A 144,179-nucleotide genomic window follows, 5' to 3' on the forward strand; every position below is an offset into this window, starting at 1 on the left:
TGGAGTCATGTCTAAAGAACTTCAGATTCCAGGATCATCAGTTCAAACAAGTGTATGTAAGTACAAGTTATTCAAATGTGTCACTACTTTGCCATGGTCTGGAAGAAGATCCAAACTGTCACCCTCAGATGAGGAAAAAATTGGTTAGGAAGTTTGAGCCAAGAACCACCAAGGCCCAAGACAGCCATGAACTGGAAACTGCTAGAACACCAGTGACAAAGTCCGTACTGAAATGAGTTTCACATCACCAGGACTGAGAGGGTGCCCACCAAGAACGAATCCAAAATTGACACTTTCAAGCTTAACTGAAAATTGCAGCTGCCCACATGAACATAGACATGGACAGTAAAACAACAGCTAGCTGAATATTTGACCACTCTTCTTGGCAATGTTGGCAAAGTTAATTTAAATTGGCTGGTTTTCTGGCACAGACCCAGCCTTTAAACATAGTCCACAAGTTTTCCATAGTGTTCAGGTCGAGGCTTAGGGAAGGCCATTTGAGAAGCTTAATGTTAGCCTGCTTTATCATTCCAAATCCAGTTTTGATGTGTGTTTGGGATCATTATCCTGTTGGTTAAGTTTCAACCATCAAGCTGTTGCTTTGAGTTGAAGTTGAAGAATTTGGAGGTAGTCCTCCTTCGTCATTATTCCATGCAGTTTGTGCAGTGTACCAGTACCACCGGCAGCAAATCAGCCCCAGAGCATGATACTACCTACTACCATGCTCGACAGCTGGTACAGTGTACTTAATTTGAAAGCCTCACCTTTACTCCTCCAAACATACCTTTTTTCATTGAGGCCAAAAAGCTCAATCTTTGTCTCGTTGTCAAACTTTTCTCCTGAAGGCATTTGGCTTGTCCATGTGGGCAGCTGCAAATTTCAGTTGAGCTTGAAGGTGTCAATATCAGAGCAGGGGATTCTTTCTTGGTCAGCAATCTCTCAGTTGATGGTGATATAAAACTCACTTCACTGCGGCCAGTGACATTCCACCAGTTTCCAGTTCATGGCAGTCTTGAGCTTTGGTGGTTCCTGGATTGTTACTGAACATCTTAAATAATTTTCTCTAATATGAGGGTGGAAGTTTGGGTCTTCTTTCAGATCTAAGTGCAAATGACCCAAATGATGACAAATAACTCTTACTTATGCACAGTTCATTGAAGTGATGATCTTGAAATTAGCAATTGTGTAGAAATGACTCCAAGACACCTTGGAGGTAAAAGACATTGTAGAACCTTCAGCACCATTTATTAAAAGATTTAAATGTGTTGATGTATACATTTGAGCCTGTGTGCATAATTTTAACCCTGTGTGGATTAGAGAAAATCCAGAATAAATTCAAACTTGTACAACCAATTCTTGTTTTTTAAAGTCATTAAAAATGTATGGTAAATGGACTGATTTTTACATAGTGCTTTTCTACTCAACTTGAGCACTCCAAGTGCTTTAGACAACATGCCTCATTCACCCATTTACACTCACATAAGCACTTTTTAACTTCTAAGTGCTTTCTATCTAACATTTACACTCTGATGAACACATCAGGGGCACCTCAGAGTTCAGTATCTCGCCCAAGGATACTTTGGCATGCAAACTGAAGCAGCCAGGGATCGAACCACCAACCTTCCAAATGGTAGACAACTTGCTCTACCTCTTGAGCCACAGTCACCCCCCCGTGCAATCATTCCACTCTGGAAAAAGAACAGCTCAAAGAAACCATCAGAAGCCTAAAATTACTGTGACATTCATGCTGCTGATTCAAGATGAGTGAATGTATGTTAACGTCTGACCACGACTGTATGTACTTCTTAAAGTCTGTTACTAGCTTCCAAAAATTGATGTATTGCACATTTTCTTCCACACGATGAAGAGTATTTATATTAGGTTATTAAGTGTAGGATTGTGTTACATAAATAAGTGCTTTAATTGGAAAAAATAAGGCTCTGAAGGCGTCAGTAAAGAGCAGTAACTGCTGTCATCTGTGACGGTCTTTAGGGAACATTGGCATTGACATTGAGCTTATGGTAGCCACATTACCAATGAATAACTGAAGACAAAGAAGTGATAAAACACAACAAAAGAGCCTTAGTCACTCAACAAAAGAGGCTTATTTATTTATTATTTAACTGAGGTTTTATTCAATTCAACCTACAACACTGACCTTTATGACTTTATAGTGGTGTAGGCTCAGCACTGGGAGACACAGACAACCATTTAGTGAGCTCTTTAAGGCTTCATTTCCATAATGATGAAAAGGTAATTGTTTGGATCCCTTTAAAAACATTTAAAGAAGCAGTAGCACTATGCACAGTTTTTCATTCTATCCATCAGAATCAGAGCTGATAATCTTCTGATATCCAGTGATATAGAGCAAGCAGGTTTTGTTCAAGCTTCACTTAAACCCAGAGTCCTCAAAGTGCAGCAGGCCGCTGGTGGCCTCTGTTAACAATCCATGCAGCCCTCGAAAGAATGCCCTTCTATACATTTCATTCATCCAGTGCTGCTGCATTATGTCACGCTGCAAAGTAGTAGCACTGAATGTGACCAAGCAAGCGTTTCTCTTTAGGTTTTAACTTTTCTCTTTCTTACACCTTCAAATACAGCCAGGTTACTAAATAGAAGCCAACACTAAATGTTTGCACGCACTTATCAAAAGTTTGAGAACCCCTGATTTAAAGCACGGCACTGGGATTCTACAGAGACTGAAATCTCAGTGCCATGCTTTAAATCATCAGGTGGCAAAGATGTATCTGTTGTATGTGTATCACTTAAACATATTTAGGTGATACACGTACAACAGATACACCTTTTCCACCTGAAGAATTTAAGTCTAGGGATTATTTATTCATTATGCTGAAACATAAATATAAAAATACCAGTTAAAGATTATTTGAAGCTCATTATCTGCTCAACATAAACGTGTCTCCAGCTTCACAGGATGCCACAGTCGCTGTGTGTTTTGACTGGAGGTTTCCGGTTTAAACATCACACTGTAAGCTGCATTTGGTTTCCAATCTTGTGATGTCACCAAATCCTGTTTGTGTTGAACTGAAGCAAAGAGAAACTTTTCCCCTTCAGCAGATAAATGTGTCAAACTGTGCACAAAGCTCTACATCATTCCACACAGTCAAACATCAAAGTGAAATAACAAAAAAGCGAGACATCATTTGGAATCGAGGGGACTTTAAAAGTAAGGCTGTTTCTTTGTGGGTTTATCACAAATGACCACTTTTAAATTAGTTGCAGTCTCTGGATTCTGTGCTTTAAAAAAAATCTATTCATTACACTCTCAGCCAGTATATGGGATGGAAAGTGTGCTGTATACCATGAGCTACACAGCCGTTTCAACTTTCAGTGAAAGTAAGAGGAAGGTATTTGACGGGTCTTGATTTAGGTCAGATACGTTCAGGAGATCCTTGCCCTCAGCTTCATCTGCTCCGGCTGGATCTGCATTTTAAGCTCTTGAAAGCTGACTTAAACGTGGACTTTGTTTTTTCCTGCAATATGCTCTCATGTTCAGTTCTCCGAGCAAGCTGTGCCGTGTCTAAGAGAGCGTACAGTTAAAGGGCAAATGACAACAACAACAAAAACATAAACCAGAGTCAAATCTACTGTATGTGGGCCAGGGTGCATGTGGAGTGGTAAAGCCCACGCGGCTCTTCCACGAGCTTTCAAAGAGAGCTACAGAGTGAAATATAAAAACCTATCACAAAAACAAAAAGCTAGTTTGGGAAGCATCCGTCTTTACATTTTAGGTGCTTTTATTTTTCTTCTTTTCAACAAAGGTGCTGCAGCATTAAAAAAAAAAAAAAAGCATTTAGATGTAACCTCTGTTTCCACTTTCTGCACGACATGCAGAAGAAATCCTAAGTGTGGATGTTTCTCAGCTACAGTCCTTGGTTTTAACATTTTAAATGTGTTGTGCTCTGAAGGTAAATGTTGGCTGGGAAATTCAAATGTCTTTGCTGACGCAGAACATATCTCCTGGATCAGCCATTGTAAGCCCGCTATTGTGTATCTGAGAGTGACTGACTAAAGTCTGTGGCATATGTGCAGTGCATGCTTGCCTCAGTGTGTGCTCATAGTAAATCACTGTGTGTACACGAGTGTGTGCGTGTGCACGTTTTGCACGTCAGCAGGTTATATATGTGTATACAAGTGCATATAAGCTCTGTCTGCTGATGTTCCTGCAACTGTACTCTGTGCATGTTGGCCTTGTGTGTGTATTTATGTGTCTGTGTGTGCGCGTCTCCCCCTTTCTCTGTCTGTCTGTGTTTGTGTGTATGCACTCGGTACATATGTGTATGTGTTTGCGGCTGCCACAATGGCATCATCACCCGCCCCTGACGCTTTGATTGTTTTCTCCGCCGCAGCAGAAATGCACCAATTAATATGCAGAGAGTGAGTGAGACAGAGATGCACACACACACACACACATACACACACACACACACATACAAAAACAAAACAAAACAACAACAACAAAAAAAAAGAAACAGCCGTAAGGGAGGGAGACGACGAGGGAGGTGCTATGGAAAGAGTTGGGGGGGGGGGGCAGAAAGGATGGCACAGAGAGAGGTAAAGAATAGGGGAGATGAAATGAAAGATGAGCAAAGTATGTGTGTGTGAGAGAGAGAGGGAAAGAGGGGGGGAGAGAGAGCAAAAGGAGGAGAGAGATGGAGTGAGATAAGGTGGTGAGGGTGGAGGGGATGGGGGGGCGAGTAGATGGCGAGGATGAAATCTGATAGATGTTTGAGTAAAAAACAAAACAAGGAAAGAAAGGAAAAAGAGTGAGGGATGAGGCTGAGGTGAGGAGGAGGAGGAGGAGGGGGATCAATATGTACATATTCAGTGAGATATGTTGGCAAATCAATTGAAAGGAGGGGAGAAGGAATTGATCTGGAGGCTGGTGGAGGAGAGAGGTGGGAGAAGGGGGAGGGGGGTCACAGGGAAGAAGGGAGGGGGGGGGGAAAGGAGGTGATGGAGGAGGAGTGCAGAGGTGGAGTGATATGTGGCTACGGCTGCTGTCCTTTTTGTCGCAGTGTCAGGGTATTGATACTGTAATACCCCCCCCACACACACACACACACACACACACACACCATCACCCCCCATCACAATGCTGCCGTGACAACGTCTGTCGCGGCGACGCCTACTGGCACAATGCAGCCACAATACTGAGGGCACTGAAGCATCTCACACACACACACACACACTCAGAGAGCAGAGCAGGCCACAGAGAAAGAAAAAAAAAGGGAGGGAGGGAATAAAAAGAAAAAAGAAGGGGGATATAAGGAGGCAAAGGAGGAGATTAAGAGGGAGGGAGGAAGATGGATGGATAAAAAAGGAGAGAGAAAAGGATGGAGATGGAGAAGAGAGAGGGAGGGAGGGGTAGGGCATGTGGATTGATGGAGAGACAGGAGCAAGGGAGGGACGGAAGGAGTGAAGGAGGGAGGTGGAGGAGAGATATGGTGGGATAATATTACATGTGTAAAATGCCGGAGGGTGTGTGCCCATAGAAACATGTTTAATGGCTTTTATGATTGCAGGGAAGGTTGTGTGAGGTGTGTGTTTTTTTTTCCTTTTTTTGGCAGAGTGATGTATGCAGCGTATGTGTGCAAACAAAGTGTTTTGTGACAAATATATGACGATACCCCCGTATTTATAGACAGTTTACTGCATACCTGTGTCTAGACAGCGTGTGTAAATACAATGCACAAAAGCCCACACATGTTTAGGTGGTGTTGTCTTGTGATTTTAAGACATTTTGTATTCATTTTAACAAATATTTATGTCATTTTTTTACTTATTGTCGCCGCGCTGTGAAGACCCCTTACATCCTAAATGTCACCTTTTCATGAGCACACTTTTTTTTCCTCGTCATCTGGTGGGTTTTAAGATGTGTTGCTTAACTTCAGAAATAGGCGCACACACGTTTAAAAAACACTGGAAAAAACTGAAGATTTGTGCTTTTTTTTTTTTGGTTCGGACAAAAGCAACATGTTGTCATGTTCATTACTGTGACGTTTTGTCAATTTTTACATGGGTTGAAGAACAGTGTGTGTGTGTGTGTGTGTGTGTGTGTGTGGAGGGGGAATGGTGGAATTTCATGCAACAACCTAACAATTAAATAGGCCATTAAACCTGAAATCAGTCCTCAGGTTTCTGTTTGAAAGTTTCCTCCTCAGTACTTTAAATCACTGGTGTCAAACACAAAAAGAAATGTATATATATATATATATATATATACATACACAAACTGCTTGCTCTGACCTCCCTTTACCAAAATGTCTGCGCTGGCATATTACTGTATCTCCCCCCAACATGCACTCTCATTTACAAAAGAAACGCTTGGCTGGCTGCCTATAAGTCAGTTTATCCGCGTGAGATGACCAACGTCCTTTTTTTTCTCCTTTCTTTTTTCCCCTCACACTATCTCATACAGTGTGTGTGTGTGTGTGAGTGTGTGTGTATGATCTGTAGTCCCCCCCACCCTCCATCACCCTCTCCCCTCCTCCCTCCCTCACCCTAACCCTTCTTAATATGATGTAAAAAGCTAATCGCATGCAAATGTCTGTTGTCCCGGTAACCGGGCCTGAAAAATCCCTTTGATGTTTCCCCCGACTCATTCTCTTCACGTTCTCTTTGTTCGCCACAGTCTCGCTGCTTTGTCAACATCCCCCCTTTTTACCCCGCTCACTCTCTCTCCTTCATCCTTTCTGCAGCTCTCTCGGCCCTCACTCTTAGTTCTCTACATTAGGAAAAAAAAAAAGAAAAAGTTCTAACTCTACTTTGTGTCTCCCTCTTTCTATAAGCCCCCCTCTCTATTCTTCCTCTTTTTTTTTTCCCCCTGCCTGCTTTCCACACTCGTGCTCCTGCTCTCCCCTTGACTGTGCCTCTCTGTCTGTCTGCCCCTTCGCCCTCGCTCATTTCCCATCATTCCCACCTACTGTCTCCTGTCCTTCTCCTCTGTCGATCCCTTTCTCTCTCTCTCAGTTCTGCCCCTTCCTGTCGTTCCCACCCCCCCCACCCCCGCTTCTCCTTTACCCAGCCTTTATCTCTCATTCCTCTCTCCATGTCCCTCGCATGCACAGATGGACACACACTCATGCTCTCAAACTGCCCTGCCTCCTTTAGAGAATTTGATCCCTGGAACTATTTGATATGGCGCTGCACTGTAGTTATCTAATCATTCTGGGTTTTGTGAGGCAGCAGCACAGCTGGCTTTCAGAGGAGACCCCACACTCATTACAGCAAGTTTGGGGTTACAAGGTTACAGGCCTCATTTTGAGGTTAGACCTGCAACAGGGTTCAAGCACAACCACCCACCCCGCTCCTCAAATCCTTTCTGTGAGGCTTGGAACTTTAATCCAGTTTTATTTCAACACAGTAAAGTTAAAAGTAACCAAAAAAAAAAAAAAAAACTCAAGTAAGCATAACATGCATGTCAAACATTCCACGTTGCTTCCAAAAATGTAAACATCAGGCAAAGTGTTCCATACAAAAAGAAAAAGAGAAAAGTTTCTATACATTAATACTGACATACAAAAGTGAGAGATTCTGCATATGACAATTTATGCTGCAGCAGGAATGAAAGATGGTGTTCATTACATTGCTTCCAATATAATGCAATGTACCAAACAGCTAAAGGCTATGAAGTGTACAGACTTCTCCGAGCCAACAAATTACATATTGATTCAGAAACAGCTCAATAGCCATTTGCAATTTTTGAATTTGGATGCAGATATGAAACGTGCTAAATCTGATAACAGTAACAAACCGCTGCTGCTGCTGCTGCTGCTGTCTGCAGACATGAGCTTGACCTCCCGCTGCTGCCGGTTTTCGATACCTGCCGGTTTCATATTGTACCTTAAGCACAGTATTGTTTGATACACATGCTAACCAGTCAAACCACTGAATGCATGCTTGTTGGTTTTACTGCCCTGCATACTTGCTGCCATAAAACATGAACAACACTGTGAAATCCTGAAACCTTTTCGGGGCCGCACCATAAGATAAAATGTTGAGTTCTGCATATCTTGTACATCTTTTTTGGATGTTTCCTTATAATTCATTTCATGTTCAGAGAGTGAGAACACAAGTCAGCACTGTGACAGCATTTCTGTTCATGGGCCCTCTAGCAACAAGTCACCACAGAGCAGTACAGGAAGTGGAAGTTAGTTTTATCTCTCGTTCTGTTAGTTTTGAGGTTTGATATCTTAGAGGGAAAATGTGGGATTGTAGAGAAGAAACTTAATGCTGCAAATTAGATAAGATGATTAACTTGATTTCTCAAGCATGTATGTTAAATACCAGGGATCTGCAAAACTGGTTGACTATATGTTGCTGTGCCAGAAATACTAGTTGGTTAAACGTATTATTCTTATTTTATCAATGTTAAACAGTAGTTACTGGTTCAAAGATGTTACGACGCAACTGGCCACTACCTGGGACTGCAGCTCGGATGGATGGCTGCATCCCTCTATGCACAACTTCTGTGAAGTTGGAAAGTAAAACCATAGTTCTGTAATGCTTTGATGTTTAAAAAAAAAGAATAAATAAATAAAAATAATAAAATACCACCCAATGTGAGGTTTATGCCACAGCTGCCCTAACCAGTCCATCAGTAATCAAAATTAGTATTTTTTTTTTTTTGTGAAATATAATTATTGTTGTTATCCATTTTCAAATTTACTGTTTTACAGAAAAAGCACAAAAATAGAATAACACTTTTTTTTTAAGGTGCTAAATTATAGTCATTTACTTGTATTTCTGAAAGGAAAAATGAATTTTAGTGGTGGCTGGATGTTATGCTTGCTTAATTTCTGACTTCTCAGAGAAGTCCAGTGTGCCTTCTCAAATTTAGGGATAAAAATGTGAATTCAGTTTGTTATTTGCCTCCTAAATAACAATATATTTTCTACTTTTAAACACATTTTTGACAGATTCCTAAAGTATTTGTTTAACCAATGTTAAGTGATGTTTAACCATATTCGCCACCAGGGTGTGGATGCCAGCCTGGAAGAAACCAAGGCTACTGCTGATAGCACTGCAGGAATTAGCCAGACTCTGTAAACTAATCTGACATTGTGTGTTTTTTTTTTAAAAGTTTATACACAGAGTAACTCTCCACACATTTCAGAGACATTTAAAACATGATCTGATTAATGCTGAACATGATTAGTGGTTTCCAATAGCTCCTAGAGTACACACAAAACATTTTTTTAGCCAATATATTTCTCTTGTTTAAACAACTAGTAAATTAGTCACCACAAACATCCTTATTGAATACAAAGCTATAACTAGCAGCAGGTAGCTGACCTTAGCCCAAGGACTGAAAACAAAGGGAAACAGTAAGCCACCATATTAATGCAATATTACTTGTTCCTTTGTTTTATCAAAACATCTGACACCTGAAGCCTACCTTTAGCAATAGTTGCACCTGCAGACAAAGCTATGCTCGCTACTTCCCTTAATTTACAGTCTTTATGCTAAGTTAAGCTAATCACCCGACAGTTGCTGTAAAGAAAAAGAACACTTTCAACCAGCTGGTTGAAAGTGAATTCTCAAAATGCTTAACTAGCAAGGCCAGCAACAAATTAACCTTAACAGTGCTATCTCAGTATTGAGATGGCTTAAATTTTTATTTTAGCTGTTACTGAGCTAACAGCAGAAAAAAAAAAACAGAAGTAAAACATGGCCAATAAAGGAAAATATTTGGTTGATGGTAGGAACATTTTGATTAATGGTGCAGTTTCATAACTTGCATTTTTGCCCCTATCAACTAACATCTTTCTACCCACATAATGACCCAAATTAGATAGAAAAGTTACTTATTAGCAGTAACCCTTGTAAAAGGTCAGGAAAAGCATTGTTGTTGCTGTTGGTATTATATTGGAACATATTTTAATACCCTTAGCAAGAAAATACAGCACGTCTTCTTTGACTTCCCAGTTTAGGAAATTCCTGCATGAATGCATGAGCACATACAATATAAAGCTTAGCTGTGCTGTCAGTGTTTTTAGGCACACTGAGTCTAGATTTTCTCCCATTTTCAGTCTTACTGTAGACAATGTACCTTTAAAATTCAGGATAAAGAAAACAGGGTCATACTATGTTCCCAGAGTTCTTTGTTCATCAGCTTCCCAGAATATAATGGGATCCCAAATGTACTTAACATGATGTGGGTTAAGCCCAAACAGAACAGGAGGGCTGACATGAGTTAAAATAATATGGAATTGCCAAATATAGGACCCTGGGAACATAAATACACTCCCAAGGAATCTCAATTTTAGCAAGATTTTCCAAACTCTAATGTTAAATTAGATTAAATTATTTCTATTAAAAGAATTAGATGTTGTTCGTATCTTCTGGCCACAAGAACAGAAGCAGTAAAACCACAAAGTAACCCAATGAACAGGCCCAACTTTCTCCATTTCATGGAGACAGCATTTCAATGAGGAAGGCCTATGCTAAATCTACAGAAATCACCATTGCACAGTCACCCATTTTATACCTTTGGCATTAAGAATATGGCATCTTATGTTAAAATGTTCTTCAGTACATTGGAGAACATTTTCAGGCACCAAAATGTTGCTGATTTAAGTTACACTGTAAAGACGACTAAATACCATTTTGCCTTTAAATCGTGGTCACTGTTAATAAAAACATGTTAGCTTAAACAAACACTATAGCAGTCATATATGATGCTGTAAATCCTTCCTGTTCTTCATCAAGGCAAAGCTTACGGCATGTGTTTCAGATGTAACCTTGCCTGTCGTTGATGCCACTGTACCAGGCTCTAAACTGGTCACAGCGAGTGTGCGGGCATGAGAATGTGAACAGTGCTCCACTGTCTTATAACAATAAGAGTGACTGCATGTGTTTGAGGGACATTGTGTGTGTGAATGTGAGCGTGTGTGTATGCTTGCACCACCCTTGCTTAATTTACATAGATGCAATCGCACCTAGGCTATGCTGCGCATTTTTACACTGGCAGGGGAGGGAAAAAAAAGCGTACAGTACTCCATTCTGCGTTATGAAAATGATAAAGAACATAATACATTCTAAATCTGCAATCCAACAGTGGATTTACGCCCTGCATATTACTTCCTGTTTATTATCAGATGCTGGAGCATGTGATGCGTACAGTCAGCCAGCCTAGGCAGTCAGTGGTTCAGACCAAGTGGTTTGGCCTAGTGGGGAGCCGTGGGGCAGACAATGGCCGCACTGTGTGGCTGAAGTGCCTTTGGTGTCAATGACTCTGCCAGCAACTGAGACTGGCAGATCCAAAATGGCGGAGCGCAGAGAGCCCCGCTGGTGCTTGTCATGATTTAAACAGGACAGTTTTGATCCTTTTTGGATGCAGATTTTCTTTGGTGGGGGGTCATATCAGAGCTGGGAGGTTTTAAAATGGAGAAAAGCAGTGCTGTGCTGCTCCGCTTAATCTGCTGGCATTTTATTTATTTTAAAGCGATGAACAGGGAAAAAGGGGAAGGGGAGAAAGCATGTGGGAGAAGTTCAAAAGGGTGGGTGGCCGAGGAGGGGGTCCCTCTTTTGTCTTCATCCTCCTCAAAGTCCAGTTTGGTTCGCCCAGAGGTGAAACAGAGATGTTTAAAAGCTTCAAAAAAAAGTCCAAGGTCCAGTTTCTGATTGAAGGGCCAGAAAGAGAAGAAGAAACGAAAAGGAACAGAAAATATTAAGAATGACACAAATCAATGTTTAAATCCTCAGACTAAAGAATGAGTAAAAAGTGAGCAATGTGGGGATGCAGCGACATGAGCAGCAGCTGTAAAGAGAGCACCAGCAGTGTGAGAAAAAAACATGAAAGGAACATGTGATAAACAGAGTGAACTTACTCTTATTGAGATGACAGTCACACAGCTGTAGAGGGAGACTGACTCTGAGGAGGAAGAAACAGTCACATTTTTACATTCTGCGCTTAAGCGTGCGTACACGCTAAAATGTGCGCGCACTCGTGCACAAGCGGCAAATCCTCCCTCTGTTGTTGAATATGTGCATATCGCTGTCTGCGTGTTTGCCCTATCTGTTTGGGCTGCGTGTGTCCGTCTGTCTGTCAATCTGTTCCCAGCGCTGTCTGTTTGCTAATCTGTCATATTCTGTTTGCTAGATAAGGAGATTGTGAAAATGTGTGTGCGCGCTTGTGTGTGTGTGTGTGTGTGCGCACACTGAGCAAATTCATTTAAACTCTACCATGGTGATGGCAGGCAGGTATTGCTGTTTGCTTATAGCTATATGCATGCACAGTGTTTTCACTTTACAAACATATAGAAATGCTTTAACTGTTGAAAAGATGCCTTTGTTAATACAAATCAGCTCAGTGTAACTGGATTACTTTTTTCACAATATCCCCACTGTTACGTATAAATGGCTGACAGTTTCATCCAAAATACATACAGTACTGTGCAAAAGTATATTTTGCTAGGAAAAAGGGAAATAAGAGCAAGTACAGTACAGCATATAAGGCAAAAACAGAGTTTGTACAATTCTAACGAGCTTGAAAGGCAAAGTTTGGTGTGACCACCTTTATCTTCAGCACAGTCTGAACTCTCTTGGCAGCTTTCATGTAATTTCTCTAGGTAGTCGTCAGGAATAGTTCTCCAGGCTTCTTGGAGGACATTCAAAGCTCTTCTTTGGATGTTGGGCTGCCTTTTGTTCAGTTCAGTTCTCTGTAAAAATGATCCCACACTGTTTCAATAATGTTGAGGTCCGGGCTCTGGGAAGGCCAATCAGTGTTCCACTGTGTGTTTTTCTATCGAGGTTTGCTTTTACTGCACTGACAGTGTATTTGGAACATTGTCAGGCAGAAAAACAAAGCTGTTGCCAATCAGATGTTTTCCAGATGGTATTGCATGGTAGGTCAAAGTCTATTTTTCTACATTCATAATTCTATGAATTTTGACAAGATCTCCAACATCATTTTCTGAAATGCAGCCCAAACCATGACAGAACCTCCACCGTGTTTTACTGATGGCTGTAGACTCCTAACTTCCTCTGTACAGACTGATGATAATTGTTCCAAAAATTTTAAATCATCACGCCATCAGACCTGTTGCCTTTGATTTTCAGTCCAGTTCTTGTGTAATGTGGCATACGTCAGCCTTTTCTTCCTGTTTCCCTTCCTTAAGAATGGATTCCTGACAGCCACCCTTCCACTGAGACCACTTCTGATGAGGCTTCAGTGAACAGTAGATGCATCTATCACAGGGGTGGGCAAAGTTTTTGGCTCTGGGGCCACATTGACTATTTGAAATTTGACAGCACCAGATGCATAATATCAAACATAAACTTAAAAAAGGCATTACAGTGTTAATACCTACATTTACTTTTAGTGGGAACAGTGTTGTTTTTTTGCCAGTGCATCGAAGTCTGGTGTTAGTTTTGTTGCAGCAATTCTCAGAATCCTCGACATCAGTCATAATTATGATATGATTTGATTTGGGCAATTCTGTACCAATCTTCAGCGGGCTGGATTAAAAAGACCAATGGGCCGGCTGTGGCCCACAGGCCGTAGTTTGCTCACCCCTGATCCATCAGATCCTGTGTCAGGTCTTTGCTGGAGTTTCTCCTGTTTCTTAAGGTCATGACTTTCAGACACTTTTCACCAGCTTGAGAAAGTTTTTTTAGGCCTCACACTTCTTCTTTTGACCTCTTCTTTTGTACAGTTTCCTCATATGCCAAGTTTTCAGCTAATAGCTCTTTGGGAATCACATTGTTGGTGCAAAAATACAATTTTATGCCTGTCAGAATGTGTTATCTTCTGTATTTTTCATAGATTCATCTAAAGAAATGGGAACAAATTATGCGTTTTTGTGACAGACTGCTAGTAACAAAGTGCCTAAAGATACTATTTAAAATGGGTTCTTTGCTAAGTCGTCTGTTATGTGTAGACAACACTGGTTCAGCCCTTGAGTTGGGTTCCTTTTAATGCTTGAATAATTCATGAGTCAGTGTTAAATGGCTTACCAAAATTAATAAATAAATCAATCAACACATTCCTCTGTAAAAGGTCAGGTACAAGGACTGGACTGAAAGACCATCAGAAAGCCTGGAGAACTATTGCTCAAAATCACTTAAAAAAAAATAAATAAAAAAAATTAAAATAAAAATTATATATACACACACACACACACACACACACACACACACACACACACACACACACACACACACACACACACACACACACACACACACACACACACACACACACACATATTAAAGCCTTTAGCAAAACATCACCATCATCTTGTTTTTCTTTTGAAACCACATGTCACAAGCAAGAGACAGATCTCAGGGACACTGCACAATCACACTGTAGTGACCAGGGTTATTATAGTTAACGAAAACGAACGAAATAACGAAAACTGAAATTGAAAAAACATTGTCGTTAACTGAAATAAATAAAAACTATAATTAAAAGGAAAAAACGATAACTAATTAAAACTGAATTGCGAGTTTACAAAACTAACTAAAACTAACTGCAATTATCGATAAGCTGACTTTCATTTACTTGTTTTTTTTTTTTTTTAAGCCTTGTGGATTGATATGAAATCATTGTTTCCGCTCTCCGAGTTTAAGCTGGGAGCGCCACAGGACAACTGTGTGAGTGCGCATGTGCGTGCGCTCACCGCGCTGGTCCGCAAAGTAATAGCTGCGGTCTGCCGAGAAAGCGGCAGAGTCCCGTATGGAGGTTCTTTGAGTACAAACACCTGCACACGACCACAAGGTAATTAACACACACAATCCAGCTACACAAGCATAAATGTGGACATGAGGTCGGCAAGTTCCGTAGGCTATGTACAGAGGCCGCAAAGACCCTGCAGGTTTAATTAGCAGCATCTAACCAAGCTAGCTCCAAAACAGAAGCAGCTTCAGGTGGTGAGAACATCAGGATGCAGCTGGATTTGAGCTTTGACTCCTTCAAAGAGTTTGTTTTTGTCAAACACCACATGTAGGCGTTATTAATCTGCTGCACTGATGCTGAAGTTTATTGTGGAGTTTATTGTAGAATTTATTGAGTTTGGGAGTTCATGTTTTTCTTTGTTTCTCCCTGTTGATGTTCATGTGTGTCCTTAATATTACACACATTTAGCATGTCTTGTGAACAGTTGGTTGTTGAATATATTTCTTTAAACTGTATCTTTTGTCAAGTTTTCATTACACAATAGTCACTTTTGCGCCTTAAATCTTGCACCTGATTAGGTATGAAAATACTAAAACTAATACTGAAACTAACTGAAACTAACTAAAACTAAGCATGAAACCAAAAATAAAAACTAATAAAAACGAGCAAAACCACTCTGAAAACTAATTAAAACTAACTGAATTAAAGAAAAAAAAGTAAAAACTAACTAAAACTAAACTATAATGTAAAATCCAAAACTATTATAACCCTGGTAGTGACTTGTCAATCACAAGTAGTCACAGCCTGGTTTATCATCTATTTTACTTGAATTTAGAACTCAAGTTAAATAAGGACGGAAACTAGCCATTTAGACCACAAACTCATCAGGAGAATGGTGACAGAGGTCATAAAACAAATGAAAGTAGGGTCATTTTCTCATGTTTCTATACAGTCAGAGTTATTTTTAAAACCAGGAGTCATCCTGCTTATGATTAGAGAGAATGCAGACCAGGCAGCCATGTTCATCTTTTAAATACAGTCTCTCACTGCACGTCATTCCCTCTACACCTCTGTACTGTCTGCAAAAGAATTTAAAATAAAAATACTTGGAAATAAAAATCTTTGAGCTGGAGTAATTTGTATGTCTTCAGCCAGCAGTAGTCCACAGATTAAAGGAAATACGCGAAAGAGAAACTGAACCATGTGGGTGTTTATGGCTAACATCTTGTTACTAATGACAAAGTCATGTTTGTAGAAGTTTAAAGGGTTGCCTTTAACCATATTTAGCACTGCAAACTAAACCCTGAGCTGTCAGAAAGGGACTTTTTGCAGCATAGCTCCCATTCCTAAAAAGGTTCTAGAAAACCTTCTGACAGTGAAAAAGAGGCTCTCTCTCATTTCCAGTGAACAGAAGACCACATTTCTCACTTCACATCTACATTAACACACTTGTGAAGTGTTGAGTAATTTCTGCAAATAAAAACCACTTTCATTCACCTTGGGGACATGTTATCTTTTGGGTGCCTTACACATGTATACTTTTAGCCCACCTGCGCGCAGCTTGTTGATCCAGAGCTTCTCCTGGGGTCCCTCCCAGACGCCGGAGAGCCCCCCTCCTTCTGACTCCCAACAGAAGAGGAGTCTGAACAACTACTGTGGACTGAAAGGAACAGAAAGAGAGAGCACCGGTGTGTGACAGAGGTATATGCCAGACACAGTTAAAGCAAGCAGATTTGCTAGTTGCAGTACAAATATTAATAATAAATTCCTGCATTTAAACAAAATATACACGCATGGAGTATTTGCCATTAACCCCATGCATGTTTACAGCTTTAAAATCTGTTATAATGCTTTCCTGAAACTAAAAATAGATGGGGAGCATGTATGTGAGAAACAAAGACAGAGGAGTCAGAGTGAGATGGCATTTTCCCCAGCCTGTTCAATGAATTTCTAGCACTGTGTTCTGTCCCAGAGGACAATTCATGCATTGAAATCCTGAACTGCTGTACTCAATGAGACACCTGGTGAGCAGTATGTGCATTACACTGGGCCATGAATGGGAAATCACTTTGGCTCTGAGACAACAACGGCTCTTGGAGACACTAACGGGCCTGGAATCTAAAGAGCTGCGCTTTAGATTATGTGTCATGATTTGAATGTTTTATATGTAAGTTTGTGTATCCACAAAAATCCAGTTTGGAATGAAATATAATTTAGTAGCATTCAGTTTGTGATGTGCATGCAGCAGCGTGCTACTGTATGAGTCTGTTGTTAATTACACTGTATGCATCCACTGTCTCTAAGCGTTTGTCCTTCATGCACTTAGAATTCTCTAAATTGAACGTTTGATAATTGAACATTGTGCCCCTTTTTGCCTTCAGAACTGCCTTAATTCAACAAGGTGCTGGAAACATTCCTCAGTCATTTTGATCCACACTGACACAATAGCATCACACAGCTGCTGCAGATTTGCTGGCTGCACATCCATGATGAGAATCTCCTGTTCCACCACATCCCTACTGGTCTACTGGATTGAGATCTGGTGACTGTGGAGGCCATTTGAGCACAGTGAACTAACTGTCATGCTTAAGAAACCAGTTTAAGATGATTTGAGCTTTGTGACATGGTTCTTTATCCTGCTGGAAGCAGCCATCAGAAGAAGATGTGAACACTGTGGTCATAAAGGGGTGAACAAGGTCAGCAACAATCCTCAGGTAAGCTGTGGTGTTTAAAAAAACGCTCACTTGGTACTAAGGGGCCCAAAGTGTGCCAAGAAAATATCCCCCACACCATTACACCACCACCACCACCATCGCTTCAACTGTTGATACAAGGCAGCATGGATCCATGTTATTTATACCAAATTCTGACCCTACCATCCGAATGTTGCAGCAGAAATCAAGAATCATCAGACCAGGCAACATTTTTCCAGTCTTCAGTATTCCAGTTTTGGTGAGTTCACTCAAATTGCAGCCTCTTGTTTCTTGTTCTTAGCTTACAGGAGTGGAACCCGATGTGGTCTTCTATTGCTGTAGCCCATCTGCTTCAAGGTTCCACATTTTGTGCATACAGAGGTGCTCTTCTGCATACCTTACTTGTATCGAGTGGTTCTTTGAGTTACTGTTGCCTTCCTATCAGCTCAAAGCAGTCTGGCCATTCTCCTCTGATTTTCACCCAGAGACCTGCGAGATATTTTTTCTTTTTTGGACCACTCTCTGTAAACCCTGGTGATAGTTGTACGGGAAAATCGCAGTAGATCAGCATTTTCAGAAATAGACCAGCCCATCTGACACAAAAATTTTCCTTGGAAAATTTTCTTCCCTGTAAGGGATCCTTGGCCTCAAAAAGTTGAGCAACCTCTTTCATATTGAGTAGTAGAAAAAAATACAATATTAAAATGTTGTCACTTCTAAGAAAGAAAAATGAATCTGGGACTTCTGCTTATAATTGAGCACCTTCACATTTTTGTTGTTCCTAGGCCTTAGTGGCATAATGAACTAGATTTTTGCCCAGCTCAATACATAATCAGGACAAATACAACAAAGACTATATGAATCTGCCATAACCGTTTCAATAATGCGCCTCTGTAAGCGCTAGGCTGCACATTTTGTTTATGTAAGTAAGACAGTTTGTGTCACTGTTGCGTGTCTTCTTTGAAAACAGTTTAAGGCAGACACAGCAGTGAAGGTTGTGATGGGATTTGATCATAGCAGAAGGAAAATGTGTTTCCACAGTTGAGCTTTTTGACTGTGCCATATATTCTCTGCAGGCATGTCACTGCTCTTCAAAATTTCTCAGTGTGAGACAAATATCAAAAATTCATAGAGAAGCCCAGGGGCACAAGATTGGAAAAAAAAAACAAAAAAAAAACATGTACCATATTATTACCTTGTCACATGGGGAGATACACCCAGGACCCGTTTTCTTTCCTATCTGTAATCTCAGGGCCACATCACTTAAAGCTCAGAAAGCAAATTCAAACAATCCAGTAATCCAATATGGTCGCATAAAACTGGGCGAATTCCTGAGGACACGGTTTGTACTGAAAAACGGTTTCAACTTTCTTTATCTGTGAGGTGAGATGTGGAACAGCGTGGCTGACACTACGCAGTGTACCCAACTCATATATAACATCCTCTGCTAGATCACATGTTCAGTTTTTAATGTTAGAGATCCTGCTGTAGCCAAGTTCAGTTTCACAACAAAGGACAGAAATCAAAATACATTACATAAACTTACTTCTGTCAGTCAGACTGTAGATGGAGTCCAGCTCTGAGACTGGAGTTCCTGTTGCATCCAGCAGAAGCTTACTGGAAACTCCCATACAGAGGGACTCCTTCAAACACAACTCTGGGAGGGCAAAGGCGGAAAAGTAATTTAATATTTACCTCATCTAAGGCAAATTTATAGAAAATCATCAGTTTTATTTTACAGCATTAAATAGGTGCAGCTCAGAATATTGTGTTTATGAAAACAATGCCATTTGAACAGCAGGTAACCACACCTAAAAGTGTACCAGTCCTTCCTTTAAGGAAGATGTAGAGCAACGTATTCAGGTTGAAACTATAATCTAAGCCGATGGCAGGAAGCAATGCTGAGATTGAAGGCTTGATGGGTAAAGGGAGACACATAACAGCCGACACTTCCCTGTTTTTTCGGAAAATCAAGGAACAAACTGGGCCGGCGGGGATATTTTTACATGCTCTCTATGAAAACTCCTCCCTTCAGATACACCATGTTGCCAAAAGTATCTGCTCGTCTGTCTTCACGCACATATGAAACATCCCCTTCTTAATCCATGGGGTTTAACGTGATGTCGGCCAACCTTTTGCAGCTGTAAAAACTACAACTCTTCTGGGAAGGCTTTCCACAAGATTTAAGAGTGTGTTTATGAGAATTTTCTGACCATTCTTCCAGAAGTGCATTTGTGAGGCCTGGCTCACAGTCTCTGCTCTAATTCCTCCCGATGGTGTTCTAGATGTTAGATGCTGTTCTGGATTCTCATCTGGGATGAGTCGTCGGTGCGCTCTTGGAGTAATTTTGGCAGGTCGGCCACTCCTGGGAAGGTTCACCACTGTTCCAGGTTTTCTCCATGTGTGGTTAATGGCTCTCACTGTGGTTCACTGGAGTCCCAAAGCCTTAGAAATGGCTTTGTAACAATTTCCAGACTGATAGATGTCACTGACTTTTATCAGCTGTTTCTTTAGATCGTGGCATGATGTGTTGCTTTTGAGGTCTTTTAGCCTGCTTCACTTTGTCAGACAGGTTCTATTTAAGTGATGTCTTGATCCAACAGGTCTGGCAGTAATCAGGCCTGGGTGCAGCTTGCCAAAAAATGCAGTTAATCACAGTAAATTCATTATTTAACAAGGGGGTGATGACTTTTTCATACAGGGCCAAGTAGAATTGGAAAACTTTTTTCCCTTAATAGATCATTTAAAAACTGTATTTTGTATTTATTTAGGTTATCTTTGTCTAACATTAAAAGAAATATTAGTTTGATGATTTGAAACATGTAAGTGTGACAAATGTATATTTTATTCCTGCTATGGAGGCGACACTATACACTATGCAACTCAAATGTGGGCCGTTCTTGCCAAAGATTCACATTAAAGTGAAAATTAGCACAATTTCCCTTTATTAGCTCAAACTCCAAAAAGTTTTATGTGAATAGTAAGTTGTTTAAGGAATACTGAGTTGATCCTCAGCAGTTAAGGTCATTTGTACCTGTGTTGTTGATGGCATGTGTCCACAGCAGATGGGCAATGTCATGAGTCCAGGTCTCTCGGTCTTCCCTGTCACGTGCTTGCAGGGTGATGCAGTCTCTGGTCCTCGGAGCCTGTCGGACCCACACCTCAAACTTCACTCCCTCTTCACCGACACTCTGAGTCAGACCCATCTCACTTGTCTGAATGAAGAAGCGTAAAAGAGCCAAAAAACTTTGGAAGTGTAAGTGCCTCAACTTTACTTGGTTTTCAACAGAATCAATACAGAAAGCAGATTTTACAGATAACTCTGCAAACACAAAGCGCTTGAGATGGTGAAAAAAATAAATTGTGCGCGTGCGTGTCAGCTGTGCACCTTGATGCTGTGTTTGTAACTGTAGGCGGTGCGTCCCGGGCTGGGACTCTTCTGTTTGGTGAAGATTACGACGTGCTGATAAAGGAAAACGTTCCTCACGCCCGCCCGCTTCCTCCGAGTTCCACTGCACACCGTCAGCTCGCCCTGCCGCACCAGCTCGCCACGCTCCGTCACATGGATCTGAAATCAACACAAACACATTAGGACACACTTATCTTGGCCTTCGGCCCAGGACCAACCATTGGCAAAAGATACCATCTTAATTTTTATCTTAAGAGGAAATTTAGACCTGAACTTTAAAATCCTCTTTTCTTTGGCAGCTTCCAGTCCTGTTTCAGTTGGTTCATTAATTTTCTCAAAACACATGGTTAAAAAAATAAAGATCACGGGATCTAAGAGCCCATAAAACAATATGCTTTTTTTGAGCAACAGTAACAAGTGAAATATTCTCAGACTTTCTTTTTTTTTCAGATTTAATTTTTTTTTGTTGCTTGCTGAAAGGAGAAACACACGGTTGATTCTGCTCTTCTGTAGCACAAAAACGAAGAGTTACAAATTAAACGGTCCTCACATTACAAAGTCTGAAACCCTCCCTCCTGCACCTACTCTAATTTTCTGTTTGGAGTTGCAAGACATTTTGACTACAAAGACTGAAAAGCTTTATTCTCTATTCAACAGAAAGGGACAAAGGAGCATTATTATTACTGTGCCTTGCATGGTGACATATTCTTCACATGGATGCTTCTTTCTGTTGGCTCTTTACTCTAATTGGCCAGCTGAATCACATCTTTTGAAAAAAAAAAAAGTGACTTTATTGTTCATGTCAATTACAGGGTTGCGACTTTGAGATGCTGTTAGAAGCCAAAGGCACACAGACGCTCATAATAGCCAAAAAAAAAAAAAAAAAATTACGTAATTCTCAGCACTACATGTTCAAAAACACAAAAGAGCAGCAAACAAGGCAACAAGTAAACGATTTCTCAGCTGTAACCACAGGAACAATAAATTTAAAAGGTCGGAAATTTTACAAGCAGCCGCTGACATACAGTAGATTCTTATTTTTAAACCTCTAGAAATGAGTGGGTCATGATAGAAGTGATGCTTCACACACACTTTATGAACACCCACATCTACACCCACCCAAACACACACACACACCTGCACTTACAATCGTTTTTACTTGGAGAGCTGTTGCAGCGCAATTTTGAAGTAGCTCAATGGGAGTGTTTGTGCTGCCATAATCTTTCCCCTCGCTCAAAAGGGGGAAAGATGAGAGGTGTGTGTGTGTGTGTGTGTGTGTGTGTGTGTGTGTGTGTGTGTGTGTGTGTGTGTGTGTGTGTGTGTGTGTGTGTGTGTGTGCGTGCGCATGTGCACATGCCCGTGTGTGTGTGGGAGTCAAACATTTGTCACGACTACCTCTAAATGATACTGCTGTGTCAGAGTACAGTGGTGAAGGGCACGAGGATGTTGGTGTTTTCTGGCTTCCTGATAAATCTTAGAGTTGCTTTTCTAAATGTTTATTCCCAGTGGTCTGTCTGGGAGAACATGATCTTTCCTCCCACTTACTGTCCTTATGTTGCCACTTTCCACCACTTGTGCTCTCTCAGGAGAAGCAAGAAAAATTACTGTTTTAACTTCAGATTGTGATAGTTCAGGGTGGTCGCACAGTCAGTCTCAGCCCGCATTGAGACCAGAAGGTAACCGCTGATCTTAGCGCCAAAGCACATCAGCTGATGGCTCAGCCAATAACCTTCTAGGCCTACTAGACCCCGACCCATACAGGAGTTTTAAGGCTAACAATGCCGATATTGGCTCACTTAAAAATACAACATTCCAATATTTTTTCTTTCATACACTAATCCAAAAGATATTTGTGTTATGTGCAGTTATTTATTCACTCATTTATGTTCTGCCTGACTCTGCTGGTTGGTGTTCCAAATATGAAAGTTGCCTCTGCCCATGCATGATCAAAACTCATAACACGTTTGAAGGGTGTTTCTCCCATCTCTTCTTTACTTTACTTTTGAATTTTCATTTATCGGCCGTTATGGACCGATACCAATATCTAATATTGGCCTGAAGAAAAACATGGTCAGCTATGCTGCCTAATATTAACAAATCCCACATACAATGCAATGTTTGTTGCTGCTGCCTCAGCAAGCTGCAACCCACCTCTACCCCAATTCCTCCTTCTCATGCTGCATTTGACTTCATCAGCGTCATGTCTCTTGTAACTGATGCATACTCTGTTCTGTACCTGATATGCTGCTGCTGCTGCTGCTCCCACACCTTATGATCTCTGTGTATAGAGATGGAAGGGATGAGAGGTCCCAGAGCAGAGCCATAACACCAAATATAACTAACTGGAGATCTTCGATTAGCTCAAGTTTACATCCTTTTTCTTTCTATAAATAAATGCTGCAGACTGTAGTTTTTTTTTCTTTTATGAACAAACCTCTTAACATCTTGTAGTAGTAAGAAAATGCAAATGAGCTTCTATTTATGTATCGCCATGATTCTTTTAACGTGCTTTTTAAACACGGCTAATGCAAACTGTTTCTAGTGTTTGTGGAAAATGAATACATTTCTTTTTTGTATAAAATGAGGTAAAAGATGAATAAGTAAAAACATTTTCATCACTTCCTCTGGCCTGACCTCCTCAACAAGATTTTAGTTTCTTTCCCTCTAAGAAAAGAAAGTGGGACTTGACGGTTGCACAGTCACAAACTGGGACACGCATTCTCACCGGACATCCAACGATGAGGTCACTGGCCCTGAGGTCCTCGCCGTGCCGCTGGGCGTGTCTCAGGATGGAGAGGGCCGAGTCAGAGGCGGGATTTATGCCCCCCAGTTCCTCTAGGGCCTCACAGTACTGCTCCAGCCTCTGAATGGGAGCCTGAAGACAGTGAGGAAAGGCCAGAGGGGAGAGGGGGGAGGCTTGGGGAAGTTTGGACTGCGTGGGGAGGGAGAAGGAAAAATAAAAAGGTAATGTTACAAAATCTGCTGGTGTTTCCCCATCATGCTCAGCAAAATAACAACCTCCATATAAGGGAAGTACCCACAGTAATTTATCATATAAATGTACTATAGGGTATGTTCAGTGTTGGGCCGTGTGGTTCAACTATCACCTGAATATGATTACAGATTACAGTAAAATCACAATAAAAATTGCACAAAAATACAACGAGAAGTTGTGTTTTCACGCATGCACAGCACTTGCTAGACATCACGCATGGATGTCATGCGTCCTGCCTCCTGCCCACTCTACCCACGCTGCACCCTCGCCTCAACTAAACAGAGTATTTTCTGAGTACATCTAAAGTGGGTTGTTTCCTGTTGTGTCCTTCATGTTAGAAAGCTCCACTTCAGACAATGTTCTGACCTAATTCTCCTGACATGGTCATATCCATCATTCAGTAGACAGACAGGCGAAAAACTAGAGAATGACCTGGAGCGTCAAACCACTTTTTTACTTCGCGTACTGAAAATCAACAGAGGGTTTTTTTTTTATTCTGACATTGCAACAGGATTTCATTTTTAGAACACGTGGAATTTCCCACACAAAAATGAATAATCGGCTTTTCAGTGAGAAGCACCTTTTATTTGTCTTTTTCCAAAACCAATCAGATAAAGCACGATATCAGAGATCAGCCTGTGTCTTATGCCTCAAATTCTAAATATATATATATATATATATATATATGCACCTATAAACCAAATAAAATAAAGTATAAAAACAAAAATAACCAAAAATAAAAACAAAGTAGCTCATCCGGCTTGTAATGTCACACTAAGCTCGAGGGCAGTTTGGGTGAAGACCCATTAGGTGATCACTGAGTGCAAGTTGCCATGGCTTTTTATAAAAATGTATTTTGTGAAGATTTGCATTCTTCTACACAACTAGAACGACAGTCAGGGAGCTTGGCACCTTCAAAGGTCTAGAGATGGATATTGATACAATTTTCTTGATATCGCCACAATTTTTAATTCTGGTTTTATGTCCAACTCTTAATTGATTCCCTGAATGCTTCCTAAACTGATTTCTGGTTGGAAAAAAATAATAAATAAAGCTCATAGAAGTTTTCAGCTCCAGTGCCACTTTTATTATCTAGACTTTTACAAACTATTTTATTATCTCCAATATGTACCTGACATAATAAAGCTGAGCTGATATGTTCAGAGGCACGAGGGTCTGATGGATTGTTGTAACCAGTTCTCAACTGGAATCAGTTTTTGATTCTCATCCCTTACAAAGGTACATGCCCTATCCTGCTGTTTTAAAGGAAATGATCAGGACCTACATCAAAAATCTATGAGCTCTTGCCCATGCTCAATCTGTCCACCACATTTCATGAAATCTGGCATCAGCTCTCAAACATGCTACATCAGGCTAAGTTGCCTGTGGTTTTAGAAGCTCCAAGTCATATTTGATGCTTCAGCATGTTTTTTCCGCTTGATTTTCATCCGCTGATCACAGAATCTGTGAAGAAGGAGCTACTTGTGCCATAACCCCAACCATAATCACCACTGTTCACAAAATGATCACCATCATCCTTCAGCTTGAACACCAATTTAATGCCTTTTGCCATCATGATAACCATAAACCGATCTGCAGCCACGGTCCCTGTTATCAAGCTGCTTCAAACCTACTGCTCAATGTGACCTGAGCACATGCTGCCTCCTGGTGGTGACTCATTGGAAGTGCTCCCTTTTTGAAACTGCTCGACTTGAGCGTCGCCTCAGAGGTTTTAAGCACTTTGATCTCCTTGTATAAAGTCCTCATAATGATCTCACGATGCTGTCGATGTATTAGTTTTTGTTAATTGTAGCTTGGGAGCTCAAATGACTTTCTCTATAATCCGCCTTTAATTGGCTTTTCTAGTGTGCATTAAACTTGTAATTAACTTTACTGTATACGGCTCGTTTATAATTGCCGCCACTGACAAATAAAGCAGCTTTAATTGGCTCAAGCCTGTGATGTGCTCAAAAATTACTCATAATAATGTTCTCACACTGTGTAACAAATTTTCTAAAAAAAGAAAATAACCAAATAAAAAATTTATGATCCTAACACTCATATTAGAATCAGGACTCATTAGTAAAAGTACAGTTTCTCTCTTTGAAATTATGCTTAGTGGAATGAACTGGTTAAACTACAGTAAAGGACTGCAACCCTCTCAGGAAAAATCTCTGCAGAAACAAAACCAGTCAGTGATTTTCAATCAGACAACACACGGCACAATGAATCCTACCTTAAAAAAGTCAGCGGCTTGTGTGACCGGTGGAGAATCCAGATCTGGTTTGGTCCTAATGTATTGGGAATACTGCAGAAACTGGTCCCGCTGTTGGATGACAGGCAGAGAGAAATGAAAGAGCACAGAGGGAGTTAAAGTTGGCTCATCAATCACAAAGTGAGTGATTTAAAGCAAATTTCAAAGCAAATTATATAAACTAATCTGTCACATTCTTTTAGATAGAGGGACAGAATTTGACTTCAGTCACAAAAGGCCTTAAAGTTACACTGGATCTCTCAAACAGGAAAAAACAAACAAACAAAAGGAGGCCAAATGGCTATGATGATGACTACATGGAAATGATTTTTCTTTACCACCTTCACCTGGCATTTTTGAACTTACAAATTTGCTGAAGCAGTCCTGTTGCAACAAGCTTTGCACAAGAGCGCCCTCCATGGCAGGGAGTAGGTTCTGTGAGTGAAAGGTGGTGAGGCTGGCCCAGCTGGGAAAGAGCAAGTCTGCCTTCCCTTTGATGGAAGCTGGAGTGTCTGACAGCTCCAGTAAGGGGAGGTATGTCTCCTCTACGCCCTTTAGCACAGTCACGTACTGCCTCTCCGAACTCAGCATCCTACACCAAAGCAGGTACAGCTTACTGTAGTGGGGGTGGGGGGTGGGGGGCAAAGCATGGGAGAGGGAGGAAAGAAGCAAATAGACAGAAGATGCATGAGTATATTTGTAAAAGAAGAAACAAACATGGAAGGAGGTGGACAAGTGGGAGGTGAGAGGAAGTAAGACAGAAGATAGCAATGGATTGAGATCAAAGGCCTAGTAATGAAAAAATATCTAAGATTGCATCCCGACTGATAAAATCAATGTAAAAGAGGCTTCAGTTGTACTTAAATTATCCTTAAAACTATGTATCACTTTCTCTCTCATCTCAGTCTGCTCCATTCTCAGTGTAATTTATTATTTTTGACTTGTTTTGGAGCTCCAAGCTATTTTAAACTTCCTCTTTCTTATTTTCTCACAAGCAAAGTTCAATAAATGGAAAAAATGCAGATATTTTAGGAAAAAAAATCTAAAAATGAACACAGACACAAAAACACACCTCTGAGCAGTTGAACCCGCCCTATCCGTCCCCGTCTCCCTGTCAGTCCTGCCCAGCAGAACATGCTGCCGCGGTGACCCTGTGTGATCCACCACCTCCTTGCTGCTGACCTCCACTCCTCGGATCAGCACCCCTCCACCTCCGCCGCTTCCGCCACTGCCCCATCCTGGGATAGCTGCTGCCATGCTAGTAGTGATGACTGGGTCAGCTAATGCCCGTCGTCCCAGCCAGGACATGGGGGAGTTACGGGTTGCCCCAGCCACTGAGGACTCAGTGGGTTTGGGGGTGGCAGTACCTCTACGGGGGGCCAGGAGAGCCTGGAGGTCAAAGCTTGGGTGACGCTTCCGAGGTGGCTTGGAAGGAAGAGGAGTCTCTGTGGGCTGTAAGATAAATGAATTGGTCATTAATATTCAACTGCAGGTCAACTGCACCTCAGAGTAACATCAGCATTCATTTAGAGCCAATATATTATAAATATAATACATGATATGCTATTTTATGCAACACTCTACTGATGGTTGCTTAAGTTATTCTTTTTTTAATTGCTGATAAAGCTATTAAAATAGCAGCAACTTTAACAGCTGGTTGCCCTGTTAAAATTTCCCCATGTGGGAGAACAGCTATGCAGAAATTGTGTAATGTAGTGAGTATATCAGTTGTAATATGTGCGAAATCCCTACAGGCTTTACCATTAGCTGTGTGGGTGGTCAGAGAGGGCCAGACTTTAATCTGCGCTGGCTGTGGCCACCTATGATCACCCCTTGGCTTTGGCCCAGCTGATAGACTCTAAGAGGCTCTTTGAAGGTGAGGGGACGGCAAGTCGTTGGGAGCAAAGGTGTTCAGATAAAACAAATTATTTTAGCCATTATAATTACATAACTAATAACCAAAAGGGATATGAAAAGCATGCTGCTAACTCTGAATGTGTTTCAGTATATATTTATAAAGAGAGTTTTAGCTAGTCCAGGAATTTCAAGCTAACTCACCGAGACACTTTTAAGATCAATGGAGATTTAAGATCTACATCCAAAATTTCATCAAGGTTTTCCACTGACTATGAAAAAGCCCTAAAAACATGTTCAAAGCTGCTGAATGACGACATTAGAATTGAAAAGTGGAGAACACCTGAAACAGGGTTATGAATTTTGAGAAAGGGAGCATAAACTACAGATAATCTGTAGTAATTTGGCATTGATGGTAATATTGATAATATAATAGAAAATAAACCCACACTCTTCTTTGCAGGATTCAGAAGGTTCTGCAGGAACTTCCCTCCTCCAGCCCCACCTACTCCAGCACCACTTCCTCCTGCTGTTGCCTCTTTCTTATTCCCTTTCTCCTCTCCTATCTTCAGCGTGGAGCATGTCTGCGGCCTGAACAGTGATGCTAGGGATCCCCAGGACTGCATTCCCCCTTCCCCTCCTCCAGCTCCCAGCCCCCAGGAGTCACCCTCTCCCTCAGGGCCCATCAGGTCCCACAGGCTGCTGGCAGAGGGTGTTTTGGATTTCCCATGTCCCTGATTTTGTGTCCTGTCAGACTGGAGGAATCGAGGTTTGACCTGTGCTACGGTTCGTTGGTAGCGCTCAACTGTCTGGGTCCAGAGATCCAGGAGTGCCCCACCACCCAGCTCTATAGCTAAAGAACGTGCATCCTGAAAACGGGACGGGGGGATTGGAGGGAGGGAGGCGAGGGGGCAGGTAGAAGAAGGTGGAGAGGGTGAAGAGGAAGTGGAGGAGACTGCATCGCACCACTGGGTGGCCTGCGCAAGAGACAGGAAAGAAGCATTGCCTGCTGTTTGGCCTTAGAACACTTTGGAACCACGACTGTATATTCATAACTTCCTGTGTGTGTGGTGGTGTTACCTCAGTCAGAGTAGACAACAACCTCTGTGTGTTGTCTAGAGTGGTCCAGCAGTCAGACAGACAGTGGGACATATCCCTTAGCTTTTCCCTGACTGGAGGGAGTCGGATCTGGACGTCACTCAGGCCTGCCCAGTCCAGTTCACACCAACCCTCCAAATTACTGAGCACTGACAACGTCTCACTGTGCAGCTCCTGAAAGATGTGGGAAAATCCACTGTCAAGAACTGTTTACTGTAGAAGATTGATAAGGCACACTTGGGAAATCACGGATGGAAAAATACTGACTGCATCTCTTGGGAATATACTGGGAAAATGTTTCATTAGCCTGTTTCCACGAGAATGACACAAATATGCCACCGAACTGCACAGTGGGCTCAAAGCACATCTATTCACAGTTTATACTCTCAGTTACTGACTTCTCAAATCCTTCTGTGAGGGATTCACAGTAACACGTGTATCTTAAGTATGACTAATAAGATTTCTTAACCCAGAGTTGATCTGACAGATGCATTTTTTTTTTTTTTGGGTGGGAGATATTAAAGTGCTTCCATGAACTGTAGAGTCAAAATAAAACAAAAAGCTCTGAGGCTAATATTTGTTTGTTGTTGTTTTTTATGTTGTCTATAACACTTGTTACTTATATGTTCAAAATAAAGATTTGATCGATTCATTTGTTATGTGTAGTTATTTATTTACTCATTGAAGCTCTGACCGACTGCTCGGATCAGCGGGTTTTTGTGCTTCCAGCTCATCACATACTTGCTAAGGGACCCTGACACAGGGAAGTTGCAGAGCGCCCTCTTATGGGCAAACTACGCAACATCAACACTCATTACATGGTTGAATGGTGTTTCTCTCATCTATTATTTATGTTTTAATTTTCATTTATTGACCACTATAAACTCAGATCCCAATAGATTAGCAAATGGCTAATATTGGCCGATAATATCAGCTCGTCGATAAGTCTGTCAGACTCCACTAAAGACATAACATTATAACATTATAATATTTCACAATTGAGATAAAAAAATAAATAAAAACTGGCTGTAAGTATGCATGGCTTTGTAATACAGAAGATAAAGAAATCAAACCACTGATATCTGCAGTTTATGCCAGACATGGCAAATTAAGAAACAAACAAACAAAAACATTATTAGTGGGAATATATTTTTTAATTGTTTTTGCGGTGTGAATAAAACTCTATATGAGACACTGCAGTGAGTCACAGCAGCTAAGGCACAAGTAGCATCAGGAGCTCAGATTTAGACACAGCTATGAACACCGCAGAAAAGAAACAGCGTCTTACCAAAACCATTTTAAATCCACAGTGTACGAATTTTATGTGCCTTTGATAACATAAATGTGTGCCTGTGTTTTTAAACCCAGTGGGTTTAAAGTCATCTTTTCAAACCTAACTGGCCCTGTGTGAAACAGTAACTGCCCCCCTTGTTAAATCATGAGGTAGCTGTGATTAACCACATTTTTTGGAGTTCCATTTCACGAGCCACACCCAACGACTCATCCAGGAGGTCACAAAAAAAACCCCAGAACAGCATCTAAAGAAATGCAGGCCTCACTTGCCTCAGTTAAGGTCAGAATTCATGATTCAACATTAAGAAAGAGACTGGGAAAAACAAAACAAAACAACAAAACAAAAACAAAAAACTTCCAGTGTGACTTAATTAAAACAATTCTGTAAAGAAGAGAAGGCTAAAATTCCTGTGAAAGATTCATTGCCAGTGATTGTAAAACACTTGATTGCAGCTTTTGGCGCCAAGGGTGGCACAACCAGATATTATATTTAGGTGGGAATTACTTTTTTCACATAGGGCCAGGTAGGTTTGGATAACTTTTGTATTTACTTGTATTATTTTTGTCTAATATTAAAATGTGTTTCATGAATCATGTAAGTGTGAAAATACACAAAAAATACAATTACTGGTAATACCTTTTCGCAGCACATGTGTTGTGTGCATACAAAAAAAAAAGAGCCAGATGTTTGCATCACTCACATTCGCCATTTCTCTGAATGTCTTGAACTTCTGCTGTTTGAGTGAGAGTCTGCTGAGCGAGAGAGGAGGGTCCTTGTAGTCCTCCAGCTGTGACTGAACTCGCTCAATCTCTTTATCACACTGTGGATTAAAGGCCGACAGAGAGGGAGGTTCGGGTGAGTGGAGGACGTGAGGCATTTTACTACACATACTGTAAGGGCGGAAAAGAGGGGGGGGGAAGCCCTGAAGATGAGTGAAGAATTTTACACGAAGCAAAAAGGAATATGCAGATTACAGAGTGTAAGTGCACTGGAGTGTAAGTGGCAGCGTGACCAAGGAGTAGGCTGAGGTAATTCCAAGAAGAAGTGTTAAAAAAAAGAAAGTAAAGTAAATCTTGTAGGTTAATGTCTCCATGTGAATACTAGAAAAGTAAATTTGAAACAGTGATGTAATCCTGGGCACCAAAAACTTGAGAAGATACCAACTTTCAATTTAACTACTGAAAATAATAAGCTTATTTATGCCACTCTTGGGTTGGCAGAGGTAAAAAGTAAGCACTAAAAAACTGTATGTGTGTGTGTGTGAAGCTGTAAAGAAATACAAACTCATCTTTCCTCAGATACCTTTTCCAGTTTGTCCACCAACCCCGCTAGACGTCCCAGAGCCTCCAGGTCACGACCTCTTTGGTTGGACACTCGGACGAGCCGATGCAGTGCATCGTCCACGCTGTCATACAGTTTGGAGGTTGCAGCAAGAGCAGCCCTGAGAAAAAAAAAAAAATTTTTTTTTTTCTTTTTTCTGTTCGTTTAAATTCAACTTCAAGATCATGTGACAAAATTAACATTGAGGCTGAAAGAAATGTTCTAATTAGAAAACAAAGTCTGGTTAAAAAAAAACCAAAAACAAAACAAAACAAACCCCAAAAGACAAAAAACTTGTATTATTGTACAGCTTAAGCCAAAACCCATTACAAAGTAAGAACAGAAGAGCTACAAATGTCTTCAGACCATCTTTAAGCTGCAGCCATACACAAACAAGCTGCATCGTTCTTTCCTTTATTTGATGTGTTCTCTTCTCCAGCTGGTTTTCATTTCTTGGCCGAAAACAAACAACTCTGTTTTCACGAGGAAGATTATTTTTAACCTAAAGCTCATCCTGACAAAATAACCCTTCAATCAAAAAACAAACAAACAAGAAAATAAAAAGACATGGGACGGGAGAAGAGAAGAAAGTTCTGTATATTTAAAAATTTATTTAAAATATAGCCTTAAAGCCCTGTGGTTAATGTATAATTAAGCATCTATGCAGAATTATTAGCATGTGTGTTCACAATCAATGAAACCATGGCTCCATCCGGCCTTGTATCAACAGTTCAGGTTGCTGCTGGTGGTGTAATGGTGATGGGGATATTTTTTTGGCACACTTTGGGCCTCTTAGTACCAAGTGAGCATGGTTTAAAGACCACAGCCTACCTGAGTATTGTTGCTGACCATGTCTTATTGACTACAGCATACCCATCATCTACTAACACACCATGTCACAAAGCTCAAATCATCTTAGACTGGTTTCTTGAAAGTTCAGTTCAATTTTATTTATATAGCACCAAATCACAACAGTCGCCTCATGGTGCTTTATATTGTAAGGTAAATACCCTACAATAATGACGCCCTGTGGGAAGGAAAAACTCCCATTTAACAGGAAGAAACCTTTGGCAGAGCCAGGCTCAGGGAGGGGCAGCCATCTACTGTGAGCGGTTGGGAGAGAGACAAGACAAGAGACATGCTGAGGAAGAGAGCCAGAGATTAATAATAAATAATGATTAAATACAGAGACTACTATGACCTGGATGACTGAGAACCAATACAGAGAGAATTAAAAGAAGTGAGTGAAGAAGAAAAAAAAAAAAAAAAAACACTCGAACCCCCCCAGCAGCCTAGGCCTAGCTTGTAGGCCTAATCTTAAAAATAGAGAGGGTGTCTGTCTCCTGAATCCAAGCTGGGAGCTGGTTCCACAGAAGAGGGGCCTGAAAGCTGAAGGCTCTGCCTCCCATTCTACTCTTAAGTGTCCTAGCAACCACAAGTAAGCCAGCAGTCTGAGAGCGAAGTGCTCTGTTGGGGTGATATGGTACTATGAGGTCTTTAAGATAAGATGAGGCCTGATTATTCAAGACCTTATTTGTAAGAAGGACTTTAAATTAAATTCTGGATTTAACAGAGAACCAATGGGAGAAATATGCTCTGACTTTCCAGTCCCTGTCAGTACTCTCACTGCAACATGACAATGAGTTCTCTGCACTCAAATGGTCTCCACAGTCACCAGATCTCAATCCAATAGAGCACCTTTGGATGAGGTGGAACAGGAGATTCACATCATGGATGTGCAGCTGACAAATCTGCAGCAACTTTGTGATGCCATCACGTCAATATGGACCAGAATCTCTGAGGAATGTTTCCAGCATCTTGTTGAATCTGTGCCATAAAGGTTCTGAATGCAAAAAAGGGTTTTCAATTTCATCAATGTTATTTTATTTTTTTATATAGCCCCAAATCACAACAAAAAGTCGCCTCAAGTCAATGTTGGAGCCAAAATGTAAACATGTAAGGAATGACGGTGCGGACATAATGATGCTAATAATGAGAAATGACTGTAACCACTATCTTGGTTTAGTTTGTTAACATGTTTGCATCTTGTAATTAGCACTAAAGCACTGGAAGTGTTGGGTTTCCAGGGATTAACACTAATATTTTTATGATGGAAACTGGAATAAAAAAAAAAAAAGTAAGATATCATCCAGCTGACACATTCACAAAACAACAACAAAAAAAACCCAGCAGATCTCCTATAATGGATGAATGAATTAGGTTTCTGGTACCTGCAGTCTGGTGACTTTTGTGCCAGTCCAGACGCCCTGTTTGTCAATCCAGCAAGCCAGGCTCCGCCCCTCTGCTGCACTTCAGTTAACCGTTGGTCAGCCAGGACGCTCGCCATGAGCTGTCTGTGTTTGTCAATGCTCAGAGGAACAGCCTGAGAAAGATCAGTGTGCTTATTATTGTTTTGTGTCTTTTTTAATGGAGACTGGTAAGTTACCAAATGTGGTATTTGATCAGCAATACAATGTGCAGAAAGAGTAGATAGAGCATCATGTTAAAGGTACGGACCTTTATGTTGTCTGGCATCGGCTCAGTGTCCATAGACTGCAGTGCTTCTCCTAGCAGCGAGAGTGCGCTCTCACAGCGCTCTGTCAGACTCTCCAGACTCTAAACAGAAAAAACAAAAACAAAAAGCAGAAGAATTAATAACTTTGAGATTAGCTTTTAACATACTGCACAAAATGAACAACCAGCGAGTAAAGGGAACAAAAGCTAAAATCTACATCAACACATGAAATCTTTCTTTCATTCTACCTTTTTCATAATCCATGAGAAAGGTCAGGAAAAGTGCAGAGGACAGAAAAATATTTTCATCTGTTTAGACAAAGCAACATAAACTGTTGGTGCAACAGCCATTAAGGGTCCTTGAGAATCTTATGGGCTATTTTTTTTCTTCTTTTGTTGATTTATCCTCCCCACCTAGTTCATCATGCCTCTCTGAAATAATCAACCACCATGAGGCAACCAGTCATTTCCAGCCAACATCCTCTTATCTCGCCTCCCTCCCTTCAGGATGTTCTTTCTCCCACTCTACTCCCTCCGCTGCTAAAGGTTATATTTCACAATGCAGACACACAAAACTCTAACCAAGTACCAAAACGCACAGTTTACTTGGACTTTGACTTGTTTTTTGGAGATTGCTCATTCCATGCTGTCTACAATAAATTAATTAATTAACTTTAAAAAATTACAAATATGATGATTGTGTGAGAAATGTAAAATATTTTATTAAAACTCAGCTTTAAATCCTGTCAATGAAATCTCTGTCCAAAAAAACCTTTGGTCTGTCATAACTAATAAAAACTAATTTATGTATATTCTCTCTCTCTCTCTCTCTCTCTCTCTCTCTCTCTCTCTCTCTCTATATATATATATATATATATATATATATATATATTAGAATTTGAGGCGTAAGACACAGGCTGATCTCTGATATAGTGCTTTATCTGATAGGTTTTGGAAAAAGACAAATAAAAGGTGCTTCTCACTGAAAAGCCGATTATATATATATATATATATACACACACACTGAAAACTACTCTTCAGATCTATCAGTTTTGTTTCCCCATCTCATTATTAAGATTTTGTTCACCTGTGTCTTGTTTCCCCCGGCTGTGTCCTATCTGCCCAATTATGTCATGTGTGTATTTAAGCCCTCAATGTTCCTCAGTTCTTTATTATACCCTCCCTCATGTTGTGTGCTCCTTTACTCTGTGTTTGGGTCCTACGCTGCCTGCTGCACAGCTGGGCTGTGATATAAACAGCAAAGGCTCACTCACACTGGAGCAAAAATAGCACAGCAACCTGCTTGTGACTAGGGAAGATCTGTGGTTGCCAGGTGATTGCATTGATTTTTTTTTTAATTGCAGTTGCAATAACCAGCTAATCACTCAAAGGTTGAGTGTGAAACACCCTCAGTCTCTGCGATAGGGGGCTTGACTCAACTGGTTACATTCTGGTTATATTTCTATGTAAAAGCCAGGTTGCCAAGCAGCTTTGTCATTTTGCAGTGAAATTGCTGTTCTACAGCAACTACATCACTATTTGTGGAGGAATTTCTGAGGTGCTAGTGAATTTCTGTGCATGCAGAGAGCAATTTTCACAGATTTCTCACAGTTCATCGCCATATTATCACAAACCGAATGCATGCAGTTGCCAATTTAACTTCAAGCACAAACTGATAGCAGACTCTCTCCATCTATTTGTCACTAAAGTCCCTTTGAAAACTCAAGCCAGTGACTGAAGACCTGGTCCTTGTCTTCAAAGCAACCTTTTCAAAATGCAATGAAACTGCAAGTCAATTGCACACAGTTACAATGTAATTTTAGTTGTTCCACAGTCTCCAATCACTGTTCTCCCTTGTGTTGACTGTACTGTAGCACAAGAGATCACTTTCCCCAATTTCTTCGTGATGAAGTGTACATAGAGGTCTAAAAAAAAATCTTCATACCTCCATTCTGTACCACTGAATGGAGGTATGAAAGTTGTATCACATGTCCTAGGGTAAAAGAAATGAGAAAAGTTCAAGGATAGTTTTTTTTTTTTATCCAACAGACAAGATAGAGCTCCTCACCAGTCTGAAGGACAGCCACTCTGAGTGGCAGTGGATAAAGTCTCCATCCACTTCTTTGGGTAGCTGTTGCTTGTCTATGTATTGCTGAAGAACCCCTGTTCCTCGCACTATGTGGACCTGGACAGAAGCGATGAGGAGAAATTAAATGCACAAAATAAAAGATTAAGGGTCAGAGGAAATGATAATTGTATGTTAATAAAAGCTTTTAGAAAATTGGGGGAAAAAAGAGAAAAAAAAAAGATAATAAATGAGATCAAGCTAAATCCTGGAGTCCAGGGTTTTAAAACTATTGAAAAGTTGTTTTGCAAATCCTTAATTTCCTTCATGACAACTTTTTGTTTTCTTCTTAGCTCACCCACTTAAACTGTATTAAGGCTTAAAGTTTTGCATTATCAAGGATGTGGCCACTTTGAGTGAGAGGTTGATGTCGACTAGGCTATCTCTGCCAAGTGTCTCGTCTGTTAATACAAATCACTGAACTTAACCTCCCAACTGCATTTATTGTGGTTGTTGCCACCACAAAGAAGCCTGCGCTCCAGTTTAGGTGAGTGAACTTTTTCTAATTTATTTGTTTTTAGCATTACTAGCAGGTATCCATGTCTCTGTGATTCAAACATGTACAGTGCTGTGAAAAACTAAATGCCCTCTAAACTTCATAACTGGTTGTAATCAAGCATTAGTGATAACTGGCAATGAGTCTTTGACATCGCTGTGAAAGTCTTCTTCGCAGAATTGTTTTAATTTTGCCATTTGAAGAGTTTTCCAGCACAAACGGCCTAATGTTCATGCCAAAACATCTCAGTCTGGTTTAAGTCCGGACTTTGACTAGGTCCCTCCAATTTTATTTTAAAGTGCTCTTGAGCTTCAGGTCATGAACTGATGGACGGACATTCTCCTTCAAGATTTTCTGGTAGAGAGCAGAATTCATGGTTCCATCAATTATGGCAAGTCGTTCAGGTCCTGAAGCAGCTCCAGACCATCACACTACCACCACCATGTTTGACTGTTGGTCTGATGTTTTCTTTATGACATGCTGTGTTAGTTTTATGCCAGATGTAATGGGACTCAAACCTTCCAAAAATTTCCACTTTTGTCTCGTCAGTCCACAGAATATTTTCCAAAAAGCCTTGGGGATGTTTTTGGCAAATGTGAGACGAATCTTTGTGTCCTTTTCGGTCAGCAGTGGTTTTCTCCTTGGAACTCTCTCTTTCTTATTATTGAATCATGAACTCTGACCTTAACTGAGGCAAGTGAGGCCTGCAGTTCTTTAGATGTTGTTCTTGGTTCTTTTGTGACTTCCTGGATGAGTCGTTGGAATAATTTTGGTGGTCCGACCAACCGACCTGTTCCAAGTTTTCTCCATGTGTGGCTCTCACTGTGGTTCACTGGAGTCACAAAGCCTTAGAAATGGCTTTGTAACCCTTCCCAGACTGATAGATGTCATTGACTTTGTTTCTCAGCTGTTTCTTTATATCGTGGCATGATGCACTGCTTTTCGGGATCTTTTAGCCTACTTTAGTTTGTCATACAGGATCTGTTTAAATTAATTAGTTAATCACTGTTAATTCATGATTTGACAAGGGGGGCAATTACTTTTTCACTTCATTACAGCCAAAAATGGCACTAATGCCAAGCTCAGGGCTTCAAGAGTTATCACTGGGTGAAGTCACAGAGTCCACATCCATCTTTTAGGTACTGTCTATTATTATATACACCTAACAAAGCTGACACTGTTTTGCAATTATGGCTAGAGATTATGAGAACTTGAAAAATAAAAAAAAAAGGAAACTTTGAACTCATCATTTTTGAGCAGGTACATAACCAGTTGCTAAGAAGCAACATCCTGCAGTAATTTTACTACAGTGTTAACATCTTCTGCGCTGGATCTTCTTTAACATGCAAAGTTTTAACATCGCCCGCTCAAAATACAAACCACATGGCACGGGCAGTTTCCTTGTGCCTGCGTGTCAGAAAGATCGGTGGTGATCGGCGCAAAGCAATATGCTGAGTTAGTGGTAAAACTGAGTTATCTGAAAGCTGTAGATGTTCCAAACATATGGAAATTGGGTTAAACAGATTCAAGCACAATGTGAATGTGCACTCCAGCTTAAGCACATCTGACACTGATCACATTGCAGCAAGGAACAGGAACAAAGCCCGATTTATAAAATGTTATTTCCGCCTGCACAATTTGCATTTCCTATATGAACACTTTTTTCCTGTTGACATTATAATAGGCAAAAGAATTACAGGAACCTGCTTTCTGCTAATGTTTTCTCGCACCATTTATCACTGAGCTTTTGACATGCTTTTATAAGCTCACTGTGGGTGTTTTACCAACCAGACTTACAAGTAAAAGAAAAGAAAAGAAACCTAGCCACAAAGAACTTAACAATACACTCGACACTGTGATGGCACATGTGATTTGTATGAGGTCACCTCTGCTCCTTCCAGGGTCTGAGAAAGGGACTCCTGCTGCTCTTCCACCAAAACCAGAACAGATCCAAGACCGCCGGGGACCAACACCTGGCACAAACGCAAAAACACATGTGCTCGAGCTACTACCACATCTGCAGCCTAATTAAAGCACACAAGCAAATATTTATCACTTATGGTTAAACGGCATTCTTTTGCTGTCTCACCTGGAACAATTTAAGTGCAGAAGCTAACAGAGCGGAGGGTGGAGCACGTCTGCTGTCCATTAACACAGTTAAACCCTTTTCTTTGGCTGCAGGCCTGTTGAGGGTAGATAATGATGTTAAATGAGGTGTTTTGTTTTAAGCTGATATTAGCCATTTTCATCATCTGTAATTTAGACATTTTCACAAAATGATAAAGATAAAACATCAGTTCTTGGCTCATTTGCAGACAGTCACATAATTTTGACGCAAAGCCGTTGTGAAACTTTTGTTCAGTACTCGTTACTGATGAGCAGTTATTGCGCTAGGTATACTGGCAAGCTCAGATATGTTCGCTAAACTGACTTTGAATCAGTTTATGTTTTTCCTCAGTTTTCTGGCACACACTGTTTCCCTCACACCACCTTATGCTGTATTTGGAAAAGTAAAAAAAAAAAAAAGTGAGTCAAGTCAAACATAATTATGAAGCACTTTTTTGCTAAACACGCTTGGTCTCGATGGTATAACAAGAAACAAACCGCACAAGCCTAAATATAAAAATGAGAGGGGAAAAAAGCCAGTTAAAGATTTTAAAACATTCATTCAGAGAATCAGTGGAATCAGAGCACTGAGGACAACATTTATTGGCAATATCCCCTGTATTTAAAAGCCATAATTCTCTGGTGATATCTAGAAACATATCCTTATGGGATGACTAAAATAAACAATCAAAGGAAGAACACACACACACTTACTGAGTGATTGTGTGGTAGCAGGCCAAGACATGGGCCGTCTCCTCCTCAGAGAAACCCTCTTCTGATGCGTCCATCTCTGTGAAAACCAGAGCCCGCCCCAGCCTGTCCACTGTACCTGTGGTCAGTAAGTATTGAGTTAAGCATGGAGTGGGAGAGCCAAGAGGACACTCTTAATACGTTGAAGCTACAAGCACACAAGGCCATTTGCTTTTTGTTTTCAATATGATGTAAGATTGTTAGTCTTATTGATACCTATTGTAGGCTTTGAAAATATATTGGTTCTTTTTTAGTATCAGAAAAACCAGAGCATTTCTTTTGATACTGAATAATGCATGATTTTAAACAGATGCCACTTGGTAAAGCGCTATTGGCCAACTATAGGACTGGAAAAAACAAAACAAAACAGAAAAAAACGTCAAAATCTACAAAAGTAACCAGAAAGGTTTCATTAAAAACCCTTTCATGAATAACACCCAGATAATGTGGAAGAATTGGGTGAGGACATGGTTCAAATCTGTGTTTTCGTATAAGTGTCAAAAAATAGATAATCTGATTAGGAAGCTTTCTTATTACTGGAGATACAACTGGTTTTGGGGGCTGCCTAGGTAGGATGTGCAGATGGCAATCAGAAGACTACTCACTTGCTGGGAATACTCCAACCTATTACCTGCACTAACTACACTAACTAAATTAACTGCATAGCTACATTCAGTGCCATAGGAGATGTCACAGGCTGTTAAGCAGTAATGAGTGTTTAGGGGAGAAAAATATGATCATTCATCAAAAAGTCTTTTGCTTTTCTCCAAGACTTCAGGTTAGGGTTGGAGTTGGGGGTCATCTCCGGTGATGACTTGGACCTCTGAATGTTAAAGACTGTTGGATATATGTTCCAGCTTAATCAGTGGTTTGCATTTAGACAGGCACATTTGTCAAGTAATGTCTAGAAATGTCCAGTGCGCACATTAAAAGGGCCCCTTGTGAAAATGTCCTGAGCTGACCTTGATAAATTGCATCTCTAAACTACTGAAGGCCCTAAAGAAGCTTGCCTGTCATCTTGAGCTTCCCTGACTGGAGAAGGGCTGCATTCAGTTCCCTCAGCAGGGCAGGCTTTTTTGATGTAACACCATTCTGTTTGTCAGGTGATGCAGCCTCCTCATTAGAGTGGTTAAAAAATGATGTGCTTGACTGTCCATTACACACAGGCAAAGATGATTCAGCTTCTGTGGAGAGAAAGGAAAAATATACAAATTAGCCTGAGGATATTTAAGCATGTATGATTTAATGTTCACGTGCAAACATTTTTTTTTTCAGACCTGCGCTGCTTTTCACTGCGTTCTCTGTCGCCTTGTTAGTTGAAGAAGACACACCGTCAGACTGGTCAGCCTGTTCTGCTTGCTCCGACTGGCTCTCCTCGGTGATTGGCAGCTTGATTGAAGCAGTGCATGAGGTGGGGCTTGGTTGAGGAGTTTTACCCTGCATTTTCGAGCCCTTCTCTTTTACACGACCCCCAGATTTAGCTTTCCCTTTGGCCCCCTTTCCCTTCCTTTTCCTCCTAAACACAAAGCAGAGGAGAGTCTTAATGAGGTACAGCATAAAGTTAAGAGCTACTCTTACAAACTCTTTAGGACGTCATGTTTCTTTCAGGGTGAATGCTCAAAAAGCTAGTACCCCGTTGAATAAGTTGCACCCAAGTGTTATCAGGCTATACTTTCATAAGAAAGTGTGAAAAAAAGAACACAAATAAGATGAAAGAGTACAATGTTTCAGTACCGTGGTGCTCTGAATCCTGCTGTTTTAACTTCTTTTCCTCTTGGGCACACTCTGTCCTCCAGCTTTCCTTCATCCCTTTCGTCTGTGAGTTTTGGGTTTGATAAACTCTTCTTTTTAGACCCAGTGTTAGTAATCTCACCACTTTTTGAAGCAGCAGTGAATGGTCTCTGTCTTGCAACTGATGTTGGGGTAGTAGCATCACTGTCTCCGCTCGGTGGTTTATCAGTATCCTCAAAAACAGAGTCTGAATGAGATCCATGATCAGAGTGGCCCTCTACAACATGTCCATCTTTGTGGTTTGCTAATTCATGGATTTCACTTGTGTCAAAGCTGATATTGCTCTTGGAGTCTTTACTTTTGGGCTCGTCTTTGCATAGCTGTGTTTGACCATTGCTATCTCTCTCCCTGCCCACTCCAGGTCTCCTCTCCTTGAACGGGCCATCGAAACAAAGGCTTTCTAGTCCTTCAGACTCTCTGTTTATTTTATCTCCGTCATCAGAGTCATGGACTGAGGAGGAGTAAGATCGCCTCCCTCGGTCAGGTTCAGCAACCCCTGGTGGAGGCCGTGGCGGTAATGCATCACCCTTGGCAGTTACAGCATCTCCTTTGATGCCAAGGATAGAACGAAAGCTTCCTGACCTTTCTGTTCTCCCATATCCCCAGGCCTTTCCTTTGCGAAGCTTGATGGCCTTACCTCTCCTGCATAGAGGTAAAGTCTTGGTTTTACAGATCCCATGCATCTCTTGGTACCTCTGCCTTGGATCAACCCCTCCATCAGGACCTCCTCTGGGTTCCAAAAGCTCGACATAATCTCCGTCGAACTGAGATTGCCTCGATGTCCGCCCAAGGCCATCTTCACTGCGCCTTCGTCGTGGGAGTACACAGTCAGAGTCCAAACCATCCGGTGGCAAATCCTCATCTTCTTCTTCATCCCAGGACCAGGAGTCTAATTCCCCAGAGGATGAGCCACCCCAACCTCCGAGGCTACTACCCCCCTCGCTAGGCAGGCGGTTTGACATTAGGCCCAGTTCCTCAGAGGGGTCGTGGATAAATTTTGGGTAGACTACCTCCTTCCATGGAAGTCTAACCACACCATCACATGTACTGACCAGACAGGTGTCAAGTCCTCCTCCAACTGTGTAAAGACGAGAAAGGAATAGGTTCATGAGAAAAAGCATGAAGTAAATGGAAAAAAAAAAGACACCAACATCAGCAATGAGTAAAACAAGTTTTGTTGCATTTCTTCAGTTCTCTTGGTAAGATCTTCTCGTTTGCCATCATCCATATATCTCACCCCCATCTTGCTGACCCCTAACCCCTTGGTAAAAACCTTCTCTTTTTAAGAAACACACCTGTTTCAATTCCCAATCTTTAGTGGTTGCACACTACAAACCTAGTTTTAATATTATGATCTTTTCTAATGGTCAACTAAAGGGAATCTGTTCATTACCTTCTCTCTTGTGACCTCTCTCTTTGTTGACAATGTGAAGCCACTCAGTGGTGAAGACAAGGGGGTGCTGTGATTCAGGCACCAAAATCTCCTGAACAGTGCGCCCCCCAGGGGCCAGACATTTTAGTGCCAGCCTTGGGCAACGTGTAGAGAAGGGCACCACCTGCAGGTAGAAGTCATTACTGCGCAGAAGCCTCCAGTCCAAAGTGGAAAGTTGGACTACCACTTTTTCGCCCAGGCAGAGAGGCCAGCCGGAGTGAAGGAACAAGCAACCCAGGTACTGAGACTGAGACAAGAAAACACAGTGAGCCAGAGAGAGTGTTAAACATATAAACAGAAAATTAAACTTTCAGTCACAAAATTACAATTTTGCTGGACAAGCGATCGCTCTGAACCTCTGTGATGGACAGACTGCCTTTTAGAACCTTTAGTGTCCCCTGTGTGTGCACAATTGTGCTCTCCCATTCATAACCCACACCCACATGAGCTATTTGGAGCCTGCCTGCATGGCTGTGTTTGGCTTAGTTATGCAAATGAGCAGAAATTCTAGAACTGATACCACACGAGTCAACGTTTTTCACAAGCTGAACTGGCCGAAAGCCAGCGCCACATACAAATGTCAGACATGACGTTTGTTCTAAAGTGTAAAACCGCTTAGTTAGCAGAGAGTCCGTGTGAGTCAGACAGAAACTTACAGATGACCAGCTCCTCACAACAGGCAGCCCCTGCTAAAACAGTTCCACTGTTTCATGAGTGGAAAAAAACATCAGGTAGCTCTGTAAGAATGACAGGATCAATTTCAATCAGACCTAAATATAGAAAAACCTGCAATGAATAGTAAAAGCATTTAACCACGAACTCTGTGAATTCAGGCTGAGGAATGTGGGCCTCTTGTGGTATCCTCTGCACTATTAATCAACTGATCTATTTAGGTAATACACATTAATCCAAGTACTATTCCCACCTTAATCAGTGGTGTGTCTAATCTATATCCCCTTTCTCAAAGACTGAAGTTTAAAACTCATCCAGAGCCTCTCTCTGCTGTTCCCAGTCACGTCTAATCGACTGACACAGGGCTGCTCCCTCCTCTCTCTATGCCCTCCAGACTCACGAGACGTGATCAAATTAAATTCCTTCCTCAGCCTCTCCTCCATCTTCCCCTTTTTTCTACCTTTCTGTCCTTTATTCAATTTCTTCCCCTTAAGCCTCCCTTCTGTCTCTTTTCGTGCCTGTTTTCTCATTGTGGCAAGCTTAGGGGAAGCAAATATCTGATATCTGTCAGGGTGGACATTAGCATTAAAAAGCATGTGCTGCTTTTCCTCTCTTAAAAAGTTTGCCTGTTTCGAGCCAGTCCACATTCTGTAACTCTCTATGTCCTCTGGCCCACCCCCTCCTCCTTCTTCTCCCTCAATATGCCCCAGTGTTTGCGCCTTCTTCCCCACCTCCCATTACTCAAAAATTCCTCAATCAGTCTACTGTAGCCTGCAAACTCCAGCATCTTCTCTTTTTTTGGACGGGCACACACACGGGCGCAGTGAATGAGAGCCATGTTCATTCTGTCCTTCGACTCCCACCGCTTCTCTGTTACTCAGTCTTTCTCTCACAGCAACACACTCACATATGGAAGGCATTATTGTCATGACTCACAGTCTAACTCCCATCCCAGGCAGCTCCACTCAGCGACAATGAAAACACAGTTTGCTCACAAACACTGTATGTGTGTGTGTGTGTGTGTGTGTGTGTAAGTCTAGGAAAACTGCTGAGGGAAATATGAGATAGTTCTTAGCTACCAAGCTTTTGCTAAAACCTGTGACTTGTTTGTCTTGGTGTGTGTGTCAAAAAGCTAAATATAAGGAATTCTGTTAAACATCAGGGATTTACATTAAATAGACACTGCATCTTATTTCTGTGAGGTTTGGATAGTGTATCCTCCATCATCCTATTTCTATGCATTAGCTTTGGTATATGTAGGAGCCTAAAAGCATCAAAACAAATGCTATTTATTTATTTATGGAATATTTCCCTGCATTTCATTCCCTTTTGGAGGTTCCAAGGCAGGAAAACCAGCTCATTTGTTTGTAAATCTCAAATTTCAGCAGACACTTTGACTAATTTTACTGACCAGCTAAACAGCTTACGGGGAGACTCCAGCCTCCACAGCATAGTTTTCAACTGGTATTGGGTCACACATGTATCAAATTCTACATGCTTTAAAACTTCCTTTTGCACTGGAGTCTTCCTGTCCCCAGGTACTGAGATACTGCAGAACCCTCTGCATAATCCCTGGACTTGACTGTTGAGCATACAACTCTAATTTATACTGGAAAGATTTTAAAGTCTGACTCCGTAAAATCCCAAAATAATTAACAAAATAATCATAAACATATATATAATAAAAGACCAGGCACATTTTGCACTGGTTTGAAACAATTTAGTGAGAAATATTAAAGATCTGACCAATGTGGATCCTGCCAGAAGAATATCGCTACCAGCACTTATTCAGTTGTCATTGCTATTGGTTCCATCACTCTTTTACTATCCTTTAAAGTACTCTTTAATCAATTGGATGCTTCATTTTAAAAATGAGACTGAGACATTAAGCACTCAGGTCATGCATCACGGCCTAAAACCTCCACAGATGCCACATAGCTCTGATAACAGAGGAGATTGAAAAGCAGGCAACAGAATATTTCATGTGATTTTTTTTCTTAGCATGCTTGCTCTGCATGATTGTAAATAGAAGTTATTTACTCACATTTACCTGCCCTTTAGAACTTCAGTCTAAGAGATCTGGAAATGTCTGTGTTTACTGTCTTTACTGCACCTAAAAGGTTGGGGCTTTTCTGCAGAACTAAATTTGACATAAGATATTGCTCAGTTTATTTGAACTTACCTTATAATAAAAACTAAATGTGACATTTAGCTCGATTTCGACCTTCACAACTTGAACTATAATCTAATATTTGGCTGAACTGACTTACCTTTTGTCCTGAGACTCAAATAATCTGACTCTGATTTTCCAAAAATACTTTAAGCTTGACTTGACCTACCTAAAGCTTGACTGACTAATTGTTTGCTGCAATGACTTACTTCTGCCAGACACACATGAAAAATTACCCAAGGGCCATTTTCATAGAATCAAGAAGCTAGCAGCTGACAGATTTCTCACACTACTTGGATGTATGACAGCTGATTCTGTTTCTAATTATTCAGCTATGTGTGTGTTCCCATTCACAGTGTGTTCACAGTTTAGAACTCACACAGGCATGCTGCTGGAGTTTGTGCAGGAGGTGCTTTGCAGGTACGAAGTAGTCCAGGAGATAGCGAAGACTGTCATGTTGATAGGTTGACTCCAAGACTGAGAAGACCTAGACAATCAATGCAAGATTGATTAAAAACACTGGAGTGAAAGAAATGGTATAAAATGCATTAGATCATTAGAAAATTAAGCCAATCTCAGAATATCATATTCTCATGAACTAAAAGGTATTTGCTTTTTAGTGTATCCAGTGGATTTGTGGAGGGTTTAATTTCCCCTTAAGTGGAAGGAATTCCTCAACCCAGACAGCTACTGATGTAATCAGTAGTTAAAGCAAGAAAATCACCCAGGCTGCTTAATTTTATCCCTCTTGTTGTATCTTGTATCAAACAGCTTTTTTCCATTGCAAGAAAGAAATTGATTGGAAACCGTGGGACAACTTGGAACAAACCAATTACTAAGTTGTTATGAATAGTAACTCTCAGTGGTTTGAGCCTTAGTTAAAGCATCCCTTAGTATACAGACTATTAGGGAAACAAGGACCTGAAAGCTAAAGTAATGCTAAGGTTAGTTAGGGGTGCTAGAACTTAAAAAATCTCAAAGTGTAGCTTTGAGAGAATGAACAGTTTTTCCCAGCTGGCTGTTTCCTATATCAAATGTTAGGACTTAAAGCAGAACTGTTTTTGTCCAAAAGGGTCATATTAAGCTGCTGGTTGGTCTAAAAGATTTTGGTTATAATTGACTAGATTTTGTTTGTGTTATCTTCTAGCACCAACTTATATTTCAGAAAAGCCATTGCTTTCTCACCCTTGAGTGTCAATTACTATTGCTTTGTTACTTGCCTCTGGTGCAGCAAACGTATGCAAAACGTGTCCTAAGTGGCAATATTAGAGGGGTGGCATGGAGTAAATCACAAGCATGTCAGCCAGGAGACTGCAGTTTTTGTACCCTTTGGGGGCTTTGTGTTTTCACTTTCTTTCACTTAAGGTGATTGGTTTCCTTTTTCGTACCTTTTTATTTTAATTTTCTTTTTTACTTTAATTACTTTAAGTTCATACAGTTCAGGTAATAAAAATTCTTCTGTAAGGTTTTGGCGCCAAAGACTACTTGTTTAGATTTAGCCACCAAAGGCTAATTCTTACGGCAGAACAAGGAAATAATGTTAGCATACGTTAGCAGGTATGTTAGTATAGCGACTAGCAAAATTCTCCACTAAAAAGATTTCATTCGGCGATGTAGGGCATGATGGAAAAAGTTTGAGAACCACTGGCCTAACGGGTCCCTTAAAAAGGACCATATGGATTGGGTTGAAAATGAGACTCATCTTACTATTGCCATAAACCTGGTACTTCATGGCACCACAGAGAAAGGACACCGTGTGTGTGTGTGCGATGCCAGCAGCCTTGATCAAACAGAAGTATTTGACTCTCTGGGAATGAGAACTGGATGGAAAGTCCACATTATCTATACAAACCTAATAGTCAAAATGTTGGGACACTGTGTAAAATATGAGTTAAAATGATATGTTTTGCAAATCTCATAAACCCATATTTGATTCACAACTGAACTGAGAAATGTTTCATTTTATGAAAAATATGAAATCCTTTTGAATTTCATGTCAGCAACACATGTCAAAAAAGTTGGGACAGGGGCATATACCAACATGTCCTCCAATCAAAACGTAAGCATCCGTCATTTCTGCAGGGCCCCGAAATACGACCTATATTTACGTTTCCAAATGACCGCGCCTACCTCCGGCTTCGCGTGTCGTATGGACATGTCCTTGGGTAATGTTGCCATGGCTCGGAGGATAGAATAGTAATTTATCAGTCAGAAGGTTGATGGTTCGTCCCAGGCTGTCATGTCAAACTATTCCATGGCAAAATAATGACTTTCGTACATGAATAACGAATGTGACAAAATCGATACCTACATCTACTTTTGGGGTCTGCCGGACAAAAGCGAACATTATTTAAACGCACTTTCATCTACGACCACTAGATGTCGCTTTTCCCCCTTCCAAAACGTAAATATTGGTCGTAATTCGTGCCTGCAGAAACGACCAATACCTACGTTTTCACTCTGAGGACAGGCTGGCATATACATCACTGCATAGCATCCCTTCTTCTTTTATCAACAGTCCCTAAATGTCTGGAAACCAAGGAGAGCAGCTGCTGAAACCTCATACCATCAGAGATAAGCGCTGATAACAAGCAAGATAGTTTCTCTCCTCTGTAGTCCAGAGGATGACGGGGATCAGTGTTTTAAAAAAAAAAAGAGTTCCAAATATCAATTCATCTGATCACAGAACAGTTTTCACTTTGCCTCGGTCCGTTTTAAGCTTTGGCCGAGAAAAGATGGCAGCATTTGCTTCTTCTTTGCATGATAGAACTCGGTATGGTGAACTGTGTTCAAATACAGACTGGAAGTGTTCTTGAGCCCATGCAATGATTTATATGACAGAATCATATGTGTTTTTAATGCAGTGCTGCCTGAAGGCCCAAAGATCACAAGCATCCAGTATCGATTTTCAGACTTGCTCCTTGCACAGAGATTTTTTTTTTCAGATTTCTGGAATCCTGTGATGATGTTATGTACTGCAGATGTTGAGACATTCAAAATGTTTACAATTCTACACTGAGGAGCATCCATTCATTTTCTTCTGCTTATCCTTTTCAGGGTTGCATGGAGGCTGCAGCCTATCCCAGCTATCATAGTGCGAGAGGCAGGGTACACCCTAGACAGGTCACCAGCCCACCCACTTCGAATGTTATCAGTCCATTAAATGAACATTATTAGCAGTTTTCAGGCCCATAGTTGAGGGCCAGTAGGTGCCGTCTCCAACTCCTAGCTGGTCGAAAAGGCAGGTGGACAGCCTCTTGCAGGGCTAACACAGCCAAAGTGGATTCAAACCAAGGTCCTTCTTGCTGTGAGGCAACAGTGCTAACCACTGCACCACCGTGTTGCACTGAGCAACATAATTCTAGAAGTGAGTGTCCCTGCCATCAGATTCAAAATGAGCCAATATTTTTTTTCACAAATTAGTAAAATCTCTCGGTTTAAACATTGTGAGTAAAATATGTGTTTCTGGGATTTGCAAATCACTCCACTCTGTATTTACATTTTATACAGTGTCTCAATTTTTTTTGCAACTGGGCTTTTACATTAAATTACATTACCTTCCCTACATGGTCCTTGTATATTTCTGTAAAGATGCGCACTGGGATAAAGGTGTGCGTGCTTGTGAGGCCTACCTGGGAGAGGAGGGGTGGGGCTGTACTCTCAAAAGGAGGATAAAGTGATGAGAGCGCCCCCTGCACACAGTCCTCCATTGCCTCCGAACCCTGAGAAAGATAAAGAGGTTAAGAAAGGGTTAAGCCATAACCGGACACTGAATCAACTGCAATGTCTGTTTGTGTATAACAGCCAGCTTGTCTTGGTTTTTGCTGACACCCACACATACATATAAATATACCCACATGGCTGACTTTGAGCTTCCTGCTGTATGGCTTTGAGAGCGTCAAGCATTTCCTCCAAGCCCCAGTAAATGTAAGAACCCTCCAAAGCAAGAGAGAATTCACTCCAGTATGCTAGCTGCATGCACACTCACACACAAACACATCATAACACTGGACAGGCCAGTGAGGTGGAGGGTGACAGCACAGAGCACACAACACATGCAGTGTTTATTTTTGTTGGCATGGTAACCTGCAACTTTTTTCCCTGTCTTTTCCAACTTCTCTTTTTCTTTCTTTCTGCTTTAACATTTCCTCCCGGATCCTCCAGCTGCTTCTCTTCCTTTTTTTTCCTCTTTTACCTCATCTCTAATTTTTTTAAACCCAACTTTCTTTGTTTCACCTCCAGCCAACTCTCTGAATGTCATCTGACAACAATTACATCTGGATTCTCTTCAACAGCCTTGCATACCCTGCTGAATATCTACAAAAAAGCAAACGAATAGACAAAAAGCAATAAGTGGGGGAAAAAAAGGACAGGGAAGGGGAGAACAGAGTGTACGGAAAAAGAGAGGAGTGGATAGCAAGAGAGAGCCAGGAAGGAATGAGGTGCTGGTGCTGTGGGGGGTTTTATGGAAGAAGACCTAGGTTGAACTGTATTTCAGTAATATATATATATATATTTTTTTTTTGGTTTGTTTTTGTGTGCACAAGAGAGCTGAGGTTAACCACAAAGGATAGAATGAGTCGTACAAGGAGGACAGCATTTGAAATGAATTGGAGTTTTTCTTTAACATGTTGCACAACTTTTGACTGAAATGTGTAATCAGACCAAATAGTGTAATCAGTTTAAGAAAGATTAAAATAAATGTCATGTCTTTGTTGCAACCGTTTTTGACCCAAGTCTGGAAAAAAGGGGTCATGTTATTGATTGAAAACAGGAAAGAAATGGTGTGGAATATGATTTCTGTACGCTACTTCTGGAATGTTGAAAATCAAAAACAAAGCACAAGTAAAACGGTCACAACTAATTAACAGTATAACTGGGTGGAGTACTGCTCTGTAGAGGTTATTTAGGGTCACTCAGGGCAGATGTTAGGTTATGTTTCCTAACTGGTCTCTTGGCTAGAAAGCTCATTTTAGCCCCTGCAGGGAGTCATGAAAAACACAACTCTGAAAACCAGAAAGCAGCCGTCCCCACAATCTGCAGACAAAGACTGTACATAAACATGGATTTAAACCGTGATGTCATACATTTTGGTGTTTTGAAACTGGATATGACAATTGAGGGGTGCATGTGGCTGTTAAAATTAGGAATGCTGCAAGCTTATACAATAGTTTTGGCTGCTCCCTTATTTCCCAGGGGACCGCCACAGCAAATGGATCTGCATGTTTGATTTGGCACAGATTTTACACCAGATGCCCTTCCTGACACTGCACTCCCATTTATCTGGGCTTTGGACCAGTACTAAGAGTATACTAGCTTGTGACTCCCTGAGTTTATGTCCCCTACCAACCTCAAACCAGGGAACGAATATGTTAACCACTACACCATGGAGCCCTGTTATTCAGGAGGTACGCCCACCCTCAGTTATATCCTGTTTTATCCTGCTGTTTGATAATAATGGGTACCATAATTTATAAAATGTATATTGTGTCGCACAGATAGATAAAGTGAGCCAAGTGCTATTTTGCCCTAGAAGTATTTATAATCGGGCTTCTTTATGCAACTGGCCAGCAGAAAAAAATGCAGGCAGGCTGCCTGCAAGGCTGCACTGGCTTTACTTTTTCAAAACACAGTTAATTTTTTAATGCAAATATCAAATCAGCCAAAAATCAAATCGGCAGTAACTCAGTGAATTTAGGCATATAAATATGGTCAAGACAACTTTCTAAAGCTCAAACCAAGTATCAGAATGGGGGAAAAAAGGGTGATTTAAGTGACTCTGAATATGGTCTGAGTATTTCAGAAACTGCAAACTTTCCCACACAACCATCTCAAGAAATCGGTTAAAAAAAGACAAAATATCTGCACAACGGCTGTTCTTGGGGTAAAAATGCCTTGTTGATGCCAGAGGGAATGGGAGAATCGCCAGGCTGATTAGAAGGCGACAGTAACTCAAATAACCACTTGTTATAACCAAGGTATGTCAAGTCAATTCAAGTCATGTTTATTTATATAGCACATTTAACACAGCAACAGTTGACCAAAGTGCTGTACATAAATTTAGAATTTAGAGTCAATTTAGGGCCAAATTGTTGTTACATGTCAAACATATAACGAGCGTTTCAGAACACCCATCCAAAACAGAGACAAAAGAGCTAAGTGTTCTGCGGCCTTGCTGCCATCACAGGCACTACTGTTAAGAAGAGGGAAACAAAGCGAAACAATAGGATATCTCATATTTTGCCCCATAATGGGGGGACAGTATGAGGCTGAAAAACCTCTGCATAGTAAGCACATATAGCATATAGCATGGGAGCAGTAGGGTGGGGAGGGGAAGGGGTGGATGGATACCAGCAGAGTTGGGCTGGGTTACTGTGGACTGACTCAACCCCCCTCCCTCAGCTAACAGTTCCTGATAAGAGGTAGAATGTTCATCAGCAGCTTGGGCTAGGGATATCACAGGTCAGAAGACGGGACAGCATCTGTTTACAAAACATCCAGGAGAAAAATGAGATAACCAGCAATCCAAGGCCGCCAGGGAGCCAGGGAGCCAAATTTCAGATTCTACAATTGTTTTGGTACAGGCTGTACTGATTAATTTGTTGACAGCCTTTAGTCTTTCTGGCACCTCTCAATGGCGAAAAATCCAATCATCTGAATTTTCTTGGTCTGTTCCTTTGCTGTGCAGAAACAGATAAGGAAGATTAGGGAGAGAAAAAAATACGTCCATCTCCGCTGAGAGCAAGAGAGAGAGAGAGAAAAAAAAAAGGTATGCAGAAGAGCATCTCTGAACAGCAACAGAAGACCATATTGGCTATCAGCTAACAGCAGGAAACTGAGGCTACAGTTCACAGAGGCAAAATTTAGACAATAGAAGATTTGAAAAATGTTTCCTGACCTATTGAGGCTTGATTTCTACTGCAACATTTGGTGTAAACAACATGAAAGCATGGATCATTCCTGGTTGGTAAAATGGTTCAGGCTAGTGGTGGTGGTGGTGGTATAATAGTGTGGGGAGTATTTTCTTGCCACACTTGGTATTAATTGTGCATTATGTAAACACAGCAGCCTACCTGAATATTGTTGCTGCCCATTTCCATGCCGGTATGACCACAAAAAGCTCAAACAAGAAACTAAAATGACCAAAAGAACTAAAGCGAGTATGCAGTTTGGAACAGGTACGTTTTGATTCATGATTTGAAGATATGAAGAGAGTCAGTGTTAAAATAAACAAAAATTATAAAATAATAATAAATGCTAAATATGATAAATAATAAATGATTAAATTACAGTATTGTTACTGCTAAAATAATCTGTATTAAGCTGTATAATTAGGGAGGGAGTGCATTACTATGGTCAGCTGTGGACTTTGGTCTGTCACAGAACATGTTAGTAGGTGTAGTAGTAGTAAAAAAGCCTTCTGGCTCACGGATGGAACATATTGAGTCTAGCAAAAGCATAGCAGGAGGTTCAAGGGAACTGCAAGGCAAGCCAGCAGGAACTTCCTCTTAGACTAAAGCCCTTTTAAAACATACCACTAGTCTTGAGTCATTTCAACACAACACTAAATTAAAGCAAAAACTAAAACATGGCTGCTGGAAATCTCTGATGCTCTAATTCATTTTGGTGTGTTTTGTGAAAGACACAAACATTTATCTATCATTATACTCACTGTAAACATTAAGTAATAAGTGTGCTTAGTCCTTTCTTTGCAAAGCTTCTGTAGTTTCAGCACTCTCTAAAAGATACAAATGGGAGCAACTTAGCAATTTCAGTCCATCTGGTGCAGTAGAGGCCTTTGGGAGCTTCTGGCAGGTGAATCGATCACACTGTGCAATGTACCACTCATACTCTTTATTAAAAAACAAACAAAAAACAAAACAAAACAAACTTGTGAGCATACTTATTTTTTGTTTTACTGGTATTTAGCTAGTGAACAACCTGAATTCACTACAGCTCACTTTTTGATACCTGTCATACAATAATATTTAGTCTGAATGTGGCATGTACAATTGTATACCACCAGCAACCTTTCCTCCTTTTTTCTACTGGATTGAATCTCTTTGTGTTCACAGGCCTGAGCAGACAGCTTTCAACAGGATATACCACTGTTAACATCCACGGATTGGAATTTCTGTCTGGAAGCAAAATTATTAAAAATGTACACTGGAAATGATGTCTAATAGAGGAAGGAAAAGAGTGGCACTGCTTTTCCACTAAACTGAAAAACAAAAACAAAAGAACCCACAATATTGCTTATTTTCCAGTAACATCATGGTAATGATGAGTGTTTTCTGGTAAAGGGTCAGGTTAACTTCTAACTCCTTTTTCTTTTTTTCTTTTTTAACCTTAAAAGATCTAACTCAGTTAATGACTCTTCTTTTCATGCACACAAAGCAAAGCAACAAGGACACAATCTGTAAATCAAATTTCTTGCTGGAATCCAAGACAAAAGGAGACATTCATGTTAAACTGGATGCCTCTGCTTTGAGGGACTTCAAATGTAATTCAGTTAGGCACTACCTTTGAAATAAAGGGCTTATTTTATATAATGCAAGATTTCTAACAGATCCCATGGGCACAATAGTCAATGTCCTTTAGAAAACTAATCATACACAGGTTATGACCAAATTCTCTTTTATGCTTTGGGATGGCTTTCATCAAATGGAAAAGGACATGTATATACAGTTTTGTATAGATGGTGGCTTGTTTAACAATCAGCATAAAGAGGATTGAGGTTATGTATCATATGTACCAAATAAAACTCACACAGATCCAGTTATTACTAACAACCATGCAACTCACAAGTCTGTTGAGAAATTCTGATATCTAGGCAGCATTATGTCCAACTCATCAACCAGTGATCATAAGATAACACAGCATATAGCTAAAGCAAAGTTCCTTTGGGATGTTAAGATGGAGACTGTGGGATGAGCATGACATCAGACTGCACACTAAAGTTAACATGTACAAAGCAGTGATTCTAACAATGCTTTTGTATGGATGAGAAAACTGGACAACTTCTCTTTGTCACATTAAACTTCCGGAACAGTTCCAACAATGCTGTTGGAGATCAATGTGTGGTAACAAGAGGCAGGTCCTGGAATGCTGTGATATCCCTGGAAAGCATAGAAAAGCCAATCTTCAAGGCAGCTTTGTTGGGCTGGTCACCTCGTCAGAATGGAAGACAGCAGTCTAAAAAGCACTTTTCTTTAGCCACTTGAGAAATGGGAAGAGAACAGTTGGAAGACCAAGGCTAAGATACAAAGACACCTTAAAGCAAAACCTGAAGGCATGCTGAATCTAACCTGATGGCTCAGAGTTAATTGCACAAGAATATGCAACTTGGCATAACACCTGCTATGAGAGGGTTCAGGCATTTAAAAAGAACAGATCTAAACATCTTAAAGATCAAAAGATCAAGAAGGAAGGTCAACTCCAACAACACAGTAGCATCCATCTTCCATGTGTGCAGTATCTGCAGTATCTTGGGCTTGTCGCTCAAAGATTGGCCTCTACTCCCATATTAAAACACATATGTTGCAGGATACTCATATGTCACCTTCAATGTGAGAATCCATTATCATCATTTGTGCATGCCATTCAAACATATACTGTATGTGCAGAAGTACTGTTGAGAGTCAGTGTTTTTCATGATTTATCAATGACTATGCATTGTAGAGCTCGATGAATACCAGATTTTCAGGGATGGGTTTAAAAAAAACGATTTTGAAATATCCACCAATATTTGTGTTATCTATGGTCTTCTGCTGCTGTTCAGAGATGCTCTACTGCATACATTGGTTGTGATGAGTGCTTTTTCTTCCTATTAGTTCAAAGCAATCTGACCATTCTCCTATGACCCTTGTCCGAACTGCTGCACATTGGATATTTTCTCTTTTTTGGACCATTCTCGAAAACCCCTAGAGATGGTTGTGTGGAAAAATTAGAAATATTCAGAACATGTCACTTACATCACCCTTTTCCTTCATTATGACACTTGGATTGAACTTCAACATGTTCTCTTGACCATGTCTATATGCCCAAATGCTTAGTTACTGCCATTTGATTGGCTAATTAGGTATTTGCATTAAAGAGCTTAAACAAATGTTTCTAATAATGTGGATGGTGAGTATATGTAACAATAATATTGAAAATAGGAACTATAGGTAAGAGTACTGAAAAAGATTGAGTCTTAATAATTTAAGTATTGCAACATAACTTATGCAGAGCTGTAAAAAAAAATGGAGGACTGAAAAAGTGGTTAGTTAGTGGTCAGTGAGCTTTTGTTCTTTTGCTAAATACAAGTTGGTTTTGTGTTGGTTCAGCAGGCTTTCACTTGCCTTAATGCCTCCAGCTTTCATCTGCTGATTCTTCTTGTTAGATGGGCAGGAACTGCAAACACAACTGCCCGGTCCTTTAAACTACAGCTCACAAAGTGTTAGGTGACATTTTCCTCACTTTGTTCTTTTATTCGCAGTCTGGAGTGGTTAAAGTCATTTATAAAGGTGTGTGTGCGTTTTCGTGGTAGGACAGACTTTTCTATGCACATCCGTATCCTCATGTTTGTGTAACAAAAGTGGACACAGTAAAAAATTGGGGTATGTCATTCTTTAGTTAGACTTCCCGTCTTTCTCTCCTGTATGTCTACTTGTCTTCCAAACCAATGACTGGCAAAGAGAGAACAATAGAGATATGCAGGAAGGGGTCTAGAAAAACGAGTGAGAACTCAAAAAATAAGCCTGAGAGGAAAAAAAAAAAAAAGCTTGAGAAGTGGTTTTGAAGCAAGTAGCTGAGTGAGCTGAGAAACAGCCTGAAAGAAAGACATTGAGAAGACCAGACAGATTTGCAGTGAGTGGGGGGTTCAGACAGAAAGAGGAAAAGGAGGAAAGAAAGAGGAGCCTGACCGGTGGGAGAGATCGATGGCAAACAAGAGCAGCAGCAACCATGATAGAAACCAGATGTACATGAAGGACAGAGAGAGAAAGAGGAAGAGCGATAGAATAGAGGGGTTTGGTTAATGGAGGAGTGATAGAAAGTGACATGATTAGGAAAAAAATGAGAAAGACGATGACAGCAAGGGAAATGAGGCAGACAGACAAACGAGGATGAAGAGGGAAAAAATGGGGAGAGGCCCAACATTGGTTTGCGTTCTTAAATCAGCCTGTACAGCCAGATCTGAGCTGACCCACTGTAGGTCATTCAACTTCCAGGGATTTCTTACGGATTGTTTTACACTATTTAAGTGCCGAAGAGAGTCCGGACATTTTTCAATGTATTAATTACAACTTAAACAATCAAAAATACAAATGATTTTTATATTTATTATTATTGGACAATCGCCAAATTAATAGATTAACAGCATATTCACACTGCCGTGGAAAAACTGCTTTTTATTCCTCTCCTCGTGTTTGTATATGTGTTGCACTTTGACAAATCTGCAGACGTCTGTTGAGTGAGGAGCCAGGGTTCGCTCAAAGTTTGCTGAACTATGACCCCAGCTCTCTCTGCTGGCAGTCACAGCTGACCACTCATTGAACTAAAATATGAACAGAAAAGTAATTAGCCCTCTTTTGTTTCTGAATTTCCTGAAGTGCACATTAACAAATGAGCCCATTATTTAGAGACGTACTCATGTATAAGTGAAACAACATTATCAGCTGATGCCAGCTTTGTTAACTGCACTGGACTATCAGCATATAAGATGCCAACACAATGGGGGAAGTAATTATTTGATCCCCTGCTCAATTTAAGTTTGCTCACTTACAAAGAAATGAACTATCTATAATTTTTATGGTAGTTTTGTTTTAATGGAGAGACAGAATATCAACCAAAAATACAGAAAAACACATTACATGAACATTATAAATTGATTTGCATGTCACTGAGTAACATTAATATTTGATTCCCTAGAACCCAGAGAGAATTTTGGCTGAGTACCCGTGTGGCACACAGATTACAATCAATCAATTAATCAGTTGATCAATTACAGATACTCCTGATCTCAACTCATTAAATGTATAAAGCACACGTGTCCACAGAACCAGTTTCTTCCATTGCAACCATTCCAGTTTTGCAGTGTCTGCAAGGTCCCCCTGCTCGAGAAGGTACATGTACAGGCCCATCTTATCTAAGTGATTCAGAAAAGGCTTAGGAGAAAGTGCTGTGGTCTGATTAAAACCAGAATAGATGAGAACCTCCGTCTGTCACCCAGACCACTGGAGCTGGGTCATGGATGGGTCTTCCGGCATGACAATGACCCTGAACATACCACCAAGGCAGCAAATGAGTGGCTCAAGAAGAAGCACATTAAGGTCATGGAGTACATTGATATCAGCATCGCCCGCCTGCAAAATTGCATTTTAAGTGGATTAATGATGTAACATAAACTCATGGTGAGATAACGATAGCTAAGTTACAGATAGATGCTTTAGTAAAAGCATATTTCTGTTACTGTGACATCCCAAAAATGTATCAGAGCTATTCCAGGCAACTATTATATTAATCATGGACAATTTGAGAAATAATAAAATTGTTCAAAAAAATTAACTAACACAAGCACTTGTTTCCCTCTTTTGTTTTCTGCCTTGCTTATTTCTTTCAAATGGAACTGCATGCGCCATTTGGTTACCAGCTAGTTAAAAGTTTGTGTGTCCTTTGATGCAGAAAGCATGCAGTAGGTTTATTGGAGCATTCTGGTGTGGCTGTAGGTCTAATAAAAAAACAAAAAAAACAAAAACAAAAAACAAATGGTGAGCTGGAAGTAGCTGAAATGCTTAGTACAAGAAAACTGCAGAGTTTCAGAGAAGTGTTATCTTAGTTGAAAATGCCCCAACCAGCAAACTGCTGAGCTGAAAAGTAGCCATCGTTGGTCTGTATGCACTCTACGTGTCAGAGACTCTGAACAATCACAGGAAACTTTGTTTGCTGTGACTGACAGCATGATTCTGTCCTGTCTGGCTCATTCTAGTGCTGTTATCGCCACCTCACTGGCCCTCCAAGCATGTTTAAACAAACAGAAAATGGTTTGCTATAACTTTCATAATACCACATACTTTTTTTTTTATGATTGTCTTGCCAAACTCAAGGACTAGTACATCCCAATAGTCTAAAAATCAAAAAATGTTCCTTTTGTGTTTGCTGATTCATTTTAACACCTATGTACTTGTGTTTGTTAAAAGCTATGGATGTCCCTGAATGAGAATGTACACTCACTGACCAGTCTGGTCAATCTAAATATCTAATCAGCCAATCACATGGCAGCACATCAGTGCATTTAGGCATGTAGACATGACATGGCCAAAATGACCTGCTGAAGTTTAAACCGAACATCAGAATGGGGAAGAAAGAGGATATAAGTGACTTTGAATGTGGCATCATTGTTGATGTCAAGCGGGCTGTCTGAGTGTTTCACAAACTGCTGATTTACTCTAAGGTTTACAGAGAATGGTCTGAAAAAGAGAAAATATCCAGCTGTTCGCTGGCAAAAAAAGAAGCCTTGTTGATGTCAGAGGTGAGAGGAGAATGGCCAAAATGCTTTGAACTGAAACAGTAGCTCAAATGACCAATTGTTCCAACCTCTGTATGCAGCGTATGCAGAAGAGCTTGAACCAGATGGCCTACAGCAGCAGAAGACCACACCGGGTGCCACGCCTGTTGGCTTAGAACAGGAAACTGAGGCTACAGTTCACATGGACTCACAAACATTGGACTAGAGAAGATTACCAAAATGTCTAACAAGTCTCAATTTCTAGTGCAACTTTCCGATGGTAGGGTCAGAATTTGGTGTAAACACCATGAAAAACCATGGCTTCATCCCGCTTTACATCAGTGGTTCAGGCTGCTGCTGCTGGGGTAATTGTGTGTGGGATATTTATTGGCACCCTTTGGGCATCCTAGTACCAACTGAGCAGTACTAGCAAGGAGTAAATAATAATGAGTGCAGTGAGAGCATGTGCACTATCAATTCACCTGTGTGAAGTTTTTCCTCAAACATTTGGGTGTGTTGTTTGGTAACTGTTACACAAACTCTATGAGGCTGTTGCTATGGGAAAAAGTTTGATTTCTCTCCACTTAATGCTTCACTGTGACTGTTCTTCTGCATACATCTGTTACTGTTTTCCATTTTAAACTGTCCCAACTGGGGATTGAGGAGGATGAAACTGCACAGCACATGTTCTTCCTTCCCTGAGGTCCATGCCATCCCTTGTTCCCCTTTTCTCTTCCTCCCTCCTTTTTCCCTCTCTCCAGCTTTTTCTCCCAGGTCCAATGTGGAAAATGCAGCATCACCAAAACCACTGCCGCTGCACTCCAAGTCTCCTAAAAATAAGAGAAAAAAAAGTAACCCTACCCTCCTCTTTTATTCCCTTCCTCCCCTCTACAGCTCTCCCTTTCTTTCTGCTTTTTCTTTTCCTCCCCCCCGCCAAACTGTTCCACCCAACTCACAGGAGTTGAAATACAGTCAGAGTCTCTCTGTGTTAATTTGGTATCCTCTTGATTTAACATAACATCAGACATATTTGCATGTGTTTGCCATCTCCCAGTCTCTCTGCCTCTGTATGTCACTGATCAGACGATAAGTGGGTGGAGATGGACAGCAGAGGACTCTTTTCACGTTAGAGGCAGTTCCTTACTCCCTCCGCAAGCCAACCACAAAAATCATACATCGTAAATCATGTTATAATTTAGAGCCATTGGGATCTTTGCAAGCTATAAGCTGAGAGTTGTAACTGCTGACTAAACTTCTTTTCAGATCAAGTGCAAACCTTTGTCAGATGTGAATAAGTGATCCCACTTTTTTTTTATTTTTTTGCTTGTTTTAAATGCACACGTGTAATCCTGTGTGTGTGTGTGTGTTTTTTAATGCATATATCAACAAGCCATACCTTGATATAGTAAAATAGGCTGGATCTAGACATTTATATCCATGGACATGAAAATGAAATTAGTACACAAACACTTTGTGACAATGAAGGAGTTTTGAAGTGTTTTGTGACACACGGTTTAAGCCTGAGCAGCAACAGCAACTTTTTCCAGTCAAACATAAAAAAAGGGACTTACCATGACTTCAGTCAGGAATTCCTACATAGTCCTCAGCTCCTTTCCTGGATTCGCTTCCTCTACGCATTCTCCGCAAAACTTTCTCCACCTCTCAGTTAAAATAACCAAGCTGTAACTCCTTTATTTCATATGTTCGTTTCCCCTTTAAAGCTTTGCTTTAATACTGTACGATTTCAGCGCGTAAGAAGCAGATCTCCTCTCTTCCCTTCCACTTCCACACTCGCTGTATTTCTCGCCGGGAATGTCCGAGCTGCATTTTTTCCCCTCTCCGTTCTCCTCCTTCGGCCCGGCAGTCCCACGCAGGACCACCTCCCGCTCCTCCTCCCCCTCTCACCTAACAAGAGCACTACAGTCCCTCTCGCCCCTCTCAAACTTTCCATTTTCCCCCCAGTGGTAACTTAAATGAATAAACAATGGAAACCCGTTACCCCACCCAGGCGCAACTGCGATGTAACCTTTGATGTTTTATGGTAGGTTAATCATTTTCAGCTAACTAAATATGTGCCTAATTAAAATAAAAGTTTGCGCTTGTCATTGAGAATACTCAAATATTAACTGCAGAAATGTACGCACATGCTCAGCGCATTAAAGAGGGGAGAAAGTGCGATCTAGATTTTTCGCTTATACAATGCTTGGGAGACTCACACGCAACAAAAGGAAAGGCTAAGGAAAAAAAAGTCCCGAACTGCTGTTTGCTGTAAACTGCAGGCTGTAGCATTTCAATAATATTGCAAAGACTTCCCCCAGCTGAGAAAGCTCACCCTGCAGCCACTCCCTTTGACTTATAATGGAGCGTCACAAACAGAATTTAATAAGATAGTGAATAAATAATAAATAAACATTATCCATATGGTACTTTTTTAACTGAATTATTAGTGCAACTGAAATCAAGCTGCGCCGAAATTCAAAGTTCCATCTAATAATGTTGTTTCACTCTTTACTCTGTTACACAGATATTTTAAGTCAATCTGATTTGCAATGCTGCAATTTTCTTTTTTCTTTTTTAAATAAATTCACTTCAAGAACAAACAGAACGGGTGAGTGACAAGGCAACCGTTGAGATGCTTCACAGTTTCTGGTATCATTTTTCTTGGTTTAGCCGAAAATGGGACCACACTTGGTTACTAAATTTAACCTTCACTTTTTACCGTCCGCTGTACCGAGTGAAGGAACACGGACAGCTTTGGGCTTAAACACTCCCACAGCGCCCTCTTTTGTTTTTTGTGTGATATTGCAATCAAGGAAAAGTAGACGATGACAAGAAAAGGGGATTATTACACTTAATTACTAAAACCAAATAACTGAAAATATGAATAATAAAAACTAGACTTAACATAAATAAAAAAGTTAAATTATTTAGTGAACTTGTAAATTGGGGATTTGTAGTATAAGTGGTGGGTGCGCTATTAATTTCATACTTGCTATATGAAATCATCAAATTAGATCGTGGGCCTGTGGGCCTTGAGTCTGACACATGTGGTATAACCCCCCCCACCCCCACCCCGTGAGAAGCCGGTCTTTTCATCAAAATGGAAAAGAGAAAGTGATGTATTTCCTTGAAATTTTGATTCAAAAACATATACAACACAGACTGGTGGCTATAATACTAATTCTACCCAGTCATATGTAAGTAATGTAATCCCAATATGTGACCCACTTGCCACTGGGACACAAACTTAAATAGAAGAGCAATACATTTAGGTCAGAGTAATGAATAATATCATAAAGTAACTACCTCTTACTACCAGTTTTCATTCACTTTTTATATAAATAAATACATTTATGTAAATATGTAACTATGCATACTTGTGAGTAATTTCAATTTCTTTAATTACTCCGGCTCACCTGCAGTACTTACGCAGCCCACCAGGGGGCTGCAGCCCACACTTTGGGAACTGGTTTGAACACGGTGTTGTAGCATACTTCTATTTCATTACATTGGAAAGTGTATGTTGGTGTATCCTGTAATGATGGGATACTGCCACACCTGATGGATTGATAGAAACATCAAAGAGAAATAACAAAACATGTTTCAAAACAGTGTTCAAAAATATTCAGTCTAAGTCTGAGGCTGGGGAGGTAACATGGTTAACAGGGTAATTAACTGAACACTAAATTCAAAAATACACAAATGTTCAGTGCATTAATGAGGGGAGAAAGTGTGACCTAGATTTGTGCATATGCAATGCATGTGAGGCTCACAACTAATCTAGGTACTGAGGAACAAAGTCAGCTTTGTTCTTATACACTACCACAGCGCCTCCAAGTGTTTCTTGTATGATATTACAATTATGGAAAAGCAGAGGATAACAAGAAAAAAAGATTATCACACTTAATTAAAACTAAACTGAAAACTAAAACTGAGTGTGAAACAAAAACATTTTAATTAACTGAGATAAAAATAAGAACCAGGCTTTTATCTGGGGGGGGGGGGGGGGGGGGGGGGGGTAGTAAATTTTCAAACAAACAAAGAATAGAAACTTAAATGAGCAAACCTAAAGGTTGAAAAACTAAATTTGTAGCTTATTTGAATCTAACTTATTATTACTTTCTATAAACAGTTGAAGCACAAATAATAACAGCAACAGCAACAACAGAGTGCACTATGTGTTAGTGTTACACAAGTACACTTTCAAAGCAATGACTCACACGTGGCAGAGACATCAGGCAGGAATGGCAAGAAGAACCTGAAGAATGGCAAGTTAACCCCACCCAGTTTCAAGTTTACCTAACGTTTGGGTGTGGACATCCTTTATATTACACATCACAATAAGGCCTTCAGCATGGGCCTGTTCTACTTTTTTTGGAGATGATTTTTATTATTTATGTTGCTGCAGTAACACAGTAATTCAGTGCAGGGAGACGGGACACCATAGTAACTAATGATTAAAGGCAGAATTGCGTATGAACACATAGAGAGTGAAAAGAGGTGAGTGAAGAAGAACCACTCAGTGTATTAGGACATGTCCTTCATGCACTGCCGTGAACAGCTGGTTCACACTGAGCATATCACCACTGAGGCAGCTGATCAAAGGAACTTTGAATCACTGTAATCACGCAGCCGTTTGTCCTATTGGAAAAACGTTTTCTGAAGACTGAGACATTGCACTTACCACCCAACATAGTTGTTATGGTAATTATTGTCGAAAGTTTGGCACTATAGGGTTAAAAGGCAAAAAAACTCTGTGTAGGGCAGCATGAAATGGAGCTGATCCATGGAAGGCTATCTTACACTGGAGGAACACGCCCACAGAGACCATGGACTGCAGCCCAGCACAACACCTCCTGTAATGGAGATTCAAGACCTATATTCCTGTTATGAACTGTTATGTCACTGAGAAATTGCGCATTCGGTGTCAGCTCACAATGTCCTTTTATGAGTGCAGTGCACTCTATTGCAGTGGATTGCTTTTATTTTGATATGCACAAAGACTGTAGGAGCTGTTAGAGATTGTTCCTGAATGCACACTCACACCGAGTGTCTGCATTCACTGAATTCTACATTGCGACAAAATTTAATTTACAATTACAATTAAAAAAAAAAAAAATACAAAATTATTAATCACCACTGGATTCAACTTCAACAGGGCACACAACAGGAAGAGACATGGGGATGAAGCAGTGACAAAATAGCATATTAGTATAAACACTAAAATCAAGGTGTGTGCGTTATATGTGTGTGAGGGAGTGCTGGGTGGATGTCCTCAGTGAGGAAGGGCCATACTTTTTGGAAACCACATCCTAGATGAGACACACACACACAAAAATAAACAATAATAATAATTAGAGAAAGTATTATTGCTCTCTTGTGCATGGGATTATACTACGTGTCTTTCTATTTGTGTAATCTATAACAACAAGGCAGATATAATACATAATATTGTGATGAATTCCGAAACCTGACTGAAACCCTTCAAATAAACCGTTCCTCTGTAGATGATCAGTTAGCTGTTTTGCAACTACTATTTCAAGGATTTATGAGAGAAAAGGTTGAAGGTTGGAGACTGGCCTATAATCAGCTGACAGCTGGGTCAGCTTATGGCATTTTAAATAATTGCTTAATTGCTGCCACCTTAAAGACCTGTGGTACAGCCCACTACTAGAGCTATTTTGAAGATATTTAAGATTGCAGCATTCAAATGGTAGTACACTGTCCCTGCCCGACCCTGGTTCTGCTGGAGGTTTCTTTTTGTTCAAAGGGAGTTTTTCCTTCCCACTCTCACCAAGTGCTTGCTCACACTTTACTTGACTGTATAAAGTGCCTTTGGGTGAGTGTTGCTGTGATTTGGTGCAATATGAAGACATTTTATTATTTTATTTTAATTGAATAACTTTTTTCTCTGCTGATCAAAAATTTTATTTGCAAAGAAATTCATGAAATCATTACTAGTTAAAGTGAAAGGAGTACTCGAGCTCTGACTCTTTGTCAGCCTGGCTACAAGGCTGAAAGGAAACCTGGCGTTGGCCTTATTTTCTCCACTGAGTGATGAATAATAAGATCTCCTTGTCATGATCCGGGGCCGGTGGCCCAGTGTTTTGTGTTCTTTTGGTTATGTTTTGTTATATCTCTGATTATGTTTATTTGGTTTCTTTCATGTGGGTCTTCAGTTGGTTATGGTTTTGAGTTTTGTCAGGGTTTTGTATCCTTTTCTTGTCTTTCTACGTCTCAGTGTTCAGCGTTGTTTAGTTACTGGCCTCTTGTCTATGTTATTTCCTCATGTTGTGCTCAGTCTGCATTTGTGTCTTTGTTTACTTCCTGTTTTAGTTTGATAGTCTATTGCTCCCTGTGTGTCATGTCTAGTTTCGCTTCCCCTGTTTATTTTGTTAGATTCTGTTCACCTGTGCCCTGTGTTCCCCAGCTGTTATTGTTTCCCAACATTACCTCCTGTGTGTATTTAAGCCCCTGTGTTTGCCCTGTTCCTTGTTGCGTCCTCCCTCATGAAGGTGTGGTTTTGTCCTGTTGTCTGGTCGGCTGAGGTTTTGTTTCAGTGCTTTTCATCTGCTTCCTTTCACTTATCTAAAATAAAGTCACCTTTGAAGTTCAGTTTGCCTCTGGAGTTCTGCATTTGGGTCAACCCTGCTCGCTACACCACTCACACATGACACTCCTAGCTTTATGGAAGGCTTTTTTTTTTTTTTTTAATAGCGCAGCAAACACTTTTTCCAGGCTAAATGAAGATCTAAATTAGAGAGATGCCATTTACCCTACAGCTTATGGGTTATTTTTCTATCTAAACTGTATCCATTTTACTAAACTCAAAAATTGCAGAGTATTTTATTCCCTCTATTATTATTGACTATAAACAGTTGAAATACAAATAATAGTAATTATAGAACTGTCTGGTATAAAAGTGGAATTTCAAAGGAATAAATCAGCTCACACCTGTCACAGACAACAGGCAGGAATAACAAGTAGTACCTGGTGAATCGCATGTCAACGTTACCTAGTTTCACGTTTACCCAAACTTTTGGGTGTGGACATTTTCACTCATTTTATGTTACGCACTTATTGCTTCTGCACAAGCACAAACACTAATTAAGCTTGGGAATTACACTTCCCTTGAAACTCCGGGATAGTGCCACACCTAAAATAATGAAACAGTGACATGCACCGTGGTATTCTTCACTCACAGTGATCCTTTTGTATAAGTGAGCCATGCTATGCCCTTTTAGAAGACATGACCAGAAAACAAACAAAAAAATAAATCCACAGTATCATTGATTGTTTGAAGTTACTCTACATCAGTGGTTCCCAAAGTGTGGGCAACCCAGCAGGAGGCAGTGAAGGTACTGCATGAGGGCAGCAATAACAGAAATTCAGTGTGAGATCACTCACAGTTATGCATAGTTTGATATTTATATAAATGTGTTCATTTACATACAAAGTCAATTGAAACTGGTAATAGAAGGCAGGGCTAAGAGGGTTAAGTGAAATGTTGAAAAGTAACTTATAGGGCCAAATTGTATGGGCCGGAAGTTTGAGCACCCCTGGTTAATATGTTTTTTTTTTTTTTCTTACACAGAGTACTAGAGTACAGGAGTACACACAGGAAGAAGCACTGGACTTTTTTTTGCAGACTGGCTTTTTAAGGAATAAGCCAGCCTTATACTGTCTTTGCTCTGTATCGTTTCTGTTTACATTTTAATAGCACAGCTGTGAGTCTTTTGTTATGGAGGAAAAAAGCATTAATTTGTTTGAGGGGCATTATTATTTAATTATGTCAAGTTATTTTTGAGCAATTTCTCATGTACATCTACAGCTGAATATTAAAAAAAAAAGTGCCCGTGCCGTTTGGGACATGTGGCTTTGACGCAGAAGTGCCTTTTTGTTTATACCTTTTGAGAAGAAAAAATATCGAGATATATATCATATATCGTGATTCAGCTAAAAAATATTCAAAAATATTATTTTTAGTCCATATCGCCCAGCCCTAATAGAAGGTGTTCAATTTTTGATTTTCTTCATTACTCTGACCTAAATTTACTGTTCTTGTTTGGAAGTTTGTGTCCTAGTGGCAAGTGGGTCGTATATTGGCATTAGCAGGAAAGCAGGCCATGTCCGTTAGTTGAACCTCAGATTCATGTGGAACAATGCAGTTTTTATCCTGTCACAGAATGCTGGACCAGCTTTTTATCCCCTTAGGGATATTCAAGGGTATGCGGGAGTTTTCCCATCCAGTATACACGTGTTTTGACTTGGAGAAGGCGTTCGACTGCGTCCCCCAGGGTATCCTCTAGGGGGTGCTGCAGGAGTATGGGGTGTATGGGCATTTGTTGCAGGCCAGTCAGTCCCTGTACAACCATGGTGAGAGATAGGTCTGTATTGCCAAAAATAAGTCAAGCTGGTTTCCTGTGTGTATTGAACTTCGTCAGGGCTGCCCTGTGTCACTGATTCTGTTCATAATATTTATGGAGAGAATTTCTAGGCGAAGTCATGTGGCAGAAGGCTTCTTGTAGTTCTGTTGGCTTCATTACGTTTCCAACTTGTAGTGGAAAGGTTTGCAGTCGAGTGTGAAGCAGCTAGTATGAAATCTATCTATCTATCTATCTATCTATCTATCTATCTATCTATCTATCTATCTATCTATCTATCTATCTATCTATCTATCTATCTATCTATCTATCTATCTATCTATCTAAATTCAAAAAGTAATAAAACATCCTCAACTGCACCAAAGAGTAAAACAATTAAATCTGGATTATTAAACATTAGGTGTCTGTCTTCCAAGTCTCTGTTAGTAAATAATTTAATAAAATAATTGATCACTGATTTATTCTGCATTACAGAAGCCTGGTTACAGCAGGATGAATATATTAGTTTAAAGTCACAGTAACTGTCAGAATGCTCAGAGTACAGGTCGAGGAGGAGGATAAGCAGTGCAGAGTATTTACCTAAACTCTGCTCCCAGAGAGGTAGATTATCTCATCAATAGTTTTAAATATGCACAGCGTACGACTTTGGATACTGTGGCTACTCTGAATTACTCTGATTATTTTTTACTCAATGAATAAAGGACAAATGTTTAAAGGTAAACTCCAGTAAATTAATTAATAAACAGTGGATCAACCAAATAATAAAAAATTAAATAATATATTAGACAGAGAGCAACAGATCAGAAAGTTCTAGACTAACTTCTCTCTTTCAGTGCATCTTATCTTGAGGACCGGCCACAGAACGTACAATTAAAACATCGCCAACGTCACCATGTTCTGTCATTAATCTGTACAAGATTTCTCTGTATTGATTAAATTAGAACATCAGGAAGAAGATGTGCTTATGACTGAGAGGAATCTGGGTCATGAAAAAACCAGCTTCAACAAGACTTAATGACGAAGGTCAACTCATAGCGCTCAGAGATTGTTTATGCTTAGCTAACAGGCTGTATAAAGATGTTGTGGTTAGACAGGAACACAGGCTCAGAGAGAGAGAGCACACACAGGCCTGTCTCCTCTGAGTCTCCACATACATGTGTAAATATTTTCTGATTCTTTAATACAATAAATGTCTTACTTTTTTAATTAAAGTGTTTCAGGTGTCTTCCTTCATAAAAAACCTGTTTACCTGTCATAGACTTCAACAGAGCATTCAATAATGTTGACCATGATAATGTTCCAGAGATTAGAGCATGCCATTGGTATTAAAGGTACTGAACTGCAGTGGTTTGAGTCATATTTATCTAATAGACTCCAATCTTTTCATGTAAATGGGGAGAAATTGTCACACACTAAGGTTAATTATGGAGTTCCACACAGTTCTGTTTTAAAAACAATTTTATTTACTGTACACAATACATGCTTCACTTAGGGAGTATTATTAGAAAGCACTGCATACATTTTCATTTACAGGACATGATACTCGGCTTTATCTCTCCATGAATCCAGATGACACACATCAAGTAGTTGAACTGCATGAATAAAGACATAAAGGCCTGGATGACCTGGAAATTTCTGCTTCTAAATTCAGATAAAACTGTGGATGGGTTTCATATCATGACATGATTTTACTATGATGAATTCATAATTCAATTCTCTATTTTTCAAGTTCAAGCTGCACTTCATTGCTAAGGGTTTTCATACAGTTTTAGAGCAATGTGTTATAGGCATCCATTTATTCTCTTTCATTTATATTGTCCAGGGGAGAACATGTTAAGTCCACACAGAAAGACCCCGGCCAAGGTGGGATCAAACCTAGGATCTTCTTGCAGCAGTGCTAACCACCATGCCACCGTGCTTCATGGCATACATTTCTAAATTCACAACATCAGCAAATGAATTACAAAGGAATAAGTTCACACATTTTGTATTTCTACAATTACTCTGAACCAGGCAGTAACATTATAAGCAGAAATCAGTAGTGCAATCAAGTAAGAGTCTAATTCAGTGATTCATGAACATAACTGGAGTTATGAAAAAGGCAAATATGGTGTTTTGTGCACAAACTTCTTAAAGAGTTTTCCAAAGAAATGTTTACATAATGAATGGACTAGGAAAAAGAGGTTCAAAAAACAACTATTTCTAACAAAATATACATGTATTCAGCAGAGGTGGCAAAAGTACTGACATTCTGTACTTAAGTAGAAGTACAAGTACTTTTACTTTGGTAAAAGTCAAAGTACTGGTTCAACTTCTTTACTTAAGTAAAAGTAAAAAAGTACAGGCTCTGAAATGTACTCAAAGTAAGAAAATAAAAATAGCTCTTTGGAGGACGTTTCTACCAGCTATTTTTCTGTAAAGCTAACTGAACCTCATTATATATTATTGTAATAATATAAAATAATACATGAGAATACAAATGTTGTTCCAATCTAAATTTTAATTCTAATGAATGCACTCAGCTTGAATCTGTTATGTAGGACACAAACTGTGAAATGGAATTTAAACACAGCTCTATTCTCTGTGTCCTCCATAGTAGAGGGTGACTGTGCCTCCACCTAAACACAGACATGAGGATACTCAGGGGTTACAGTTCAGAAGGTGGAGGAACCCTAAGATCAGCTGTAGTGGCTCTGCATGGGGAGAAGAATCACAGCTTTCTATTGTGAGCTCCAGTAAATGATGTTGGTGTGCAGGCTGTGATCAGCTGACCTGCTGCTGCTGCTCTGAGGTTTACTGCTCTGTGTGGATGAATTGAACTCACAAAGATGTAACCCAGTATTTCACAGCTATCTGAGCTGATCTCCATCCCTTACACTGACAGCATACAGGCTGTAGAAATGTTGGATTCAGTGAATGAATCTCAGCATCAGCAGCTTTGATTCAAACTCATCTCTGCTGCACTGATGTAACCTGTAACTCTGACCATGAACACAGCCTCTGTGCGCCAACACAGAGCTTACTGTAAATACAGTACAACAAGCCAATCTGTTTATCACACAGTAAACTACAGTATTTTCATACAATCTTTGAATAACACAAAGTTAGCATATTTGAGCTTGTATTTCAGTCCTTATTTTTTAAATCCAACCTCTCTTCTTCCTCTCCTCTTTCTCCATCTCTGAGTGAACTTCTCTCTCTTTGCTCTCCCTGGAAATACGGCAGCTCTTCTTTTAGCTAGCAGACACACTGTGTGACAAACTGCACACACTTTGTGTGTTTGCTGATGTTTGTTGAGCATTTAGAAATGTTGCATTTAAAATTACCTGCAACAAGTTACTCCTTTTATGCTCGCTCCTCTTCAGTAGTGCTAACTAAGCTGTTTATGTCCTGCGAGCACAACTTACGGACTTGGTCCGGCCCGCTGTAACCCTTGATTATAGCGCTATAAATGAGACATTAATTATATGGGTTTGCGTATTTAATCCCTTTGTACGCAATAAGCCCCGGTGATGGAGGATACGCCAGTACGATTGTCTCTTATGTGTTATTATTCTTCTGTTTAGGCTCAGATCGTTTGATGTTTGACCGCACACGACTGGAAATGCAAAACTTTTCTCAGACGTGTTAAAGAGTAACAAGTCTGTTTTGAAAATGTAAGAAGTAGAAAGTACCGCACTTGTGTAAAAATGTAGGGAGTAAAAGTAAAAAGTAGTCAGAAAAATAAATACTCAAGTAAAGTATAGATACCTGAAAACTCTACTTAAGTACAGCAACAAAATATTTGTACTTCATTACTTCCCACCTCTGTTATTCAGGCATAATTTTCCCCTCTATGGATTCTATGGACTTGTAGCATTCTTGGTAGTGGAGAAATACACTCTTGGCACACCATCCTCAGAACCTTAAGGGACATGAGGTAAGGTAATAAAGGCAATGTCCAATATGAGTGCACGTGCATTAGTGTTTTGTAAGCCCAACCTGATTGACAGATGAAGTTGAGGTCCTCCCCACAGGGCTGGTCCTGCCACAGGAAGTTCTCTCCACTGGCCATGCCTCCACAGGTGTTGGAGTAACGATCAGGGACAAAATCTTGTGGCCAATTAATGAAATTTATAGACTGTCCAATGTTTTTTGGACTCTCCTGTTCTTATTTAGCCGTTCACACGACCGCGTCATTTCACAGGACAAATTTGCGGCATTTATTTTTTCAGATCAAGTTCGATTTTTCTGACTTTCACAAGCAAACAAACAGGTCTGACCAATCAGAGCACCGCATTTAGCAGCATGTGAGCTCATAGCTCAAAACGTGCACCGCTGTACTGAATATACGGTGATGTGGGTATATTAAAATCAAACTATTTTACCTCAGACACACAGCTACATGCTGCTCTGGGTCAGTCGGCTCTCTGAAATTATTCTTTGCCTCCTCACGTTATTCCAACTCTGCCAATAAAAGCTCAGACTGCCCACTGATATCCTGAAATATGCGCGAAAGCAGCCGTGATGTAGATTCAACTCCGGGATCAAACCATAAAACTCTCCCTGCTGACTCTTTCTCATGAGTTGGATAAACCCAGAATCTATGTTTCTTCCTTCTCTTGTTTAGAAACATATCAACCTCATTACATTATCATTTGATGTCGACTTCATTTCTTTCACAGAGCGTTTTATGAGGACTATTTATTCGCAGAAATGCAACGTGTCCGGTGTGTATGTAGGGTTACACGACAGGTTCGCATCTGAAAGATTCGGAATTTTGTGTTGTTTTTACGCAACACATCTGGTGTGAAACGGTCTTTAGACCACAAGTTGCATCTGCGATACCTATGTTGGGTATGCTGAACCTATACTGAACTCCGTGTATAGCCATGACCCTCATTAAAGTTCTCGCTGACATCCTGTCTCTTCAGGTGTTCTTACCAACACACCAGGGTGGTCCCATGATACTTCAGTCCAACCCTTACAGTCCGTGAATAGTCAGCAGTTTCAATATTGGTCCTTCGAGCCAGATTCGTGAGGCTGCCTCGGATTCTATGCCTACAGGATGCACCATTCTCTACCTGGTGAGGAGCTTCCAGCAGCTTCACCTGCCTGCTTATTTGAGAGACTATGAGGTCCAAGCAGCAGGTTGGGAGCCAATATTGCCATCCACGGTGCTGCATGGAGCAGAGCATACACAGGGTTCAGAGGACAGGACTCCCACTGTGGCCATGACAGGAGTGGAAAGGAGGAGAGTGCATTCATTTCGCCCCACCAGCACCAGCCCTATCAGCCAGTATGCTGAGGCCCCATTTGCATTAAAATGTTTCCAGTGGAAATGGTATTGTTTTGATACGTTTTGGCCTTCTGTTTACACGGTTGCATTTCAGAAATGCTCAGCATCTACGCGAAGATACTTGAAATGGTGAAAACAATGTAGTTCCCATTGCCAGGCCACAAGTTGGCGGTGTTTTGTTTTTTTGTTTTTTGTTTGCTAAGCTTGTTTATACAGCATGCACATGCATGTAGGCACTCAGTAGGATGCGCCGCAAAGATTTGTTCGTTATTCACCAAATGGCCAATGTGAGAGGCTTTGTGTGAACTGACGAGGTTGGATTGTTGCTGCACACAACACTCAATTATAAAACAGCAGAAACACAAGTAAAGATTGACTGTGAATTGCTCTACTCAAAGTTCGCTGAAGCACTCGTGAATCCTAACCCTAACGAGTGTTGTTCGTCTATTAGCGCATGCGGTTGCAACCATAGTGCGCATCCAGGCCATATACTTCAGCTGTTGGGAAGAGCTGGTATATCCCACACCAGCTGGGGCAGCGCAATGGGAAAAAGTGAGTTGAATGTTCCTTCCAATACAAGGGCCTCAGACTAAATGAGTACCTCCTCACCATGAGTACCACCTGGCCCTGCCTTGAGTCCTTCCCTACTAGGCGTCCTCCTGCAGTTCCAAGAACATTGTCTTTGCTTTGGTGACATCAAAGGCATGTTTCACCAAGTGTGGTTACTGCCAGAGGACAGGCCCCTTCTGCCCTTCCTTTGGCGCAGGATGCAGAAGGAAAATCTGGCAGAAGTCTATGAGAGGTGGTGCTGTGCCACTTATACCTTGCAAAGGCACATCTATGACTACAGCAAGCCTGAGATTGCAGAGCGGTTCTCAACAGAGAAATGCTTCTACGTGGACAACCACCTGCAGTGTCTGCCGTCTGCAAAAGAGGCCATAGAACTGATTGTCAACTTTAGAGGCCTTCTCCAGACTGGAGGGTTTGAGATCCGGCAGTGGGCGAGCGACGTGCCGGACATCATCAGCCATCTCCCTTCTGAGGCCAGGTCGGAGAAGTTAGAGCTATGGCTAAGATGTGACAAGTCAGAAGCACACAAATCAACCTTAGGGCTGTGCTAGCAACTTCAGTTACAAACTCTGTTTTTAATCACCTACGGCACGGTGACATCTAGTCAGTCAGTCAGTATGACCAACTCAGATTCTTACTACCCAACACCACAATGACAAAAGTCCTGGTCCAGCAGCTATGGAACAGGCAGTGAGAGGCTGGGATGACACCAGTCTCCAGCTTATGTCCTGGCTTATATCCAGCTTATGTCCTGACCTTCATTTATTGCCAATTATAGTGGTCACATATACTAAATTAATGCACACTATCTACTCTAGATAAGTAAGATAAAGCTGGGCCCTGTTATATTTATTCCCATTTATGTTTAGGGCCTCACTTTCTTCTATGTACACTTTTTTGTTCACATGACATTGTATCACTTTTGTTATATTTTTAGATTATTTTATGAGTTTGGGCCCCCTGAAAATTGAGTTCTGAGGACCCACCAGTGTTTGTGTAATATGAATTAGTGTGGGTATTAACTTTAGCTAAGTGGGAACTGTCCAAAAAGTGTTTTTATAGCAGAGGCTTTAGGTGGAAGAATATCCATCATTATGACACAGGCCAGAGCTGTTGTAAACCATTGGGTACTCTCCTGATATGTGAGTACCCTCACACTGTTTGTCTTTGCCAAGACAAACAGTGTGAGGCAGGCCTTAGACAAATGTAGTTGATGACCTCGCCCTACACTGACACTATACCATTTACACTATTTATACTTTCTTAACTATACAGTTGGAACAAAGGTTGAGTTCAGTGAATGACTCTAAGCATCATCAGCTTAAATTCAAAATCATCTCTGCTACACTCTATGTAACCAAACTCTGACAATGAGGACCACAACCATGTGCTACAGTCTAACACAGAGTTTTACTGTACAGTAATCCTCGCAGTACAGCAAACTAACCTGTTTATGCTGTAATAAACTGCAGTATTTTCAAGTGCTCTTTGAATAACACAAAGTTAATGTACCTCTGTTTTGTTTTGTTTTTTTTGCAGGACGTCACATTATATACAGGTCCAGTATTTGATTAAAAAAAATGTAAGCTTTAGCTTGCCAGCTTATCAGATGTCACTGAGCAGTCCCTACCTTTAAATATAACCTCTCTTCTTCCTCTCCTGTCGTCTTTCTTAAATCTTTCTCAGCTCTAAGTAAACTTCTCATTCTTTTCTCTCCCTGCAAATGCAACATCTGGACCTTTTAGCTAGCAGTGACTGTCACAAACTGCAGAAAATTTCCAACTGATATTACCTTCCACACATTACTCCCTCCATTTTTGCTATTCTTCTGTAATGCTAGCTAGAAGCAGAAATACCATGACCACAACTTAGAGACCAAAACCTTTGTTCTGATTGCTCTGGCCCACTTTAAACCCTGAATGCTATAAATGATACATAAATTATGTGGTTTTAATGCTTTCATGTCATTGTATGCAAAAAGCCCAGGGATAGATATACCAATACGATTATCCCTTATGTGTTACAGTTCCTTCATTTAGGCTCAGATCATTTGAATGTTTTAAGGCATGCAGTGACAGAAGCTTCCCTCAAACATGTTACCTCAAGTAACAAATTTAGTTTGAAAATGTAAGGAGTAGAAGTACAGATTTTTCTCTAAAAATATAGTGATTAAAAGTAAAAAAGTTGCCAGAAAAATAAATACTAAAGTGAAAATTCTACTTAAGTACAGTAGCAAAGTATTTGTACTTTGTTACTGTGGTAGCTGATTTTCAATGAAAGCTATTTGCAAAGTGTCCAAGCATGCCTGTTTGGAAAAGGCAGCAATGCAAATGAGAAGATCCAAGGACACGCAGCAGCTGACTTAAAGATTTGCCTCTTCTGAGACTAGTGTTATTTGCAAGATTCAAATTGTCAAGAATGCCATGCATGCAAAAAGAACGTAGTAGAACATCAGGCCTCTAAGCATTTTGCAGGAGTGTAAACTTGCATCACGAGCCTTCTTCACTATAAAATAAATATGTATGGATTTCTTGTGAATTCATACAGGACTTTACCTTGCTTTCTTTATAACAATCTTTTCTTATCAAATACAGTGAATGACATGTCAGGAATTTATTGAATAGATACGTGTCCAGTAATGTCCCTTATGAAATCTTGACTGTGCCTTTTTAGTAATCTCCGAAAGAGATTTTTACTGTCAAAGGAGGGTTTAGGATATACAGATGTGAATGATTGTATGTTTCTGTTGGCCCGGTGATTGACAAGTTAGAATGTGGTAAAAAACTGGGTGGATTTTCGTGATCTCTTTTACCTTTTAGTGGCCATCCTGGTCTCACTGTAGAGCCCTTTGTAACTTCATGAGCTTTTATATTAGCAATGCATTTACTAGCGGTTACTTCATATTTTGAGCCATTTGTAGTTGATTTTTATTTTATTTGCATTTCTGGTGATTTCGGAATTTGATTTGGTTTCTTCTTCTCTGTCTTTGCGCGCATTTCAAATTTCTCTCTAATCATTTAAAATATTTATACTTATAATTCAAAAGCAACACCATCTCATTTATATAACATCCAGCTCACTCAGTGAGCTATTCAAAGCGTCAAGTAAATTGATTTTTAACCATCTGTACCTGGGCAGTCCCAACCATACATAGTCCGTGAGGGAGAAAGGCATGTTGCCCAGCAGTTGTTCCAACTTGATTTGCTCCTGTTGGCTGTGAAGGCTGAGCAGGCCCCAGTGATAATATCTGATGACTTTGTGGTCATTTCACATTTCTTTCTAAGCATTTAACAGATTGGTACATGTAATTCTAGAGCAACACCATCTCATTTATACAACATTCAGCTGATTCACTGGCCTGATACATATTTAACTATCAGTACCTGCGCAGTCCCAGCCACATGTAGTCTGTGAGGGAGAAAGGGATGTGGCCCAGCAGCTGCTCCAACTCACTTTGCTCCTGTTGGCTGTGAAGGCTGAGCAGGCCCCAGTGATAATATCTACAGTACATCAGAGCATCAGACCAGCAGACGACTGGCATTATTAAATGTGTAGTTGTGGATGTTTCTCAATTACTCTGCAAAAGGAGGGAAGTATTTCATTGAATCATTCAAACAGTGAAATAGGAAATTTACTGCAAATTGCACTGAATGTGCTCCCCAAAAAGCAGATCTGTCTTTTCTCAGCATTTTACATGCCCCCCCCCCCCCCCCCCACACACACACACACACACACACACACACACACACACACACTATACAATGAGACGTCACACCAGTTTGCCCTGCATAGTAAATCTGTCCCAAAATGTGTTGAGTGTAGAGGAAATGTTTAGCTGCCATTGTTCCAGATGTTAACATAATGAAAATGCCTGTCAACATATAGACATTTAAAGAGTTAAATTATTTTCTCAAAAACTTTACAGACATGTGACAAGTGATGCATACATTAAATATCATATATTTTAATCAGCCTGTCCTCGTTGAAAACACGTAGATATTGGTTGTTTCTGCACATTTTCCGACCAATAGCTACATTTTAGAATGAAAGAAAGCAACATCTATTGGTTGTAGACAAAGGTGCGTGTAACTAACGTGTTCAGTTTTCTCTGACAGATCCTGAAAACATATGTAAATATTGATTTCCTCAGATTTCTGAAATGTCTGCAAAGACTAAACGGCATCAGTTGCAACCGGAAAAGTTAAAACAATAATTAAATAAACTATTCTTTACCTTTTTTATATAACGCTTTACTTGAGTACATCAGAGCTCAAAGTGCTTCATGCAACATTCTTTATTCATACAAGCATATTTTGCTCTTGGACACTGACATGCAAATTGGAACAGCCTGGGATTGAACCATCAACCATCCAATTAATAGATTACGGTTCTACCTCCTGAGCTATGGCAACATCACCCACAGACAAGACCATATGACACGTGAAGCCAGAGGTAGGAGCGATCATTTTGGAAACATAAATATAGGCTGTATTTCGGGGCCTGCAGAAACGACTGATACTTACGTTTAGATTGGATGGAAAAATGGAATTTAAAGGCAACACCATTAACATCACTGTTCACTTGAGCTCCCCCATCACCTCTGCCTTCAAGAAATGTCCGAAAAAAATTCATAAAATTGGATATAATGGGTGTTCAATGCAAATGCTACAAGAATTTAATGATCAAAGAAATAATAATAAGAAATAATAATAAAATTAATAAGGAATAATAATAAAATAATAAGAAGAAACTTTGACTTACCACTGAAGCTCCAAATATTAATCAAACTCATGGTGTTTCAAAATATGCAAATCAAAATGATCATATTAAATAAGACAGACTAATTGCTGATTCATGCCAACTGGCATGTAGACTTTTTTTAGGTTTTCCTCTGATAATCACATTCTGTTTGGTTTATTTGTTCTGATACAGGAGAACGTGTAAATTTTTAATCTTCAGTGTTTGCATGAAAGACAACACCCCAGTGAACGACAAGCTGCTTGAACACTTTAGTGTTAGAGTAGGGAACCATGAGAGTTGAGAAGGTGTGCTAGGTGCACATGAAATTGGGAGCATGAACAGCAACGGGTTGCCCCTCGTGATGGTGGGTGCTGCGAACGGTGTCACGATCACCAACACCCTCTCCAGAATGGCCAACAAGAATCATCCCAGATCTAAGAAGTGGTATCTAATTGACTATGTCATTGTCCACAGGCAGGATGTATGTGATGTCCATTTGAGGATCCAAGTGTTGGACAGACCACTGGTTGGTCAGGATAGTCCACAACCATTGCATTGTCCCAGTACAGCACAAGAAACCAAAGCTCACCTGTGCACACAGTCTGTGACACTTTCCGTGTTCTCTCGAACAGTGACTAAGCATTAATGGTACATTGATTAATGTCAGCTTGGCCAGTCATATACTATAAATTGGTCTGTTGTTCAAAATGTGTTGTAGACAAGGAGTGGCTGAGCATAGATATTTTTTAAATGTTTATTTTTAAAACTCATCTCAACTCAGATAGCTCCATGATATATAACTTTTGTTTGAATGTTGATTTTATTACTTTGATGAATTTGCTGTTCAGTTCTGCATTTGTCTGGTATAATCTGCACTTCATTGCTAAGGTCTTTCACACAAATGTAGATCAGCTTATAATAGGCATATATTACTGAATTCACAACAATGAAAATGTGGAGGATATATTACAAAATAATAAGTTTACATATTTTGTATAATTATGATTACTACCAACACGGGTTATGAACCAGCCAGCAACATTTTAAGCAGAAATCAGTGGTGCAGTTGTATATGTGTCCAATTCAATTCTTCATGAGGACTGGATTTATGAAAAAGACAAACATGGTGTTTTGTACAGAATTGTCTTACAGAGTTTTCCATACAATAGTTTACATAATGAAAGGAGTGCAAAAGGAGTTTCAAATTAAAACTATTTCTAACAAAACATATATGCATTCAGCCATATAATATATTATTCCCCTTTTTGGATTTCATGGAGTTGTGACATTCTTGGTGCTGTAGAAATACACTCTTTGCACGCCGTCCTCAGCACCTGAAGGGACATGAGGTAAGGTAATAAAGGCAATGTCCAATATGAGTGCACGTGCATTAGTGTTTTGTAAGCCCAACCTGATTCACAGATGAAGTTGAGGTCCTCCCCACAGGGCTGGTCCTGCCACAGGAAGTTCTCTCCACTGGCCACACTTCCACAGGTGTTGGAGTAACGATCACGGACAAAATCTTGTGGCCAATTAATGAAATTCATGGAATGTCCAGACATCCAGAACCACTCATCTCCACTTAGGGATCTGTTGAATATAGAAAAATATCTGAGCAAATTCAAACTGAATCAGAATCCTGCACTTTATGAAGCCTCTGGATGTTTAAAAGCTGTTTATATTGAGCTCAACATGAGCTACATGAGCCATATTTATCTTTAAAATAACAACCAGTATACATATTTTTTAAATGATCAGGTTAGAAACATACTGTAAAAAATTCCATAAAAAAGATTTAAGTTCTGAACAGTTGGCCTTTCCAAACCACTGTAATTTTTGAGTCCAAGCCCCAGAGATATTCAATTATATGAAACTGTCAAAACAAACCAGGGTAAAATTCAAAATGGTTTCACTGCCACCCGGCTGCAGTGCGCCTCACCAGCTCATTAATTTATTGGCGTTTAACATTAATTCATGAATTACACAGATAGCATTTAATTTGAAGAACATATTTATTTGATTAAAGTGCTATAAAAATTTAAATGTGTAATTAAAGTTGCAGTTGTTTAATGGACCACATGATTTAAGAAAATGTCTTAGATAAATGTTCATCTTGCTAAAAGTGGTACCTTCACCAACTACATAATTTAAAGCAGTAAAATCTTTCCCAGGTTGCAGTGAATTTGTTGCAGTCAGTGATGTGTAATTTACATTCTGTCTGTTCAAAAGTTGCCAAACTACTCAACCCTACTCTACTCCATTAATCCCCTTGCACGTTTGCTTCTCACCTAATGCTTGCAGCAACAACAACAAAAGACAATAAAGCACTTAAAACTGAGTTGAGTTGTCCCAGCATCCTTTTGTGTGGAGCCAGCCTTTTTCAAGTTTTGGCAGGAGTTGAAGGAACTTTAAAAAAAATATTGACACAAACAAAATAAGATAAAAATGACACTTAAGAAAATGGAACTTAAGCATTTTGCTCAAGTGAACAGCAATCTTTGTTGAAATTTATTTCAAAATCATTCTTTGTCCATTAATTGATATAGATTAAATAACTGTCACCCTTATGTTACAGTCGGTTTGTTGTGTTTTCAGTGAAAGCTGTTTGCAAAGTGTCCAATTATGCCTGTCTGGGAAAGGCAGCAATGCAAACGAGAGAGTGCACGGACACACAGGATAAAGATTTGCCTGCAAAATTCAAATGGTCAAAAGCCCTGTGCATGAAAAAAGAACAGGATAGAACATCTGGTCTCTGAGGATTTTGCAGGAGTTTAAACCTGCATCATGAGTCTTCTTCATTTAGTATAAAAAATAATGTAAGGATTTCTTTTGAATTCAGACGGGACTTTACCCTTTTACCTCTTTACATTTGCTTTTTTATGAAACATGCTTTTCTTATCAAACAAACTGATAATGTACAGTAACACAAACAATTTGGTTTATCCTAATCATGAAATTTCATATATACAACAGCATTTACACAAATAATTGTTGACTGTGCCTCTTAAGTAAACCCCAAAATATTTTACTCTGTTAACTCTGTAATGGATAAGTCAATAACTGGTAAGAAAATCTTTTGCCTTTTAGTGGCCGTCCTGCTGTCACTGTGCATCCCTTTGTAGTAACTTCATGTTGTTTATTTAATATTAATAATTCATTTACTGGTGTGTTTACTTCTTCTTTTGCACCAATTGTAGTTGTTTTGAGTCATTTTGTATTTTATTTGCATTTCTTTGTGGTATTTTCTTGGAGTGATTTTATTTTATTTGGTTTCTTCTTCTTTGTCTTTGTGGTGATTTCACATTTCTCAATAATTGTTTAATAGATTTGTGCTTGTAATTCTAGAGCAACACCATCTCATTTATACAACATCCAACTGATTCACTGGCCTGATACATATTTAACTATCAGTACCTGCGCAGTCCCAGCCACATGTAGTCTGTGAGGGAGAAAGGGATGTGGCCCAGCAGCTGCTCCAACTCGCTTTGCTCCTGTTGGCTGTGAAGGCTGAGCAGGTCCCAGTGATAATGTCTACAGTACATCAGTGCATCAGACCAGCAGAGCCTCTTTCCCACCACCGTCACGTTCCTACCACCCAGGAGCACTGTCACAGTGGGAGGAGGGGGTGGAGGAGTTGGTGAAGCAGAGACAGCTTCTGGCACTGCTATGACAGGTTTTGGAGCAGAAAATAATTTATTTTGTTACAAACATGGCTGTTTTAAAGGTTTTACAAAAGTTAAAATGCAATCTTGCTTTCTGCTTCAAAATAAAAAATGAACAGTGAAATAAACTTGGCCTGTGTCCAGTGGTAAAACAAACAAAAACAACAACAACAAAAAAAAAAATAGATAAAGACAAACAACAGTAATTTTCAGCAATGATATGTGTGCATACGACCAACATGGCTCTGTTGGAAAAAACATCCCAAGGCAATACCAATCAGAGACACAAACACCTCCACTTCACACAGTGTCAGAATTTTCAGAGATCCTGGTAGGACCACAGTGCTATATAGCATCCTTCGATTTCATTACAGTAACTTCTGCACTAATCTTTGCACTGTATGGGAACAATTTTATTAGGTTTCTGTCTCTTTGTTGTTTTCATTTTATTTAAAATGTCAGTGAAGTGGATTAAGTTCAATTTGTCCTATGTACAATATTTAATTAGGGGAAAAAATATAAAAGCTGCACTTCAGCTGCTTATAAATTTGCTTGGGGCAAATTGTTTGACATAACATAAATACACAGGCACTAAATATCTAATAAAAATAACACCCCAAGGCCGTACCAGATTGAGAAGCAAATACCTCCACTTCACACAGTGTCACAAATTGCTGAAATCCTCGTACGCCCACATTGATGTAGCGACCTTCCATTTCATTACAGTGGAATGTGTATGTTGGTGTGCCCTGTAATGATGGGATCATGCCACACCTGATGGATTTATAGAAGAATTGTAGAGAAATTTATTTTATTTTCCGTAAAAAAACAAATGAAGTTTTCGCTTTTTTAATCTTTGTCCAAACAACGTCTTCCTGTTTAAATCAGAAATATGTTTTTATGAATATATATGCAGAAATGTTCCAGTTGGCAGAAGTCAGTTCTCACCTGTGGCTTTGTTTGCCATTCTGCACCACTGAGTCCTCAATCAGGATCTGTACCCCAATAATTCTTTCTAAAGCAGAATCTTGTCTGTTGATGATGGTGACAGCAGTGACTTTATGGGCAGCCAACAAGTCTACTCTCCACCAGGCATCAAGATCATTTGAAGTATGTGAACAGCATCCACTGTTCAAGTTTCCATTTACACACCCGTCATTAGCTTTTGAAGGCCCAAACACCGGCCCATACCAAGTTGATGACTGTGCTGCTTGTCTGTTTAAGGCCACATTTGGAAGCAGTCCCACTAAAGTATTTAAAAAAACACAGACATGAATCAATATCAGGCAGGTGAGTTTGAGTAAATCAAATCTAGTCACTTAAAGTGCCACCTGCTTGAGCAGCATAAACCTCCACTTCACAAAGGGTGAGAGTTTTCTTCTGTCCAGGAAGAAACACGTTCACAAAGCGACCCACCATGCTGCCTCCATCACACTGGTATGTGGAGGTTTGACCAGCGTTGATATGGGAGATGGAAGCACACCTGACAGCAGAATGGGTGGGGGCAATATTATGTTAGCATTGTAGTCTTCTTGCTGAAAAAGAGCAACATGGAGTCCTGAACTAGAAAAGAATTCTCTCTTCATTCTGAAGGACCTAAATGAATAGGCATCAGCTTTTCAAACGTTTTCCCAAAATACAAGAAGTTATAAGTTATGGTTTCTTTGTGAAGATCTAACTGGTTTCAAGGTTGGTTAAGCTTAAGAAATTATCACAAACTTTGACATATTGTACCAATTATTCTCGAATGAATTTCACAATGAAAGCTGACTGATGTGAATTCTCATCATCACCTGGGATTATTGTTTCCGTTGTTCTCCAGTGAGTTCCCAATTCTGATCTCAGCTCCATCCAGTCTTTCAGCACAGCAGTCTCCTCTATTGGTGATTTTTACAGCAGTGATCTTAAAGCTTTGCTGCAGGTCTGCCCTCCACCAGGGGTTGGTCTCTTCGGTGGTGTGGCTACAGAAGCCATTGCTATAGAATGAGTTCCGTCTACCATCGATGGCTTTGGACGCAGTAGCAAATGAGAGTGTAGATGATTGGGTAGCTTCTCCTTTAAGTGCCACATTAGGCAATGGGTATCCTTGAAGATAAGCCAGAAAGACAATCATTATTTAAAATTATTGTATAATTAAAAGATGATCAAAAAGAATCACAGTGAAATGTGATTACCATAGTAAACTTCAACCTCACAGAGACTTAGGACCTTCCCACTTCCTGGGAGAAACACAGAGACGAAGCGTCCCTGTAGAGGCCTACATGGAAAGTAAAACGTCTGTCCGCTGGGAATGTGAGACACGACTGCACATCTGTGAATGAAAGAGCCAAAAAATATGAGAAAGAAATATAAGGAACTAATCTAATTGATATAATGACCAGTTTTTATTATCTAGATCATATGAAGCTGTTTCACCTCGTGCTTTCAGTGTCATTGATCTTTGTTGAATTTCCGATCCAGAGTTCAGCACCATCCAGCCTGTTTTCCAATTCTGCTGTATTGGTTATCATTACAGCACCAATTGTATACATTTTTCCCAGGTCTACCCTCCACCAGGGGTTGGATTCTAACTTGGTAAGTGTGCAGGACCCAGTTTGATAGCTTGGATCTCTTTTTCCATCAACTGCCTTGCTAGCAAGTCCCACATTGTCACTGGTTGAAGATTGGACAGCTTTTTGATTCAGTGCCAGGTTGTAGAGAAGTTGACCTCATTGGTTAAAAAAAATATGTATATATTACTGATTTGTTAAAACAAATATTAGTCACAAAACACAAGGACCAGACTTACCAGCTGTCTGCATTAGTGCGAAACTCTCTTTTGGTGTTAAAAAGCTACTGTTGGAATTTCCTAAAGAGGCCCAGTGTTAATTTATGAATGAAAGGTGTGGGCACAGATATTTTTGTAACTGACATTATTGCGTGTTTGTGGAAATTTCCCTTTCAGTATGCAAAATTTGGGGAATGAAGTATTTAAATGAATCATGTAAACATTTACTGAGATTTGCAACAGGCAATTTACTGCAAATTGCACTAAACTTACTCTCAAAAAAGAAGTGTGCATGTTGCACCTGATCTGTTTGTTCTCAGCAGTTTGCATGCACACAGCAACTCCCATGCTACTATATCACTATATTTAAAGGTCTGTGAAAATGCTGCTATTACTAGGACTCAAACCTCCAGTTCTTTTCTTTTTTAGATTAATGTCTGACATTTAGCGTCACACATCCTACAGAAAAGAAAACAGTGATGCATGCAATTACATATGTGACACAATAACAGTAACTTCATTATTTATATGGGTCAGATTTATATGGGTCAGATTTATATGGGTCAGATTTATATGGGTCAGATATAAATCTGTTTCAGGTTTATATCTGTTTCAGGTATAAACCTGAAACAGATTTCAGGTTTATACGATGGAATGGTTTGTGGGCCTTCTCAGGATGAATCCTGCGATCCTTCTGAGCTGTCAGATTTATCCAGCTGACCATTTTGTCAGTCTACAAAACCATACACAGCCCCTAACAACAGAAGACCTTGCCCCTAAATCAAAACCATATTGAGTTGCATATTCATCTGCATGTAAATGATTTGAATTGTCATATAGAAACATATGTGTAAAATCTGCATGTACACAGTATTATTTTGGTTTGAAGATAACTCATTCCATCATTGGATCTGCTTGTTTTTGACCTGCCAATCTGAGAGTTGCAACGTCTTCAGGAAACAAAAGGAAATCTAGTTTCCCTTTATTCAAGCTCTAGAGCAGGGCTATTCAATTAGCGGCCCGGGGGCCACATCCAGCCCGCGGACCCCCTTTGACTGGCCCACCCCCCGACTGACCCAAACTAAGCTGCAAAAACGCAATTAAATCATATTTGCTGTGAGAGTTTTAAAAATTCCCGCCATTCCTCTTGTACTTGAACGCACCGCTTCCGGTATCGTAGCAACGCCAGCCCAGAATACTCTCTCCAAGTATGACAACCTCGAAAACATGTCACTGACAGGTCAAAAACATAAAATTGACAATGAAAATCGCCATTTTAACCCTGCTTGGACTGATAAATGTGTTTATTTTACCCCAAAGACTGAACTCTAAGACTGAACGCATTAAGTCAGCATTACTTTGAATATGCAAAAGAAGCTTTAATTTTACAGTTATTAAATGTTCACTTGGTGCAGTTTCTTTTGTTGAAATTGTAGTTTATGGTGGCAAAATTGTAGTTTCATGATGTGGTTGAAGAAATCCTTCGCCGACAGTCTTAATGTATAACATAGAGTTTATTTACACAAAAGACAATGTCAAAACAGATGCTTCTCATAGACATCTGGGGACAGGGAATTCCAATCGCCCTAACTCCAGTGAACAAAAGGGGGGACAGACATTATATAGTGTTAGCAACCCCCACATCCTGCCTTCCATACATGGTTAAGAAAACAGCTCCAGCCTCCTAACCTATAGCTAAACATCTGGACATCTCCTTATATGGCAAGCTAGAGAGGTAGAAGAGGGGGCCTCTTTGTGCATTCCTTCTGGCTTGAGGCCAGAACTTAAAGCTCAGGTTACCCTTCTGCACAAACAATAAAGGCTTTAAGGAGAGAGACCATATATGCATACACATAGAAAGTTTAACAGAACAATACAGACACTACATAAAGTATTTTCTGAATAACCAGGTATAGCTTATTTCCTGCATGTATGTGAGGTCATTCCTTTTTTAGAGAGAGAGAGCAACAAGAGATTACACTCTCTCATACCATTCACTAATCAAAGCAGCCCTGACTCAAGGCCTTAATCCTAAAGAAGAAAACCTATACATAAATGCAGTTTAACACACAATTTAACACACAGATCGATCAGACACTACAAAATATTTAATGCACTGCATCAGTTGGCCGTTCTAGTTCAACAAATTCACTTTCGCAAATACATATAAAATGTTATAGAAGACTTTACTGTTGCAAAAGGTTGTTATTATTACATTGTTTTGTTTTTTTAATTAAACATATGTGTGGTGAAATTTGCCTTGTTAAAAATATTCTAGTCATGGTTTGGGCCAAATGTTAAAATTTGCAGTGCACTTGAATTATTTTGCTCATCAATAAATGATGCAGTATAAAGCCTTTATTGTGAATTCTTTTATTTATTTTTATGATTTAGTTCAATTGGTAGCATATTTAGAGTTAAGTCTCAAGAAATAATGTAAGTAGGGGTCTTCGGCCCAGCGGCATCTCAAAATTTTCAAATCTGGCCCAGAAGAAAAAGTAATTGAATAGTCCTGCTCTAGAGACTACTATGACCTGGATGACTGAGAACCTACACAGACATAAAGGTCTGTCAATTTGTGTTGCTCTTCTTAGAATCCATTGGTAGTTATTCAAATAAACTGGCTGAGCATTCTTAGCAGTCTTTTTGCCACTGAGGCTTCACGACAGTTTGCCCTGCTAAGTAAATCTGGCCCAAAATGTGTTGAAGTGTAGAGGAAACATTTACCTGCCAGTGCTCCAGATGTTAACATGATGGAAATGCCTATCAACATATAGACATTTGAAGAGTTAAATCATTTTCTCAAAAACTTTATAGACATTAGTGATGTGTACACTAAAGATCAAACATTTTAATCTTATCATGAACTAAACTGAATGAGTATGTGTGGGGGGACTAAAAAACAACAGTAACATCATTAACATCACTGCTGACATGAGCATTCATTCATACAACTAAAAGGACATTTAATCCTGTGCTTCTACTTCAGTTAATTTTTTTCCTTACTAGGTGTTTGATGCAAATGCAAATGTTACAAGAATTCAATAATAAAAGAAAGAATAAATTAAGATACATTGACTTACCAATGAAGCTGCAAATATTACTCAAACTCATTGTTTTAGAAAATATCCAAGTCAAAATTATTACAATATTCCAACTGGAAGGTAAAATTACTTAGTATCTCTGTTGTTTTCTTCTGACAATTTGCAATCACATTCTGTTCGCCTTTATTTGTTCTGATATAGGAGAACATGTAAATATTTAATGTCCAATATTTGCATGAAAAAACACACCTATACTGATATTCACTTCCCCAAAGCTCTTCTTCCCTCTACATGTTTCTACAGTTCAACTATTTTAAATTAATTTTTTAGGCTTTTTCTCTTTTCTTTTCTACTTTCCTTATTACAGATTTCAGTTATTTTCATCTGGCAGTAATTTCAGGCACATAACCTGATGATGATTACACAATTATGATTATGTTCACCCAAATTGATGATGCAAAACAAAATTCAATTATACTTATATAGCACCAAATCACAGCAAACAGTCACCTCAAGGTGATTTATATTGTAAGGCAAAGACCCTATAATAATCCAACAGTCAAATGACCCCCTATGAGGAAGGACTTGGCGACAGTGGGAAGGAAAACTCCCTTTTAACAGGAAGAAACCTTTGGCAGAACAGAGTGAGTATCTGGTTAGACACAATGTTTCTAAGCTTTGTAGGGCCAAATACAATAACTTCAGTTTTTAGGAGCAGGAAATTAGATGATACCCAGATAAAGCTATCATAACGGGCATCATCTGAATAGCAATGAAAATATACATTATGCATTCTAATTATACTGCCAAAGGGAAACATGTACAGTGTAAACAGAATTGGTCCCAGCACAGAACCCTGTGGAACTCCATAATTAACCTTAAGTTCCCCACTGACATGAACAAATTTGAGTTTGTTTAATAAATATGATTCAAACCACTGCAGTGCATTGCCTTTAATGCCTATGGTAAGCTCTAATCTCTTTAATAAAATTTTAGGTCAATGCACAGTGATAAGTCCACTGTCAGAGGCTATAAGAAGATAATTTGTAACCTTCACTAATATTGTTTCTGTACTCTGATGAATTCTGACTTAAACTCTTCAGACCATTCCTCGGCAGATGATCAGTTAGCTGTTTTACAACTACTCTTCCAAGAATTTTTGAGATGAAGGTTGGACATAAAATGTAAATAGATAAATAAATTAGTACATTAAAATTCATACATTACAGTAAGTACATTAAAATGAATTATATTGATGTATTTTAGTTTATTAAAATAATAATTACATTTAAAGAACATGACATACACCTTTTGTTTGAATGCTGATTTTATTACTTTGATTAATTTCAGTTCTGCATTTCTCAAGTGTAATCTGCATTTCATCACTAGGGTCTTTCACACAGATTTAGAGCAACTTGACATAGACAAACTTTGCTGAATTCACAACAACAGCACATGTGGAGGATATATTACAAAGGAATAAGTTCACACATTTTATACAGCTATGATTACTATGAAAATGAGTTATGAACCAGATAGCAACATTTTAAGCAGAGATCAGTGGTGCAGTTGTATATGTGTCTAAATCAGTGTGTCTGTGGAGGTCAGACTCAATTGGAGACTTTGCTCCGCACCCTGGAAAATAGCTAGCCAGGCCCCAGTTTTCTCTCCCCTCAGACCAGGAGTGACATGTTTAGCCACATGTTCTCCTTGAATTGCTGGCTGTTTGGGTGGTGTCCAAAAAAACGACGTGGGCTTCATAGATAACTGGGAAAGTTTCTGGGGAAACCCTGGTCTTGTTAGGAGAGATGGCATCCATCCCACTTTGGATGGAGCAGCTCTCATTTCTAGAAATCCGGCCAAATTTATTAACCCTCCTAAAACCTGACTACCCAGGGTTGAAACCAGGAAGCAGAGTTGCAGTCTTACACTCCTCCTGCCATCCCCCCAAAACTCCATCCCCACAGAGTCGGTGCCTGCTCCCAGACCACCAAAAAACAAAGCTAAAATCAGCAAAAAAAAATATTTAAGCATAAAAATAAAAATAAAAAAACAATGAATATTATAGCATCCTCAACTGCACCAAAGAATAAAACAGTTAAATGTGGATTATTAAACATTAGGTCTCTCTCATTCAAGTAAATGAGTAAATGATTTAATAATTGATCAACATATTGATTTATTCTGCCTTACAGAAACCTGGTTACAGCAGGATGAATATGTTAGTTTAAATGAATCAACACCCCCGAGTCACAGTAACTGTCAATGTTCGAAGCACAGGTTGAGGAGGAGGATTAGCTGCAATCTTCAATTCCAGCTTAATAATTAATCAAAGACCCAGACAAAGTTTTAATTCTTTTGAAAGCCTGACTCTTAGTCTTGTCCATCCTAATTGGGAAACTCAAAAATCTGTTTTATTTGTTATTATCTATCGTCCACCTGGTCCTTACTCAGAGTTTCTTTCTGATTTCTCAGACTTTTTATCTGATTTAGTGCTCAGTTCAGGTAAAATAATTATAGTGGGCGATTTTAACATCCATGTAGATGCTGAGAATGACAGCCTCAACACTGCATTTAATCTATTGTTAGATTCAATTGGCTTCTCTCAAAATGTAAAGGAGCCCACCCACCACTTTAATCATACTCTGGATCTTGTCCTGACATATGGCATTGAAACTGAAGACTTAACAGTATTCCCTGAAAGCCCCCTCCTGTCTGATCATTTCTTAGTAACATTTACATTTACTTTAATGGATTACACAGCAGTGGGGAATAAATTTTACTACAGTAGAAGTCTTTCTGAAAGTGCTGTAACTAAGTTTAAGGATCTAATTCCTTCATTGTTATGCTCTTCAGTGCCAACACAGTACAGAGCAGCTACCTAAACTCTGCTCTCAGTGAGGTTGATTATCTCGTCAATAGTTTTACATCCTCACTGCGTATAACTTTGGATACTGTGGCTCCTCTGAAAAGGAAAGCTTCAAATCAGAAGTGCCTGACTCCGTGGTATAATTCACAAATGCACAGCTTAAAGCAGATAACCTGTAAGCTGGAGAGGGAATGGCGTCTCACTAAATTAGAAGATGCTCATTTAGCCTGGAAAAAGAGTTTGTTGCTCTATAAAAAAGCCCTCCGTAAAGCTAGGACATCTTACTACTCATCATTAATTGAAGAAAATAAGAACAACCCCAGGTTTGTTTTCAGCACTGTAGCCAGGCTGACAAAGAGTCAGAGCTCTGTAGAGCCGAGTATTCCTTTCACTTTAACTAGTAGTGACTTCATGGATTTCTTTACAAATAACATTTTAGACAAAAAATTATTCATAAGCATCTCAAAGATTTATCTTCACGTTCGGCTGCTTTCAGCACTGCTGGTATTTGTTTAGACTCTTTCGCTCCAGTTGATCTTTCAGAGTTAACTTCAATAGTTACTTCCTCCAAACCAGCAACATGTTTATTAGATCCCATTCCTACTAGACTGTTCAAAGAAGTCTTTCCAATTATTGATGCTTCAATCTTAAAAATGATCAGTCTGTCTTTATTAGTTGGCTATGTACCACAGACCTTCAAGGTGGCTGTAATTAAACCTCTACTTAAAAAGCCATCACTTGACCCAGCTGCCTTAGCTAATTATAGGCCAATCTCCAACCTTCCTTTTCTCTCAAAGATTCTTGAAAGAGTAGTTGTAAAACAGCTAACTGATCATCTGCAGAGGAACGGTTTATTTGAAGAGTTTCAGTCAGGTTTCAGAATTCATCACAGCACAGAAACAGCATTAGTGAAGGTTACCAACGATCTTCTTACAGCCTCTGACAGTGGACTCATCTCTGTGCTTGTCCTGTTGGACCTCAGTGCAGCTTTTGATACTGTTGACCATAACATTTTATTACAGAGATTAGAGCATACTATAGGTATTAAAGGTACTGCACTGCAGTGGTTTGAATCATATTTATCTAATAGATTCCAATTTGTTCATGTGAATGGGGAGTCTTCTTCACACACTAAGGTTAATTGTAAATAGTCCGGCACATCATGCACATTGTATATAGTGTTATTATTATTTGTAGTATTAAGGTTAATATTGTTTGTTGATTTTATATATATTCTTTTCTTAATAGTGTGAATTATTATATCTTTATTTATATTTATAATAACTGCGGCTGCTGTTACACCCAAATTTCCCCTCTGTGGGACAATAAAGGCTGTTTCTTCTTCTTCTTCTTCTTCTTCTAATTATGGAGTTCCACAGGGTTCTGTGCTAGGACCAATTCTATTTACATTATACACGCTTCCCTTAGGCAGTATTATTAGAAAGCATTGCATAAATTTTCATTGCTATGCAGATGATACCCAGCTTTATCTATCCATAAAACCAGATGACACATATCAATTAGTTAAACTGCAGGAATGTTATAAAGACATTAAGGCCTGGATGACCTCTAATTTCCTGCTTCTAAATTCAGATAAAACTGAAATTCTTGTACTCGGCCCAACAAATCTTAGAAACATGGTGTCAAACCAGATACTTACTCTGGATGGCATTACTTTGGCCTCCAGTAACACTGTGAGAAATCTTGGAGTCATTTTTGACCAGGATATGTCCTTCAGTGAACATATTAAACAAATATGTGGGACCCCTTTTTTGCATTCGTGCAATATTTCTAAAATTAGAAACATCCTTTCTCAGAGTGATGCTGAAAAGTGTTGTGATTTGGCCTTCGTCATTGGTCCGTCCAGTGCTGGCTCTCATGACTCAGATTTCTCCCATCAGCGATAAAGCCTTGTACAAAAAGCACATCTTCTCCCCTGATGTTTCAGTTAATCAGTACAAAGCAATCTTATCCAGATTAATAACAGAACATGGTTTTAATTGTATGTACTGTGGCCAAACCTTCAAGGATAAGATAAATTGAGACTGGGAAGTTAGTCTGGCACTTTCTAATGTCTAATGTATTTATTTATTCATTAAATTGTCTGTTGTTTGCTTCAGCCACTACTTTAATTTCCTGGAGTTTACATTTGTCATTTTATTCACTGGTTAAAAAAATAAACCCCAACAGTTTCTAGGATACTTAAGAGTAGAATGGGAGGCAGAGCCTTCAGCTTTCAGGACCCTCTTCTGTGGAACCAGCTCCCAATTTGGATTCGGGAGACAAACACCCTCTCTAATTTTAAGATTAGGCTTAAAACTTTCCTTTATGATAAAGCTTATAGTTAGGGCTGGATCAGGTAACCCTGAACCACCCCTTGCTTATGCTGCTATAGGCCTAGGCTGCTGGGGGTTCCTATGATGCACTGAGTGTTTCTTCTTATTCACCTCTTTTTACACTGTTTATACACCACTCTGCATTTAATCATTTGTCATTATTAATCTCTGGTTCTCTTCCACAGCATGTCTTTTGTTCTGTCTCTCTCCCCTCAGCCCCAACCTGTCGCAGCAGTTGACTGCCCTTCCCTGAGCCTGGTTCTGCCGGAGGTTTCTTCATGTTTAAAGGGAGTTTTTCCTTCCCACTGTCGCTAAATTCTTGCTCATATGGGGTCATTTTGATTGTTGAGTTTTCTGTGTAAAAAGACTTTATAATATAAAGTGCCTTGTGGTTGTGATTTGGTGCTATATAAATAAAATTGAATTGAATCGAATTGAATTGAATAGTAAATCTGACTCTGATTGGTTTTGTTTTTCCTACATCACAGAAGCCTCATGACACATTACAAAAATATATTTTTAAAGAATAAAGTAACAAGTAGCCAAGATGACACCAACTAGCAGGCTAGCATTATTAGCAGTTCACTCACTGGAGTTTTCACTCGACAAAGTACATGCAGCTCACTCACGGTATGAGAACCCTCTGAACAATACTCGGTGCAGCGTGTGAATTTATCTAATTCACTGTTAGTCAAGAAACTTAACAAAACAAACTGAGGAGCTCTGTGTTAGAATGGTGCACAGTGGCTGTAGTGTTCATGCTCAGAGTTCGGTTACATCAAGCATAGCAGAGAATCATTTGTATTTAAGCTGATGATGCTTAGATTAATTTGCTGAATTCAACCTTTATACCAACTGTATACTGTCAGTGTAGGGGATGGAAATCAGCCAAGATAGCTTGTGAAATAATGGGTTACATCTTGCTGAATTCAGTTGTGTAGATCCAGAAAGAGCAGTAAACCTCAGAGCAGCAGGACCAGCACAGGTCAGCTGATCATAGCCTGCACACAGAGAAAGCCTACTGGAGCTCACAATAGAAATTACTGTGATTCTTTTCCCCACGCTGAGCCGCTACACCTGATTTTAGGGTTCCCCCACCTGTCAAATTCCATTGTAACCACCTGACCGCTGTTCAGGTGTTGCGACAGTTACCCTCAAGAATGCGGGCAACAGCAAATACAGCAATTAAAAAAAAAAGAAAATTATCTTTCTTTTTCTTCTGCTTATATTCTATATAGCAGTGTTCAAGCTGAGTACATTAATTAGCATTAGAATTTAGATTGAAATAAAGCTTGTGTTCTCATGTGATAATTTTATTTTATTATTATGTCAAAATAAGGTTCAATTAGAGCACAAAAATATCTGGTAGAAATGTCCTCCAAAGAGCAACTTTTTACTTTCTTATTTTGAGTACATTTCAGAGCCTGTACTGTTTCACTTTTACTTGAATAAAGAAGTTGAATGACTACAACTTTTAGTATTTTTTAATTCCAGTATCTGTACTTCTGCTGAAGAATGTCTGTACTTTTGCCACGTCTGCGAAATCCTGCATTTGGGTCCACAATCTGTTTACATACAGCTGTTCTGTGACACACTCTGTGTTCTCTCAAACAGTAATTAAGCATTAAACCAAAATCTGGAAAAAAAAAGTATATGTGGCTCAACAGAGACAACTGTTGTTTGAATGCTGATTTTATTACTTCGATGAAAATGCACTTCAGTTCTGCATTTCATTACTAAGGTCTTTTACACAAATTTAGAGCAACTTGTCATAGGCTTGTATCTCTAAATTCCCAACAGCAAATGTGGAGGATATATTACAAAGGAATAAGATCACACACTTTGTATAGCTACAATTACTGTGAACATGAGTTATGAAACAGCCAGCAACATTTTAAGCAGAAATCAGTGGTGCAGTTATATATGAGTCCAACTGAGTGCTTCATGAGGACTGGAGTTATGACAAAGACAAACATGGTGTTTTGTACAGAAACTTCTTACAGAGTTTTCCACAGAGTAGTTTACATAATGAAAGGAATGTAAAATAAGTTTCAAATGAAAACTATTTCTAACAAAACATACATGCATTCAGGAATACAGTATATTATTCCACTTTATGAATTCTGTGGACTTGTGACATTCTTGGTGGTGTAGAAATACACTCTTTGCACGCCGTCCTCAGCACCTGAAGGGACATGAGGTAAGGTAATAAAGGCAACGTCCAATATGTGTATACATGCATTAGTGTTTTGTAAGCCCAACCTGATTCACAGATGAAGTTGAGGTCCTCCCCACAGGACTGGTCCTGCCACAGGAAGTTCTCTCTGCTGGCCACACCTCCACAGGTGTTGGAGTAACGATCAGGGACAAAATCTTGTGGCCAATTGATGAAATTCATGGAATGTCCAGACATCCAGAACCACTCATCTCCACTTAGGGATCTGTGGAATATAGAAAAATATCTGAGCAGATTAGCCAGATGATCCTTTCTCAGAGTGATGCTGAAAAGCTAATACATGCATTTATTACTTCTAGGGTGGACTATTGTAATTCATTATTATCAGGCTGTCCTAAAAGCTCCCTGAAAAATCTTCAGCTGATCCAAAATGCTGCAGCTAGAGTACTGACAGGGACTAGAAAGAGAGAGCAGATTTCTCCCATATTGGCTTCTCTTCATTGGCCCCCTGATAAATCTAGAATAGAATTTAAAATCCTTCTCCTCACCTACAAGGTCTTGAATAATCAGGCACCATCTTATCTCAAAGACCTCATAGTACCATATCACCCCAACAGAGCACTTCGCTCTCAGACTGCTGGCTTACTTGTGTTTCCTAGGATACTTAAGAGTAGAATGGGAGGCAGAGCTGTTGGAGTTATGGTATAAATTCCATTCTGTTTCTTATAAATTATCATATCTTCTGTTTGTATATTTTCTATAAGTTGTTTTATGTGCATATGATACTGTTGTTTTTATGTTTGAAATGGGAACACGTGGTGGTATTTCTTACAAAGGAAGTTGTAGTTATCTGCAGGCTGCTCTCAGCCTGCAGAGAACACATATAGGATACGTGTCTCGTATACGCCATGTTACATGCGCACATGTCACAGTATGCTTACGACCATATATGGTAAGGAAAAAGCCAAGAATGTTGTTTATTACATGCTGTAAACTGTGTTTGATGTAACCCACGTGATCTTATTGTGAAAATCCGAATAAAAGCGCTGCGCAGGAAGCAGTTCGCCAGGACAGATAACTTCCGCTCAGCTGAGAGCTGAGTTCAAGGAACGGATCTCTCCTCCTTGCGCAAGTTCAAAAGAGTTGTGTGTTTGTCCTCTGAGTTTTTAAAATGATCTGAACCTATCAAGAGCCTTCAGCTTTCAGGCCCCTCTTCTGTGGAACCAGCTTCCAGCTTGGATTCGGGAGACAGACACCCTCTCTATTTTTAAGATTAGGCTTAAAACTTTCCTTTTTAATCAAGTTTATAGTTAGAGCTGGATCAGGTGACCCTGAACCATCCCTTAGTTATGCTGCTATAGGCCTAGGCTGCTGGGGGGGGCTTCCCACAATAGACTGTTTCTTTTCATTCACCTTATTTACTTTGTTTATACTCCACTCTGCATTTAATCATTAATTGTTATTAATCTCTGGCTCTCTTCCACAGCATGTCTTTCTCTCCCCTCAGCCCAACCGGTCGCGGCAGATGACTGCCCCTCCCTGAGCCTGGTTCTGCTGGAGGTTTCTTCCTGTTAAAAGGGAGTTTTTCCTTTCCACTGTCGCCAAGTGCTTGCTCATAGGGGGTCGTTTTTGACTGTTGGGTTTTCTCTGTATTATTGTAGGGTCTTTACCCACAATACAAAGTGCCTTAAGGTGACTGTTTGTTGTGATTGGCGCTATATAAATAAAATTGAATTGAATTGAATTGAATCCTTATTTATCTTTAAAATAACAACCTGTTTACATAGCTTTTAAATGATCTGCTCAGAAACATACTGAAAAATATTATTCAATTATATTAAACAAAATAAGATAAAAATGACTTTAAAAATGGAATTTTAGCATTTTTGCCCCAGTGAAGAACAGTTCTTGTTGAAATTTCTTTCCAAATCATTCTTTGTAGATTAAATGACTGTCGCCCATATGTTACAATAGGTTTGTTGTGTTTTCAGTGAAAGCTGTTTGCAAAGTGTCCAAGCATACCTGTCTGGGAATGGCAGCAATGCAAATGAGAGAGTACAAGGACACACAGCATAAAGATTTGCCTCTTCTGAGAATAGCATGATTTGCAAAATTCAAATGGTCAAGAATGCCATGCATGAAAAGAGAACGTCTGGTCTCTCAGCATCATGAGCCTTCTTTATAGACTATAAATATAATAATATAGGGATTTCTTGTAAATTTATGCACAACTTTACCCTTTTACCTCTTTACATTTTTTGCAACATATGCTTTTCTTATCAAATAAAATTATAATGTACAGTAACAACCAATTTGGTCAGTAATGATGTGTCCTGATAGATCACGACATTACTGCATATATACATATTGCATATAAATATGCAATAACGTCACTTACAAAAATAACTGTGTTGACTGTGCCTCTTTAGTGAACCCCAAAAGAGCCTTTTACTGTCAAAAGAGGGTTAACTGTCTACAAGTGGGAATGATTGTATATCTCTCTCTTTGCCCTGTGATGGATAAACCAGTAACTGGTAAGAAAATATTTTGTCTTTTAGCTGCCATGCTGCTGTCACTGTGCATCCCGTTGTTGTAACATCATGTGTTTTTATATTAACAATACAGTGATCCCTCACCTATCGCGGGGGTTACGTTCCAGAGACCCCGCGATAGGTGAAAATTCATGAAGTAGCAGCGTTATATTTATTATATATATATGTTTAATTATTTATATATATTTTAAGGCTTTATGAACCTTTCCCACAGTCCTCTAAACCTTTCCCACTCTCTTACTACAACTTGAATGATGAAGATGATGAATTATGTAGCTGTGCAGTACTGATGGCAATGAAGGCGGTGCAGTATCTTCACCCTCAGCCGTTACTTCTATTTCTGCTAAAGGCACAGGCGTAACTGACCTCTTCGTCCAAGTGATGAACATGATTATAAGGTGTTACAGAAATAGCTACAGTGAATATAGTGAATATAGTGAAAACTCAGTAAAACGGAATTTGATTTTTTTTTTTTTTAATTACGCGATGCAGTGAAGCCACAATAAGTGAACTGTGATATAGAAAGGGAAGGCTCTACATTTACTGGTGGTTACTTCTTCGTTTGAAGCATTTGCATTTGTCCTGAGTCACTTTGTATTTCATTTGCATTTTTTTGTGGTATTTTCTTGTAATGATTTCAATTTTTTATTTCTGTTTTCTTCTTCTGTGTCTTTGTGGTCATTTCCCATTTCTTTCTAATCATTTAATAGATCTTTTGAATTGTACTTGTGATTCAATTGCAACACCATCTCATTTATATACCATCCAGCTGACTCACTGAGGTCAGAGTAGGGACATAGATTGAACGGTAAATCAACACCTTCGCTTTCACGCTCAGCTCCCTCGACAGACTGGTGCAGCATCCACATGATCTGTCAATCACCCGCTCCCTTCTCCCATCACTCATGAACAAGACTACGAAATACTTAAACTCCTCCATAAAAGGACATGAAGTTATCCCTTTGTAGTAACTTCATGTGTTTTTATATTAATAATGCATTTACTGGTATTTACTTCTTCTTTTGAACCATTTGTAGTTATTTTGAGTAACTTTGTATTTCATTTGCATTTCTTTGTGGTGTTTTTGTTAGTGATTTTGTTATTTGATTTGGGTGTTTGTTCTTCTGTGACTTTGTGGTCATTTCACATTTCTTTCTAAGCATTTAACCGATTGGTACATGTAATTCTAGAGCAACACCATCTCATTTATACAACATCCAACTTATTCATTGGCCTGATACATATTTAACTATCAGTACCTGCGCAGTCCCAGCCACATGTAGTCTGTGAGGGAGAAAGGGATGTGGCCCAGCAGCTGCTCCAACTCACTTTGCTCCTGTTGGCTGTGAAGGCTGAGCAGGTCCCAGTGATAATGTCTACAGTACATCAGAGCATCAGACCAGCAGAGCCTCTTTCCCACCACCGTCACGTTCCTACCACCCAGGAGCACTGTCACAGTGGGAGGAGGGGGTGGAGGAGTTGGTGAAGGGCTAACAGCATCTGGCACTGTAAGGGAGTAATTTTGTTAGGTTTCTGTTGATTTCAGCCATGTTTGTTTGTTTGTTTGATTTTGTTTTATTTTAACAGTTAAAATTATAACTTTCCTTTGTGCAGTAAACGTAAAAATTAGACACTGAAAGCTAAAAAGTCAAAGTGTATTATTTCAATTTGTCCTATATATAGTATTAAATATTAAAAAAATATGTAAAAGCAAAACAGCAGTAAAACTCTTCAGCTGCTTGAAAATTTGGTCATCATTTGAAAATAATAAGATAAGCATACAACCACGACAGGTATACTAAAAATAACACCCCAAGGCCGTACCAGATAGAGAAGCAAACACCTCCACTTCACACAGTGTCACATATTGCTGAAATCCTCGTACGCCCACATTGATGTAGCGACCTTCCATTTCATTACAGTGGAATGTGTATGTTGGTGTACCCCGTAATGATGGGATAATGCCACACCTGACGGATTTATAGAAGAATCATAGAAAAATGCCTCAGCTTCATTTAATATCCAACAATGAATGCAGTTTTATTTTTTTAAAATAATTTTCCAAAAATTCATGTGTTACTGTTTAAATCTGAAAAAAATACCAAAATTTATAGAGAAATGTTCCAGTTGTCTGACTTCAGTTCTCACCTGGGGTTTTGGTTGCCATTCTGCACCACTGAGTTCCCAATTAAGATCTGTACCCCAATAATTCTTTCGATATAATCATCTTGTCTGTTGATGATGGTGACAGCAGTGACTTTATGGGCAGCCAACAAGTCTACTCTCCACCAGGCATCAAGATCATTTGAAGTATGTGAGATGCATCCACTGTTCAAGTTTCCATTTACGCACCCGTCATTAGCTTTTGAAGGCCCAAACACTGGCCCGTACCAAGTCGATGACTGTGCTGCTTGTCTGTTTAAGGCCACATTTGGAAACGGTCCCACTAAATTGTTCAAACAGGCATGAATCAATATCAGGGAGGTGTGTTTAAATAAATAAAATCTAGTCACTTAAGGCTTTACCTGCTTGAGCAGCATAAACCTCCACTTCACAAAGGGTGAGAGTTTTCTTCTGTCCAGGAAGAAACACGTTCACAAAGCGACCCACCATGCTGCCTCCATCACACTGGTATGTGGAGGTTTGACCCATGTTGATATGGGAGATGGAAGCACACCTGACAGCAGAATGGGTGGGGGCAATATTATGTTAGCATTGTAGTCTTCTTGCTGAAAAAGAGCAACATAGAGTCCTGAACTAGAAATGAATTTAATTTTTTTAGTCTTCTCTTTTCATTCTGAAGGACCTAAATGAATTGGTATCAGTTTTTTTCAAAAGTTTTCCTAAAATACAAGAAGTTATAAGTTATGGATCTTTGTGAAGATCTAACTGGTTACAAGGTTGGTTAAAATCCCTGTTAAACAGCTTAAAAAATTATCAAAAGCTTTGACATATTGTTGATTACAGAACAAATTTCTCAATGAAATTTGTGATGTGAATTCTCATCATCACCTGGGATTATTGTTTCCATTGTTCTCCAGTGAGTTCCCAATTCTGATCTCAGCTCCATCCAGTCTTTCAGCACAGCAGTCTCCTCTATTGGTGATTTTTACAGCAGTGATTCTAAAGCTTTGCTGCAGGTCTACCCTCCACCAGGGGTTGGTCTCTTCAGCAGTGTGGCTACAGAAGCCATTGCTATAGAATGAGTTCCGTCTACCATCGATGGCTTTGGACGCAGAGGCAAATGAGAGTGTAGATGACTGGGTAGCTTCTCCTTTCAGTGCCACATTGGGTAATGTGTATCCTTGAAGATAAGCCAGGAAGACAATGATTTCTTTTAGTTGGGCTGTTTAAAATTATTAAAAAGATGATCAAAAAGAATCAGTGTAATGTTTTAGTAATGAGAAGCACCCTGATATGAACCCCTGATTCATTTGTTCTGTTGCCCTAAAGTGTGCCTGTTAGTAAAGTAACCATCAAGGTCTCAGACTGAAGGGTCTGTGAAATACCAGACTTCTGTATCAGCATCAGACTGAAATGTGATTACCATAGTAAACTTCAACCTCACAGAGACTTAGGACCTTCCCACTTCCTGGGAGAAACACAGAGACGTAGCGTCCCTGTAGAGGCCTACATGGAAAGTAAAACGTCTGCCCGCTGGGAATGTGGGAAATGACTGCACACCTGTGAATGAAAGAGCCAAAAAAAAAAGGGGGGGAGAAAGAAATTAGTCATTATTGATATAATGACTAGTTTTTATTATCTGGATCATATGAAGCTGTTTCACCTCGTGCTTTCAGTGTCATTGATCTTTGTTGAATTTCCGATCCAGAGTTCAGCACCATCCAGCCTGTTTTCCGATTCATCTCTATTGGTTATCATTACAGCACCAATTGTATACATTTTTCCCAGGTCTACCCTCCACCAGGGGTTGGATTCTAAATTGGTACTTGTGCAGGACCCAGTTTGATAGCTTGGATCTCTTTTTCCATCAGCTGCCTTAATGGCAAGTCCCACATTGTCACTGGTTGAAGATTGGACAGCTTTTTGATTCAGTGCCAGGTTATGAAGAAGTTGACCTCATTGGTTAAAAAAAAATACATGTACACATTAATGAACTGTTAAAACAAATATTAGTCAAAAACACAAGGACCAGATTTACCAGCTGTCTGCACTAGCATGAAACTCTCCTTTGGCATTAAAAAGGGTTAGGGTTAGGGATCTTATGGTAAATCATGTTTTATTTCATACAGACAACTATTACAGATTTCCAGTTTAAAATTCAGGTTAAAATACAATTTCTGGTTTTTAAGAGTCTAAATGGATTAGCACCTGTTTATTTAACTGAATTGTTGAGGCCCTACATCCCGATTAGAGAACTGAGGTCTTCCGATCAAAAGCTATTGACCAGATACAAATCTAATTTGAAGAGTAGAGGGGATAGAGCCTTTGCCGTGGTTGCCCCTAAACTCTGGAATGACCTTCCTCTCCACATAGATGGAGTAAGAGAAGTTCATTCCCCTACTACTTTTAAAAAACTTCTCAAAACTTATTTATTTGCATGTGCATTTCAGACTGGTAGATAGATCTTCTTGGCCTTACCATTGTCACTACAATTACGGTCCTTCATTGTTTATTGCTTTGTTTATGGTTTTATTGTGTTTTTATTTTTGTTTTATGTTCTTATGTTTTATATTATTTTATTTGCTGTTTTTTTGGTTTTATGCCCTGTGAAGCACTTTGGTCAATGGCTGTTGTTTTAATGTGCTATACAAATAAATTGATTGATTGATTTCAGGTTTTGTCACAACGTGCAGTGAATACAGGCAGGAATGGACCCAAAATGCAGTGCACTGGAAACAGACTTGACTGAGAGGTTCTTTCAATGAGGATTATTCTTAAAGCTAAGTACAAACAGTGCTGACAGGAACAGAACCCTGCACCAAACGTGAGGGATTGATGCAACAAGGGACCAGGCAACAACTCAGACAATATATGCACTGGGACTAATAAGGGAACAGGCAACAGGTGGGGAGCTCAGCTGCAGGTAACAACAACAGGATTTAAAACTAAACACAGAGCACAAGAGACAAAGACTGACAAGGTAAAACAGGAGACAACTGAATACTAAGACAGATGCAGACCTGACACAACACTGGGAATAAAACTGAATACAAAAACACACGAGGCAAAGGACTAGACACAGAATGACAAAACAGACCCTGGAGCACAGAGATGTGGGGAAGACAAGAACACAGGGATTCAATATAACTAATGACAGGACTTACAAACTATAACAAGGAATCAAAACCATATGAAAACTGGGAAACAACAAAAGGATCTTGCAGGTTATGCACTGGAATGGTTTGTGGGCCTTCTCAGGATGAATCCTGCGATCCTTCTGAGCTGTCAGATTTATTCAGATGACCACTGTGTCAATCTACAAAACCATACATAGTCCCTAACAATTTCTAACAGAAGAATTTGCCGCTACATCAAAAACATATTGAGCTGCATATTCATCTGCATGTAAATGATCTGTATTACTATACTGTTTCTGACAGAAACACGTGTAAAACCTGTATGTGCACAGAATCATTTTGGTTTGAAGATAACTCATTGCATCACTGGATCTGCTTGTTATTGAACAGTTAAATTTTATTGCTTTTGTTAGAATCCGTTGGTAGTTATTCAAATGAACTGGCTGTGCATGTTTAGCAGTCTTTTTGCAACTGAGGCTTCACGACAGTTTGCCCTGCTTAGTAAATCTGGCCCAAAATGTGTTGACTGTCGAGGAAATGTTTACCTGCCAGTGTTCCAGATGTTAACATGATGGAAATGCCTATCAACATATAGACATTTAAGACATTTAAAAAGTGAAATTATTTTCTGAAAAATTATACAGACATTAGTGATGTGTACATTCAATACCATATATTTTAATTTTATCGTGATCTAAACTAAATGTGTGTGTTGTGTGTTATTATTTTTTGCTTACTAGGTGTTTGATACAATGCAAATGTTACAAGAATTCAGTATCAAAGAAAGAATAAATTAAGATAAATTGACTTACCAATGAAGCTGCAAATATTACTCAGACTCATTGCTTTAAGAATTTCAAAAATTTTCAATGTTAAATAAATAAGTACTGATGCACTGCAACTGGCAGGTAAACTTAGTTAATACCTCTATTGTTTTCTTCTGAGAATTAGCAATCACATCCTGTTCTCCTTTATTTGTTCAGGAGAACATGTAAATATTTAATCTCTGATGTTTGCATGAAAGACAACACACCCATGCTGATATATTCTTCATCCAATCAATTCTTTTCTCTGCATGTTTCTGCAGTTCAACTATTTTAATTTATTTTTTTAGTCTTTTTTTCTTTTCTGTTCCACTTCCCTTATTACAGTTTTAAATTATTTTCATCTTGCAGTAATATCAGGCACATGACCTAACAAGATGACCATATTATGAATATGTTCACTCAAAAGTGATGCACCAAAACAAAACAAAAAAGACAAGAAAACAACAGAAAACACACAAACAAAAAAAAAGCTTTATGCTGTACACCCTCCTTCTAAATGACACACAGGAAATCATTCAGATTACATGTGTTTTGCATTTTTAACGGCTGTGTTTGAACACAAAACATGTTTTCCTAGTCCTGACCAAGCAATTATTTGACAACAATATCATCGGTTAAATGGGGGACAATTCAAATCAACTCAGTTTTATTTATATAGCACCAAATTATAAAAAACAGTCGCCTCAAGGCACTTTATATTGTAGGTAAAGACCATACAATAATTACAGAGAAAACCTAACAATCAAAACAGCGCCTATCAGCAAGCACTTGGCAACAGTGGGTAAGAAAAACTCCCTTTAAATATGAAGAATAGGCAGAACCAGGTTCAGGGAGAGGCAGTCCTCTCGGGGGGTTGGGGGTGAAGGTAGAAAGACAGAACAAAAGACACACTGTGGAAGAGAGCCAGAGATTAATAATAACTAATGATTAAATGTAGAGTGGTGAATTAACAGGGTGAAAAGAGGTGAGTGAAAAAGCCTGCCATATAAAAGGGACTACAAACAGCCCGTCACCGGGCCCTTGCCAGTTAAGGGGCTACGTAATATGAACTCAATATTTTTAAGTGGAATCAAAATCTGGGTTTACAGTGCAGCGTAGACCTATAGCAATGTAACTAGGGGATGGTTCAGTGCTCTGAACCACCAAAAGCTGTCACTCTGCTGAGACAGTTTTTCATGCCGCAGTGCGTAGGGCCACTCCCTTAGCTCTGCTTGCTGTGCTGCATATAAGCCGTGCCGTGAATGGCATATATGTGTGTGCATTTGTGACCTGGGTCTGAGGCTTACTGAGATTTGGCCCCTGTGGGACATGGTGGAGGAGGGTGGGATTACCCACCCCTATCGCTCGCCACTGATCGTTGCTGCCTCCCCTGGGATGGGGGTGCCCGTGGGTCCCAGGGTGTGTGGCTGGATGTCTTGGTGTGTTCTAGTACACATATAAATGTCAAACAATTTTGACACAGGTAAAAATGTCTTACAAATGCAGGCATCAAAAGATCACAGATCCTATCATTTCCTCTTCAAAAAGAAAGTCCCAAATGTTCTGTTGTATTATTAAGAAAAATTTTGAGGATTAAACCAAACACTGGAAAAAAAAAAAAAAAGTGCATGTGGCTCAAATGAGACAACTGGCATATTTTGGAAATGTTTCTTTTAACTCAGTATTAGTCAAATAGACATTCCTGCAGTTTAACTATTTGGTGTGTCTCATCTGGATTCATGTATAGATAAAGCTGGGTATCATCTTCATAGCAATGGAAATGCGTGCTGTGCATTCTAATTATACTGTGTAAGGGACAGTGATGGTATAGTTACCTCGAAAAAGTAATCCAATTACTGATTCCAGACTACTCCTTTAAAAAGTAACTCAGTTACTTTACTGATTACTTAATTTTAGAAGTAACTAAATTAGATTACAAGTTAGTTTATTAGTTATTTTCAACAGCTGCCGGTGTTGTGCCATAAAGTGCTCCCAATGTTTCTGTGTGTTTTTATGTGTAATGTCTTTGCTTATATTGGTAAATAAAGTGCAGTCAGCATGATTTATGAAGGGCTTATATATATATTCAACTATCTTTAGGAGTCTGTGTTATTGTACCTACATTATAATCAATCCAGTGCTTTTTGGCCACTTCAAATATCTTTATAGAACCGTGATGTTATATTTGTTGTGATTTCTGCAGCTTTCTGAGCCAGATTTCTGTTTAAAAAGACATTTTTAAATCCAATGAGTTTTGACCTTGATAAAAAAAACAAATATACAAAAGTCACTTTGCCAAAAACTGATTGCAGCTTCAACCTTGTGATAGAAATGCTGTTTCTCACTCAAAATGACCTGATATCATTCATGAGAGATATGTTTGACGCGTTTCACAGATTATAGGTCAACAAGTCATTTACAGCCGTTTAAATACAGGCAATCACTTTATGGCAAATACCAAAAATCATTTTTTGGCACAACACCGGCAGCACCCCCGCTGCCGCAACATAAAAATGACAACCGTGAAACGAGGGCGAGTCAGCCGTGTTTAAGGGCAGCATTTCCTCTACTACATACTGTCTGACCAACTTCTCCAGCTCTCCCCCACTTACTGGTTTGTACCGAAGTCCAGCTTTTGTTGTTTGGGTGCTGGGGGGCCTCCTGCATTAGTCGCAGCTCTGCTTCGCCACCTGGTGAGACTCCTCTGTAAGTTTGACTGCGCCGTGACTCCAGATGTTTCCTCATATTTGACGTAGTGTTTTTGAAGCTAGAGAGCACTTTGTTGCCAGCACAGAGTGCACAACTAACCTTGATGTTGTCATCTTTAGCTGACACAGACTCACAATAGTGCCTGTATTTCCAGCTAGAAAACGCGCATCTCTCTCCTCCCTCCATTGTTTACGTTTGTGTCGCTGTGCTGTTATTGTCCTCATGCTGAAAACGGGGCTTAATTGTCGCATCGGCCAGACGTCACTCCCCAAGACTCAAGAAGAAAGCAAAAATACATCTTTGTACTGAGGAAAATGACAAAAAGTAACACACAGTGACTTGGATAAGTAACTTTAATCTGATTACTGGACAGCAAATAGTCAAATACTGACATCACTGGCACGGGAAGCATGTATAGTGTAAATAGAATAATAGAATAATAACCTTAGTGTGTGAAGAAAACTCCCCATTGACATTAGCAAATATTCTATTATTCTATTTGATATATATGACTCAAACCACTGCAGTGCAGTTCCTTGAATGCCTATGGCATGCTCTAATTAATGTAATAAATTTTTTAGTCAACAATATCAAAAGCTGCACTGAGGTCTAGCAGGACAAGGGCAGAGATGAACTCTTCAAATAAACTATTCCTCTGCAGACGATTAGTTACATCTTTTACAAATACTGTATCAAGAACTTTTGAGATAAAAGGAAGGTTGGAGATGAAAAGAAAATAAATTCATACATTAAAATAAGTATATTAAAGTGATTTATTTCATGTATTTTAATTTATTAAAATAATAAATGTATAATTAAATAAATTAAAAAAAAAACATGACAAACAACTGTTGTTTGAATGCTGATTTTATTACTTTGATGAATTTCAGTTCTGCATTTCATTACTAAGGTCTTTCACACAAATTTAGAGAAACTTATAATAGGCATATATTTCTGAATTCCCAACACCAAATGTGGAGGATATATTACAAGGCAATAAGTTCACACACTTTGTATAGCTTCAATTCCTGTGAACATGAGTTATGAAACAGCCAGCAACGCTTTAAGCAGAAATCAGTGGTGCAGTTATATATGAGTCCAGCTGAGTGCTTCATGAGGACTGGAGTTATGACAAAGGCAAACATGGTGTTTTGTACAGAAACTTCTTACAGAGTTTTCCACAGAGTAGTTTACATAATGAAAGGAATGTAAAATAAGTTTCAAATGAAAACTATTTCTAACAAAACATACATGCATTCAGGAATACAGTATATTATTCCACTTTATGGATTCTATGGATTTGTGACATTCTTGGTGCTGTAGAAATACACTCTCTGCACGCCGTCCTCAGCACCTGAAGGGACATGAGGTAAGTTAATAAAGGCAGCGTCCAATATGAGTGCACGTGCATTAGTGTTTTGTAAGCCCAACCTGATTCACAGATGAAGTTGAGGTCCTCCCTACAGGGCTGGTCCTGCCACAGGAAGTTCTCTCCACTGGCCACACTTCCACAGGTGTTGGAGTAACGATCAGGGACAAAATCTTGTGGCCAATTGATGAAATTCATGGAATGTCCAGACATCCAGAACCACTCATCTCCACTTAGGGATCTGTGGAATATAGAAAAATATCTGAGCAGATTCAAACTGAATCAGAATGCTGCAATTTATGAAGCCTCTGGATGTTTAAAACCTGTTTACATATTGAGTTCCACATAAGCCAAATGATTCTTATTTATGTTTAAAATTAAAACAGTAAGTTAAAACAGTCAGTACACATAGTTTTGAAATGATCTAGTCAGAAACATACTGAAAAACATTCTATAAAAAAGATTTAAGTTCTGAAAGCTCAAAGTCGACCAAACCACTTAATTTTACTGTCCAAGCCCCAAAGATATTCAATTATATAAAACAGAAAAAGATAAAAATGACTTTAAAAAATAGAATTTTAGCATTTTTGCCCCAGTGAAGAACAGTTCTTGTTGAAATTTCTTTCCAAATCATTCTTTGTAGATTAAATGATGTAGATTAAATAACTGTCGCCCATACGTTACAATAGGTTTGTTGTGTTTTCAGTGAAAGCTGTTTGCAAAGTGTCCAAGCATACCTGTCTGGGAATGGCAGCAATGCAAATGAGAGAGTACAAGGACACACATCATAAAGATTTGCCTCTTCTGAGAATGCTTTGATTTGCAAAATTCAAATGGTCAAGAATGCCATGCATGAAAAGAGAACGTCTGGTCTCTCAGCATTTTGCAAGAGTTTAAACCTGCATCATAAGCCTTCTTTATTGACTCTAAAATAATAATGTAGGGATTTCTTGTGAATTTATACACAACTTTACCATTTTACCTCTTTACATTTACTTTTTTATAATCCATGCTTTTATCAAATACAATTATAATGTACAGTAACACAACCAATTTGGTCAATAATGATGTGTCCTGAAAGATCATGATGTTATTGCATCACTCACAAAAATAACTGTGTGAATCCTAAAGGAGCTTTTTTACTGTCAAAAGAGGGTTAAATGTCTACAGGTGTGAATGATCCTCTGTTAGCCCTGTGATGGATAATTCAATAACTGGCAAGAAAATCTTTTGCATTTTAGTGGCCATCCTGTTGTCAGTGTGCATCCCTTTGTAGTAAATTCATGCGTTTCCATCCATCCAGCCATCCGTTTTCTTCCACTTATCCGGGACTGGGTCATGGGGGCTGCAGCCTAAGCACAGAAGCCTAGACCTCCCTCTCCCCAGCCACCACCTCCAGCACATCCAGGGGATCCCCAAGGTGTTCCCAGGCCAGCCGAGAAATAAAATCTCTCCAGCGTGTCCTGGGTCTGCCCTGGGGCCTCCTCCCAGTAGGACATGCCCACAACACCATACCCAAGAGGTGCCCAGGAGGCATCCAACTCAGATGCTCGAACCACCTCAACTGGCTCCTTTTGATGTGGAAGAGCAGGAGCTCTACTTCTCCCTAATGGCTGCACTCCTCACCCTATCTCTAAGGGAGAGTTCAGCCACGCTTTGGAGGAAGCTCATTTCTGCTGCTTGTATTTGCGATCTCATTCTTTCAGTCACTACCGAAATTTCATGACCATAGGTGAGGGCAGGGACGTAGATTGACCGGTAAATCGAGAGCTTCGCTTTTACGCTCAGCTCCCTCTTTACCACGACAGACTGGTGCAGCATCCGCATCATCTGTCAATCTCCCGCTCCCTTCTCCCATCACTCATGAACAAGGGTTTTTACATTGGGTTTTTACCCACAATACAAAGCGTCTTGAGGTGACTGTTTGTTGTGTTTTGGTGCTATATAAATAAAATTGAATTGAATGAAAGGACATGAAGTTATCCCTTTGTAGTAAATTCATGTGTTTTTATATTAATAATGCATTTACTGGTAGTTACTTCTTCTTTTGAACTATTTGTAGTTATTTTGAGTCACTTTATATTTATTTTGCATTTCTTTGTGGTGTTTTTGTTAGTGATTTTGTTATTTGATTTGGGTGTTTGTTCTTCTGTGACTTTGTGGTCATTTCACATTTCTTTCTAAGCATTTAACAGATTGGTACATGTAATTCTAGAGCAACACCATCTCATTTATACAACATTCAGCTGATTCACTGGCCTGATACATATTTAACTATCAGTACCTGCGCAGTCCCAGCCACATGTAGTCTGTGAGGGAGAAAGGGATGTGGCCCAGCAGCTGCTCCAACTCACTTTGCTCCTGTTGGCTGTGAAGGCTGAGCAGGTCCCAGTGATAATGTCTACAGTACATCAGAGCATCAGACCAGCAGAGCCTCTTTCCCACCACCGTCACGTTCCTACCACCCAGGAGCACTGTCACAGTGGGAGGAGGGGGTGGAGGAGTTGGTGAAGTACTCACAATTTCTGGCACTGTAAGGGAGTAATTTTGTTAGGTTTCTGTTTGTTTCAGCCATGTTTGTTTGTTTGTTTGCTCATTTTTGTTTTATTTCAACAAGTAAAATTATAATGTTTGTTTCTGCAGTAAAAGTAAAAATTTGACACTGCTAAAAGCTAAAAAGGCAGAAAAGTGCATTAAAGTGCAGTAATTTTTCCTATGTACGCTATTTAATTAGGAAAAACTATAAAAGCAAAACAGCAGTAAAACTCTTCAGCTGCTTGGAAATTTGGGCATTATTTGAAAATAATAAGATAAGCAAACAACCACCACAGGTATACTAAAAATAACACCCCAAGGCCGTACCAGATAGAGAAGCAAACACCTCCACTTCACACAGTGTCACAAATTGCTGAAATCCTCGTGCTCCCACATTGATGTAGCGACCTTCCATTTCATTACACTGGAATGTGTATGTTGGTGTGCCCCGTAATGATGGGATAATGCCACACCTGATGGATTTATTTAAAAAAAAAAAATGCATCGGTTTTATTATCTGTACAAAATCAAATGGAATTTTGGCTTTTCTAATCTTGTCCAAACATTAATGCATCAGAAAACATTTTTTAATGAATATTTATGGAGAAATGTTCCAGTTATCAATGTGATAAGTTGCTGTGGGGCAGGAAAGGCTGGACCCAAAATGGAGGACTCATAGAAGAGAACTGAACTGAAACATGGTTTTATTGCAGAGTGACAAGAACTAATAACTAAAACTATGATGGAGGTGGTCGGGTGCCAGAACTAAACTAACAGAAACTATGGAGCAGGGGGACACACAGTGAGGGTTAAACATTGACGACAATCAACAACGCGTCAAAGGACCAGGGAAAAACTCAGTCAATAAATACACAGGGAACAATGAGGAAACAGGCAACAGGTGGGGAGCACAGCTGTAGGTAATCACAACAGACGAGACCTGGAAGTAAAACTAAACACAGAAGAAGAAGAAGAAACAGCCTTTATTGTCCCACAGAGGGGAAATTTGGGTGTAACAGCAGCCGCAGTTATTATAAATATAAATAAAGATATAATAATTCACACTATTAAGAAAAGAATATATATAAAATCAACAAACAATATTAACCTTAATACTACTAATAATAATAACACTATATACAATGTGCATGATGTGCCGGACTATTTACAGTATATTATATATTATCCTACATTGTGTAGGCTATTGTGGTTTTTGTTGGGAGCAGTGATGGTTATAAAGTCTTACAGCTGCTGGGAGGAAGGATCTGCGGTAACGCTCCTTTGTGCATTTAGGATGCAGCAGTCTGTCACTGAACACAAGAGACAAACACTGACAAAGTAAAACAGAAAACAACTAAGTACAGAGACAGGGATGCAGACATGACACAACACTGGGAATAAAACTAAATACACAATTCACAGGGCAAAGACAATGAGGAACAAAAGAGGTACTGGAACACAGGGATGTGGGGATGACAAGGAGAACGAAGGGAAACAGGAATTACATACAATAACTATAACAAAGAACAGGACTTAGAAAACTTATAACGAACTAGGAATAAAAACCATATGAAAACCCAGAAATACAACAGAAGAATTTCAATGATAACAGAACCTAAAAGAATAGAACACAAAACACTGGGCAAAAGGCCCAGGACCATGACAGTCAGAAGTCATGTCTCACCTGGGATTTTGGTTGCCATTCTGCACCAGTGAGTCCCCGATCAGGATCTGTGCCTCAATAAGCCTGTCAGGACAACAATCTTGTCTGTTGATGATGGTGACAGCAGTGACTTTATGGACAGCCAACAAGTCTACTCTCCACCAGGCAGCAAGATCATCTGAAGTACAAGAACAGTATCCATTGTCGAGGATTCCATTTACACACCCATCGACAGCTTTTGAAGGCCCAAACACCGGCCCATACCAAGTCGATGACTGGGCTGTTGGTCTTTTTAAGGCCACATTTGAAAGCAGTTCCACTAAAGTGTTGAACAGAACAAACAGAAATAAATCAATATCAGGGAGGTGTGTTTAAATAAATTAAATCCATTCATTTAAGGCTTTACCTGCTTGAGCAGCATATACCTCCACTTCACACAGGGTGAGAGTTTTCTTCTGTCCAGGAAGAAACACGTTCACAAAGCGACCCACCATGCTGCCTCCATCACACTGGTATGTGGAGGTTTGACCCATGTTGATATGGGAGATGGAAGCACACCTGACAGCAGAATGGGTGGGGGCAATATTATGTTAGCATTGTAGTCTTCTTGCTGAAAAAGAGCAACATGGACTCTTGAACTAGAAAAGAATTTAATTTTTTTTTTGTCTTCTCTCCTCATTCTGAAGGACCTAAATGAATTGGTATCAGTTTTTTTTTCAAAAGTTTTCCCAAAATACAAGAAGTTATCACTGGTTTCTTTGTAAAAATCTAACTGGTTACAAGGCTGGTTAAAATCCCTGTTAAAGAAAAAAAAAAGAAAAAAAAGATATTATCAAAAACTTTGATATATTGTTGTACTAATGATCATAGAACAAATTTCTCAGTTAAATCTGACTGATGTGAATTCTCATCATCACCTGGGATTATTGTTTCCATTGTTCTCCAGTGAGTTCCCAATTCTGATCTCAGCTCCATCCAGTCTTTCAGCACAGCAGTCTCCTCTATTGGTGATTTTTACAGCAGTGATTCTAAAGCTTTGCTGCAGGTCTACCCTCCACCAGGGGTTGGTCTCTTCAGCAGTGTGGCTACAGAAGCCATTGCTATAGAATGAGTTCCGTCTACCGTCGATGGCTTTGGACGCAGAGGCAAATGAGAGTGTAGATGACTGGGTAGCTTCTCCTTTCAGTGCCACATTGGGTAATGGGTATCCTTGAAGATAAGCCAGGAAGACAATGATTTCTTTTAGTTGGGCTGTTTAAAATTATTAAAAAGATGATCAAAAAGAATCAGTGTAATGTTTTAGTAATGAGAAGCACCCTGATATGAACCCCTGATTCATTTGTTCTGTTGCCCTAAAGTGTGCCAGTTAGTAAAGTAACCATCAAGGTCTCAGACTGAAGGGTCTGTGAAATACCAGACTTCTGTATCAGCATCAGACTGAAATGTGATTACCATAGTAAACTTCAACCTCACAGAGACTTAGGACCTTCCCACTTCCTGGGAGAAACACAGAGACGTAGCGTCCCTGTAGAGGCCTACATGGAAAGTAAAACGTCTGCCCGCTGGGAATGTGGGAAATGACTGCACACCTGTGAATGAAAGAGCCAAAAAAAGGGGGGGGGGGGGGGGGGGGGAGAAAGAAATTAGCCATTATTGATATAATGACCAGTTTTTATTATCTGGATCATATGAAGCTGTTTCACCTCGTGCTTTCAGTGTCATTGATCTTTGTTGAATTTCCGATCCAGAGTTCAGCACCATCCAGCCTGTTTTCCGATTCATTTCTATTGGTTATCATTACAGCACCAATTGTATACATTTTTCCCAGGTCTACCCTCCACCAGGGGTTGGATTCTGGCTTGTTAAGTGTGCAGGACCCAGTTTGATAGCTTGGATCTCTTTTTCCATCAACTGCCTTACTGGCAAGTCCCACATTGCCATTGGTTGAAGATTGGACAGCTTTTTGATTCAATGCCAGGTTGAAGAGAAGTTGACCTCAATGGTAAAAAAATATATATGTGTATATATTAGAGAATTGTTAAAAAAATATATAGTCATAAAACATAGAGGGCCAGATTTACCAGCTGTCTGCATTAGCATGAAACTCTTTTGGTGTTAAAAAGCTACTGTTGGAATTTCCTAAAGAGGCCCAGTGTTAATCATTTATGATTGAAAGGTGTGGGCACAGGTATTTTTATGGCTGGCATTATTGTATTTGTGGAATTTTGCCTTGCAGTGTGCAAAATTTTGGGAATGAAGTATTTAAATGAATCATGCAAACATTTACTCAGGTTTGCAACAGGCAATTTACTCCAAATTGCACTGAATTTGCTCCCAAAGAAGAAATGTGCATGTTGCACCTGATTTGTTTGTTCTCAGCAGTTTGCATGCAAACAGGAACTCCCATGCTACTATATCACTATATTTAAAGGTCTGTGAAAATGCTGTTATTACTAGGACTCAAACCTGAAGTTTTTTTTTTTAGATTAATATCTGACAGTTATGTTACATTTGCTTTAATAAATAGCTGCAGCCTCACACATCCTACAGAAAAGAAAACAGTGATGCATGCAATTACATACATGCCACAGCAACAGTTCATTATGTATATGGATCATGATCTTATGGTAAACCATGTTTTATTTTTATATAGACATACAGGTCTGCTATTACTGTACAGATTTCACTGGAATGGTTTGTGGGTCTTCTCAGGATGAATCCTGCGATCCATCTGAGCTGTCAGATTTATCCAGATGACCACTGTGTCAATCTACAAAACCATACATAGTCCCTAACAATTTCTAACAGAAGAATTTACCCCTGCATCAAAAATATATTGAGCTGCATATTCATCTGCATGTAAATGATCTGTATTACTATACTGTTTCTGACAGAAACACGTGTAAAACCTGTATGTGCACAGAATCATTTTGGTTTGAAGATAACTCATTGCATCATTGGATCTGCTTGTTTTTGAACAGTTAAATTTTATTGCTCTTCTTAGAATCCGTTGGTAGTTATTCAAATGAACTGGCTGTGCATGTTTAGCAGTCTTTTTGCAACTGAGGCTTCACGACAGTTTGTAAATCTGGCCCAAAATGTGTTGAGTGTAGAGGAAACGTTTACCTGCCAGTGTTCCAGATGTTAACATGATGGAAATGCCTATCAACATATAGACATTTAAGACATTTAAAGAGTTAAATTATTTTCTGAAAAATTATACAGACATTAGTGATGTGTACATTAAAAATCATACATTTTAATCTGAACTAAACTAAATGTGTTTAGCATCGTTATCATCACCTCTGCCTTCAAGAAATGTTCTAAAAAAAAATCATCCTTGAAATTAAAGGGACATTCAATCCTGCACTACTACTGCAATTATTTTTTATTTTTTTACTTTGCAGCTGCTTGATCTGATAGGTGTTTGATGCAAATGTGAATGTTACAAGAATTCAATAATTAAAGGAAACATAGTTTAAAATACTTTGACTTACCGATGAAGCTCCAAATATTATTCAAACTCATTGTTTTACAAATAATAAATAATTGCAAAATTAAATAAAAACACTAATTACTGATACACTGTAAATGACAGGTAGGCTTAGTTGCCACGTCTGCTGTTTCCTTCTGAGAATTACCAATCGCATACTGTGATACTTTTTTGTTCTCATACAGGAAAACATGTAAATCTTTAGTTTGCATGAAAGACAACACACCCATACTGACATCTGCTTCATCCAAGCAAGTCTTTCCTCTGCATGCTTCTACAGTTTTACCTTCAACTATTTAAATGCATTTTTTGCCTTGTTTTTTCCACTTCCCTTATTACAGATTTAAATTATTTTCATTTAGCAGCAATTTAAGGCACATAACCTAACACATTATGAATAAGTTAACCCAAAAGTTTTACAAAAAAAGAAAGAAAAGAAAATATAAAGCATTTTGCTGTACACCTTCTACCTAATTGATACCCCGGGTATCATTCAGATTACTCATGTTTCACATTTTCAAAGACTGTTTTTGAACACAAACCACGACGTTTTCCTTGCGCCGACCAAGCAATTATTTTTCAACATCATCCTTTGAAAGGAGGACAACTACACTAAGGTACATCAGTCACTTTTCATTTTTTCCTTTTTCCTTTTTTTTTTCAAACCTGTCTTGTCTGGTAGCTTTTACAATCAGAATCATGATCTGAATCCACTGTTGTGCCAAATATGATTGTTTTCCAAGATAAGCTCTATACATTATCTATAGGCTGCTCCTGCTAGTGTTTCTCTTTTCATTTTATTTATTTAATTTATATTTATGGAAAGTATTAGCTTTACTGCAGACATTATATATGTGCAAATTACTTTCACCATGTTATATAAATGTTATAAATGTCATGTTATGTAAATGAGAACATGAAAAAGGTGGGATTTGTGGTCGGTCACTTTACAAACTGCCATTCGCGTTTCCGATAGATATCAGCTGAAATTCTCAGCCAGATGCAGCAGCAGGCGATCAACCGCTGGCTAAAACCCTGAGCTTAACATGACATTAAAAAAAAACTAGAAGGAAAAATAACAAAAAAGTCTTACCTGGTTCGTTTGTGGCTGAAGTAACATACAGGTCATAGTGCTTCCCTAAGGCAGTGTCAAATGCACAAGTTTGTGTCTGTTACCACAGTGGATCCCCAAACCACTATCTGAAGTTTGCGCAACCTAAAACTGTAAGTAGTTTGCACTACTTACAAGTAACCTTTAAATTTTCAGTTGGCTGAACTTTTTAAACAGTGTATTTGTTCTCTCGGCTTTTAAAAATATGAAGTTGGGCTTTTTAGAGTGTGATGTGGATTCTGTACGGTGATGAATTCTTACTGAAACTCTTCAAATAAACCGTTCCTCTGCTGATGATCAGTTAGTTGTTTTGCAACCACTCTTTCAAGAATCTTTGAGAGAAAAGGAAGGTTGGAGATAAAATGGAAATAAATACATTTATATTAAAATAAGTACATAAAAGTGATTTATTTCATGTATTTTAATTTATTAAAATAATAAATAAATAATTAATTAAAAAAACATGACATACTACTGTTATTTGAATGCTGATTTAATTACTTTGATTCATTTCAGTTCTGCATTTCTCAAGTGTAATCTGCATTTCATTGCTGGAGTATTTCACACAAATTTAGAGAAACTTGATACAGACACAATTTGCTGAATTTACAACAACAGCAAATGTGGAGGATATATTACAAAGGAATAAGTTCACACACTTTGTATAGCTACGATTACTGTGAACATGAGTTATGAACCAGCCAGCAACACTTTAAGCAGAAATCAGTGATGCAGTTATATATGAGTCCAATTCAGTGCTTCATGAGAACTGGAGTTATGACAAAGACAAATATTTCTTCTCTGTAAGCTTCTAAGACAGTTTCTGTACAATAGTTTACATAATGAAATGAGTGCAAAAGAAGTTTCAAATGAAAACTATTTCTAACAAAACATATATGCATTCAGGAATACAGTATATTATTCCACTTTATGGATTCTGTGGACTTGTGACATTCTTGGTGCTGTAGAAACACACTCTCTGCACGCCATCCTCAGCACCTGAAGAGACATGAGGTAAGGTAATAAAGGCAAAGTCCAATATGAGTACACGTGCATTAGTGTTTTGTAAGACCAACCTGATTCACAGATGAAGTTGAGGTCCTGCCCACAGGACTGGTCCTGCCACAGGAAGTTCTCTCCACTGGCCACACCTCCACAGGTGTTGGAGTAACGATCAGGGACAAAATCTTGTGGCCAATTGATGAAATTCATGGAATGTCCAGACATCCAGAACCACTCATCTCCACTTAGGGATCTGTTGGACAATGCAACCACAATAGATTTACACTCATTTAAAATGCTGCTAATATTTGAGCCTATGGATGTTTTAAAGCTTTGTATATTGACTTTCACATAAGCTAGATGATCCATAGTTATCTTGGTGGTGTGAAATGAGATTAAAATAACAATCACTATCATCTTCTTAACAATTTAGTCGAAAACATATAGAAAAAAGTTCAGTATCAGGACCAGTTTGGATGAACTGAGTCATTTGCTCAAGGCCACTTGAACCATGACCTTTGGATTACTGGAGGACTTGTTGAACCTCCTGAGCAGTGATGGATTTTTTTCAGTAACGAGTAATCTAACGCTTTATTATTTGCAATCCAGTACATCAGATTAAGGTTACTTATCCAAGTCACTGTGTCATTTTCCTTAGTAAAAAGATATATTTATGCTTTCTTCTTGCGCCTCGGGGAGTGACGTCTGGCAGATACGACAATTAAGTCCCGTTTTCAGCATGAGGACAATAACAGCACAGCGACAGAAATGTAAACAATGGAGGGAGGAGAGAGATGCACGTTTTCTAGCTGGAAATACAGGAACTATTTTGAGTTTGTGTCAGCTAAAGATGACAATATCAAGGTTAGTTGTGCACTCTGTGCTGGCAACAAAGTGCTCTCTAGCTTCAAAAACACTACGTCAAAGCTGAAGAAATATTTGGAGTCACGGCGCAGTCACACTTACAGAGCGACTCCCAACAGATGGTGCAAAGCAGAGAGCTGTGGCCAATGCAGGAGGTCCCCCAGCACCCACACAACAAAAGCTGGACTTTGGTGCAAAACCAGTAAGTTGGTTGGACAGTATGTAGTAGAGGAAATGCTGCCCTTAAACACGGTTGACTCATACTTGTTTCATGGTTGTCATTTTTATGTTGAGGGGGCGAGGGGGGTGCTGCCGCAGGTGTTGTGCCAAAAAGTGATTCCAATGTTTCTGTGTGCTTTTATGTGTGATGTCTTTGCTTATATTGGTAAATAGAGTGCAGTCAAGATGATTTATGAAGGGCTTATATATGAAATGAAGAAATAACCAATCTTTAGGAGTCTGTGTTATTGTACCTACATTATAATCAATCCAGTGCTTTTTGGCCACTTAAAACATCTTTATAGAACTGTGATGTTATATTTGTTGTGATTTCTGCAGCCTTCTGAGCCAGATTTCTGTTTAAAAAGACATTTTTAATGTCAATGACAGTTTTTACCTTGGAAAAAAAAACAATACTGTATATATAAGTCACTTTGCCAAAAACTGATAGAAACGCTGTTTCTCGCTTAAAACTTGATATGACTCATGAGAGATATGTTTGACATGTTTCACAGATTATAGTTCAACAAGTCATTTACAGCCGTTTAAATACAGACGATCACTTTTTGGCACAACACTGGCAGCTGTTGAATTTTCAACATAACTATGCCATCACTGCTCCTGAACCCAAGTCACCCTCCCATTCTCTGAAAGGGAAAATCTTAAAAGTACAAGACAGTACAAGACAGCCAGCTGCAAAAATAACTGTGTTCACTGCACCTCTTTTGTAGATCCCAAAAGGCATTTTTACCATTAAAAATGGGTTAACAGTCTACAGGTGATTGTAAGTCTCTCTGAATCAGCCCTGTGACAGACTGGCCTGGGTGTACTATACACCCCTCTTATTGTAACAGGCTCCAGCATTTCCATGACCCTCAGTTTGATAAGTAATAAGAAAAAGGATGGATGCATATTTATCAATTAGGGTTAAAATAATCACTATAATTTGTATTCATCTTCTTCAATTCAATTCAATTCAATTCAATTCAATTCCATTTTATTTATATAGCACCAAATCACAACAAACTGTCCCCGCAAGGTGCTTTATATTGTAAGGTAAAAACACTACAAAAATTACAGAGAAAACTCAACAGTCAAAATGACCTCCTATGAACAAGCACTTGCTCATAGGGGGTCATAGGGGCAGTCATCTGCTGCGACCGGTTGGGGCTGAGGGGAGAGAAACAGGACAAAGACATGCTGTGGAAGAATGCATTTAGTCAATGGAATATCAGAAGTACAGTGAAAAAGTCTTTTATTGGTTCTGAAAGCTCAAGATTGGCCTTTCCATACCGCAAAGATACTCAAATCAAATAAAACAAGATTAATGATATTTGAAAAAGGACAACTTAAGCATGTTTGCTCAACAGTACAAAATATCCTCAAATTTCTTTTAAAATCATTTTCTGTCAATCAACACAATAAATAATTGTCACAGGAGGTTTTGCGTGTGAAAGCTGTTTGCAAGGCATCCAAGCAGACGTGTCTGGGAGAAGCAGTAATGCAAATAAGAAAATACAAGGGCACACAGCTTGTGACTTACATGTAAAGACCTTATATTTTGAGAATAATTTGATTTGCAAAATTCTAATTATCAGAGTCCATCACAAGAGAACAGGGCAGGGCCTCTCAGTGTTTTGCAGGAGTGTATACCTCCATCATGAGCTCTGACTATGTAACAAATCAGTTTTGGGGAAATATAACAACATACTGCTAGTGTTACACCACTAGATATATTGTATTTTGCAGAAAATGTAAAATGCAAAGGTTTTTTTATTTTCTATTTATGGAGATAATGCATTGAAAACTATTTAAATTGAGAGCTTCATAAATGTGTGCTCATATTGAATTTTTTGCTGAAAGAGACACAGCTACAAACACTGTGCCTTCAGTGTTTAATGTAAATAGGCTATGCAGCACTTCTCTAGTCACATTTAGCCATTTATTTCCTTTTCATGTCACACTCACACCTACTGATGATATATTTTGGAGACTATTGAAGAGTTTAGATAAGAGAAACTGAGGAGGTGGGATGGAAGCGTTCTGTGTTTCCTTGCGGTTGTTTTGTGTTTTGGTCCTTGAGTTTTGTATTGTTTGAGATAGTTTTTTATTTCTTTTTGTGTTTTAGCTTCCTCAGCCTTTCCCTAGCTTTTCCTCCCTCTGCCTCGTCTTTTAGTGCCTGTTCTCTTGACTCTGTTATCAAGTTTATCAAGTATCAAGAGTAAAGTCTCCATGTCTGGGTGCAGTTGTTTCCTGTATTATTTTGATAGTTGGTTTCCTCTTGTGCCATGTTATGGATTTTACTTCCCGTTTGTCTGTGTTGTCTCACCCACCCACCTTTTTTTTTTTCTTTTGGTGACTTTGTTGTTTGGTTTCTTCTGTGTTTCTTTGTGGTCACTGTGCACCAACAAATCAAGGAAATTGCTCTGAGATTGGAATCCTATGATTCTTATTTATTACTAATTACATAACTTTAATATAGTTATCAGGGAGGGCACTGGATGACTGGAAACTAAAAGCAGCTAATTTATACTACGTCCTGCTCATTTATTTGACTTTTAAAAGCCATCAGGTTCAACTGTCTCAGTTTTTCAGTACCTGCGCAGTCCCAGCCACATGTAGTCTGTGAGGGAGAAAGGAATGTGGCCCAGCAGCTGCTCCAACTCACTTTGCTGCTGTTGGCTGTGAAGGCTGAGCAAGTCTGAGTGATAATGCCTACAGTACATCAGAGCATCAGACCAGCAGAGCCTCTTTCCCACCACCGTCACATTTCTGTCATCCAGGAGCACTGTCACAGTGGGAGGAACAGGTGGAGGAGATGGTGAAGGAGTGACAGCTTCTGGTGCTGAAAAGAAATTTTTTTGTTACAACCATGTTTCGGTGTTTCCATTTTAAGACGTTAAATTGTAATTCTGCACGGTAAAACATGAACTATGACAGCTAGAATGTGCATTAAGTTCAATTTGTCTTATGTAAAGTGGTAACAGAAGGTGAAAAAAATAGAAAAAGGCAAACAACAGCAACAATCTTGGGTTGTCTGTTAATTTGGACATTATTTTCCAGCAATGATATGTGCACATACGACCACCACAGCTCTGCTAGAAAAGTCATCCCAAGGCCATACCAGGCAGAGATGCAAACACCTGCACCTCACACAGCATCAGATATTGCAGAGATCCTGGTAGGAGCACATTGATGTAGCGTCCTTCCATTTCATTACACTGGAATGTGTATGTCAGTGTACCCGGAAATGATGGGATAATGCCACACCTGAGAGGAAAGTCACAGAGAAATGTTTTATTTACAAAAGAAAATGCAATTTTTACTTTTTAAATCATGAATGTGTTGTTTTTAAATGAGAAAATATTTTATAAATAATATAATATGGAGAAATGTTCCAACTGTCAGAAATCATGTCTCACATGGGGTTTTGGTTGCCATTTTGCACCAGTGAGTTCCCAACCAGGATCTGTGCCCCATAAAGACAGGAAGAACAATAATCTTGTCTGTTGATGATGGTGACAACAGTGACTTTATAGACAGCCAATAAGTCTACTCTCCACCAGGGATTCTGCTGTCCCAAAGTGTGGCTACAGCATCCATCATTCCACATTCCACTGTTACACCCATCAACAGCTCTTGAGGGCACCCCATTCCAGCCAACTGATGCCTGCACTGCTTGTTTGTTTAAGGCCACATTTGGAAGTGGTTCCACTAAAGTGTTGAAAAGAACAGGCATGAATCAATATCAGGCAGGTGTGTTTCAGTAGGTCAAATTCAGTCACTTAAAGCTGTACCTGCTAGGGCAGCATACACCTCCACTTCACACAGGGTGAGAGTTTTCTTCTGTCCAGGAAGAAACACGTTCACAAAGCGACCCTCCATGCTGCCTCCATCACACTGGTATGTGGAGGTTTTACCCGTTTTGATACGGGAAATGGAAGCACACCTGACACCAGTGGGTGGGGGCAATAGTAACATAATTCGTTTCTTAACAAATGATAGTAATACTGAGTCCTGAACATGGAAAAGAACCTACACATGCGCGTAATTTCCGGGGGGGATAGGGGGGTTATGACACCCCCCCCCCCCCCAATAATCTGATCCAATCACTATAACCCCCCCCCAATAAAGTCACATCATTTCGATTTTCAAAAAACATCTTACATGAATAACACGTTAATTTTCTTTATTCATTATCAATTTTGGGTAAAATACTAGCAGGTTTAATCATTTGGTAATTTAACCCCCCCCTCTCCCCACAAAAACTTGGTATCACCCAACCCGCTTTCTCTACCACGCGGCGGCCTTCACCGTTTGCTCGTGGAAGCAGCTGCTGGGGAGTGGGTGTAGTTTGAAAAAATGAAAAGAGGACAAAACGCGGACAACCGAAAGTTTTTCATTGTTGGTCGACAACACCACCTTGGCAATGAATGAGTTGAAGCTACTGCAGTCTTATACAAATGAAGTACACAGCTGCAGTTGTCTTTAGGTAATTTTGACCTGATTTCAAAATTTACAGTGTCATATATCAGGGGTGTCCAAACTTGCGGCCCGTGGGTCGTTTCCGGGTCCGCCATGTTCCGGTCTGCGAATTGATGTCAAAAATAACCTACAATTTGGCCCTTTAAGTGACTTTTTTGACATAATTGGAGGGGAAGGCTAAATGTCAAAAAAGTCACTTAAAGGGCCAAATTGTAGGTTATTTTTGACATCAATTCGCAGACCGGAAGTAGGGGGCGGGGCCGGAGCGAGTTTGGGCATCCCTGTCATATATGTACATTTAAGCATAATTACTGAAAATGACATGAAGGGTTTTAGTCTGCTCTTGTTTAATTACTAATGGCCAGAGGTGGGAAGTAACGAAGTACAAATACTTCGTTACTGTACTTAAGTACATTTTTCAGGTATCTGTACTTGAGTATTTATTTTTCTGACTACTTTTTACTTTTACTCCCTACATTTTTACACAAGTATCTGTACTTTCTACTTCTTATATTTTTCAAAACAGACTCGTTACTTTAGGTTTAACACGTCTAAGAGAAGTTTGCATTTCCGTCAAACATCAAACGATCTGAACCTAAACGGAAGAATGATAACATGTAACATATAATGAGGTTCAGTTAGCTTTACAGAAAAACAGCAGGTAGAAACGTTCTCCAAAGAACTACTTTTACTTTCTTACTTTGAGTACATTTCAGAGCCTGTACTTTTTACTTTTACTTAAGTAAAGATGTTGAACAAGTACTTCGACTTTTACCAAAGTATTTTTTCGCACAAGTACTTCTACTTAAGTACAGAATGTCAGTACTTTTGCCACCTCTGCTAATGGCTATGTTTGTGGAATTGTGTTGTAATTTCTCCTAGCCTAATTATAGTGCACCAGGTAAATACATACACTTGGAAAATTGAGAAATTTAGGTGTGTCATATAATAAATTCTAAAAGTGTAAAATATTCGTTACTGTTGCAAGAAATGTGAAAAATGTAAGCCTTTTCTTAATTGTTGAAGGTGCAGAGTAAATACAAAGAAAGTTAAATAAATAAATACATAGTAAAAGTATTACAGTGTATTTCTAATATGGTTAACCCAAAATCTCCTGAATCCCTTTTAGAAAAGTAAATGATTTAATAAATAAATAAATAAATAGGCAGCGAGCTTAACCCCCCTAATGTTGAACCCAAAGTCACGCCCTTGAATCTACATTCTTGTGTCTTTTGAGAAATTTCATTGGTTTTCTGAAAAGGATCACAGAAAGTTTTATTAATTTCTCTGGTGTTAGTTACATGTAACCAATTTATTGGCACCCTGATATTATCAACCATTATTAGCCATCTGTGGTATCAACATTTATATGGGCCAATAAAGGAAAATTTAAAAAGTAAAGAAGAGATGGAAAAACAACCTTTAACCTTGAGTGGTCACATTACATTGTTTGTTCACTTTTTGGAAACATGTTTGGAAAGTTGCAAGCACAACAACCAGCTGATCCAAGCAGAGCATAATAAATATTGTCAGAAATTAGAAATACTTTCTTGATCCCAGAGGGAAGTTTCAGTAACAGCTGCCATCATTTATAATATAAAAAGAATAGACACTCTAATAATTTAAAACAAAAAAAAAGAAATTTGCAATATGTACACTAGAATTATTATGAATACAGTAAAGGCATATTAAATTGGCATATTAAGTTTTAAAATCACCAAATATTCAGATTTGTTCAATTTGATTCAGGTGTATTTATATACTGTAAGGTCACATCCCTACGGTATTCAGGCAGAAACCCTAACAATCAAATAATCCCAAAGCAAGCACTGAGTGATACTGAGATGGAAAACTCCCTTTAACCGGATGAAGCCATCAGCAGAGCTAGGCACAGGGAGGGGCAGCAAGCTGCTGCAAGAAAAAGAGAGCATCAGGACACAGGACAAAGCAGACTAACAGAGAAAGCACAAAAATTAAACAATACGCTGCAGTGGCATATAAACGCATGCAGAGTGAAAACAGGTGAGTGTAGAAGTGCTCAGTGCACTTTGGTATTCATCTTAGAAATCCTACAAGGTTGGTGAATGTCCCTATTAAAAGGCATTCTGGTTAGTGCCATGTGGTGAATATGATTTTTTTTTTTTTATTTCAAACTATTACTGTTTCAGTGATTTTAAAACAAATTTCATGCTACACATTCTCATCATCACCTGGGATTATTGTTTCCATTGTTCTCCAGTGAGTTCCCAATTCTGATCTCAGCTCCATCCAGTCTTTCAGCACAGCAGTCTCCTCTATTGGTGATTTTTACAGCAGTGATTCTAAAGCTTTGCTGCAGGTCTACCCTCCACCAGGGGTTGGTCTCATCTTCAGCAGTGTGGCTACAGAAGCCATTGCTATAGAATGAGTTCCGTCTACCGTCGATGGCTTTGGACGCAGAGGCAAATGAGAGTGTAGATGATTGGGTAGCTTCTCCTTTCAGTGCCACATTGGGTAATGGGTATCCTTGAAGGAAAACCACAAAGAGACATAATTGGCCATTAAGTGTATGTGATATGCAGTTTACTGTAATTCTAAAGGTCAAACGTGACTGTCATGACACATTCGGGCTCAAAAGACTTCACCACAAGAAAGGTAATCACCTTTTTTAAATAATCAAAAACACCTTGATTAATTAGTTCTCGGATTTTTGATGCTATTACCCCACACAAAGGTGTGCCTGTTGGCAAAGTAACATTGATTTGAACAATCAAGGCCTCAGACTGGAGAGCCTGCGAAATACCAGACTTCAGTATCAGCATCAGACTGAAATGTGATTACCATAGTACACTTCAACTTCACAGAGACTTAGGACCTTCCCACTTCCTGGGAGAAGCACAGTGATGTAGCGTCCCTGAAGGGGCCTACATGGAAAGTAAAACGTCTGTCCACCGGGAATGTGAGCGATGACTGCACACCTGTGAATGAAAGAGTCAAAAAAAGAAGAAATAGAAGGAACTAAATCTCATTCATATAATGATTGCAAATGTATTATCTGGGTCTGTATCAAGCTGTTTCACCTCAAGCTTTCAGTGTCATTGATCTTTGTTGAATTTTGGATCCAGATTTCAGCCCCATCCAGCCCGTTTTCCAATTCCGCTCTATTGGTTATCATTACAGCACCAATTGTATACACTTTTCCCAGGTCTACCCTCCACCAGGGATCAGATTCTGACTTGGTAAGCGTGCAGGATCCTCTTTGAAAGCTCGAGTCTCTTTTCCCATCAACTGCCTTGCTAGCAAGGCTCACACTGTCGCTGGTTGAAGACTGGACAGCCTTTTGATTCAGTGCCAGGTTTTGAATAAAATTACCTTAATATTAAAGCAATAAGTAATTATTAGTCAAAATACACAGATAGTTTTGAAGGAAAGAAGGAAACAGGTTTACCTGTCTGTGCTCCTGATGTCATTGTGAACGAAATGCCTGTTAACATATAGACATTTTCAAGAGTTAGATTTTTATTTCCATTTTAAAAAAGGATGCAGACAGTAATGGTGTGTGCTTTAAATATCATTCATTTTAAATTCATTTTGAACTGCAGTTTACACAGAAATGGTGTAAAAAGAGGAATTTTAAAGGGAACAGCATTCTCATCAACATCTCTGCTAAGTTAGAGTGAAAACAGATGTAACAAACACTGAAACTTTACATTAAAAAAGAATATAAAAACACAAAAAACAAATAATCAAATTGTGTCTAAATGTATCTGAAAGACAACTGAAGCTGCACTGATTGATATTTGTGATTAATCCTGATGTAAATTACTCATATATGGCAACAAGCTCTCAAATCTATGACTCTGTGAAGTCTTTTAGCTTTATTTATCTCACCAGTTATAAAGTTTTACAGATTGTCAGATCTGAGCAGCTCCAATAACCTCTGTCTTACACATATTGCACTATAGAAAAAATGTTTCCTCAAGATTTTATGAAAACCAAACATAAGATCTGACTGAACCTTGTGCTGCTGCACAAATGATTTTTAATTTTTTTTGTATATGATGGTGATTTTGTTTAAAAAAAAAAAAAAGCAAAAGCATATCTTTATGACTTATTTTCTAACAGTAAATAAAGTGAAGTTGAAGATAATTTGGCTTACCAATGAAGATCCAAATATAATTATTCCCACTCATGGCTTTGGAAAATAGTCACTGCTATTCCAACATCAAATAATTACTGATATACACCAAGTGACAGGTTGACTTTTTGTGCTACCTCTGTAGTTTTCCTCAGAGTATCATTAATCACAGATTTCACAACATCATTTGTCTGGGTCCAGGAGAACATGTAAATTTTTAGTCGGTGATGTTTGCATGAAGGAAAACACACCCACATATTATATTTGCTTCCTCCAAACAAATCTTGTTTCTGCACTTTTTATAAGTTTATGTCTCTGTCCACATGTTAGTGTCTTTGACTTATTTAGTTTTTTCCCCATTTTCTCATTACACATGTAAATTCCACATATTAAGTTTTGTATCCAAAAACCTTGGTCAAATGCCTGAGTATGGACAACAAAAAATGTCCATTAATATGAAATGCGCTTCAACAATATTATACACAAAAATGTAAGAGCTCATTAAGCAAGAAGTATCAAATTTCATGTTGATTAATGTGAAGAAAGAAGCATGATGTCAGACATCTTTGTTGGCAGTTGTAACAACTGACTGTTACATACTGTAATTTTTAATCATGATCTTACCTACTGGGGTCCAAACATGGCCCCAGAGGTGGGGTTTTTTTTTGTTTGTTTGTTTTTGGTCATATTTCATAGGTGTTTTTTTGTTTTTTTTTAATTGCTTACATTTTTTGTTACATTCTCAATGAACTTGTTCCTAACAATGTCACATTCTTGTTTTCTATTTCTGCTCTGATTAGTGCTTTTAAAAAAATACAAATATTTTGGGGGTAGCGGGGAACCCCAGTCAAAAGCACCCATTCCACCTAGTTTTAATAACTTAAATTATTTATTCAGTTCATGTTTCATTCAGTTCAAGTATCATATGGTGTCAAGGGAGGGTAGGAGCACTCTGTCATTTTAAAGAAGAATAACTCCATTGCTGCATTCATCATCTGCATGGTGAACCTCTCAGACTGGAAGACATAAGAATATTGGAGATGTTGCTGGGGTATGCCCTGGTCATCCCACACAGGAAAAGGAGCGTTGATACTGCTGTATTGCAATTCCCAATCCTAGCAGCAATTACCCTCCTGGGAGTGAGGAAAAACTCCACCTGCTAATATGACTGTCCAACACTCTGCTGGAAAATGTACTTGAACAAAGATTTGATTTTTTTCTCCTCCTGTCACATACCAGCATGTCCTGAGCATAGCAGGAGGCACACTATGTGTTATAACTGCCTGTAGTGTATTTAGGTTTTGTTGTATTCATTTTTTGTCTGGTCCCTGCACAGCTGTAGTGGAGAGCTGGGTTTGCATTGCCAGCAAAAAGTCAGATTCATTACTGGTGAGTGTTGGACTCCACTAGAGCTGCCCTTTGTCAAAGATCCTGGTCATAATATTTATGGAAGAATTTCTAGGCACAGGTAAGGAGCAGAGGGTGAAGGGTTTGGTGGTCTCAGGATCACATTTCGGAATTTTTCAGATGATATAGTTCTTTGGCTTCATTAGGTAATTTTTGTACAGCTCATTTTTTTCATATTGTTTATTTAAGAAAAAATCCAGAAAATTAGTGAATGAAGGGATATTTTTATTACATTTTTGTATTATTCTTTCTGAACACTCTACCTGGAAAAAAATTTACATTTGTTCTTCGATGATGATTTTGTACACTTGATTTACAAAAGAAAAAAATATCCAGACCTTTATTTATGAGGAAAATTGTTTTGTTAATGTTCTATTGTTTCAGAACAATAACTTTTATTTTGATAAAGTATTTTCTATTTACCTATAAACTTTGCCCAATTCTATCCTGGGTTTTAACTAATTAATGATCCAAAGGAAAAAAAAAATCACAAACCCATTCAACTTCATTAAAATTCTTCATAATTTTTAAAAAGTATTGGTATCAGTATCAGCAATACTGGCCCTGTATTTACTTGGCACCGGATCAATACCAAATCATGATGTATGGCACACAACTATATTGAGCAGCGCATACACGAGGACTGATTGACAGTGCTAAGACCCTCCTCCTGGCTCTGATTGGTTGTTTTTGACTGGGAGTGGTTCAGGGAGGAGGTGGAGGAGCTCCATTTTTTTCACAGATTATCGGCCTCATACTGTCGTGACATGGTGACAGTTTTAACAAATATGTAAAAAACAGATTTTTTTAAATAAAAGTTACATCCTGCAGCTTGACTCTGTATAAGATTAAAGGCTTTAGTTCTTACTGTCGATGATTGTTTGCCATTTTTTCAGTTTTACACATTTAGCTGTGTGGTTTTGCAATAGCACCCGTTTTCACAAAGATTGGTGTTGGCTTAAAAACAACATAACTATGTATTGTTTATGAAAGGCAGAGAAAAGTAAAGACCATTGTGATGAACTATGAATAATTGTTTTACATTCTGTGATAAATGATGGAAGTTATATTTAAAGATGGTTATATTTATTTGAGCTGTTAGTGTTTAATATCTAGGTGGTTTTATGGGAATATGGATCTTTCAGATCAATTTGAGAAGTGATTTTGATCATGTTTCACATTTTATTGTGTCATGTAGCGTGAGGCGCTGGTCTTGGTCTCGACTCAGTCTTGGTCTTGTCTTGGTCTCGGGTTAGGTGGTCTTGACTACAACACTGCTGCATGTGTTTCCTGCAGGTACTCCAGCTTCCTCCCACAATCGAAAGACATGCATCTTAAGTTAATTAATGACCCTAAATTGGCCATGGATGGGGGGTAGATCAAGTGCTTGAAGTGTAAAATGACTAGAAAAACATTATATAAATTCTAGGGGTGGGACTTTAACGCTTAATTTCGATTAATTAATTAAATAACAAATTAAAATTCTTAACGCATTTTAATCGCACTTTACACCGTGGAATGTTTCTCAGTGCACGAGTTCCAGGCATACAGATTATATCGACGCACGATGTCAAATATTCAGGGGCCGCATCCTTCGAAGGACCCGGCCCACGCAGATTCGCAGCCCACGAAGACCGCAAAGGCCGGAAGTGAGCGGCTAGCTTTCATATCTGCGTCACCTGCCCTCACCTCTGCATAGTTCATGTTGCCTAGCAACGTGAGTGCGAAGCACAGCTGTGTAAAAGCAGCTGGTTAAATGGAGAACGAACTTTTTCCCCTTTTTGTGGTTTCATTTTAAGTCTTTAATTCAAAATAAGCTGTTAAAACAAGCATAACACATTTCAACATCAAGGAATACAGCTGAGAGAATGATTAATTTCCAACTATATTAAGTGAGACATTAATGTTGAATAAAACTATCCAGTTATGATGCTTAACTTTAATTTCAGGAGTTTGCTTATCACAGGAGCACTTCCACCCTTTGTTGGTCTGTGTAGTAGACTGGTGGGAAAATAAACAAAATTTTGAATTTTAAGCTTATGTATATTGATTTATTCATCAACCAAACTTAAATTAATATTTCTCATGTTAAATATTGAAATGTGATTAATTTTGATTAATTAATTACAAAGCTCCTAATTAATTAGATTAATTTTTTTAATTGAGTCCCACCCCTAATAAATTCCAGTACATGCAGCGAACATAAATAATTTTTAATAATAATGATGATTCATACCACACTCAAAATAATTGTTATTTTTATCTTTATCTCTATAGCTCCATAAACTTAGTGAAACTTACTCGTAAAATAAAGAAAACTATCTGTCAGAGGTGTACCCCACCTCTTGCCCTGTGAAAGCCACTTATGCGCCTGTATCATTTCACCGCAATTTGCAATCTACCACAGAGCAGGGGGAGTTTCATTCACAAAGTGCACGGTAATCTCACTACGGTCATGTTGATTTGGAATAAACAACACTTTAACACGAGTGGACTGCTGATAAGTTTTTCCATGCCCCCACTGATCGGTGCTGTGAGTGTGCATGTGTGTGCACACGCACGAGTGTTGTGCTCCCTATGCAGAGAATGTCAGCTGTTATTTTTTCTTTACTGCATCTGTAGCCACCAGAAAGGATCGCTATAACCAGTTTGCTAGCGGGGGCTGTTATTAGTAGGGATGGCACGATACCACTTTTTTATGTCCGATACCGATATTTTACATTTGGATATCGGCCGATACCGATATAAATCCGATATTTAAAATTGATCCAGGCATTTAAAAACATTTAAAAAAAAAAAGAAAAAAAAATAAGTCAACAGTCTCTCACACAACAAAATCAAAGTCTTTTAGTTGTCCCACATACAAGACTAAGGACCAGGGCGGGCAGAGCTTTTTAGGCAGTGGCACCAAAGCTCTGGAACTGTTCACCACTCCAGCTCCATTTAGCTGACTCTGTGGCATCATTTAAAAAATTGTTGAAAACTTTTCTGTTTATCCAGGCTTTCTGGTTTCTGACTTTATTTTTATTCTTTTTCTTTTAATATGGTAATGTTATGTTTTTAACATAGTGTTTTCTGGGGGTGGGGGGGGGGGTGATATTGTGTTTTAATTATTGTACAGCGCTTTTCTGTCTGTGAAAAATGCTATATAAATAAACTTTACTTACTTACAACAATAACTATCACCTGAATCCTGTTGCTTCTGTGTGAGAAGGTGATGCTTATGGCATGTTGCAAATTTCATTAGGGCTGCAACTATCGATTATTTTACCAATTGCGTATTCTATTTATATTGATTACCCAAGTAACTGGATAAGAAATACTTTTTTTCATATTAACAGTTCATCTGCATATTTTAACTTCTGTACTGCAGTTTTGCCCTGTGTGAAACAAACAGGGTGGATGGAGCAGCTACAAAGTTCTCTTTTCTTCACTTACTGATCAGGTGGTTGATGAAGGATCTCCAGCTGTTTCCCAGTAAAGGTTTAATGGAGGTTACAGGGACGAAAAGGCTTCTTTTGGACACTAGAAAAACATTTCCTTCTGCTCCATCTGAGCGTGCCGGCTCCGCCTCTTTCCGCTTGTGCAGACTGACTGCACGTAAATCAACTGACTGCTGCTGTTGCCTCATCAGTGTTCACGTGAAAAACTAGGGGCTGCGTGAGCGCAATCTTGTAATGCTTTTGTAACCCAGTAGGTTCAAAATCGCATTTCTCCCTGTAATGTTCTTGTCTTATTTATAATAAAAGAGCTTGAAGAACATTGGGCTAGCTTCAGCTAGCCATTTATTAAAAGACTCAGACTTGACATGTAACATGAACTGCCATCTTAACTCCTTGTCTTCTTCTCCACACCTCCCCTACGTGGGCTCTCGTACAACACTGACACCTGCTGGTGACACCTTAGTTAACACTTATCATTACATCCCCCTTTTTTTTTCAGCTGCTTAAAAGATTACCTCAGTGTCACAGCAGTTATTCCTCATTCACATAGTCTTCACTAGCACTTACATATTAAACAGAATGCAACAACATACATGTTTCAGTAATGAACTTTCCTTGTGTCTTGTAACTCAATGTATGCATATGGCTCAAAAGAAATATATTCAAGCTTGGTATTTTTAACACATTTCAACAAACAAACTAGCATTGGTCTTGCAAATTAAGCCTGATACACCAAATTACACTATGACTCTTTCACTTCCTGTAACTGTAACCATTAGGAACACATTTTAACACATTAAAGTCAGCAACGCTTTACCACTTTCTTTACACAGTTAACCCGTTACTTCATTCATATTTGTTCTATGAGCCTCTCAGGTGGTTTCTTAGGTCGAGTGGACCTTCTGAGTGTTACAGTCACTGGCAATGATGAAGAAGATTCACTGTGTTGCACTTCTGTCGCAACATTCTCTTGTTCCCATCCTGTCTCTTTCTCTTGACTCTCACCATTCTGAATCTTTAACAGACTCCTCCTGTTTCTCCTTAAAACTTGACCATTCTCTGTCTCGACAACAAACGATCTGGGTCCTACCTCTTGCAGTACAGTTGCTTTTCTGTCCCACAGCTCAGGACCATCAATCCTCACAACATCCTTTTCCTGCAGAGGCACCAGATTCCTTGCTGTTTTATCATAGTTCCTCTTCTGTCTTGGCTTGAGCTTCATCCTTTTGTCAGCCCACTTGTTGTCACTCCTGTAGCCATCCTTCCTTGGCATGTGAGGAAGTGTGGTGCGCAGTTTGCGACCCATGAGCAACTCAGCAGGAGATGCTCCACATTCCAGGGCAGTGGCTCTGTAACTCAATAAAGCCAGGTAAGGGTCAGCATTACAGTCTCTCGCTTTTTTAAACAATCGTTTCACAACCTGGACCCCTTTCTCTGCCTGTCCATTAGCCTGCTGATACAAAGGGCTAGAGGTGACATGTTCAAATCCGTACTGAACTGCAAAATCACGAAACTCACTGCAGTCATATTGTGGACCATTGTCACTCACCACACAATGGGGAATCCCATGTCTTGAGAAAAAACTTTTCATGTGTGTGATGACAGACTGTGCTGATGTACTGGAAAGCTGCGCTACTTCAGGATAATTAGAGTAGTAGTCAATCACTAGAAGATAGTCCTTTCCATGTAGATGAAACAAATCAGTACCTACTTTTTGCCATGGTGCAGTGGGAAGATCTGCAATCAGCATCGGCTCTTTCTGTTGCTTGTACCGATGTTTAAGACATGTTTCACACTTTTGAACCATCTCCTCTATATCTCTGTTGATTCCTGGCCAGTACACAGCTTCTCGCGCTCTCCTTTTGCATTTCTCCACTCCTAAGTGTCCCTCATGAATGCGTTGTAGCATGTCTCGACGCATAGACTGTGGAATGAGAATCCTGTTTTGTCTCAGAAGCAGACCATTAGCCACACACAAATCTGCACGCACAGGATACCAACCCGGACAAACACCTCGTGACCATCCATTCTGGCTCAGGTGAATTACCTTTTGCAGTTGCGGGTCTTTCGCCGTCTCCTGCGCAATTTGCTGTAGCATTACATCTGATGCCGGGAGAGAAGCAGTCACCATGTTTATGTGCATTTCAACATCAACAGACACAGGGCTACACTGTGTGTCATCACTTGGAGCTGGTGCTCGTGACAGTGCATCCGCCAGAACAATGTATTTGCCTGGTGTATAAATCAGTTCAAAGTCATACCTTTGTAGAAACATCATCAGGTGTTGAATCCTGGGTGACATGTCATTGAGGTTCTTTTTTCTGATTGCTATGAGCGGTTTGTGGTCAGTTTCTACTGCAAACGTTGGCAAGCCATAGACATAACTGTGAAATTTTCCACAACCAAACACTAAGCCCAAAGTCTCTTTTTCAATCTGAGCATAACGTTGTTCAGTCTCTGTCATTGACCTTGATGCATACGCTACCGGCTGCCAACTGTCCTCTTGCATCTGTAGCAAGACAGCTCCTAAGCCATCTTTTGAGGCATCAGTGGAAATTTTCGTTGGCCTTGTTGGATCAAAGAACGTGAGCACTGGCTCAACAGCAACAGTCTGCTTTAATCTCTGCCATTCGTCCTCATGTCGCCTTGTCCATTCAAACACCGTGTCGTGACGTAGCAACTCTCTAAGGCATGTAGTCTTGACAGCTAGGTTAGGAATGAACTTACCTAGGAAATTAATCATTCCCATGGCTCGCAGTACACCTTTCTTATCAGTAGGGGCTGGCATGTCAAGTACAGCTTGCACTTTTGACTGATCAGGTTCCACCCCTGCACTTGTGATCTTGTCACCCAAAAAGGTCATTTGCGTGACCCCAAAAAGGCATTTGTCCCTGTTCAGTTTGAGTCCATTCTTTTTGACCCTCCCCAAGAGTTTTTTCAACCTTTCATCATGCTGCTGCCTTGTTGTTCCCCAAACGACCAAGTCATCAATATAGACTCTGGTACCTTCAAGACCCTCAATTACAGATTCCATAGCTCTGTGAAAGATCTCTGGAGCAGATTTGATGCCAAATGGAAGCCTCAGAAAACAGTAACGCCCAAATGGTGTGTTAAAGGTGGTATATTTGCTGCTTTCTGGGTCCAGTCTCAGTTGCCAGAATCCATGTGAGGCATCAAGTTTACTGAAGAACTTAGCTCCAGCCATCTCACTCATGATTTCTTCTCGTTTTGGAATCTGATAATGTTCTCTTTTGATGTTTTCATTGAGATCTTTAGGGTCAAGGCACACTCTAATGTCACCTGTATTTTTCTTGACACATGTGATAGAGTTGACCCAGTCTGTAGGCTCTTCCACACGCTCAATGACACCCATTTGCATCATTCTTTCCAGTTCTTTTTTTAAAGCTGGTCTAAGTGGCGCTGGTACTCTCCTTGGAGCATGCACTACAGGCTTGGCATTTTCTTTCAGCTGAATTTTGTAAGTTTGGGGCAATGTTCCATGTCCTTGAAACACAGAGGTAAACTTTTCCACTATAGCAGAAGTCCCTTCACAGTGCTGCGGTGTACCACTTTTATTTTGTTCAGCTATCTCCAGGCTGTCTGTGTTTATCTGGTAAATCCTTTTAACCAGACCTACAGTGGTGTGAAAAAGTGTTTGCCCCCTGCCTCATTTCCTGTTTTTTTGCATGTTTGTCACACTTAAGTGTTTCGGAACATCAAACCAATTTAAACAATAGTCAAGGACAACACAAGTAAACACAAAATGCAAGTTGTAAATGAAGGTGTTTATTAGTAAAGGTGAAAAAAAATCCAAACCATCATGGCCCTGTGTGAAAAAGTGATTGCCCCCCTTGTTAAAACATACTATAACTGTGGTTTTTCACACCTGAGTTCAATTTCCCTAGCCACACCTAGGCCTGATTATTGCCACACCTGTTCCCAATCAAGACATCACTTAAATAGGAGCTGCCTGACACAGTAAGGTCCACCAGAAGATCCTTGAAAGCTACACATCATGCCGAGATCCAAAGAAATTCAGGAGCAATTGAGAAAGAAAGTAATTGAGATCTATCAGTCTGGAAAGGGTTATAAAGCCATTTCCAAAGCTTTGGGAATCCAGCGAACCACAGTGAGAGCCATTATCCACAAATGGCGAAGACATGGAACAGTGGTGAACCTTCCCAGGAGTGGCCGGCCGCCCAAAATTACCCCAAGGGTGCAGCGACGACTCATCCAAGAGGTCACAAAAGACCCCACAACAACGTCCAAAGAACTGCAGGCCTCACTTGCCTCAGTTAAGGTCAGCGTTCATGCCTCCACCATCAGAAAAAGACTGAGCAAAAATGGCCTGCATGGCAGAGTTCCAAGAAGAAAACCACTGCTGAGCAAAAAGAACATTAAAGCTCGTCTCAATTTTTCCAAAACGCATCTTGATGATCCCCAAGACTTTTGGGACAACATTCTGTGGACCGATGAGACAAAAGTGGAACTCTTTGGAAGGTGTGTGTCCCATTACATCTGGCGTAAAAGGAACACTGCATTTCAGAAAAAGAACATTATACCAACAGTAAAATATGGTGGTGGTAGTGTGATGGTCTGGGGCTGTTTTGCTGCGTCAGGACCTGGAAGACTTGCTGTGATAAATGGAACTATGAATTCTGCTGTCTACCAAGAGATCCTGAGGGAGAATGTCAGACCATCTGTTCGTGTACTCAAGCTTAAACGTACTTGGGTTCTGCAGCAGGACAATGATCCTAAACACACCAGCAAGTCCACCACTGAATGGCTGAAGAAAAACAAAATGAAGACTTTGGAGTGGCCTAGCCAAAGTCCTGACCTGAATCCTATTGAGATGTTGTGGTATGACCTTAAAAAGGCCGTTCATGCTCGAAAACCCTCTAATGTAACTGAATTAGGACAATTCTGCAAAGATGAGTGGGCCAAAATTCCTCCAGAACGCTGTAAAAGCCTCATTGCAAGTTATCGCAGACGCTTGGTTGCAGTTGTTGCTGCTAAGGGTTGCCCAACCAGTTATTAGGTTTAGGGGGCAATCACTTTTTCACACAGGGCCATGATGGTTTGGATTTTTTTTCACCTTTACTAATAAACACCTTCATTTACAACTTGCATTTTGTGTTTACTTGTGTTGTCCTTGACTATTGTTTAAATTGGTTTGATGTTCCGAAACACTTAAGTGTGACAAACATGCAAATAAACAGGAAATGAGGCAGGGGGCAAACACTTTTTCACACCACTGTAAGTCTTCTGATGCTTTGTCTCCTAGCAGCGATTCATGTCCAGCAGGCACAATGGTGAACAGCAGGTTGTGCTGTTTGCCTTTAGCTGTCACCTTTAGTTTACATCCCCCTTTTGTTTGAATCGGCTGATTATTATAAGCTTTCAAAGGAGCGATTTTTTTCTGCAAACCTTTTAGGCTTCTCTTTCAATGTCTGGAAATCCGTTTCACTAATCAAGTTAGCTTTGGCTCCAGTATCAATTTTGAATGTCACCACCGTCCCATTAACTAGCAAAGGAACAGTCCATTTATCATTAGCTGCTACATTAACCATTTGGCTTACATCAGCTAAGGACTGTACAGTCACATTTTCACCATGTGACACCGTCTTTATGAAAAAGGTTTCACTCAAGTTATCACTGTCATCAATGTCTTCCTGGACTGTATGCACGCTTTGTTCCTTCCCCTTTGAGAAACACATTTTGGTGAAGTGATTCAGTCCCTTGCACTTCATGCACCGTTTACCAAAGGCAGGACACCTTCTAGCTTTATGTTTTTCACCACATCGCTTGCAAGCGAACATCCCTTTATTATTCATTTTATTCCTGTCGGCACTGTCATTAAACTTGCTCCGCTGCGTCCTTTTTGGCGCCACAGCATTCACTACGCCATTTTGTTGGTGCTTTTCTCCTAGCACAGGGCCTTGAAATGTCTGCATCTGGCATCGTGCTAACTCAGCGGCTTGACATATTTTAACAGCCTCGGCCAATGTGAGGTCTGACTCCCTCAATAATCTCTCTCGGAGCTTCTTTTCATTAGTCCCAAAAACTATTTGATCTCTTATCATGGAGTCTTTCAGATCGCCAAAGTTACATGACTGAGCTTTAATCTTGAGGTCTGTGAGAAAATTATCAAATGACTCACCCTGTTGCTGTAGGCGTGAGTGAAACATGTATCTTTCACACGTTTCATTTTTTTTTGTCAGGCAGTGTTCATCAAACTTCTTTACGACCTCGTCAAACTTGTCTTTGTCGGCAGGTTCAGCAAACACAAAAGTGTTGAAGACATCGCTTCTGGGCCGGCAACGGTGAGGAGCACGGCGATTTTTCTTTCCTCTGCTCGTCGATCTATTCCGACTGCCGCCATGTACAGCTGCAAATGCTGTTTGAAAGCTCTCCAACTTGCATCCACATTTCCAGTCAGCTTCAGCGGACCCGGCGGTTTTACTGCATCCATCTTGTTGTGTTGCTTCCTTTACTCGACCCCGATCCTGGTACCATGTAATGTTCTTGTCTTATTTATAATAAAAGAGCTTGAAGAACATTGGGCTAGCTTCAGCTAGCCATTTATTAAAAGACTCAGACTTGACATGTAACATGAACTGCCATCTTAACTCCTTGTCTTCTTCTCCACACCTCCCCTACGTGGGCTCTCGTACAACACTGACACCTGCTGGTGACACCTTAGTTAACACTTATCATTACATTCCCTATCATTCATATGTCATGTTTTAGTTGTGTGTCAATCACAGATACCCCCCTCTGTTCAAACCTTCTATGGACTGATCTTTGGTAATCTGAGCCCCATTGGCTGAAATTGCTAACCCCGCCCACCTACGCAGCAGAGGCATGTACGTGCTGCAGAAGCGCAGAGAGCAGGAGGCTAGAGGCCAGCGTGTCTGCCGAGCTGAGTTTCTAGCTTGGAAATAAACTGGAGGAAGTGGACAACACGACAACCTGGTTGACTTAAAACCTGTACGCGAGTGAGAGAGACGGAACCGACCTCTCGGTGGTTTCGAGCAGTGTGAGCGTCTTGGTGAGTGAATTGGGCTGGGCTAGCGCAGAGGCAAAAATAGCTCGGAGACTAAGATAGCATCGGAGCTTGATTAGCAGCTAATTAGTGCCAACACGTGGCAGCAGTCCTGATGGCTGTGGGAAATGGGTGCTACATATTAGTAACCCATGTTAAGTTTATGTTGGTACTGTTTTGTTCTTGAGTTGAATTGTATATTTTGTAATGTTTATTTTATTGAAGCCATGTCTCAAGCATAGCTAAAGCTGAACATTTATTTTATTTATTGTAACCGTGTTAAGCTGTGATACGGGACGCGTGTGTTACCATCAAAGTCTTATTGCAAATAAGCTAATGCTGCACCGGGGAAATGTACTTTTATGCATTTCTATTTGATTTGTGATTATTCCTCTTAAGTTTTAAGTTGGAATTTAATGTTATTGAATTATATGGTTCATCATACTGCTTAATTACATTCCTGTACATTTTAAGTAGTATGCCTGAATGTGAAGTGAAATTGGATTTGAAATATATTCCATGGTTAAACTGTACAGTTAAGATATGAGAAACTGAGTTAAGAAATACTTGAGCTATCTTGAGCTAAAGTGAATTCTTATTGTGATGGTCCTGTATTTATACAGGCTAGGTTTTTTAGACATCGTGAAACTTGGACTGGATCCGATGGATTTCCCCCTGACGAGGGGGATGGCGAGCCACCCATTGAGATTCTGGAACTGAGCGGCCCAACCCTTGGCCTACAAAGAACGGGTTGTTCTTTCACACTATCAGCTCTCAACTGTGCGGTAGGACAATTGCCGTGCTACTGCCATAAGACATTGCCTCCTGGCACGGAGCAAGTGACTTGACTGACTTACCCTACTGACTTAACTAATTATTGCCGGCCGAACTGAACTGAACTAAATTGAAGTCAAAGAGTCAAGAACAATCTATTATTGGGTTATTACAGTGTTGTACATATTTTTCTATTGTGTTTTTTCATTGTTATTAATACAGTTGTTGTGTTCACTATCCGTGACTCCATTCATTCTGTGCATGTCACTCACTGCCCTAACCCTCCTAGGAACCTAGAACCTGGTCCAGCAAGTAGGTTAATTATTCAGAGCCTATCCATTTATATATTTTCCTGTACGTGTTACAGACTTGGCGAGCCAGCCAGGAGGGTTAATTGTGGCTTTTCTAAAGTTTTACATCCAACCGTTGAGTGACTTAAGCCAGAGTGACTGGAGCTTCACAGCTACTTGACTATCCACATTGCTGAACAGAAAGGTATCTTAACAATGGAAGTTGTGAAAACTCAGAATGTTAAAGTTCAAAATTCTGTTTTAGTCAGTGGTCTATCTAACAGTGAAATTGACAATGAAGTTTTTGACTTCCTGAAACAGTTTGGTCCTGTCAATAGGCTAGTTGAAGTTCACACTACAGGTACAGTAAAGGTCATTGTAGAGTTTCAGCATGAAGCTACTGCTAAAGAACTGGAAAAAAGCTATTTACCTCTTGACAGACCATGCACTGCAAAACCAGCGGTTATTCACCACATTCAAAGCCTAGCCAGCGCTTATAGCGTTGAGTCTGGTGCTTCTGCAACAGCAACTTACCTGTCAGAGTTAAAAGATATGGCGTTGCGAAGCAACCGTTCATTTGAAAGCATTTTGAGGGAGGAACTGGCCAAGATTGGGGAGTCATTGGGAGGAACGATCCATGCTGACACTGTTGGCCACTAAGTCGAAGAGCCATTGCCTTCTACTGAAACACCCCCAGCCTCATCTCCTGTGTCACCAACTAGTGGACATGCCAGTGTTGTTCATAATGACCCTCACCCAATCACAGAAACTGTTGAATCACAGGTACCTGCCAATTTATTAAGCACTCCTGAGGTACAACGTGTCATTGTTGAACACATTGTTAAAAGCAGTGACATAGCTTCAACCCCGAACTTACCTTGCAAGTTGAAACCCTTTTCGGGAAGAGTTCCACATCCTACTTTTGAAACCGATTATGACACCTGGCGTAGGAGTGTAGAATTCTGCTTGACTGATCCCTTACTTTCAGAAACCCAGATCGTGAGGAAAATTGCTGAAAGCTTGGCCCCTCCTGCAGCCAACATTGTGAAATCTCTCGGGCCTAAAGCAAGCCCAAACACTTACCTTGAACTTCTTGACTCTGCTTATGCTGCTGTGGAAGATGGTGATGAACTCTTTGCTCGTTTCTTGAACACCAACCAGAATGTTGGTGAAAAACCCTCAGACTTCCTGCAGAGATTACACACCGCCTTAAACTTAGTCGTAAGTAGAAATGGAATTGCCCCGGGTGATGTAAACAAACAACTTCTGAGGCAATTTTGCCGAGGCTGTTGGGACAGTCCGCTGATCGCCAGCCTCCAGCTTGAACAAAGGAAGAATGACCCACCTCAATTTGCTGAGCTACTTCTCCTACTGCGGACAGAAGAAGATAAACAGGCAAGTAAAATCACCCGCATGAAACAGCATCTGGGGATGCAAAAACCACGAGTTTTCTCCAATATGCAGTCCACGTGCTCATCAGGTAGGAACGGCCTAGAGCCTGCAATTAATGACACCTCTGCTGATCTCCAAAAGCAAATTGCAGACCTCCAGACTCAAATAGCACAACTCAAAGCTGAAAAAACAGGGCAAAAGTCCAAGAGGCACCCTAAGGAGACAAAGCATAAAAACAAAAGCCAAGTTGAATCGAGAGAGACACAACAGATAAATGTATCGATGCCCAAGCCTAAACCCGGGTATTGCTTCAGATGTGGGGAGGACGGCCATATTGCTTCCAGCTGCAGCAATGGCCACAACCCAGCACTAGTAGCTATAAAAAGAAATGCCTTCAAACAAAAGCAGCGAGAGTGGGAACACCACCACAAAGTCAGTGAACACCCTGATTTAAACTAGGAAAAGCTTCTGTTGTGGGACAAACAGGAGCTAAGCCTAAATATCGTCCCACTAAAACCAAGACAAAAGAAGCTGCATGCTTAACAACTAAGGTAAACCAGAAACCAAAACTCCCAAAAAGACTTGTGGGCAGAAAATGTACAGCCAAGGTTGCTATCAATGGGGTTGATTGCAATTGTTTGCTTGATACAGGCTCACAAGTAACGACCATTGCCAAATCATTCTATCAAGAACATTTATCTGAACACCCTATCAAGCCAATCACTGATCTCCTTGAGGTCGAAGGAGCAAATGGTCAGTCAGTCCCCTATTTGGGATATGTGGAAGCAAGCATCAAGTTTCCAAAAGATTTTGTTGAGACTGAGCCCGAACTGCCTACCCTAGCTTTAGTTGTACCTGACCTCCGTTCAAACTCAGATACACCCCTGCTAATTGGCACAAACACACTTGATCCCCTGTATGAGCAAATTGACAAGGTCACTTTACCCCACTCACTGTCACTTTCTTATGGTTACTGGCAGTTGTTAAAAACACTGGAAATCAGAAAAAGACAGAGTGACAGTGGCAGGATTGGTTTCGTTAAGCTGAAAGGCAGAACTCAGGAAGTCCTGCCAGCCAACCAGAAACTACTGGTTGAAGGCTTTGTGTATGCTAATCAAGTTAACCCGGACCAGTGCGCACTCATTGAGCAACCAACTACCTCTCCCCTACCCGGGGGTATTTTTGTTGATTGCTGTCTTATCACCTTACCAAAGCGAGGACCATATAAAGTCCCTGTACTACTCAGAAATGAAACTAACCATGACATTACACTACCCACCAATTGTGTGATTGCTGAGTTAGCGACCCCTGATTGCATCATTCCATGCCCTGAACCAGAGAAAAGTGGCCAAAAGGTCTCTGCAACACGTTCATCCCAGCAGCAGACCTTAAACTCTAAGCTGAGCTTCGATTTTGGTGCTTCACCATTATCCGAGGAATGGAAGCAAAGGATAACTGCAAAGCTGAACAGTTTCTCTGATGTTTTCTCTCAGCATGAACTCGATTTTGGGCATGCCTCAAAAATCCAACATCACATTAACCTGAAAGATGAAACCCCATTCAAACAGAGATCCCGACCCATTCATCCTCATGATTATGAGGCAGTCAAAAAGCATCTACAAGCCCTTTTCGATGCAGGTATCATTCGTGAATCTGAATCCCCGTTTTCATCACCCATTGTGGTGGTTCGGAAAAAGAACGGTGGGTGATATAAGGTTATGCATTGACTACAGGAAGCTTAACCTTCAGACTATCCGTGATGCCTATGCACTGCCCAATCTAGAGGAGTCCCTTTCAGCTCTTGCTGGGTCGCAGTGGTTCTCTGTGATGGACCTCAAGTCGGGGTATTATCAAATTGAGATGAATGAGACAGACAAACCAAAAACAGCATTTGTGTGCCCCTTTGGTTTTTTTGAATTTAACCGTATGCCCCAGGGAATAACGAATGCCCCTAGCACATTCCAAAGGCTTATGGAAAAGTGCATGAAAGACATAAATCTCAGAGAAGTCCTAGTCTTTCTGGATGATTTAATTGTCTTCTCAAGTTCCCTTGAAGAGCACGAAACCAGGCTCAGTCATGTCCTCGAACGCTTGAGGGAGTATGGACTCAAACTCTCACCTGACAAATGTAGGTTCTTCCAAACCTCAGTCCGCTACCTAGGACACATTGTGTCTAGAGAGGGGGTGAAAACTGACCCTGAGAAGATCGAGGCATTAAAAACCTGGCCAAGGCCCCAGACTCTCAAAGAACTACAGTCGTTCTTGGGTTTCACCGGCTACTACCGGAGGTTTGTGAAGGACTACTCAAAAATAGTTAAGCCCCTCACATCCCTTACAGGCGGCTACCCACCCAAACGTAAAGGCTGTAAAAGCACCCCCCATGACCCGAAGTACTTGAACCCCAAAGAGCCCTTTGGTGAGCGTTGGAGTCCAGAGTGTCAGAGAGCATTTGAGGGCATAATTGAGAAACTCACCACTTCACCTGTACTGGGCTATGCCGATCCAAAGCTCTCATATCTGTTACACACAGATGCTAGTACTATTGGACTTGGTGCAGCCCTCTATCAGCAACAGAATGGAAGCACACGGGTTATCGCCTATGCAAGCCGAGGCTTATCCCGTTGTGAAGCCAGATACCCAGCCCACAAATTAGAGTTCTTGGCTTTAAAGTGGGCTATAACAGACAAATTTCATGATTATCTGTACGGAA

The 144,179-nt window shown here is 39.7% G+C and overlaps 3 protein-coding genes across 3 annotated transcripts; all 3 read right to left on the minus strand.

The window, feature by feature from the left end:
• Nucleotides 1–7,427: 7,427 nt before the first annotated feature.
• Nucleotides 7,428–60,961, minus strand: arhgef40 (Rho guanine nucleotide exchange factor (GEF) 40). Its single transcript, XM_030754015.1, has 27 exons — nucleotides 60,678–60,961; nucleotides 49,250–49,339; nucleotides 45,997–46,104; nucleotides 42,737–43,022; nucleotides 41,287–42,421; nucleotides 40,830–41,068; nucleotides 40,563–40,736; nucleotides 39,517–39,631; nucleotides 38,786–38,879; nucleotides 38,583–38,669; nucleotides 36,144–36,260; nucleotides 34,079–34,177; nucleotides 33,793–33,944; nucleotides 31,544–31,682; nucleotides 30,942–31,061; nucleotides 28,930–29,121; nucleotides 28,299–28,826; nucleotides 27,068–27,447; nucleotides 26,362–26,611; nucleotides 25,978–26,067; nucleotides 23,472–23,678; nucleotides 20,726–20,905; nucleotides 20,372–20,552; nucleotides 18,884–18,994; nucleotides 16,195–16,304; nucleotides 11,856–11,899; nucleotides 7,428–11,645 (listed from the first exon to the last, which is right to left on the minus strand). Exons 1-26 carry the CDS (start codon nucleotides 60,678–60,680, stop codon nucleotides 11,873–11,875), a joined length of 5,214 nt encoding a protein of 1,737 aa, XP_030609875.1. The 5' UTR covers nucleotides 60,681–60,961; the 3' UTR covers nucleotides 7,428–11,645; nucleotides 11,856–11,872.
• Nucleotides 60,962–83,051: 22,090 nt separating this feature from the next.
• On the minus strand, nucleotides 83,052–103,616 carry LOC115797031 (uncharacterized). Its single transcript, XM_030753513.1, has 15 exons — nucleotides 103,558–103,616; nucleotides 103,291–103,326; nucleotides 101,272–101,563; nucleotides 101,032–101,168; nucleotides 100,497–100,788; nucleotides 100,010–100,161; nucleotides 99,633–99,762; nucleotides 99,309–99,454; nucleotides 98,744–98,990; nucleotides 95,019–95,197; nucleotides 94,888–94,941; nucleotides 84,156–84,447; nucleotides 83,915–84,051; nucleotides 83,534–83,825; nucleotides 83,052–83,223 (listed from the first exon to the last, which is right to left on the minus strand). The coding sequence occupies exons 1-15, from the start codon at nucleotides 103,586–103,588 to the stop codon at nucleotides 83,052–83,054; spliced, it is 2,589 nt and encodes an 862-aa protein (XP_030609373.1). The 5' UTR covers nucleotides 103,589–103,616.
• Nucleotides 103,617–121,722: 18,106 nt separating this feature from the next.
• Nucleotides 121,723–126,450, minus strand: LOC115797032 (pentraxin fusion protein-like). Its single transcript, XM_030753514.1, has 6 exons — nucleotides 126,429–126,450; nucleotides 126,061–126,352; nucleotides 125,822–125,958; nucleotides 125,212–125,506; nucleotides 122,314–122,465; nucleotides 121,723–121,786 (listed from the first exon to the last, which is right to left on the minus strand). The coding sequence occupies exons 1-6, from the start codon at nucleotides 126,448–126,450 to the stop codon at nucleotides 121,752–121,754; spliced, it is 933 nt and encodes a 310-aa protein (XP_030609374.1). The 3' UTR covers nucleotides 121,723–121,751.
• Between the last annotated feature and the right edge of the window lie 17,729 nt (nucleotides 126,451–144,179).

Source organism: Archocentrus centrarchus, chromosome 18, assembly GCF_007364275.1.
Source record: "Archocentrus centrarchus isolate MPI-CPG fArcCen1 chromosome 18, fArcCen1, whole genome shotgun sequence".
NCBI classification, from domain to species: domain Eukaryota; kingdom Metazoa; phylum Chordata; class Actinopteri; order Cichliformes; family Cichlidae; genus Archocentrus; species Archocentrus centrarchus.

Coding starts and splice junctions, on each gene's coding strand:
- arhgef40 (XM_030754015.1), bottom strand. Junction 26,068..26,361: donor AGGACTGCTTCAGCAAATTT/GTAAGTTCAAAA, acceptor GTCATCCAACAG/CGGGACCAGTTTCTGCAGTA. Junction 23,679..25,977: donor AAGCCGCTGACTTTTTTAAG/GTAGGATTCATT, acceptor CTCCCCACGCAG/TCCAAACTTCCCCAAGCCTC.
- LOC115797032 (XM_030753514.1), bottom strand. CDS start 126,450: ATGACATCAGGAGCACAGACAG. Junction 126,353..126,428: donor GACATCAGGAGCACAGACAG/GTAAACCTGTTT, acceptor TTTAATATTAAG/GTAATTTTATTCAAAACCTG. Junction 121,787..122,313: donor GGTGTATGCTGCCCTAGCAG/GTACAGCTTTAA, acceptor CTTTCCTCTCAG/GTGTGGCATTATCCCATCAT.
- LOC115797031 (XM_030753513.1), bottom strand. CDS start 103,588: ATGAGTCTGAGTAATATTTGCAGCTTCATTG. Junction 84,052..84,155: donor AATGACACTGAAAGCACGAG/GTGAAACAGCTT, acceptor TTTCATTCACAG/ATGTGCAGTCGTGTCTCACA. Junction 83,826..83,914: donor TGAGGTTGAAGTTTACTATG/GTAATCACATTT, acceptor CTTATCTTCAAG/GATACCCATTGCCTAATGTG.